This window comes from Castor canadensis, chromosome 3 (assembly GCF_047511655.1).
Source record: "Castor canadensis chromosome 3, mCasCan1.hap1v2, whole genome shotgun sequence".
NCBI lineage: Eukaryota > Metazoa > Chordata > Mammalia > Rodentia > Castoridae > Castor > Castor canadensis.
Window position 1 is genome coordinate 186,138,289 of NC_133388.1, and position 144,179 is coordinate 186,282,467.

The 144,179-nt window shown below is 37.9% G+C and overlaps 1 long non-coding RNA gene across 3 annotated transcripts; it reads left to right on the forward strand.

Moving 5' to 3' along the window:
* Nucleotides 1-26,628: 26,628 nt before the first annotated feature.
* On the forward strand, nt 26,629-108,350 carry LOC141421738 (uncharacterized). 3 transcript variants are annotated; one of them, XR_012446439.1, is made up of 3 exons: nt 26,629-27,073; nt 106,990-107,095; nt 107,190-108,350. It is a non-coding gene; the product is annotated as an uncharacterized lncRNA (long non-coding RNA). The 3 variants fall into 3 exon arrangements; XR_012446438.1 differs by lacking the exon at nt 26,629-27,073 and adding an exon at nt 103,682-103,917; XR_012446440.1 differs by lacking the exon at nt 26,629-27,073 and adding an exon at nt 106,207-106,275.
* Nucleotides 108,351-144,179: the final 35,829 nt, after the last annotated feature.

A 144,179-nucleotide genomic window follows, 5' to 3' on the forward strand; every position in this document is an offset into this window, starting at 1 on the left:
ATGTGCTCCAGCTGTGATTTGGGCCTGCCACGTCAGTGACTTACTCTCTACCACTTCTAATCCACACATTTCCAGGGTTAGTGACAACACATACAGGCACCTAATACTCAGTGACTGGTCTCATTCTGTCATTAAAAACTTCATAAAATAGAAAGTACCCATGGTGAAAATTCCCTGAGATTACAAAGCATGGAGGAGTGAAGGTACTCAGGGAAATGCACCTATGGAAGACCTCTGCCCAGGTGCAAGGCATGCCTTCTCTCCTGTTTGACTCACGTGCATTGAGTTCAAATGCTATTATTTTAGCCATTTTACAGATGAGGAAGCTGAGACTCAGGTTTATATCTTGTGCACATCTCTTAAGTGATAAATAAGGATAAACTGGGTAGAAAATCCAGAACATGGTCAAATTTTTTTTCCACTCCAGGAGGCCAGTCTCATGAGCCTTAAGTTGATATTTGAGTGTCAGGAGTGTTTTCTGCTACATTCACCTCCCAATTTCCTGTTTTTTTTCTTCCCTCCTCCCCATTCTCTTCTTTTTAAGAAATTTTGGGAAGAAGAGTGATTATGGTCCATGTACTTTGTACATGTGTATGAAAATTGAGCAATGAAATCTGTTGAAATTTTCCTAAGAAGGGGTAAAGAGAGGATGAGGGAGAATGATGGAGGGGGATGAATCTAACTAAAGTATATTGCAAGCACATATGTAAATGTCACAATGAAACTTTTCCCTGTACAACTAGTATATGCTAATAAACAAATTATTTTTAGAATTTTTATCTGAGCTCTACCTGACAATTAACCCATGCCATCAGCATTTCTGCATGGTGTCAGGATTGGAGTAGGGGTCAGAAAAAAGTAAATTGTCCCACTCACCACCAAAACCAGAGCCAAGTTCTCCATTCTAGCTAGTCACTCAAATAACTTGTACATCTGGGTGATTTACAAAGGAGAATTTCGTCTGTGAGAGCAGTGTTTGGTCAAGCTTTGCTGTAAAAAGATAGGTAGTAAGTATTTTAAGCTTTGTGGGCGGGACAATGTCTGCCACAACTACACAGCTGTACAAAACTAGGAAACCAGTTGTGGACATCCACAAATGAATGTGCAAGGCAATATCCAATAAAACCTTAGTTACAAATACAACAAGCAGGCCACTGAGTACAACTGAGTACTAGCATGCCTTCAGCTTTAAGTAACTGATCTGGGACTTGTCTGTTGTCTATGGTAGGACAAAAAACAAGAACAAGATTTGGAGAAACAGCTGACTGGTACTTAAAGAAACCTCTGATTGGCAATATGGCCACTGTGTCTCTCAGATTCCCTGCTTATGTGGGGAAAGGGTTAGCTGTTTGTGACCAGAAATGCTAAAGCCACGAGCAACTGTCTCTGTGAAGCTAAATCTAGAGAGGATAAACGGGATAAACCTTAATGATCTGGTTCAGAATCTGGGCTAACTCAGAATACTGCATTAAAGAAATATCAAGACAGGATCAAATAAGTAGAAAACCATAGTGGTGGTAGTGTCGGGAGATGGGGTAATTTAGATGAGGAAGTCAGATCATTTTCACTGTCTACTCTGATCCCAATGCCAAAGTTACTTTGAAAGGTACCATGTACCTTTCATTGCCATGTGTTCTAAGCACTATGGACAAATTCATCCATCTACCCAATCACCCAATCCTTACTTACTGACTCATTCACTTACACATTCAAACTAATCATATCATTTGCTATGAATAAAAGGCTTGTACTATAGATCCTTGTCCTCCAGCTATTTAGAGTGTAATGACATGGGACTGACAACTGTAGGGACATCTTGTGGGTGTCATGACAGAAGTTTATGTAAGGTGCACAAAGGCAGCACAGAGGAAGAAAGGGGGTATCTGGGTTAGTTCAGAATAAAAATCTGATCCACATCCAAAAACCCGGGAGAATAAAGATGATTCAGAATCAGTCCAAGTTGCTTTCTACTGTACTTCCTCCATGAATAGTCAATAATCAAGGGTAAACAAGTGCCAGTGTGGTTCCCATAGAGGTGTCAGGAATTTAGGCATCAATGTAGTCTTCCCTACCAGGAGCAAAAGCATAGAAACTGAGGGCTTCCTGTCTTCTATACCATCGTACTGTGGGAAGGAACCACATAGATTTGACTCCCATGTGTACTGGCATAGGGCCATCAACCAGAATAGTCATCCCATACATTTGTCATAAGAAATAAAGGAAGAAAATTCATTTTGGTGCTTTTCTTGGATTCAACTCAGTAAGCATTAATACATTTTATCATCAAAGTTAATATTGATTATCCACATAGCTAATGTATACATTGAGGTTTAGTATTTTAAACATTTTATGTCTATCATCTCTTTTTTTTTATTCTCACAACAATCTTATGATAGGGAATGAAAGGTCAGAGACACTTAGTGCCTTATGTAATGAAAGGTCAGAGACACTTAGTGCCTTAGGTAATGAAAGGTCAGGGATACTTAGTGCCTTAGCTTAGTTCAAACAGTGCATTAGTGATTGTGGCTGAACCTTAAACCTGTTTTCCCAATTCAGACTGCTGCTTCCAAATTCTTGAAGAACATATCATGCTAATTTCAGCTGTTTTCCCCTTTACAGCAATTATTAGATAACCATGAAGAAGTACCGTTTTGTAAAATAATGGAAGGGCAGGGAAAATAGAGTATTGTGGACTTGAAGTTGAGAGGGAAACCAATGGCTGGGGGTTTGCAGTATTAGTTTCAATATTTCAAATAGGCAGGGTTTGTTAATGGTCATAAATAAAACCTAGTCCTCTCTTAGAGTCTGAGAGGTCTAAAGTGGTATGGAGATTTAGAAAGTTCTAAGAAGAGAGAATTGATCCAGCAATTTCAGTATTTTGGGCTGGAGATGTGCTTCAAATTAGCAAGAGACAATGTCAGTTAAGGACTCCTACATAGACTCCATGGGTGTTGTGTTCTGTGCTAATGATCAGGGAGAGAAAGGAGTAGACATAAGCAGATTTCTGTATAGTCTAAAAAATATTTTTTTTCTTCATTACTTCATTGAGTTCTCTCAAGCACTCTTTGAGGCATTATTTCAAATAGTGTTATCACTACCCTAGTAGAGAAGATGGGAAAACAAGCTTAGTAGGGAGTAAAACATGGTCATATTCACTCAGAAAGTGACACGGCTCAGCTCTGTCTCAATCCTAACTCTATGCGAGGCTCTTCCTCTTTTTGGCTTATTTCTCTCTTTACTGAACAGCTTACTTTATTTTCTCTGTACAAGGAGGTTTTTATCCTTTTTAGCTTCCTATCTTTTTCATTGATCTAGGAGAGCGCAATACACTAAATTGTCAATGTCTGCACATAGTTCTGCCTCACTGAGTGGCTCAGGTGCTCCCAGAAACCTACTACATACACAGAGGAGATGCTTGGGGCCCATTTGCCATGGAAGTGTGAGAATGAGGGACTGATGGATAGATTAATGGACTAGAGCCATGTATGTATCATTGACCCCAGTCATCGTATGTAATAGACTACAAGTCATGGGTTTTATTCTTCCTTGGGGACCACTTTTTAAATTCTGAAATGTCAGAGCTAGAAGAGGTTTGACGTCACTTAGTCCAAAGTCCAATTTCATGATAGTGCAAATAAGAGAAATAAAGACACAATAGCATACCAACTTACACAAGGCCACGAGCTTTATTGAGCTCTGTAGTCATTGACCATCATTGTCTAAATTTTTGCACAGGAGAAAATGATCATGAGGTGAGCCAGTTGAGAGGAGAAAACTATGCATGGCATCTGAAACATGAATTAAGATTAGTAATGCAAGGGATGATTGAGTAAATCCATTTTCATTTCTGGCAACTGATTGTGATGCTTACCTTACCTTACTAAGAATGAGTTATCCTATCATTATTGTCAGGGCAGACATGTTATGTCTGGGTGTCTATTCCAGAAAGGGAGGGGCTTTATGATTCATTGACTTCTGGGTTCAGTAAACTCTGGATGACAAGTTCTAGTCTTCCCTACATAGACTTTAAACTCTTCCCAAAACCACCTCTTTTGACAAGATATTAAAATTTTCTTGGCTCTTTTTCTCACAGAGATGAATTTTCTCCTTTCTTGCTTTCTGCTCCCTGCAGACATTTTTTTCTGAGAATCAAACTTCCTCTTGCAGAAAATTATCTGCATTCTCACAGATAAATGCAATCACAATGGCCATGTGTGTACATTTCCAAACAACTTAACTGGAGCAAAGGTATCTGTGTAAGCTAAGTAAATAAGGAAGAATCCTTCATTTTTTATTTTTTCTAGGCATTTCAATGTTGTAGGAATACAACTCATTTCCCGCAACCCTGAAACTGCAGCAAGAGCATTCACAGGAATATGGGTGAAGAATACCCAGAGGATCCCTTCTCTGAAAGCTTTTGAATAACTCTCCTACACAAATGAAATAAACCCGTATGTCTTCACAATTTTTATAAACAATGGTCATTTGTGTTCACAAAGACCAAATGAGCAGGCACAGGGTTGGAGCTACAGAGCAAGCCTTCTGTTGCCCTCATTTCCTATCTCTGTGACTTTGGAAAGACAGAAAGGCAGGCCATGGAGACCTCTCTAATATTCAATTTACCTATTTGTAAAATGGAGATGATACTGCAATCTTAAACTGTGAAAAGAGCTAGCATAGTCTGTAGAGCACAGTTGGTTCCTGGTAAATATGTATGTATATGTATATGTATATGTGGTGTGTGTGTGTGTGTGTGTGTGTGTGTGTGTGTGTGTGTGTGTGTATTACTCACTTAACACTCACCATCTAGCCATACCCGGGGAATTAGAATGTGGCATCTCCACTTACAGGGGAAGGAACTAAGCCTAAGAGAATACAAACAACCATCCAAGGTTACAGCACTGAAAAGCAGAACTACTGGGATGTGAAACTGTCCTGGGAGCTCATTAGGATACCTCAGGGACCCACCATATCATTGCTGTTATCTCAGGGGCATTACCAAATGCACCATGAAAACAATGTTGGGATACTTCTAAGGCACCGAGATTCCCATGCCAGATCCTCGATGATTCTACCACTGTCTTCTGAAGCCAAGCTTTCTGAGATCTAGACAAACACAGACACAAAAATAAATAAATAACCCACAGACATTTTCTTATTATTAATTTAAACCAGTAAGAAGGTACAAATGGGTCATGAGCCTCTTTATGGTGATGTCACTCACTTTTGTACTCCATATCTCTGACATGTCCTGAACACAGGCAAGATCTCCATGAATGCTGCTTTGAATTGAGCTGCCTTGTACTTTGTCCATTTGCTTCTAGAATCCTTCTTAGCTCTTGTCTGTAGACAAGAGGAAGTCCCTGTTTTCCCTGCGTATAAGGTTCTCCCTACCCCAGCCCCCTAAACAAATAAGATTTGCCTTTCCCTTAATTCTCACTACTGGATCACTGTTACAACCCTTCTTTTCAGGTGTCAGGTGGCAAGGAGCATGTTTGCCCCATAATATTAGCTTCTGCATTCTATCAGGTGTGCTAGCAAGCTGCTGAGTAGGGGTTCCTAAATTTGTTTATAAGAATTCATGACTCTGCTTTATTTTGAAAGCTTCTCCAACCAAATGCTGCAGTTACAAAAATCAACTAAAGTGAAAAGTGTTCCTTGAAGCAGAGGAGGACCCTGAGGAAATGGAAGGGGAGGAGTAGAAAGTGAGAAGAAAAGTATGTGGACTAATATTCTATTCATTTATTTCCAATAAAGACCGTCAGCGGGCTCTGTGATGTTACAGCAAGGCAAATTTGGCACTGAAATATCTGTCACTTTTAGAAAAATAAATCTTCAATCTTATTAAGATTGGGCTTTGGCCAATGAAGGTTGCAATGTCTCTGTGGTTTCCCAAGAGAGATGTATAGGACAAAATCTATCTGTAGCTTTCTGAAGAGTTAGCCAAAAGCACTGGGGAAGAAGAAATAAAAAGATTATTTATTGAGTACCTACTATTCTTCCAGTCTGATGGTCCAGATTCCAAACTCATAAGCCTACAAATGTAGTTACTTGACTTTCCATTTATACAGCTTAGCAATTTATTTAACCTCCCAGTGCTTCATAAAACTTTTACAAGGATTAGCTGAAATGAACCAAACTAAGCTCTTAGAATACTTCCTAGCATGTAGTAGCATTGCTAAGTTTTATCTTTTATTATGATGGGGCTTACTGCAATATGGGTGCTGGCATATGGGGTTGCCCCAGTGACAGAGGGTGCTATGCCAGCATTTATTGCTCAGCTTCCAGAACTGCTTAGTGTCTGAAAATGTAAGTAACAGACTCATACAAAGGGAGTCCTCTCCATCCTCTGGGTCAATAGTACCCTTGTTGGGAAAGACAGCTATGTCTTATTCTGTGGGTTGCATAATTTTTAATAATTACCAAAGATGCTGTAAAGTTGGTTATTATTAACTCTAATTCATAGGTAAGGAAACTGTGATTTTTCAGTCATTTGTCCAAAGTCAAAACTATTACTAACCACTGCTGAGGCTTGAATGCACAGATTTTTATCTCTAAAATTAATGCCCTTTTTGCTACTCTGCTTCCTTGACTATAGGTATCAGATATTAATGTCCAAGCCCTTCTGAAAAATGGACGATTGAGGGTAAATCAATATAGTTCTATCATAATTTGAATAGAAGTATTTTAATTGGGCAGAAAAAACCAGCTAATTTATAGCGCAATTGTTGTAATTCAGCAGTTTTTTCCATTTGAGAAGCTGCTCATTAGCTAGAAAGCAGCCTATCTTGCTAATAACTTGTCTTTTTTCTACTGAGAGCCTCTTCTCAGAACCACTGTGAACTCACAGTGGCGAACACTCTGGATGGACATCTGTACCAGTGGCCAGAGAAAGCTTCCCATATAAGGATGCATTATCCAACTTCTGATTTACTCTGTTTACATTAATTTATTCATTTAACACATATTCCTTGACTCTAATCAAGGAGAAGACATTGTACTAAGAACTGTGAATGCAAAGATGATTCCAACATGTTACTGTCCAAGGAGCTTCCAATTATGGGGACTTACATAGGAAGAATTGCAATCCATTGTAAGAAGAATGATCATAGAAGTGTTACAAGGTACAAATAGAGCACAAAGGCAGGACAGGTTGCTATCCTCTGGGAAATCCAACCGAGCAAGTGCAAAGTAAGACACAAAGACACAGATTCAGCTCAAAGTAGTTAAGCAAGGTTTGAACAAAAAGGTGAGTAGAGAATGGAGATATATACAGCTAGCCAGCATCAGGATTAGGAAGGCAATTTACTGAAGATTTCACCTGTTATTTGGCACTTAATTGTGAATCAGTAGCAGCATAGGAATAAAATTGTGAATGTTAGTTAGATGCACCACAGGTATTTGATAGAGAAAAAATAGTATCAATATCTGCCTTTCTGATTTTTTCAGGAGGTACTGGAGTTTGAACTCAAGGTGCCTCCAGCCCTTTTTTCTCTGGTTATTTTGGAGATAGGGTCTTGATTTTTGCCTAGGCCATCCTGGACCAAGATCTTCCTGTTTGAGGCTTCTCAAGGTCACTGGAATAACTGGTGTATGACACCATGCACAGCTTTTTTTTTTTTTTTTCAGTGAGATGAGAGTCTCACAGACTTTTTGCCAGGGATGGCCTGGAACTACGATCCTCCTGATCACTCAGCTATCAGTTGAGATGGGGACTCTGGAACTTTTTATGCCCAGGCTGGCCTTGAGCCCTGATCCTTCCAACCGCAGCCTCCCAAATAGCTAGAATGACAGGTGTGAACCATCAGTCCCTGCTCAGTAAAATCTGCATTTTATTTTTGTGAAATCATGTTTAATATCTAATGTGTCCCACATTTATTTCTTTCCTGACTTCCCCTGTGCTGTTCTCCAATCTAAACTCCCATATTTTTGAATTTGCATCACTATAATAGATTTCCAATTACACTCTCCCTCCTTTAATCCATCCTCACTTTAAAATCAGAAACATCAAGGAATAGGTATTAAACACAAGATAGGATCTCCAGCATGGTATATCATACCTGTAATCCCAGCTACTTAGGAAGCAGAGATGGGAGGATTATGGTGCAAAAGTTAGCAAGACAGCACCTCAAAAACAAGCTGGGTAAAGTGGTACATGCATGTGGACCCAGCTACTCAAAAGGCAAAGGTAGGAGGGGCTTGCAAACAAGCATCAAACTTGTCTTATAACCAAACTCAAAGCAAAAGAACTATGGGAGTGGCTCGGGTGATAGAGTGCTTCCTAACCAAACATGAAGCCCGGAGTTCAAACCTTAGCACTGTCCAAAAAAACCCTGCTTTTTTAAAGGCATGGTAACAACTAGCAAATAAAACTCAGGAGTTTACAATTTACAAAACATTTCCTTTAAGTGATCCTTTAAAATTTATAGCTATTTTCTTTATTTTGTATTGTTTGAGAACTAAAGAGTTTAAGAAAGATACTAGCAAGTCTTGAGTTCAATCCTCAGTACCCCGCCCCCCAATCCTGAAAAAAAAAAAAAAAGATAAAGAATAGGCAAGATAGGAACAGCAAGTAAAAAGTAAAGAGTTAGTGACTTCAGTACCAGGAGGTAAGATATGTAGTGTGAACATGAAGGTAATTTACTGAATTAGGAGTTAATGAAGTTTCCAAAATGGAAGAATATTGGTATAAGTTGAATTGTGTCCCTTCTAAATTCATATGCTGAAATCTAAACTTAGTGCCACAGAATGAAATATTGCTTGCACATGGCCTCATTGCAGATGTGATGAATTAAAATGAGGCCCATGCTATGAAAGGGGGACCCCTTATTGACTGTGATTGGTATCTATACAAAGAGATAAAATAGGAATACAAAGGCAAACAGACATAGATGGAAGATGCTGTGAACAGAAGGAGGAAATGACCATTTACAAGCCCCAGAGCACAGCCTGAAACCCATCCCTTCCTCACAGCCTTCAGAAGAAGGTCAATGCGTCAATGTATTGACTTTGAACTTCTGGCAACCAGAACAAATTTATGTTGCTTAATTCACCCAGACTGTGGCACTTTGTTATGAACAGCCATAGCAAACTAACACGAATGTGGAGGAATTATTACGTTTGGCTTTGGATGGCTGATCCATGTGATTGCCTCTGGTAAATACTGTTGTTATTTCTCACTACTCCCTATGAGCCTCTTCACTGTACTTGGTCTTCTCTGAATAAGTTCCCTTAGGCTACTGGAACAACTTTGCTCACACTTGCGTTCAGTCTTTGGAAATTCACAATCTTTTTTCCCGTGGCCAGTGGCCCTTGACCAATGGTTAGAGGGTGTGGGAGTAGGAATCACCAGCTCTCTGGCTTCTGAGGTAGAACCTATACTCCCCAGAGATCCCCTGTTCTTCAAAGATGAAACTTCCTTCACTTGAGATTTATCTTTGTACCTCCATTCTATTTCCAGATATTCCTGGGAGTATTGACTTGATAGGTCACTTGCTCCTGATGTCTGTTTGTGAAGAGCCCAGCCTAACATACTTTCGATTCTACCCCAGCAACCATAATGCCTTAAGTAGGAGTAGAAAGTAAGTCAGTGTTTCTTCTTAAACCAGCCAAGGGGATGGTTGAAAGATCAAAGGACAAGATAGCATTTCTCTTATAAGACAAAGAGTTTTTGCACAAGGATGGAAGTGGCCCAGGTAATCTAGCATAGGAACTATTTATAGTTGCAAATAACATGGCCGTATTTGTAAGCATGATGCAAGAGAAATTTTAGCAGACAGGTTTTATAGTTCACTTATCCTGATTTTTTACATCTTCTCATGCTCCAAGAGTTAAGGCAACATATAACTTGTAGCAAGGAAGTGACTTTTTCACATGTGGAATTGGCTCAGTGTTAGTTAAATGCTTTGGAATTTAAAGTGATTTTTTTTCTTTCTTTAAAATGTCTAAATGCTGTGTTGATAAATGTCACATAGAATAATGAGTGTGATGGAATGTGCTGAGGATAATGGGAGTTACTTTCTAGTTCACCTGAACCATGACTTATCTACATTTAGCAAGAATAATGAATGTAATTTAATACAGCACCTTTGCAGAGAAGTGACTCAAAACACTTATCAAAGTGAATATTAGAATGCTGAATTATGCAATAAAGACATAGATTTAAGCAGATAATAATAGATCACACACAAAAGCTTATAATGCCGCAGAGGGTACATTTTAAAAATATGCATTATATTGTTATTATGTTGAAGGATGAAATAGGAAGAGAAATTGATGTGAAATAAGGAAAACAAAGGTCAGCTAGAGATTAACTATCTATTTGAATGAATAGAGCCTGCACAGGACACTGCAAAGGGCATGAAAGCCAGAGTCAGATGGAAGGAGTTTTGATCCAGCATTGATGTACTGGATGGTTTTGAACAGTTTATCCTACTGTGAACTTTAGTTTCTCTGCATATGTGGAATGAGCCAATATTACCTTTTTTTTTGACTTTCATGGAGGAATTAATGAGATACCATGCATTTTAGCAGATGTCCAATAAAATATAGGTTATCAATGAGATATAAAAAACAGTCACCTTTTATTCACTCACATGCTGCTTATCTTAACATAGACCAGTGACACGTCACTAAATAAATTCATCATAATCCTATTTTTCTCTAGTCCATGAATTATAGTCATAAATCATATATAGAACTTTAAGAAAATAACTTAGAGATCATTTAGTCCAACTACCTTACTTTTATTCATAAATAAATCACAGTCTGATGAAGTGACATGATTTGTTCAAAATTACACATAATTAGAGCTAACATTTTGTCCCAGGTATTCTGCTCAGCACTTTATGGCCATTATTTGATTCAATGGATTTATAAGTAACATATCCTTGAATAAACTGAGGTACAGGAAGAGAAAATAGTTTTCACTAAGTCACATATCTCTCAGGTAGCAGAGTTGACTTTTTGCATTTAAGTTCAGGTGACTTCTTAGCAGATGTCCTCAGAGTCTCTACCTCCCTCCCACCTTCCCACTTCCACACCTTGGTATGTTTCTACAAGGCTCTGGTAGTTGTATAAGTGGTTAAAATGGCTATGTCTTCTCTCCCAGGGATTTTTCTATACCTCCTACTGAGGTGGTAAAGATGGGAAGATGCTGAAGTCAACAATATCTCTTATTTTGCTCTACATAGAGATTTCTACCTTGGGTCATTTCCAATCTTCTTCATACTCCTTCAACTCTGAGCCAAGGATTGAGTCAGAAAATCCAAATTTTAATCTGTATTGTTAGGCAAGATTTAAAGGGACTCCGAGACTCAGCTTCTTCACATGATACATGGGATTAAAATAATACCAGTTCTATGCAGCTTTCATGAGTATCAAATGACATGTGAAGATGCTGTCAAAACAAAAAGGTGTTGTTTATTACTCAATTTTTTTAAATATCAAACAAAAAGTGAGGCTTGTGATGAGTCTTTAGATAATCCATATGTGATGAGTGAGGTGTCTTTGCTAGTCCATTGAGTATAGGACACTAATTCAAGAAACTATAATTACTCTGCTGAGTTTTTAGAAGCCATTGGGGTTATGCTGTTTGTTAAATATGGAGTAGAGGTAAAATACATGGCTAAGGAAGTGATGGTTAAGAACACAGAACTCTCATATCAGGTCACCAACATGACTTTCTTTACAAGCCAGCAAAATTCTTGGCAGGAGCTTCTCAATAAATCAGCATGTCAAAAGAAATAATGACTCCTCCCATTGAACAAGAACAAAACCAGTAAACTGTCCAAGGTGGACTTGGAACAGAAGTCTCCAAGAGATCTCACTCCTTTTGCATTCACTGAGGCTAAATGAAAGGGTGATGCATTCCTGCCACCCAGTCAGTCAAAACTCAGCAATCCAGAACGACCCTAGAGACCCAGATAAGAGAGTGAGTTAACTGCCCATTGGTAAGTATGGGTATCCCGTGAGCAAGCTACCAACTGTTATTCTGTAAAGTGAGTTGTACCAAGAGTTTTTATTTGGAGAACCTAGGAAGTAAATCTAAAAAACATATAGGCCATTCCTGCTTCCTGACAACATTCAGGGTGAGATGATTTGCTACCAGAAATCCAAGGGGAACCAGATCAACTGTGGGACATTGTTTTCAGTCTCCCAGACTTCAGAGACAAAAGGTGATGTATACATCATCTCATCTAAACCTCCCTCTTTTAGCAAGGAGGAAACATAGGCCCAAGAGATGAGGCAATTTGCTCAAGGGTATACAATCAGTCTTATGACAGAACAGATTCTAGATACTGGTCTCCTTACAAATTCATCTGAGCTTTTTCCATAATACAACATGGTCTCTCATTTAACTATGACCCAGTATTCCTTTCTCTACCATGCACTTATTGAGAGTTCATTGTGTACTTAGATATGTTCCCAGGACTAGCTCTAGAGAAAAAAAATGAATTCAGCAAACAACAAAGAACCATTTACTGATGCATACTCTCTCATTTACTCTTCACAATGGCATCATGATTTTGAGATAATTATCCCTACTACAAATGAGGAAATTAAGACTTGCTTATGGTCACACAGCTACTTGCTAGAAGACCTGTGATTACAATTTAAGCTGTCTGACTTCACATTCTAGGTTTATCACCCTATAGCATGATGTCTTCCTCACTCCAGATCTTTCTTTCTCTCTCTTCAACTCTTGTACCCCTTGTACACTTATTTCCACAGTGCCTTGTTGTAATTCAGCTATTAGGGATGGACCATGATCTAGGAGCTTACAAAGACCCTGCGCTCAAAAGCTCATGTGTTGGAGGTCCACAGACTAAAACCATAAACAAACACATATCTGCTGCTTATCAGTTTTGGTAAGTGCTAAAAAGGAAAATGAATCAAAGGATAATCTGAGTGGCCAGAGGAGGTGCTATTTTTGATGGAGCAACCAAGGAAAACCTTCCTGAACGGGCAATATTTAAGCAGAGGCTGAAAATAGCAAAGTATAGGTATGGAGATGGGGAGCTGAGCGAAGGACCTGGTCCTTGGCCTTGATAATATGAAGAAAAAGTGAAAGGAGCCAGCATAGCAGAGTAGATAAAACCTATGCTCCAACATGAATGTTCCTGGCAATAAATAGCCATGCAGCCATTGATTGGCTGTCTGACTTGAGCAAGTATACACAAATTCTCTGAACTTAAGTTCCTTTCTCTGTAAAATACTCACTTCTGGGGTCATATGAGGATTTTTAATTAGAAACAGTGCCTGGAACACAACAAACAACAAATATCTGCTTGTTCTCTCCCTTATCAGCATTGACTGAGGTGTCCATCATCCCTGTAACTTAATGTCATTGCCCTAGATTCTGTTTTGTTACTTATTTCCTTTGGAGAAAAGTAGGACATTTTATATTCTTATTTTTTTCAATAAAATATGAGGAAGCTCAATAAAATAAAATCAATAAAAGGGAAGCGGTTCTGGTTGACTCAAGGGAGTAACAGACTAACACACCATCTGCTCAGCTCCACCCGTGCCCTATGGAGGTCCTGAGGAGGCCCTGGGTTTCAGAGAACACATTAACAGCCCTCCTATTAGACAGAGCTCCTAACACAACAATTAGCATAAAATAGGGAACAAATATGTAATTGTTTAAAAATGTTGAAAACTGCAAAGTAGAATGTCTTGGCTGTCGTTTTTTTGAGAAAAGAGATTACTAGGCCACACCACACATAACCATCCCTCTTGAGGTGGTTGTTGGGGCTTGTTTATTTAGTTCAGGCTTAGTCACAAGTTCAGAACATTCTGTGGGTTTTACTGGAACTCAATATCATGGTTCATTCCAACTCAGATCACTCTGGCTGAGGCTGCCAGTGACCTCCTCTGGGCTCCCAATCCTCAGGCTTCTTAAGAGATGGGCTTGGTATTTCCCTTTCAGCCCTGGGCATGGCCTCTATGGCTTCTACCTCTCCCAAGGTCTGGAGCTGCTGAGCTGGAAGGGGCTGTCGGAGGAGTAGTGTCTTTGTTCAGTGTGCCCCAGGAACACCCTCCATCTCCTAAGGCCTAGAGAATCTGGGACTTTGTGTTTCTAGAAATATTTCCATCACCTGGAGGTCATGTTGTTGTTCCCCCTATGTCTTACAAGCTGCTGTGAAGTTTGGTGTAGTTAGCCCAGATATGGGTCTGTTGTTGAGGGTTTGTTGGTGTCTGCCTGTTTACTGAAGTGCTGCAGTTCACCTCACCACAGCACTTACCCAACCCCCCAGCTCTTCAGAGTTCCTGAATCTCACCCTGATCAGGGAAAGATATTTGTTGACTACCTGTTCTGTGCCAGCCAGATGATAGGCAGGTTTACCCACAGAACCTTATTTAATGCTCTCAAAATCCTGTGAGGAAGGGTCAAATTCCTTCTTCAGAAGAGGGAAATGAGACCCAAAGACATTAAATAAGTGGGCTAATACCACACAGTTAATAATAGGGAGCATCCCTTCAAACCAAAGTCAGATAGACTCAAAATTCTCTCTTCTTTTCACTGTGATGTGCTCAAATGAGCAAGTCCATCTAAGTTTTTTTTAAAATGTCTAATGTATAGCTGAACCCTCCATGAAACTGTCACATTTCTAATACTTGAGAATTTAGCTAGCCAAATTAATTTTTAGGTGGTATAATTCAGCTCGTGTGTGTGTGTGTGAGAGAGAGAGAGAGTTGGTATGTATGTGCATATGTTGTATATGTGTTTGCAAATGTGCTGGGCAAAGGAAAAGGTAAACAAAATAAGAAGGAAATTAAAAGTTCCTTTCTGGCCTCAGTTTCTACAACTGTAAAATGCAAAGCTTGGATAGAGCATTTCCCATGTTCCCTTCAGCTCTTTTACAAGTCTTCCCTGTGTGAAGAGACAATGTTTCTTTTTTTCTGTTGTTCATTTATATTTAAAGATCTTTGTTTCTCCTGAAGACAGAATAAACATAGGAGAAAAACTCAAGTTGGGATCTATGAAATGGACCTGACATCCAGTGCACACATTGGTAGGGAAAACTGTGGACTTGAAAGGGGTTGCTTTGTGTTGAGCAGGTTTCCTGGGATGGATTTCTTAAGTGGTGGTAGAGGCAGGATAACTGAATCACTCCCTCTACACTATCTACCTCCAATGAGTGATGTGAGGATGCCTGGATGATAAGGAAAAACAATGGCGAGTTAATGAGACCATAGTCACAATGTGTTAGGGATAGGGTTTGGAAAGAGTCAGTAGCCAGGGACTGTGTGAATTTCTAGCTGAGGAGATCTTAGACATCAAATGTCCAGCATAGTGGAATTTTTCAGAAGTGCTCACCCTATTCTTAGAAGTGAGCATAGGTTAGTGTGGGTCAGGAAAGAGAAAGAGGGAGTAAACAAAACAAAAATTCAAGGAACAAAAGTCTAAGGAACAAGGCCTGCAATGGGACCCAGGATTTTCCTTATGAAGATGGAGTAGGAGTAGGTGTCTGTCATGGCAATTCTGGAAATTATGGTTTAGAGCTCACACTAAGCCTAATGTGGTCTATACATGCTTGTTTTTTACCTAGTGGTTTAGGAAATGTGTTTAATATAAACAAGATTCAGAGTTGGAAGGGGTTTTAGAAACTACTGCATCAAGCTTCTTTACAATACAAGAACTACTTGTACAAAACCACAGAAAATGGCGAATATTTCTATAATTTCTCAGGTTTTCCCAATTCTTTGAAGAATAATAGTTAAGGCCAAAATAGACTAAGATAGAAGGGTTTGGAATTTCAACTATGGCACTTACTTGTTTTATGACCTTTGGCAAACCCCACCCCCCAATTTTTATGAACCTTAGTTTCCTTAAAGGAAATAGAAATTCTTAATACTTTATAGAGGAAGTCATGAGAATTAAATAAGATGTTTATAAAGTGGTTAATACATGCCTGGGACAAAGAAAATGCTCAATAACTATTAACTTCTAATATGTTTTATATAAACATATCTCATTTTAATTCTGTGAGATAGTTATTATTATCCCTATTTTATGCACGAGCAGATTGAGCCTAAGAGAATTTAAATTATGTTGATCAGGGTAGCGAGGCTGATGCATTGCAGAGCTGGGAAATAGGCCTGGGTTTATCACGCTACAAAGCCCAATTGTTTTCAATTAAATCATGATGACTTCATGTTGAGCAAAATTCTGTTTTTCAGCAACTGAGAAGCAACATAATATAGTTCTTAAAAGAGATGAGATATTATTATCTTTGCAGTATTGTGAGAATTAAGTGAGATAATAAAAATAAACACTGCACACTGGGCATATAATATTCAGCTGCACTGATGCAGAGAAAGTGTTCAATAAATGATTGCTAAATAATTCATGGTATGTACTTTGTATTTTGGAGCACCACAGAAAATGTCTACTTCTACCACAGCACTGCACAGATAGGAGAGGATGTTTACATGTCTCTTTCCTATCTCTTCTCACCTTCCTCACCTTCTCTACCTTCTCTCTAGGCTGTTTCTTATGTCTGTAGACACAGGTCACATGGGGTGGCTGCTTGTGTCACTGTGGGAAAAACAAAAGAAGAAGCTCACAGGTTGTTTCAAGCCTGTAACTCCCCCTAACCCACTGGTCACCTAGCATCATTTCCGTTTCCCAAACAAGGCCTGTATGTGAGTTGCTACCTTGATTTTCCATTCTCTTTCAAAGAGAGACAATGTTAAAACACAGCTGAAGAATTTAACCTGGGTGAGGCCCACAGCGTGGAAACATTTGATCAGCCAGTAACACTTAGAGAGCAACCTGAGCCCCACACATATGCAAACACATGTGCAATGGGAAGTGGTTTTTCAGATCTCCACCCAAGAGCTGTCTTCAAGTCTTTGTTCTTAATAAGGTATTAACCTGCTTTTACTCTCCGAGTTTAGTTCTCTAACCTGAGACCCGTTACCCAAATTGCTCTTTCTCTTCCCATATCAAAAAGGTGACATTGTGATTATCGGCAGTAGCTTGGCATCCTACATGCGGGTAACACTGTTCTCATAGGAGGGTGCCCAGTTACTGCCTCTGCAATTCCAGCATAGCTGACAAGCAAGAGGGTGTCTGAGAGCCAATGCTCTGCAAAGATGCAGAGGAAAGCCAGGGCACGCTACCCGAATCCCACAGCCAAGCAACTCACTTCTGTTCTCTCTAGAGTCTGGATATCAGCTGAGGTCCCCAGGCCTTTGCGTGTAAAATAAATTCACATGGCTCCCTTCTTTACATACTCTAAGATACCCAGCCCGTCACCGTAAGATTCTTTCATTTATTTCTCTCTATATATACATATTTAGCAAATTTTCTGATAATACTGATGCCATTTGTTGAAGTCTTTTTTTCTGTTCTTTGTTTATTATTTTCTTTTTGCTACATATCAGATATTTTGCTGTGATTTTTTTCTTAAAAAAATTTATTTCATCTGCACGATACTTCTAATAAGTAGGTATGGGGATTATTACTTTTAGATGAGAAATCCAGAACACAGAATGTTTTCCACTTTCTAGTATTCCTGTTTGTAAGTGAGCTATAATTTAGCAATATTTATGGTCATGGCCAAATTAACAAAACAGCTAAAATCCAAGTATATAAGGAATTCAGATTTTCATGGGTAATATACATAAACACATAGATAATTACTGTCAAGTGTAACTTTTAATAACTTAAAAGACAAAGTATAGCAGTGCAACCTTATATCAAATACATATGCAGATATACATGTGATTAAAATCAGAATTTTAAAAAGTACATGGGAACCTTTTAAAAACAGATGAATCTCTAAATCTCCAAAATTAAGAAGAAATTCAAACTGATCATTAACTGACTTGTAGAAACTTATGAACTGACACTGGATGCAAGCATAAGCTCTTATGATTGATGGCTGAAGTTTGCATGCCCCTATGGGATTATGAAGATCAATGCTTGAGTCACAGTACAGTGACTCAAGGTGAAACTTATAAGATTCTTTAAGATTCCACTTATATTAAAAGAGTACTAGAAAAACTGTAAGTGCTGATACATAAAAGCAATAAAAATCTTGTTCACCCCCCAACATCCTGGGTGGAAAAGAAATGTCTCTCATGAGAAACTGAAACTTGAGACTTACACTACTTGTGGTTATAGGATCTAAATGTATTCCTAAAAAGAATTATTCATATAAAAACTAATTATTGCTGTATAAAACACCTGGATATTGACAGGGAAGAAAATTTGAAATGTTTACAGCTTAACCTGTCTGATCCTAACAGTGAAAGAAACAGCATCCAATGAAGATGACCTCGCAATCACCCATTGCATAGCACTTGAGAAATAATAGACTATAAAGGCAAGCCAGTAGCTTCTATAGCTACAGCTCAGTGAGGAAGTAGTATATCAAGAATTGAATATAATAGAATAATTTATTTAAGGGAAACTAAAAAATGATAACCAAAATAAAAGGACACTGTACAATGAATGAGAAAAACACTGGTACATTTTACAAAAGCAAAACAAGCAAAAGAGAATATCTCAAGATAAGAAATAGGTAGCTGTGAGGGAGAAAATTCTCAATGGAAGATTACACAACAAAGTAGATCTAGAAGAAGAAAGAATTAGTAGGTATAGGTCTGAAGACATCATACAGAATGTGGTTCAGAAAAAACAAAACAAGTAATATGAAAGAAGAGTTAAGAGATATGGAGGATAGAATAAGTACACTCAACATGAATGCAATAAATTATCTGAAACAAAACAAAAACAGAATAGAGAGAATGAGGAGAAAAGTAACATTTTAAAAGATCGAAGCTTAGAAGTTCCCAAATGAGAATACATGAGTCTTCAGAATAAAGGAGCACACTGAATTCTGTGGATAATAAAATGGACAAATAAACAAACACAACTCTAACTGGTTCATACTGAAGAAACACAGAACAGAAAACACACAGAAATGACTAAATGCAATCAGAAAGAAAAGACAAATTACTTATGATGACAGGAACATTGCACGCTGGAAATTAGTGAAATAATATTTGCCAAATGCCGAAAGGATGAACAATAAGAATGCAAGTAGTAATAATGAAAAAACAAGTTGTAAAGTGTGTATATGAATCTAAGTCTCACTATAGAAAACAAGATCCTTACCAATTGAGGAATTACACAGAGAATGTAACTAAAATACTGGCTTATCAACAAAACCATGGATGATGAGAAAAGTTACAGTATGCTAAAATGCTTGTGTTTTAGTAGGGATACATAAATACATTGTGAAATTTGACACTGTTATATCAGGGTTGTGTGTAATGAGGGTAAGGATAATTTTAAAGAATGAAACATAAATTACAGCTTTTAAATGTGTAGAACATGCAGAAAGTCACAAGAATTAAGAGAACTTGGCCAATATGAAAGAAGACAAGGAAAGAAGAAACAATGCACAGAAGAGGGACTCTAGAACACACAAAATAATAAATAAAATACAGAACTTAGAAATTAACTCATTAACTGAAGACTTGGTACATGAAAAATCATTGGAAAAGGATGGAGCAGTCAAAATATAACTAGAAAAATTTCCTATTCAAATCGTGGTAAGTAAGTAAATAAGATCCTTATCTCACATTATCCACAAGACAAATTCCAGGTTAATTAAGGACCTAAAAGTGAATAATAAAATTTTAAAACTTTTTAGACAAAAATGTTCTTTGGCTTGAAGTGCAGCTTTTTACAGTAACCTATAAGAAGACCAAACCACAAAAAGAAAACAGTGATAACTTTAAGTACCTTGAAATATAAGGCTTCTGCATGACAAATACAGCAACATAAAAGTGAAAAGACACAGACTAGTAAAATTTATTATCAGAAAAATTAATGGAGGATAATCTGGAGGGCAAAGTACACACACAGGGGATAAGCAACCTAATTATAGGATAGGGGGTCTATGAAAAAGAAATAAGAATATTGTCCTATAAACAATAAGACTCCATTTCATATATTTCAATGTTCACACTAAGTTAGAAAACAGAGCTAAACAAAATTCAAGTGTTGGTGAAAATGCAGAGAAATGACAGACCTCATGTGCTATCGGCAGAAGTCAAGATTGACAACTAATTTGTTCAGCAATTTTGCAGAAATTATAAATCTAAAGAGGTACACATAATGTCTACACACATTTTCCCTCTCAGGCAGACCATATATTTTGGAGATGTTTACCACATTCTTGGATTTGGGGTTGGCAATATGGCTGAGTAATAACTACTCAACATACATGCTTTTGTCTGTCCATAAAATTACTACAGGGAGTAAGGGAGTCCAATTACACAGAAGCCAGGACTTTGTTGGATGTTCTCTTCCTTGTTTTCTATAAATCAGGCAGTGTGTATCCTCAGCAGTCAATGATAATCATTTTGGGACCACTAGAGAAGGAGCTAGCCAATAGTTGATTCAATGCTAAGCAATTAGAGCAAAACAATTTTTGGTCATCAGATGGAAGTTTTTCCTGAAATCAGTTGTGCCTGGATTTTCAGTCATATGCAACAAATAAACCCTGTCTAGTGCTATTTACATCACTTTGAATTTTGTTTATTTCTGTTTATTCTTTGTGTAACTATACCCAATGGCATCCTAAGATAAGCACGATTTATCTAGGCAAAAAGAAAAGTGGATAAAATGGATAGCATGTTGTGTATATATTGTGTTTTGCTTTGAGTGTTTTCCCACAGCATCCTGTGCTTCTTAAACTTATCCTTTTTCATACCTAATTGATATTTGTTTCTTTGGGGAGTTATATATTTTGCTCACCATTATATCTATTAGAGCCTACTCCATTGCCAGGCATGGGGAGATGACTGATAAATACTTGATGAATCAGTGTTGAGTGAAAGGCACAATGCAGGGATACTGTGACCAAAACAACATTTGGCACAATTCACATAAGAGTAGAAATGGTTTTTCATCATAGTCAGTCTGTGCACCAAGAGGCAGGTTCTTGAAAATAGCAGTGTTAAGCATCAGAAGAAGAGATGCAGGTTAACAATGCTGAAGGGAAAGGGTTTGAGAATTCATTCAGACATTTATTTGTTCAAGAAGAAATGGGGAGTTGGACTTATCTTAGACACTATACAAAGACTAGATTTATACCTCAGTTAATATGGGTTACATCCCTCCACGTACCATGATAGAACCTTGTATATAGTGGGTGCTCAAATAGTGATGGTTAGATGAATGAATAAATCCAAAGTCTGCATTTTTTTTTTTTACCTATCATGTTATTTCCTATGAACTGAACATTGACTGAGTGCCTCTCAGGAGCCAAAAAACATGTAAAAAAAATTTACTGAAGTGATTAGACTAGTCTTGGCAGATGGTGGCCCATTGATCTGGAACACCTTTTCACAGTGTTAGGTGTGGAATGCTTTACATGTCCCACTGAATGCTTCTTACAAATTTAAATCATGAAGAAAATGACAAATATGACCTAGGTAGACACAAGAAGCAGTTTGACTTGACAAATACAAAGAGTAAAGATTTTGGAAGATGATGTTAATAGACAAGATGAAAGTGGATAATGGAGCCAATTAAAATATAAAATATTTAGTTAATAGTAGTTAATAAAATTAAACTGTGTGTTGGGGGGTAGTTATGTCCTAGAAATGGGGTATTTCTATAGTCATATAATTGAGTATCTTTTCTGTGGCTGGACTACAGGACTGAGGAAAGAATGAATACAGCCTGGAGAGTCTCTGGAAGGAAGAAAGTACTAGTCAGGGACATTGTCACAGGCAGTGGAACTTCACGGATTGGAATGTGGATGGTAGAGTTAGAGTGGAATAAAGCATTGCCTGGAGCCTGGAACATGATGCATGCTGATAAGTCTTAGCTATTATTATTCTTGGTCAGGAACTTAAGGAAAAAGATATACCAAGAAAGGCAGAATGATTTGAACAGAAATAATTAGGAAAAGAATGGCAAAGATAGAAGAACTTGGGAAATAGTAGGTTTTGGACAAGAAGATCTGCTTGCTTTGGAGTCTTATAGGTTAAAATTGAGCACCTGTTTTCATTTTCTGTGTGTTTAGCTCTGTGCCAGTCTCAGGGATTTTTGAAGAGAACTCAGAGTGTGTGACTTTCAAAATTCTGTAGCTTTCAGAGGTTAATTGCTCTTAAGGGAAGAGCTGATTCATTGGCTTTAGAGGCAGACTATCTAGTATGAGCTTCTGCTTTTCCACTTAATAGCATTTGGCTCTTCTCTCCAACCTTCAGTTTTATTTTCTTTAATTTTTTTTTTCCTTTGGCAGTGATGGAGTTTGAACTCAGGTCCTCATGCTTGCTAGGCAAGCACTCTACTACCTCTTGAGCCACTCGACCAGCCCTTTTTTTTCAATTTTTTTTTTTTTTTAGTTTTAGTTTCTTTAAAAAAAAGGTGGTGGTGTTGGTAGTGGTGAAACACTACCAACTTCTTGAGAGGTTTAAAAAAAATTTAAAAGTATTTACCATAATATCTGACACTAAGATATTTGTAGGAGTAATAATAGTAGTACGACTATAGGAGCTGTCATGGTAATGTGTGAACATCTGGATTACTGCCTAGGATCAGGTGAGAGGTTCAGAGTGCAATGTGAAGTCAACACAGAGGTCTGAGTGCAGACATTATCTTGAATAGTCTTTTCTATGGTGAAAGAGTTGAAGGCAAGGGAGTAAAATTTGAGAGGAGGGAAAAGAAACCACCACCAAGAGAAAACTGATGAACAGAAAGTAACAGTGAATAATGTCTGAGAACTGAGGAAAGAATTTGTTTCTAGAACAGGGAATCAACAGAATGTACTTTTACTGAGAAGCCAAAGCAATGGAGACCTGAGGAAGGATCCTCAGAGCAGTTTGGGTACATTAATAGGGACAGGGATTCAATGATAGATGATCTGAGCAGGCAACATGTTGAAAGGAAAGTTGGACGAATTGGGAACTTAAGCAGGCAGGCTGATTATCAGGAGAAGTGGTAATGTGAGTTCATTCATGCATTCAGAGCTATACCGTACAGCGTGTTAAATGGGCCATGGCTCTGTAACCATGAGAGTGCTGCCTGTCCTTCCTCTGCTTGCCACTGGACTCCCAGCCTCTCCTGAGTTGGCCTGAGAACTGAGCTATAACTGTGGGATGTGGCTGAGGAAGATGCACCGTTGTCAAGCCTGGCCCATACATTCCCATGGAGCATCCTCCTATTCTTTTTCTATCCCCAACTGAAAAAAGGACACCAACGACATAGAAAAAGGAGATTAACTGGCTGATGGTTCCTGGGTCCCTGAATGACTGCATATCATTCTCTTCCAACTGCTATTGGACTATGACATGAGTGAAAAATAAGCTTGTATTACATTAGGCCACCAATGTCTTAAAGTCCTTTGTTGCAGTGGTTAATCTACCCTGACTCATACAGTTAATAAGTACTCTGAACCTCTGCTTCTTCATTTGGAATATAGGACTGGCAATAGCCACCTATCTGACAGTTACTCTTTCCTTTTTTCCATGCCAGTGGGACCCTAACCATGGCAGACTAATTGGCATTCCTTTGCTTTAAGGGAATCTAGGTCCCTCCTCAGCCCCAGCCATGGAATATGTGCATGCCTGTGTGTGTTTGTGTAGGCAGGAGTGTAACAATTGAAGTCGGTTGTGGTAATTTTGCCCCCAAGCTGTGAGTAGTTTAAGGCTGAGATGGAGTCAATAAGACACAGAGGGAAATCCTCTAGGAGGCTTCTGGTAAGATTTCTTGTCATGAAAGAAACTTGAAAAGGGAAATTCATTCCTCTTTTCTAATTTTGTACATCAGTAAGTGAGGCTGTGATGTCTGCAGACACTTTGTACTCTTTTGCACATTCAGAGAAAAATTGGAGGCAAAAACTGACAGGCTGAAGATGGAATAGTCCCAGGATATGATACCAATTCTTGCCACCAGAAATGTCTTAGGTGAGATGATGTCATTGTCTTTTACTTATGCCATTCTTGGTTGGTTCTTGTGCTCCCTATATAAAAATATCTTAACCACTATTTTGTTTTAGACTAAACCTATTAAGATATATAAACTGCAAGCTTTGGGGTGAGTGATCAAGAGAGTCATTAGCGTAGTGACTGCAATGCTTCCCATCAAAGCACAGGCCTCCCACCCCCAGCCTCATTCCTGAGACTCAAACCTCACTGTCTCTCAGCAAGCAGGAAAATAAGCCTCTTTCAGCATGTGACAGAATGTGTTGAAGATAGCCAGAAAGACTTGCCTTCTTTGGAAACTAAGATTATAGAGAAGATTTGGTTATTGTTGATACCGAGATGTGTCATATGTCTTTTAGATGATGAGCTATTTGCAGGGTGAGTCAAGCCTTGGGATAACAGGTGTCCTATACACAGAGGGTATTACCAGATAGATAATGTTTAACCAGCACTCCCTTCTTATCACAAGTAATTCAAAGTAATAGAATAGAACATTATAACCATGACAAGCTGCAGGTGGCAAAGCATGGGATCCCCACATTATTTTTACTGATAGATAAATAATGATAAGTACAGAGTCTCTCACCACTGTACCTCCTGCCTCCATTCAGTTTACTTAAAAAGATCAGTGCTGCCTTAAGGAAGGTATGGCCCTTCAAAGACCATCTTTGCTGTCTTTATCCTTGAAACACTCAATAAAGGGAAGCGGATTGTCTATGTGTGATGAAGTCCTAGATGAAATGAGAGGCTATTTTCTTGCCATTGAACAGTGATACAAATGATAAGAATACCAAGAATAGCATTGAAGAGAACAAGAAGGGGAAGTAGAAAGAGAAAGTTCGGGAATGTTTCTATGATATTTTCCTCCTTATCAGTGTCTGTCATGTATCATTTCCTTTTAAAATTTGATCTCAAATACCAGCAATGCAGGCTCTATTATCCATATTTAACAGATAAGAAATTGATGCTCAATGAACTTGAGTGAGTTATGTGAGATCACATAAGAGATCCCTGAGCCCAAAACCATGCTGCATTTGCTTAATCATATTGCCTTTCATTTCCTTCTCTCTGGGATGAGAATCTTGGGTGGCCTGAACTTAAAGACTCTGAAATGGCAGTCATCCCATCCTCTGAGGAGATGGCTGACCCACAAGAAGGTACATCCTTAAGAAGCCATGCTGTACAGGGCAAGAATACTGTGCTTAGAAGGGAAGACTTTAGAATTCTGGCTGAACACTATCTACAGTTGGTCATCAAGGTATAGCAAATGAACCTCTTTCAGCTTCTGTTTCTTTTAATTTGAAAAGCCAAGAGGCTTTGTAAGACTGTGTCTTGGAGTTCTTTTACAACAATGATTTTTTTTTTTCTGTTCTGTTTTGTCTCATACTGATTGACCCTTGCTTTAAAACATATAACAAAAAGAAACTAATATGGAAAAAACCCTTGACCCCCTGTTTATTCAATATACATGTTTTCCTAATGTGCATAAATGAGTAAAGGTACTTGTGAAGAACATTTTTATATATGTGCTGCAAGTTCTAATATTACAAAACTGAACATTTGCGTCATAATGACTTCTCTGTCTCACACAGCTCGCATCCAATAAAAGCAGGCTTACAAATGCTGTCACAGATCACACTCATTCTAGAACTAAATTGAACAGTGGTTAGATATGTAGCCATTCTGCCCCAGTCCTTTCTGGCTTTATCCTTTTAATGGATAATGGACCTTCTGAGATCCTTCCTCATGCCTCAGACTGGGAACCTGACTGGACTTCTGACATTTTCCTTATGATGATTTCAATTTCCTTCTGGCTGCTTGGCCCCAGCTTCTGTGGATGATTTCAATTTCCTTCTGGCTCATGGCCCCAGCTTCTGTGGATGAACCATCTGGAACAAGCTAGGCCCACACACTGTAGGTTAATGCAGAGCTTTCCTCCTTCTCCTGAAATGGCACTGACTCCATTCACGTACAAAACTTACTTTGCAGGTACATGTGTCCCATTTGTCCTGCAAAACAATTATATCAGTCTAGGAATGACAGCTCCATTTTATGGAAAGAGAAACTGACTCAGAGAGATTAGATCAGACATCAATGATGTTAGAGGATAAGGTCAATTTGTCTCCATGCCATTGTCTCTTCTTTCTGCGCTAACTCGCCTCTACAAATTATCTCAATGCCTTGCTGTCTATCATGGCAATCTGACTTCTGCAAAGGTTTGAATAAAGCTTCTTTTACTTGACTTTTTTTCATGATCCATTAAGATTCTGTGCCTCAGTTTCCCAATCTATTAAACAACAAAATTAATAAGGCTGAATCACCTATATTTGGTCGAAGTAGTTTTAATTCTTTTCTGAATCAGGATGAATGCAAATTGCCTAATTATTTCACTAATTAATAACATCTGCTTAGAAATGCAACTATTAGTGCACAATAAATGATAAGCTTATAATTATGGCTGACAGTAATTGCTTCGTTTTTGCTTTTACCTTCATTCCAGTTTATCTTCCTGAGCTATTGCTACCTCCTATGGGTTAGGGAAACATTAGGAAAAGCCAAACAACAGAGTCCTTTCCCAAGGGTTTGGGAATTGATGAATCATCCCACTGTCTGCATCATTCAACTCAACTAACGTGTGCTTGACCCACAGAGGGAAAGGAGGCTCTTTGAAATGCCACAAAGTACAGTCCCCGGCCTGGTACATGACCTCTTCTACTCTCCACCTGACCCCTTGTGCCCAACGTCACCTGGAGCCTGAAATCTGGAAGCAAAAAGTCCTTGACTGGAGTCAGTGGAGAGAAAATCATCACCTGCTTGGGCACAAACATGCCTGGTGACTGCGTCACTGTTTGTCAAGTTGGATCAGCTAATAGTTGCTTAGCGGGCCTTCAAAGCCCCACAGCCAGGCAGCTGAAGTTCTGTAAATGCACTCCCTGTGCGAAGGCCTTGGACTTTAGATCCCAAGTGTGCTGGGAGCGTTTTGAGCTGCCGCCTGGCTGCAATAGCAGAGCGAGGAATTTCAGCTCCATTGTGCTTCTCCAGGGTTCCCTGCTCCAGCCACTCTCCTGCCTCTGTGCTGCAAGGCTGTTCCCCCCGCCTGGGACACCACCCCTGGGTAACTACCTGCAGGGCTTCCTCCATGTTTCTCTTAGTGATCTACCTAAGAATTACCTCCTTGTGTCCTCTCTGTTCTCTCCCGTCCCTGCCTCAGAGCTCTTCACAGGGCAGGACACTAGTTTATCTACTTGTTTGGTTTTGCCTATGGTTTATTCCCCCATTCCCTACCCCGAGAGCAAGAACCGTGTCCTTTTTGTCTACTACTCTGACCCAAACCCTTAAAGATAGTTTTTAAATAAGTGAACAAATGAACAAGTGAAGGAATGATTTCCCCATCTTACAAATGAAATGGCTAGAAACAGACAGGGATGTTAAGCCAGTCAAGTTCTACAGGCATTTAATGGCAGAGTAGTATTGACACTGACTCTTAACTCACATCCAGGAATTTTTCTTAACATTATTTCACATTACACACTTGTCCAGAAATTTGGCAATTAAGACAGCTCTGACTCACCATTTTCACATTGATTCGCCAGTTTTCAGTGGATCATATCTATGGAGATGTCTAGAACTTTGAGAAGGATAGGTGCTTATTCTCTTAAATTATTATTGAGTTTATCTGTCTTACAAGTCCTTTTGAAAAGCAAAGCTACCTGACTGGTATTTACACTATTGTATTTGAAAAACAGTTTAAATATAAATTATTTTGAGTATTTATTACATAAATGTGGATATACTTAAAGTATAAGTAAAAATATAATCCCCTACAGAATCTCCTATACCTTTTTGGGTATACTTTATATGTATTTTAATAACTGAAATCTTATTATATGCAGAATTTTCTAATCTTCGTTTTTGCATATCATACTTTAGAAAACTTCTGAGGTCAATAAAACTAGCAGTTTTAATGATTGCACCATTCCAATATATGAGTGTAATGATTTTACTTAATCATTTTCCTTTAATTGATTACTATGATTGTTGCCTTTTTTCATTTGTTAAAAGTTCTGAGTTCTTAATCCTCTTGTATTTCTGGGTCCCGCTATTGTACCATTATTCCCTACTTTTCTAAAACCATGTAGAGAGTGAATTGTTGTCTAGGTTCATACTAAAAATGCTACAAACAATCTTAAAAATCCTGGGTTCTAGCTCAGAGTTTTTCTTTGAATTAGTCACTGTTGAAGATTTTGCTCATTTGCATTTCTAGGCTTTGAAACTGGGTGGAAGGTGGAGTGGAGAGGAGGGTGTACTGGAAACATTGGCCAATTTGAGAGCAAATAGAGGCTTGGGGAGTGTGTTTACATTTCTGTTCTCTGTGTGTGATTTTGGTCTTTGTAGCCAGGACTAGCTTTTGTGGCGCCTGTAGACCTCTGCACTTTAATGACATAGGCACAAATTGTCCTGGGTGCTAGTCAGCATGACTCAGCCCAGAGAGAAGCGGAACAGGATGGGACTTGCCCTTTCTCCCATGCACAGTGGAGAAGGGAAGGCTCTCAAGGTCTCTAAGTCAGAGAAAGAACTCTGTGTTCAGTGTGACTGGACCCAGTGGTATGTTCCAGACATAATTCTGGTCAGAGTGATGACCTTGCTGCATACCTACCATTCTCACAAAGCTCAAATCCATGCTCTCCTTCTCTCTGCAGCCTTGCACAACTAATAAACATGACCATTGATTTGAGCACCTTCTATGTGCCAGCCTACTAAGCCAAGCACTTTCAATCCACAAAACCAGTTCTTAAGGCAATTATTTTGACACAAAACCAGTCCTTAAGGCAAGTATTTTGACAGTGTCTTTCCACATAAAGACACTGAAGTTCAGAAAGGTTAAGAGAGCTTCTCAAAGTCACACAGAGCTGACATTTAAAGCCAGTGTATTTGATATCAAAACCCATGCATTACTGTATCCCTTTGGTTCTGCAGAATAGAAACCCTTCTGCTCAGTACCATGATTCCTGTGACAACTGTCTTGGACTGCATTATATTAGAATTATTTATACTTCAGTGACCCAATGTACTATCCATTTAATGAGCACTTACTTTATATAAGACTCTCTACTAGTTTACACAGAGAGAAATAGACCACATTCCCTATCCTGAAAGGGATGAGGGAAAGAAACAAAGGTCAGGATTAAAAGCTATGTAATGCCTCCATGCTTAGGAACTAGATTATTAAATTTACCAAAGACTTAGTTCATTGTAGAAACTCAACAAAATATTTGTGAAGAAGGAATAAAGGATGGATGATATATTATAAATTACTTGAAACTTAGTTTGAAGACATGGAATCTATGCTTCAGCTTACTTTGTATTTGCTCTGCAACCTTTGGGATCTATATTTAGCTTCTCTGACTCTGGCTCCTTATTGTTAAAAGAAGACATAAATATTCTTACCTGGTTCCACTTGTAAGATCATTGTGGATCCAGTGGACCAGAGGCTCAACCACAGACATTAGAACTATTAAAAATGTAAGCATCAGTTTTCAAAATCTCAAGAACTATATTTGTTGGTCAATTCAACCAAACAATATTTATCATTCACCATGTGCTATACCAGATTGGATGAAGCTATTACACATTTGTATCTTCAACATCAACACTGGATTAATCACCATTTTAGAGATGAAGAAGCTGATCGTTATACAGTTTAGATAGTATGCTAGAGGTGACACAGCTGGTGAGGCAGGGGCAGGAGTCAGAATCCTACTGCCTGGTGCCAACCTCTCATGGCTGCTTGTCACCACACATTTGTCCTCCCAGAAACAGAAGTTAAGCTGTGGTACTGACAGCAACTTACTAACTTAGAATCAGCCACAGGATTCCTTGAAAGGTGAAAAAGAAAAATGTCATATGATCCAGTGATGCAGAGGAATTGAAATCAGTATGCAGAAGAGGCATCGGCATTCCCATGTTTCACTGCAGCACTAGTCACAGCAGCCAACAAATGGAAACAACCTATGTGTCCACCAATTGATGAATGGGTAAAGGAAATGTGATATACGTACATTACAGAGTACTACTCAGCCACAAAAAAGTGAAATCCTGTCATTCGTGACAATATGGTTGAAACTGTAGAAATAAACCAGGTGCAGAAAGACAGGTATCACATGATCTTACTTGCATGCAGAATCTAAAATAGTCCAATTCTGAAACAGTGGAAAATGATCTCCAGGGGCTAGGGCAGGTAGGTGAATTGGGAAATGCTGGTCACAGGATACAAAATTCCAATAATATAAGAGGATTTCATTCAAGAGGTGATGACTATAGTTAATAACAATTCATTCCATTATTGAAAAATGTTGAGCATAGATTTAAAGTGAACTCACCTATTCAGAATTGTCATAATGAATGCCCCCCATACAATGAATATATCCTAATAAAATTTTTTTAAAAAAAGGAATCAGTGCAGGAAGTCAGCTCACTTGTTGGAAGGCATCTGGCTGCACTATTTTTCCATGCCCAGAAGTCATGTGTTACCTTCAGTTCTTCCCCTTCTGAATGCTTTCTTTTCTGACTCCAAGGCCATCTTGTTTTAGCTCTGTCCATGCATCTTCACATTTTTGCAGGGTTGTGTGCATTTGGTGTGAAATGAAAATGCAAGCTCCCATGCAGGTGCCCTGAGCATCTGTAGTTAGTGTTGGAATTCTGAGATTTACTATTAGAGCAGCCCCCTTCCAAGGCTCCAGGTCAGGTTCTTCCAAGTCCATGCTCTTCTTCCTGGACCTTTGCAATCCACTATTGAGTGATTTCCCCAATGTCGGAATAATTCAAAGTTGGAATGCATGAGTGGCCTTTTCTTGGCCTTTGCTGGACACAGTTGAGCTTTCTTCATCTTCTCTGCAGCCCTTAAAATACAACGAACAAGCACAGTATTCACTAATTTCATCTAAGTTCCCAGTCCCACCCTTAGCCAATCCCTTTGTACTCTGGTTTTCTGAGGCTATTGAAGCCTCTTACTGGACTTTGAATTCTCCATGGCATTTTCAAGATCTCTCTGTGCATCCTGTTATCTGGCCTTGGTTCTACTTGCCTTTTCCATGTTTGTATTAGTAAGTTTTTAGTTACTACAGTACATACCTGACCTAAACAACTTATAAAGAGAAAAGGTTTAATTTGGCCCATGGTTTCATAGGTTCTAGTTCATGATCAGTTGGTCCCATTGTTCTTAAGCCTTTGTTGGGGAAGCACATTATGGCAAGGATGTGACAGAGAAAAACCTCCCACCTCAAGCCACAAAGTAAAAAAGAGAAAGAGGAAGGGGCCAGTCTTTCACTGTCCCCTTCAATGGCACATCTCCAATCACCTAAAGACCTCCTATCTAGCCTCATCTTTTAAAAGTTCCACCATCCTCCGGTAGTGTCACTCTGGAATCAAGCTTTTAACACGAGTCTTTGGGAGAGACTAATCCAAACCACAGCCACCTGCCGTCATTTCAAGGTCAAGTTCCGGCTTCTGCTTATTACGCAGGCCTTCTAGGCAGTGCTATCTTGCTTTCTCTCTGATGCTTTTGTGGTCCATGATATCTAAGCCAATTCTGACATTGCTTCCTCTACTATCACCACTTGTCTATCTGTCTGTTCACCAGCTGGGCCATAAGCCATGTGAGGGCAGGGATGGTGTCACATTTTTACCTTCTTAGGGTCTCGCACAGTACCTGGTATATAGCAGGGGCTTGATAATACTTTTCAGGTTCAATTGAATCAAGGGCCTCAGAGGTGAAGAGTAGCTGTCAAAAATTGTGCAAAACATGGGAAAGAATCTAAATAGTCTCCAGCAATTTTTAAAGAGTGATGACTTAAAACAATAAGGGCAATAGTCATATGGGGATTTTTAAAGATAACTTTGGGAGTGGTACAATACCCAAAACATTACACACAACCCAAAAAGTACAGATGAAGAATTTTCATTTTTAGTTTCCCTCTAGGACTTCCTAAGAAGCTAAATTCTAAATATGCATTTAATTAACATACTCCCCAATGGTTTCTGTAGGTGACTTTCTGTATAAAGGACACACACCACAGACTAGTCCTGAATCTGTGTCTTAGTTGGGTTGATTTCTTAGTCCCTAGGTTTACAGTTAAGATTGTATTTCTTCATCATTTCCTGCTCACAAATTCTCACACTGCCTCCAAGTCTTGCCACCATCTTTGGTCATCTGCAAGAGAAGGAAAGGAAAGAAGAAAAATTAAGGAAGAGAAAGACAGAGGAGAAGTTAGAGTATTTCTGAATTACACTTTGAAATTCACAAAGCCAATTTTCATTATTGGTATCAGTTGTTTTTCAAGATTCTTACTACTTACTGCTAAATTGATTTTAAAAAGACTTTTAAGCAATTTACACATTGAACACAAATGAGTATGACTATGTGCCCACACTCTTGCCAACAGTACATATTCTCATTTTATTTAAAAGAAAGTAAAAAATCCTATTTAATTGTATTCATTTGACAGTCATGAGGTTAAGTATTTTTCCATATTGTTACTAGACAATTGCTTTTCTAATTTATGAATGTCAGTTCAAAGATTGAAATAGGTTTTAGTATTAAACTTAGACCATTGTCTTTATTTTTATTTATTTTTTTAAATTTTATTATTCATATGTGCATACAAGGCTTGGGTCATTTCTCCCCCCTGCCCCCACCCCCTCCCTTACCACCCACTCCACCCCTCCCTCTTGCCCCCACCCCCTCAGTACCCAGCAGAAACTATTTTGCCCTTATTTCTAATTTTGTTGTAGAGAGAGTATAAGCAATAACAGGAAGGGACAAGGGTTTTTGCTGGTTGAGATAAGGATAGCTATACAGGGCATGGACTCACATTGATTTCCTGTGCGTGGATGTTACCTTCTAGATTAATTCTTTTTGATCTAACCTTTTCTCTAGTTCCTAGTCCCCTGTAACTATTAGCCTCAGTTGCTTTTAAGGTATCTGCTTTAGTTTCTCTGCATTAAGGGCAACAAATTCTAGCTAGTTTTTTAGGTGTCTTACCTATCCTCACCCCTCCCTTGTGTGCTCTCGCTTTTATCATGTGCTCAAAGTCCAATCCCATTGTTGTGTTTGCCCTTGATCTCATGTCCACATATGAGGGAGAACATACGATTTTTGGTCTTTTGGGCCAGGCTAACCTCACTCAGAATGATGTTCTCCAATTCCATCCATTTACCAGCAAATGATAATATTTCGTTCTTCTTCATGGCTGCATAAAATTCCATTGTGTATAGATACCACATTTTCTTAATCCATTCGTCAGTGGTGGGGCATCTTGACTGTTTCCATAACTTGGCTATTGTGAATAGTGCCGCAATAAACATGGGTGTGCAGGTGCCTCTGGAGTAACCTGTGTCACAGTCTTTTGGGTATATCCCCAAGAGTGGTATTGCTGGATCAAATGGTAGATCGATGTCTAGCTTTTTAAGTAGCCTCCAAATTTTTTTCCAGAGTTAGACCATTGTCTTTAAAGACTTGCAACTGAAGGATTTCTCCAAATGCCCCAGAGTTTCACTGTAATATAGTTGGGTAAAGTTATTATTCTTGGCTGCAAAATAGGATGAGTCTTGCTAATAAATATTCCTGCACAGAAGCATGGCCATTGTGTTCATACTTGGATCTAGAACTGTTGGTGATGAATAAATAAACATTATGATAGGTGCAAGGATGTGTAGCCATTTTGTGCTATAGAACCCAGAGAAAGTTCATCTAAGATATAAAGTTGAAGAAAGGATAAGGCCCCAAATAAGTGCAATATGCTGAATGTTTGCTCCTCCCATAATTCACATTTTGAAGCCTACACCCTAACTTAACAGGTTTTGGATGTGGGGCCTTGTGGAGGTGATGAGTTACTGTGGAGCTTTAAGGAAGAGTTCTTATCAGACTGATCCATGCCCTTATCAAGAGACCCCAGAGAGATCCCTGACCCTTGCCATCATGGGAGGACAAAGCAAAAAGACCACAGTCTATGAGCCAGGTAGCGGGCCCTCAGTAGACAGCAAATCTGTTGGCACAATGATCTTGGGACCCCCAGGCTCCAGAAATATGGTCAGTAAATGTCTGCTTTTAAGCCATCCAGTCTATAGCATGTTTTTATAGCAGCCTAGGTGAACTGAGACAATTAAGCCAGCATTACAGGTAATGTAGGGAAAAGGGAGGAAGTAGGGAATAGTGAGGTTGAATCTAGGTCTTGGAAGTGGAGGGTTAAAACCATGTCATGACTCCAGGGCCTGTAGACTCTTCTTTCCCTAACACCTTTTGTCTATTGTTCACCACAGGCATGGCATGCAGGAATTTTGTTTGGACTCCTCATGCTTTGCACTTCTTTTTGCTGGTCCTATTGGAAGGATTTGGGGGACATGAAGAACCTATGACAGTTAATCATTCTTAGCAAAAAAACTATTTCTTTTGAGACAGGGTATTATTTTGTTGCCCAGGTTCATCTGGAACTCTTGGGTTCGAGTGGTCCTCTTGACTTAGCCTCCTGAGTTTTGGGGTAAATAGAAGTTCTCACCACTTCCCACTAGCAAAAATACCTTTAATAAGAGTTTCAATGCTCTAACCCTGGAAAATATGAGGTCTGGGAGTAAACAGAATTTGCCAACTTGGGTATAGCATTTAAGACACCTCAGAATGATTTTGGAATTAGTGAAAAGGCCATTCTGGGTGGATCTGGATCCTTACAGAGAAGAAGAGAAAGGGAGGCAGAATAGTGAGTTCATTGAGAAGTACTCAGCACTGAATAAGGGAAATAAAAATATTTTTCATTGTTCTCTGCAACTTGATCATTTTCCTATTCCTTGTCAGTAAGATGCACTTTTCTTGTATGTCCTTGAAGTTATTTCTTTGACCAGTTTACATATATACTTACCCAGAAAATTAAATAGTTGTAATTGTGATAACTGCTGAAAAATATAAATGCAAAGTGACTTGAACTGCCTAATCTAATCAGGAAAATCAAGGAAGGCTTTCCAAAAGACAAGCCTTATACATGGAAACCTGAATATAATAATATGATAATTAGAAATTCTTTAGAGCAGAGTATCCCAAACTCGCACTATGGAAATTTGGGGCCAGATAATATTTTAGTTTGTTCTATATATTTGAAGCAACCCTGGTATCCACCCAATAAATAGCAGTGCCACTTTCACTCAGTTGTGACAAGCAAAAATACCTTCAGACATTTCCAAAAGTTCCCAGAGGAGAATGCATGAAGAGCAGGGATACATGTGGCATGTGGTATTCTCCATGGAGGGAGTCACATGTGCAACTCCAAGGTGTGAAATGTGAATCTGATGAGGTGAATAAGACTATGTATGGTACCTTCCTCAGGAGTCCCAGTGGATCAATGTTACTAGGTGACAAAAATAAGGAAGGGGAAGGTATACTGTACCTTATGAATGTGAATATTTTGGAGAGATGTGATGTCTTATCTCTTTATCCAGCATCCTTTTTCCATAGTTTGTTTCTCGTTTCCCAAGACACAGCTCTACATTTCATAGATTTTGCTGTCATTGGTTTTCTTGCATCTTCTCATCTTGAACTTACTGCACTCTGTGATGACCTATGTGGACAGGGGAAAGGGTGATTCTTCTTGCCATTTGCATCAGATCTACCCCAGAGAGAGTGCTGAGCAGATTAACTCTTTTACTGGTCTTCCTTTTTTTAATTGTCTGTTTTGCATGACCACAATTCACCTGGCCTCTTTTATTATTATTATTATTGTTTTTACGTTTACTCACATGTGTATACATTATTTGGGCCACCTCCACCCCACCACCACCACCCCTGCTTCCAGGCAGAACTTGTTCTGCCCTCCAGTTCTCCAATTTTGTTGAGGAGAAAACAGAGATAATGAGAAAGACATAGTGTTTTTGCTAGTTTGAGATAAAGATAATTATACAGAGGCATTCTTAGTGTTGCTTCCAGGCACTTGTGTATTATAACCCACATTGGTTCATCTCTACCAGGCCTCTTCTCTCTTCACTACTTCCTAATCCCCTTCCCATAGTGGCCTCTGCCAGTTTAAGATTACTTTATTCACTCCTCTACAGTGTGCATATCAACCACATTCAAGTTTTAGGTTTCCTTAACTTTCCCTATTCCTCCCATGTGTGTTCTCCCCTTAGTGTGTCACCTATGACCAATAACATTACTGCATTTGTTTTTAGGTCTATAATTTATGTATGAGGGAGAACATGCAATTTTTGGCCTTCTGAGCCTGGCTAACTTCACTTAAGATGATGTTCTCCAGTTCCATCCACTTAAATGCAAATGACAAAATTTCATTCTTCTTCATGGCTGAATAAAATTCCATTGTGTATAAATACCACATTTTCTTAATCTATTCATCGGTAGTGGGGCATCTTGGCTGCTTCCATAGGTTGGTTGGCTATTGTGAATAGTGCTACAATAAACATGGATGTACACCACCTGGCTTCTTGACTTTTCTTGGTCTTTCCAGAAAAATCTTTTAAAAATCAACTCAGAGCCTCATTTCAGAGGCTCTGAGGTTGCTTACTGTTAAGTGAATTTGCTATTGTTTATCTCCTTTTCTGTCATTTAGACCATAACTATTTTGTCATAATTGTAGTGAAAGGAGTTCTTCCCTGACTGCTTTGTCAGGAATCAGATTTTGGAGTCAGATTAGGACATGACCAATAGGTAATGGTAAAGTGAAAGAAAACATGGTGAGTTGTGCACTAGCCATGTGACATGATGTGATACACCCCATCTGTGCTTACCTCCCACTGACCAAAACAAGTCACATGACCTCATCTAAATTATGGGTGCAGGAAATAGCAATCCTACCTTTTTCCCAGAAGGTAGAGAGTCCTAAATCAGTGGATAGCCTTAGTACGTGCCATGATGAGCATAAACAGATAAGTCCCACTGTCATGGCTCCTACTGTCTAATGCCGAATTACAAGTAAACTCCCTGTATAGCTATCTTTATCTCAACTGGAAAAACTCTTGGTCCTTTCTATTGTTGCTTATATTCTCTCTTCAACAAAATTAAAGATAGTTTCTGCCTGGTAGCGAGGACAGTGGGGGGGGAGAGGGAGGGGACTGAGGGAAAGAGAAGGGGCGGGGGTAAGGGGAGAGAAATGACCCAAACATTGTATGCACATATGAATAAAAGAAATAAAAAAAGAAAGCATTAATCAAAGCATTATATGTATGCAGTGATGCTCATGCAGAATGTTGCAAAGCAGAGATGTTTGACCATTGAGAACTCAGAGGTAAAGGAGATTAACTGAAGATAGAAAGAGTGCAGTCCAAGTATTAGAAACCACATGCACCAAGGCCCTGAGGGTGGGGACAGCCTACTATATTCCAATATGGAAAAGATTTCAACTATGACTAAGTGGGTCAAAGTGAGAGGAAGGCTAATATAAAATAAGGCACAAATGGTAAGCTATATCTTTATCACAAAATCAAAGAGAATGCCTTAAAATATCAGAAATGTAAGGGTGGTGGTTTTGTCTTTTGAAGTTGAAGAGAAGCATTCCAGTGTAAGGGAAGGAAGGAATGAATAAGTGTAAGGGATCCCTCAGATCCCTTGCAATAGGGATCTGAGTTTGTTTAAGCATAGTAGTCAAAAATGGAAAAGACATTGTTCAAAGTGTTTGGTGCATGTATCCTATATGTCCCACTTGATCCTGAAGAAGTTTCAGGCTGAGAAGAGCCCCTTGCACAGGTATAAGGCTCATCTGTAGTACAGCTGAGACTCCAGCATAGAGCCTTTAGTGGGTACCATGACGCATCTTGAGAGAAAGGGGGTGGTAGAAGAGAAGTTGACCCTTAAGGTTCATTTATGCCTTTTTACCAAAGAAATTTTAAGGTAAGTTTTTTCTTCAATACGCCCTTTATACATGATCAAAATAAAAAATTTGACCTACTTTTGTGAATGTGATTTTTTAAATGTTTTTATTAGTTTATAATAGTTGTACAGGGAGTTTCATTGTGACATTTTCACACACGCATATGTTGTACTCCACTTTGGTTCATCCCTTCCATTTTTTCCCCTCTTCTCCTTCCCCCTGACTTTAACAGGTTTCCATGTTCCATGTTCATACATGCATAGAGAAGACATCAACCGTATTCATCCTTCTTTATTCTCTTCACTTACCCTCCCCCTCCCACTAGTGTTTTCCCCTTAAAAGGACCTATTTTACGTTCCTGCTCTTCTTTGCTTACGTGTCTGTTCATTGTGGTTTTGCCTTGATGTTTTACCTGTAAGTGTATTTTGTTTTAGTTCTTTTATAGTATCTCTGGTCTTTTATTTTACTTAATCTCTAAAACACATTATCAGGATTACTAAACTACCTTCTCATTTACTTACTATCATTCCAATTTTAGAAACTGACTCATTGGCTGAGCTCAACCAATCATTAAAAAAGGCTAAAATATAGCACTGCTCCAGTGCATGGACTGGTGAAGTAAGATTTGTGGCAATGTTTTCTTGTCTTCATTGTAAATCATAATGTCAAGGAGGTTTCAAGTGTCTAAGCAAAAAGATGACTAAATGATACTTTTGTACAATATTCTTTCTTCTGAGCCTGGGTACAGAGTTTAATTCACTGATTTATTTTTCAGAGAATGATTAAGCACAATGGTAAGTTTCCTAGAGAAGATTTTAAGTTTTCATGTTCAATTAGCTTATTCTGAATTAGATATGATATAAAAGACCTTTCCAATAGAGTCTTAGAAACATTAGACTGCCAATATCCTTCAGTAACCATTCTCTGCTATAAAGTTATTACATGAATTTATTTGTACAATGTAACAGTTAAAATGCAGGCTTCACAGTTGAGTTACCTTGATTTAATTCCTGACTGTGCCAATTAATGATTTTTATTTTGTTATTTATTTCTTTTTGCAGTGCTAGAGAGGTCTGAGGGCCCCACACCTGCTAGGCAAACAAACTACCATTGACCCTAATAATTATTTTAAAATTAATCAAATTACTTAAACTCTCCATGCCACAGAGAATTTGCAAAAGGAAAATAATAATAATAATAATGTGTGTAATAATGTACAGGCAGTTTCCCCAATAATGCTGGGCATTGTTATTATTTGTTAATATATAAGCACACACAGGTATATGCGCACATACAAAAAACACAAAGAAATATCACCTAGAGGCTATTCACCAAGACAGTGGATTCTCTACAACACATTTAGTAAACAAAGTGAGCCAAGAAAAAGCCTCTGTGTTTCCATAATTGAAGATTTAATGAAGATCTATTGTGTGAGACCCTATATGGTTTCAGTAGATGAATAAATAACTTCTACCCTTAGGGTGTGTAGATTCTATTAGAAAAATCAGACCCAAAACTCTGCCATCAGAAAAAAAGAGGAAAGGATAAGGACGGGAGGAAGGAAGGGGAAGGAAAAGAAGATGGGAAAGAGGGTGAAGCAGAGATTGGTGGAAAACAAAAATCAGAATGCAGAGTTTTCTTTTTTACTTATGTAAAAAGTCTTGATTTCAGATCAAAAATCTGAACTGACTTAAGTTGAATAAATGATGATTTTAAAATGATTTAAATGACTGATGTACATCTGGACAATGGAATATTATTCAACACTAAAAAGAAATGAGCTATCAAGCCATGAGAAGATATTGAGGAGGCTTAGATGCCTATTACTAAGTGAAGGAAATCATTCTGAAATGGATGAGTAGTGTGTGAGTGATTGACATATATGACATTCTTGCAAAGGCAAAACCATGGGATAGGAAGAAGATCAGTGCTTTTCAAAGGTAGGGGGTGGATGGGCAGAGCATAAAGGACTTATAGGGAGCTGAAACTATTGTTTATGATACTATAATGCTGGATATATGAATTGTAAATTTCTCCAAACTCACAGAGTGTTCAATACCAAGAGGGAATTATAACATATACTGTGACTCTGGGTGGTGATGCGTCAACAGAGTTCATCAATTGAACATGGGCTACTTTGGTGAGGGATGTTGATAGTGTGGAAGACCATGCATGTGTGGGGACTATATTTGGAAAATCTGTACCTCCCTCTCAACGTTGTTGTGCACCAAAACCTAATCTAAAAATACAGTCTTTAAAAATGACAGTAGCAGCTACAACAACCTACACTTCTGAAGCTTTTGCCATGTACTAGGTACTATGCTGAGGACTTTCTATGCAATAACTTATTTAAACCTCACAACAATCCAAGGAAAGGTCTCATTGATTTCTCCTTTCATAGGTGAGAGAGTTGCAACTTAAATACATTAAGCATCTTTGTTAAGGAAAGCAGTTCAGTGATATGGTCCTGAGATGTTTGGAAGTTGGGAATGAAGAATCCAAAGAAGTTTAAGTTCAGAGTGAGATGGGACAAGAAAGTTCTAACACCCTTTCCACACCTTCTCAGAATTCTTAGTGATATTGGGAAAGCCCTGGAATTTCCTCAGAACAGAGAAAAGTTATCTATAACATTTTAGTTCTATGTTAATGCAAAGACTTGGTATTTTTGAGTCATCCACGTTGTATAAATCATTATAACACAGCCTGGCATATTTCAAAACAGGTATAGGTCCAAGAAGCTGGGCAGCCACAAATGAGGAAGGTTCAGCCTGTTTAAATGATTACAAAAGATTTCATTGGAAAAAGTGACCTTGGATGAATTTGAAGGACTAATGGGGACTCTCCAGACAAAGAAGATTAGTGAGTATAGAGAAGCTGTTTCAAGTGGAGAGAACAGCACAAGCAAATACATGACAGTGGGAAAAACCTTGCTCTGAGAGTCTAAAACCATAATTAAGCAGACCAAATGAATGGGACTAAATTAATTGTTCAAAGCCATCCTATACATCCATGAGAGAATCAAGAGCGCTTCATTCACATTGTAATTGCTTATTATTTTCTTTAAAATCCAGGCAACTTAATCCTGTTTTCCCAAGCCTCAGCATTTGATAGGTGGATGAGAGAAATTGACATTAGAGATGTGTTTTTAAAAGAAAGGAAAACAATGTAATCACTTCCATAGGTTTGGGGACTGAGAAAGAATAGGGTAAAATACTGCTGTAATTTCAATGTTTGTGTCTCTTCCAACTTTCATTGCAATTATAACAAAAGGTAGGTCCTTTAGGAGATAATTAAGCCATAAGGGTTTCACCTTCATGGATAGGATTAGTGCCTTATAAAAGAGCCAGAGGGAACTTCATGTGTCCCTTTTAGCCTTCCTCCAATAGTCATGTGAAGACACAGTGCTCAAGATACCATCTTGGAAGCAGAGAAAAGGACCTCACCAAGCATAGACTTCTGAGACTCAGTGACTATGAGATATAAATTTCTATTGTTTATAATTTACCCACTCTGGTATTTTGTTAAAGCAGCACAAGTGGGCTAAGACAGAAATTTCTTGACTTCTTAATGTGTACATAGTGGATGGTATGTTGAATTAGGGAGAGTTACTGCATTAAGTTTGAGGTACTTCAAGGTAACCAAGGAGAGCTGCTCAGCTGGCATTTGAGCATATGAAGCCTGTAGAGAGTGGTCTGAGACAGCAACAGGTTTGGGAGATCGTTGCTGCAAATAAGTCCTAGAAACAATGAGAGTGGAGAAATTTGCTCGAGAGTGTACAACTATCCAGGGACAAAGGATGTCAGTTGGGCTCAGAAACTTCAAGACTACCAACGTGAGAAGGTAAGAAAACTCAGAGGACAATGAGATGGCTTCTCTGCATTCGGTCTTCTTTATTTGATGTCCAATAGTCTTACATGTATTTTCAACCTTCATACTCTGAAATTAATAGATATTTTGGCACCAAAGCAGCACTGAACTATAGCATCTATAGTTCTACAAATGCAACTTTGTTCTATATTAATGCCTGTCAGCCATGTTCTACTCTACTCACTTTGAACTTACAGTCGAACTAAAACCCCTAAGTTATGTTCTTATTAGCTACAATAAGGGCAGAATTCTGTAACTTTTGCTAATGCAGTTGATGTGAGACTTTAAATATAAGTCTTTTCTTAATTTTTTTCTAATTTATTTCTTGATCATCAAGAAAAAATTGATGCCATGCTTCTTTACTTTGATGTAAGAAGTCAGGTGAATGATTAATCAAATTATCATCCAAAACATTTTAACTAAAACTTATTTTAAGGTTCAAGTGCCAATTATCTGGGTGATAAAAATACTTATCATTCTTTAATTAATTCATTCTATAAGTATGTTCTAAATGTCTGCTGTTTGCCAGAAATTATAACAGGGGCTTGGTATTCAGGAATGCAAGCAGCCTAGTATCGTTTTCCATGGAATGCATTCTCAAGTGGAAAAGATAAGCACAAACACATAAATAATTATAAGTATTATTAGTGTCATTAAGGGAACATAAGGCTCCTGTAAAAAAGAATAAATGGTAATCTGCTTTAGTTGGATGACTCAGGGAAAGCTAACTTCTAACTGAAGCTCTTAGACTATATGAACACTCCTTGGCTAAGTGAAGATGGAGTAGATGGACAAGGTGTCCAGATTGCTTGAGGCAAGGGCAAGATTTTGAGTCAGGAGAGTACCTGTGCATCTGAAGACCCAAAAGAAAATCTAAGTGATTGGATGGCAAAAAGGGGGTAAAACTGAATGTGACTGGTAAGAAAGAAGAAGCACCTCAGCTCATCCTAGCCTAGCATACCACATTAAAGACTTTATTTCTGGTTCTGCCAAATACAATGGAAAGCTTTGAAGGATTTTCAGCAGGAATATACATTTTTGGTTGAGAAAGATGACTGGGGGAATCGATTAAAAAAACACTGCCACAGTTCAAGTGAGTAATGCTGGTGGCTTTGAATAGGATGGTGTCAGTGAAGGCAGTAAATTCATTAAATGATGTGTTGTGGAAGGTATAAATAACCTTGGTCTGTTAACAAGGGAGAATGGAGATAACACAAGAATAAGAAAAACAAGGGAGATAACAGATTATTTAAAAAGGCAAGTTATGGTTTCCAAAATGAACATATTTAGTTCAAAAATCTGTAAGTCTTACTAACAATCTTGACTCTAAGAAATAGCACTTAAGCCTAGAGATATAAATTTTGGACGTCTTGACATAGAGGTAAAATTTAAAGTAAGTGGGTAAGGTTGTGTAGAACAAAACAAGTCAAGAAATGGCTTGAATCCATGGCCTTAGCAGTCCCTGCATTTAGAAATTTTGCAGATTACTCAGTTGACCAGAGCAGTAGAGAAGGGAGAAAGAAGAAAACACCTGGGTAATGGTTTCATTGAGCATAAGACAAATGGGTTTCCAGAAGAAGGCTGTGTTAAAATGCTGCTGAGAGGTCAAGTAAGTACTACTGATTACAAATTTCTATTGGAGGTATAAGCTCTTTGTAGATAGACAAGGCACTATCTACTTTCGGAACCCCTAGACTCTGCTTCATGATCTCACGTAGTAGATTCATAATGTATTTTGGCTGAAATGATGAATGACTAAGACAGAAAAAAATGCATTGTCACAACTTATACAATGTTTTTAAATGAAAAATGGCATAACTACATAGGGGAAGTAATTATCATCATTCCCATTTTCCAAATGAGGAACTGGTTTCATGGAGAAATTAAGTTTCCTGCCAAAAATTGAATGCCTGGTGGTACAGAACAGACACAAGAAATCTAGGGTTCTATTCCAATACTCAAGTTTCCTTCAGATGATGGTAAATGAGATCACATAACCAGGTATTAGTATATATTATATAGTTTAAGATATATACTGTATTTTCACATACATGTATATGTGTATATGCATCTATATTTCCCAAAATTTGAAATATTTTAAAGGCAAGAATTGAATTAGCAGTTAGCTTACAAAGATAATGACCACATTTTCTACAATAGAAGGGGATGTGATCCTATCTTGTGTTGAGGTGATGGATAAAAAGGAAGAGGCTGAACCTACTGTCACAGAGGGTTGACAGCAAATGGGCTTATATTCCAGTAGCAATTATGACAAAATAGTTGTCCATTGTGTCTTCAGACATTTTATAGAAGGTACACTTACTGTGCCCTTGGTATGGAAGAAATGTCAGCTGTATATGAAGATTTCTAACTACATCCACACATTAGCAACAAGTACAGCTGCAGTGACATCTTCAGAGAGTGGATAAAATAATGTAAAATAAGGGGATTAGTCACTCTTCGCTTCCTTTGTCTCACATTGTTCATTTGCCATTAACAACAGTTAACATATCAATGATGAAGTGATTGCCCACTTTTCTTCACTTCTAGTTTCCATGACATCTCTAAATCCACATGAAACAACCCAAAATGTGGACTTGTTTGGGGGAAAATGCAGGGCCTGTAAGATTCAGGAAGTTTTGCATCAATTCAATGGAGAGTGTTACAATTTCATGTCCAAAAACTGCTTTTTCTGCAATTTCCCTTCTCTTGATTCTATTCCATCTGATTTTACACTGAATTGTCTCATAAAGAATTTTCCTCCTTCAGATTCATATTCAAAAGGAGAAGATCCTCTTGATGACAGATTTTTATTATTTCCCAGAATTTTGATACTTATACAGTTCTAGCTGAGACTCACAAAAGATGCATACACAGTCCCTGTGTGGCTCTGGAACCATCTCTTGGAAGATGGAGTCTGAAACTCTCTACATAGGGTATTTCCAAATTCATGGTCTTAGGACCCTAATGATGTTTGAAATAAGTGAGAATGCTAGACATCAACTCAGCAAGCACTAATTTTTCAGGCTTCCAATGTCTTCAAGGATGAGTTTTTCCTCCGCTGTGTATCAAACAGCTTGAGCAAGGGATAGAGTGATGAGTCAAAATGAGATGCTGTAGAAAGCTCAGAAAACAGCACACAATGGCAAGCTGAGAATACGTCAGGAGACATTTCAACATTTGTTGAATTCTATGAGTGGTTCCTTACAGAAAGGATTTCACTGATGAAATGTTTGGGACACAGTCCAACCAGAGGCTCTTCTTGGCTCCTATGAAACCTCATTCTTGGTTCTAAGACAACTTTATGGAGCTTCTTTTTTGTGTCATGAAAATGTGCTAAAATTGATTAGCTGATTATTACACGACTCTGTGACTCAGTGGAATATACAACTTAATGATCTCAATAAACCCATTTTTTAATTTTACATTTAAAAAAACATGTAAGTGCATTTTATTCCTTATTTTTCAAATTTCTTTGATTATAGACTATAGTTGTTTCTGCAAGCCGTTGTTTATGTTCTGTTGAACACAGATTTGGTAAAACATGACTAGTGTGTAGATTTGGGCTCAAACCCTGGCTATTTCTTTTTCTAATGGACTACTCTCAGCACTCTTGGTTAAGTAAGCTTGAGTGAGTTCTTCTTACCTCCGAATTAAAGGGAAATAGTAACACAGGTCTCAATAATCATAGCAATGACTAAATGACATAACAGATGAAGTACTGATCAACAAACTTGGCATAAAGAGTGAGCCTACAAGCAGCAATTGCTACACTGAGAGAACCAACATGAAAACAAACAAAGTCAATCCTCATAATGATGAAGACTGTAATGGCACACTTTGTGCAGCATCCAATAGCACACATACCGAGACTGTGTGTCACTATTTACTGTCTCATCTTAGGTAGCAGGTGTCCACAACAGAAATGCTTAAGTAACTCAGCACATGTCCTTGAATGCTGTCGGGGCTATGGTGAAGCTAAATTGATATGGTAGTCTTAAAGTCAGAGCTTTGCATCGAACTCTCCCGAAGAATATCATCCCAGAAGCAGAGTGCTGGAGAATCTGCTCAAATACTTTCTTGGGGAATGTAAATGATTTTTGGAGAATGCAAATAGAAATGTCATGACCTTCAATTGCAACAGTAGTGGTAGGTCTGCCACACTTTTATTTTATGTTGAATACAATAGGAAAAAAATTAAAACCTTGTGGCTTGATAATTCAACTTTAAAAGGAAGTATGATTTCTTCCTCTCTTTCACTTTTATTTTTCTTTGAGATGGGGTCACACTGTTTCCCAGGCTGGTCTTGAACTCCTGCACTTAAGTGATCCTTCTGAGCAGCCTCCCTGTTAGGTAGCAGGGAACACAGGTTACTCCCACCACACTTATTCTTTCATTTTTAAAGTAAGTGAGCACATTATTTTTTAACTAGCAAGAAAATGATTTTCTATTGGCTTCAAAACAGAGTCTCCTTACTCTAGGGAAGTCTAAGTCAATCCTGTATTTGAAAATTAGCATACATTTACCAGACTTCTGACCAGATTGGAAATCCCTAACTGATCTTACAATTGTGTCTTTGAAAACAGTGAACCAGCTTTCTGGGAAGGGTTATCTTGTCCCAGCCAGAAACTGGAACACATTAGTCACTGCCTTACCTTATTAAAATCTAGCAAAACAGTGGGCAAAATAAAATCTGGTTGGTCTACTTAATTTGACTAGAAATTGTCAGTTAGCTTCCTGAGAACAGTGTGAATATAGAGGAAGAGAGACTGGATTCAATGTGTGAGAACCTTAGTAACAATTTACACCTTCAGGCGTTTCCAATAAAAAAGGGGGGGTGATATTTTCTCTAGACAGGTCTGGAGTCTAGAGGAGATGAGTCAGATTCACAAACTCTCTCTCAACCACTTTCTTTCAAGGCCACAAATGTGAAATGTGAGATTCTGTGTTGTTCTCATCAACAAAGAGCCATGTTAGATTTAAGGAATGAACTCTAGCATAAACCAAATTCTGAAAGAGGATTTCCTCCACTGGTGATGCTTAAAGTTTCTTTGTGATGAAAATCTGTCTAATCTATACAAAAATCTAAGCACTTGGAAATAAGAAATCATTGACAAAATGGTCTTGCCCTAAAACTTCACTGCAAAATGTTATTAATGTCTTCAACTTAGATAAATTAAAAGCTGCTGCAACATCTGGGTCTGAGGAAAGGAAAAGACAGTGAGGAGACTAGTATTTCTTCATTCCTGGAGCATGGCGGTAGGTAATTTGCATACATGTGTTCATTTATCCATATTACAGCAGGATGAGGTCATCATTATCATTGTCTTTTTATAAAGAGACAGAGAGAGAGGATAAATAACTTGCCCCAGATTCCACAGTGAAAAATTATAAAACCAGGGCTTTCTTCTGCTTTTATCATCTATCTCCAGCATGTGTTTTGTCAATCAAAGGTTAAGGTGTTATTCAGAAGGAGAGCATTCTTGTGAATTTTCTTGTGTGACTTTGACCTGTCAGTCTTCATTCTTCTATGTCAGAGACAACTATCATAGCTAACATTATTGAATGACAGAAGTTGTGCCAGGAATTTTATATATATAATCTTCTTTAATCTTTACAACAAGTCCATGTCAACTTCTAATCTTCATTTTGCATATGGGAAAAAATGGAAGCTCACAGCACCCTTTGCCAGGCATCACCCAGTTTGTAAGTGCCAGGGCAAGAATTTGAGAACAGGTAATCTGATCGTAAGTCTTTTCTCTCAGTCATTCTGTTATGGATACATATATATGCATTCTGTACACATTCACATCATCAAATTGTTTCATGTTTTTTCTCCTCATAATACAGTTATACCATCAATGAATTCAATAAATAACCTTATCCTTTGTCAACACACATGTCCTGGCTGTCTACTACCCAAATGAAAAGGTTTGATCCTGGAAGTATAGTTACTTTGCTGCTGAGTAACTAATTCTTACTGACAGGATTGTCACTAAAATGATAGAACTTACCAGTCAAAGCAAGTGTCCAGCCATTTATATATTTATATTGACAGAGAAATTTTCAAAAAATTTAGGTTTTGTTAACAGAATTACATTTGGTTTCAAAGTATGAAGCCAGTGGACAAAGTCCATTGGCAGTGGGTAGTATGGATACACTTTAGTTTTGTTTTTATTCTCCAGCATAGGGATGAAAAATGTGCCTTTTTTGAACTTCTCAAGAGAAAGCTTTATCAGCATAAATAATCTGACATGTATAGTCTTAAACAGTTCAATGGTAAAAGAACAGTTTCCTATGCTCTTTGATACATTTATCATGTCTTTTTATTTTTCTTATTTGTTTGTCATCATTCTTAAATATTGTAGATAACAGGTAAAGTGTTATTTCAGTCTTTTAAAAATATATTTACAACTCATTTGGAGATATCATGAAGATTTTAGCTGTCACTAGAATCTATAGAAGAGCAAGGAAGGCTAACTGTTTCTTCTCTATCAAAGACCAGAGAAAATATGGTCATACACCTATACCTTCACATCAATTGTCTAGTCATAAAAAAAGTGATTTTCAGTGCTTTCATAGAAAAGAGAGAGAATATTCTGTTCAAAATGAGTCTGGCTGATAGAAATTCTTAGATTTTTAAAAAAGTTCTATTTAAAGTATTTTATCAAAAATATCTGGGTTTGCCTCTAGAAGAAGCCTTAAAGCTGCTCTAAATCACTGTCTTTTTTTCATAGTCCCAATGACTTTTTCTGAAAATAGACACATTGTCTTCATTGAAATCCTCCTTAATAGCTAGCAGGGTTCCCTCTCAAGCCTGGGGAACTCAGGGTCTAAGTTATGCATATGAGGGCAAGACTGGCCTTTGGTCATGTGGTGCAGAGCTGCCAGAGTCGAGGTAAAGATAGGCTCAGAAAGTGTGGGGAGTTCCTACACATCTGTGATAATCCTAGAGAAAGACATTCATGCACACTGAGCAACCTTGCACCCTAAAGCAAAGATTAGGACTTGGAGCCCAGACAGATGCCCTGAGCAATGGACCATGGCCTTATTAGAACCATTCAATTTAGGTCAACAGATTTTAACAAAACTTAAGGGTGGACCATGGGTTTATTTACATATTTTTTAATGCAAACCCATCCAAATATACTTGAACAAAAATTGGATAAGATTTTGTGCTAACATAAGCTACTTTTGTCATGAGTGGACTCCTCATATAACAATTCTGTTTTAATCAAAGCTTTTCCTTCCACATTTTTTGCACTGAAATGCACTATCCTGATTATCCTGTCCACACAGAATGCAACTCTAGGGCATATGTCTCAGATTCTTCCAATAAAACCATCATGAGGAACTCAAAAGTGAAAATGGGTTATTAGCCAATGTTTATGTGGTATAGTAAACACAATGCAGAGCGTGGGGGAGTTTTGTTTCTTAAATCTAACAGTGTGTTCTGGTGAAATTATTTTAACTTTTAAAACTCTTTCATTATGTTCCAAAAGTTGAGCAACTGTTAATTAACGTAATTGTTTTTCTTTTTCTATTACATGTATGTATTTCATAAGTAACATCATCATTTTCTCTGCACTTGGATAGGTTCAAGCCCGAAATAGACAAGAAAGAGTGTGCACCTGATCCTAACCTACTTTTCTCACACCTAGCAGAACTCCATGTGTGGGAATGACTAACTGGTTCACCCTAAGGGAGAACAAAGAGTCCTTGGATAAATGAAATCCATAGATCACAGCTGAACATGAATACAGCTACCATTTCAACTCCTGTCCCCAGATCTCAGTCTTTAAAGTCTTGTCCCAGATGCTGTAAGATTTCAGGAAAGAAAAAAGTATAATAGGCTTATGGTTCTCTGAAATGAGTTAGGTCAATTATTGTATTCAGCACTGGAAGTTCTAGGGTCAAGATCTACATCCTATAATCATCGACTATGGAAATATGAAAAAAAAGTACTATTATCTCTCTGAGGCTTCATCTCCTAATCAATCTCTCTTAACTGTCTCTTAAGATTTCTCCTTAGAACAACTAAAATATTGTTTAAAAGTTTGCTACATTGGAAAGCATAAAGCAAGCATAAGTAATACGATTATATTTTTTCCTCTTACTATCTTGTCAAAACAGCTATAATTCAATATTTTCCCAAATGACCAAAAGGTGATTGGTGGATTGGTCTCAAGGTTGCTACATACAGCTGCAGAGGTTGTACACTGCATATCATAGGGGTGCCAGGGTAGATTGTAGAAGAATTGTAATCCAATGTGAGGTCAGCTGACAAAGCCATGTATGCCGGCATGGGCTGCTTGGCTCATTTATTCCTGTTAATTCACACAAATGAACTGTTTGGGTTAATGGAAGCCTGGTGGTACAAAATAAACAAGGGCTCTGTAAATATTACATTAAATATATTTATAATGTCATTCAATTGTACATTTCAAAGTACAGGAATTATAATCAAGAAACCTGGATTCTCGTCCTGGCTTTGTTGCAAATCAACAATTTTCAGCTATTTCCTTAGCTACTTAGAGCTTCTACTTGCTCATTTGTGGAATAAGAGGTTAACTTCCCTCTAATCTGGGTAATTAAATTAAATGCAAGTATATTTCTTCAGTACTCTAAAAATGTTCATCAGTCAATGGACACTCTAACTGCATCTTATCCAATTATCTGCCTTATTAAAAAATTCCTGACAATCTCTAATTGGTTCCTAAGATCAACAAGCTAAATCTTTAAAATCCAGAAAATCCATGTAGTCAGCCACCGTCTGTTGCAAATGAGCCTCAGTGCTCTTTATTCATGACAAAGACCCACGCCCACCCTCTATCTTCTTTCTCCATCATGTTTGGTCTCCAAATTCCCTTACTCATCTCACTTAAAAATTGCTTGTTGGCTATTGTGTAAGAGATAATTGATTTAATTATTTTAGCCTAAAAAAAAAAGCAAAATGAAACATGACAAGATGGTACTACCCATGGGGATCGACAAGGCCTGAAGTTCTACATCTCTCCATTTAAGCTGTACTTACAACAGTGGGTTCATAGATTCCTGAAGAGTATGGTGAGAAGGAGCCCCAGGGAGCTTCAGGTACAGCTCATCAAGTTCATCTAGTACAACTTTGTAGGAAAGGGGTGAAGGCTCTAAGTAGTGTAGGGTCTGACCCTGGATCACCTCCTCATGAGTGGCAACATCTAAATCAGAAATCAGGATATATGACTTTAAGTCTGTTTCTATTTTAATGACATAATAGTTGGCTTTGCCAGCCATACCTGTTGATACTCTCTATCTTATTTCCTAAGCTTGTGGGCTTTCTATGCTGTATCTAATATATTTGGGAAAATTAAGAACATGCAAATCTTTCTCTGGGACACCATGTAGCAGGGTGCACAGTTTCATGAACTACTCTCTCTAAAAATTCCTATAGAAGGCACTTTTTCTTCCTTTAGATTAATCAAACCATGCCTCTCCTGAGAAATTTATCTCTCCATCTAGAATTCTTGACCCCTCCATTACTCTCTATATCATTCCTGAGTTTCAATTTCTTGATAGCCCTTATGCATCTTTAATATTATATTTATATTATTTTATGCTTGATAGTTATCTTTTTTCTCTGCCAGAATGAAGTTTCACAAAAACAAGACCTTTTGTAAATGTTTTCTTTCCTCATATTTTCAGTGTCTGGCATATAGTTGGTGCTGAATGGACAAATGAATGATGAATTCATCAATGACTTGTATTTCTTAATTTACAAGGGTATTTTCTTTTGCTCTCTTTTAGTAATGAAATTTGTTGGCTTGGGTGCTTCTAAGAAATGTGATTAGCACAATTCAACCTCTGTTTAACACTCTTTAAATATCCACTCCCTCTTCTTTTTCATTCACACTGAATCATTCTTACTTTTTACTCTGTTTTGAAAGGCAGTTCAGTGTATGTGGCACACACCTACAATTTTCTTCTTGGGTAGAACAATAGATTCAGAGATAAATGTACTTTTAGTGTACTGTTTCAAACTGGTTGAAACCTTAGCATGCCTTTGGTAAGTACTTCTAGCTGGGGACACTTAGTTTAGATTCTCTGCTGACAAGGATGCTCTGAAGCCAGACCTGTGGTTTTTCAAGCTGGTGGAGTCTCAGCAAATGGTATCATACTAATTACATTGTCTACTTTAAGCCCAAAATATTGATGGATAGTGGGGCAAGAATCCCAGAAGAGACATACTTGCAGGACTTTTTACCTATTATTACATTTTCATTTAGTTCAATCTTTAGCTTCCAATCTATTTTCTTTAGAGTTACTTCATGTAAAGGGTTATTATTCATAGTAAGAACATTTTCTTTCCATGTGGCAGAGCGAGAAAGAGATGCATATAGATTGCAGTTGATGTAAAGGCAAATTCAGAAGCAATCCGAGCCAGACACTGGCCTCTGTTCAGAGCCAAATCCATCATACAGAGAAGATGCAGTGAACTCTACTCTTTAATTAGCTCTACCCACAAAAAGTGGTTTTCAAGGGAGAAGAGAATCCTTGGGTTCTTTACACAAGTGTTTTCTTGTCCCTCAGAGATTTCCTGTAGCCTTGAGGGAAAAATATGTTTGCAGATTAGTTCTTTCCTTCTGTTAATTTGAAATACGTTTTAAAGTATATATATATTTAATGTTTTTTAAAGTCTTCATTTACTTAGACATTCAGAGGACTGCACTGCAAGGTCCTCAAAGGGTAAAAAGGACACATCACCAGTATTCAGAGTTTATATGGCACCCAGTGTACTTTCTGGCACTTATTAGGGGAATCTCTACATGTTGGTGAGTGAGCAAATTGATCAATGAATACATGAATGAATAAACAAAGTAAATTAGTTTCATTCTTTCCATTAGAATATTTATAAAAAGCAATTAATAAAACAGTTTTATTTCATAATTATTTGGAATATCTCTCTTCTCTGTCCTGATCTAGGACAAGTCACCAACTCCTTTTAGAATCAGTTGAGAGCCTCCGTGATAACCACATCACAATTCACCTTTCCCTCTGACCAATCCTGTCCCCATTTCTTCTTTATGGGGAGGATTCCCAGATGTAGTTCTTCATAGGCCTCCTGCATGTACTTCTCTGCCACAGAGTTTGTTTCCAGGAAGCCCAAATAAGGCACCTTCCTGAGGCTGAATTTTCTCATCTTTCAAAGTATGAAAGATTTTACTTACCCTGTACAAGGATGTGGCAATGATTAAAAGTGTTGAAAAAAAATGCCATAGTTGACCCTTGGAGTTTATTGATTTATTTCTTCTTGTTGTTGTTTTCTCACAACTTTTATCACATCCTAAATCCTTTGCACTGCAAAATAAATGGGCTACTCATACTTATAGCATAAGCAAAAGCTAAGTGTCCCTGTGAGCCCTTTTTTAACTTGGAGAGTGATAACATGGGTGAAGGCTGGGACACTCAAGTGTCAGGTCATCTCATGTTGACTCTTCAAATACAACTTGAAAGTTTACCTTTGATAGAGTTTGCTTTCAATAAATTTGAATTTCTATCTTCCCTAAAAATGAAGATAAGTCCAAAAACCAAACCAAACCCTTTTTGTCTCCTAAAGTGGGCTGAAGTATTTTCTTTCTCCATTGTCTGAGGCTCAGAAGAGCCTGCCTCAGCAGAAAAACTAGACTGGTCAGCTGACACAGTAGTGGTTACGAGGGTACTTCTAAGAATCACTTGCTGTCTTTCTACACTGTGCTCGCAAACCTAACATATAGGTCTGTCCTGAAGGAAAAGCCATCTGGGTGTAAGGCAGACAACTCTCTCTCCATCTCCCTAAAGACCTCCTCCCTCACCTCTGGGAGACACTGAAATGCTGTTTACCTTCCATCGCAGGATTCTACCTGTATGTCCTGTGTATATCAGTGGATTGCATGGATCCGTGGGGAATCTCCATGCCTCAGTTTCTATCTAATATCTCAGTGACATTCTTTGTAATGGAACACAGAAAATTTTGTTTAAATATGCTATCGACACAGATTCATTCATGTACACTTTTCGTTTTCAACGGACTCTTAATATGAGGAAGAAGAACATTTGGGCCTCCGTTTATTGAGAACCTTTCATTTGCTAGGATCTTATTTGGTATTAGCTGTTGTTATAGTAATGTTGCACAGAAGAAAATAGACTCAAACAAAAGGCTCATGAACAGAAGCATTTGCTGTCATGGTCATGAGGGTTCCCTACCATTTGCCTGTTCTAAGCTGGGCTTGGGAAGGTGGTTGTGCTTCAGGCTGCTGGCTCTGCTGGGCTTAACAACCAGAAGGGGGGGGGGCTTAGTGTATATTTGGTTTTTGTGTGTTTATTCTGAGAACAGTCCCTGGGAACACTGCTATGTGAAATATCTCTGTCCCAGAAAGGAAATCCAAGACCCATATTTTGATTTTGTAGTATTTTCTGCTATTCTTCATCATAGCTTTGTAATTACATAGCAGTTGTTACTATACTTGAGCTTTTGAGGGCAGTCGATCTTAGCCCTCTCTAGAACCAATGCATTAAAAATTCTTTTGCAAGCAGAAGGTGCTCACTAAATATATTTGTCAAGGAAGTTTCCTTTTATTCATAGTTTTTATTAGCATATTTCAATTATGCAAGATGGATTCCTTATGACAGGTCAATGCATGCATGTACTGTGTTTTGATCAAATTCACATCCTCTATTACTTTCTTATCAATAAATACTTTGTGAGTTATTGGATACATAATGAATGAAATCTACATAAATCTATGCCAATAAATTCTAAAAGGATCATGCCAAAATGATGAGTGATTGAGTTTGAAATTGTGATTGAGATAAGTTTGACCTGTATGGGTGATTGCTGAATCTTTTAATGTTGACATCTTGTAGCACAAATGACAAATGTTCCTTGTTGTTGATATTACTTAGGTAGACTGGGTGAACTGGACCACTGATCGAACCTGAACTATTTCCCTTTTTTGTTTTCATTCATAGGAGTATGTTTAAATAATTTCATTAAATGTTCACACGTGGCTTTGAACCCTTCAAAACACATTTGAAATTATTCGAAAATTATTTATCTACAAGGCATTAAACAAGGAAATATTCCGGAAATTTGCCCACATACACCTTGGAGAGAAGCTCAAAAAACAATTCCATAAGGGCAAACCATAGACATCCATGGAGATGAGTCTTCACATCAGAGCAGCACTTGAACTATCTTGCAGAATCTCAGCTTCCATGGAAGGTGTAGGAAATAGCTGTAGGAGTGGGGAAAACTTATATTTTACCTGAGTCTTTAACTTTCAGAGTGAATGATGCTGAGACTGTCACACAATTTTTTTTAGTCTCAATATTCTCCTTTGAAAAATGAGAATTATTTAGGTAATAATACCTAAATGCTAAGTTGATTATAATATTAAATGGAACAACCCATGTCCACTGTCTGGTGACTTCTTCTTGATTTTGATGTAGCATCATTTATATTTCTTAATTTCAAAAATAGCTTTTTGTGTAGGTTTCTTGGTGCTACCATTATCTTCATTTAACTTGGTGTGCTATGGAAGTTTAAACTATGTTACTCTCTATCAATTTACCATCTACCTGAAATATATCTATAATTAGTATGATGTGTGTAAGTGAATTAAATTATTGATTAGGTTATCTGAATTCCAATTCATTTATGGCAGGAGCAATTTCTGAGATTCAGTTATGTAGTCTTTCTGAGTCCTCGATTCCTTAATTAAGAACATTAATATTTAGAGTTTATTGAAGAGCTAAGAATCTACAAATTCTATATCTCTCTATGTATTTATTACTATTTTCATATTTACTAATACATCCATCTGCCCATCACAAACACTTTTTGCACCATACATCTTAATTTGGGGCCATAGGTAACCTATTAATATTACTCAAATCTTTGTTGAAAGCAAATCAATCAGGATTAAAACAGTGAATGAGAATCATTCATATGTTATTATATTTCAGAGTACTTCACCTAACTGAATTGGTGGCAGATGCATATTAAACATGCTTTTGGCTAACTAAAATTATAGAAAATATAAGTTAGGTAAACAAATAATGCAGAGGTGTCATATCTATACTTAATAAGCAAAGGAATATTTTAAGGCACAAGTTCTTCTGCCATGTTCAAATGTGATTTACCTTATAAAAATCTAATCTACAAAGAGAATTTTTTCAAGAATGCATATATAGCATATATTAAGCAAAGAAAACTCTTGTTTACCATTTGCATTAAAAATAAGCCATGCAGGTGCTTCCACTTTTTCCTGAAATATAGTTCTAGGTCTTAGATAAACGTACTCTGCCCCAAAGAAAACAGCGTTCTCTGGCTTTCTCCTCTATCCACTATCTCAGCCCAAACCCTTAGAATTTCTCTTCTGGTGATTGCACAGTCTCTAACCAGTCTCTCCGACTTCAAGTCATTGTTTTTCAATGCAATTAATCTTCCAATCTGGTGATTTTTAAAGATACAAAATTGACTCTCAAAATCCAGTCAAAGATTTCCTTATTTCCTTTAACATAAAGAATGAATCCTTTAGTAAAGTGCCCATCACTGTCTTGGTTCTACCTACACTCATACCTCATAACCCTATCAGTGCAGCAAGATGGAAGTGAAGTGAACTTTTTGCCATTCCCTTTGTTTCATTATGCCTCTGAGTCTTTCCATAGCTCTTTCTGTACAGACCAGTCTTTTCTTTCATGAACACAGCTGAATCTAACTTGATCATTTGATCAAATGCCTTCTCCTCCAGACATACACCTCTGACATCACACACTTACCCTCTCCCCATTTGTCTACTAAGGAGGGTCCTCTTCTTTGCTTAAGTTACCTATACTCTATCTGCAAATGTTTTCCTCTCTTCCAGAACACTATGGACAACTGAGTGCAAAGGTCCAGGAGCCTAAGATAGTATCTGGTACATGTTAGCCATTTAATAAGCATTTCTGGAAGGAACAAGGTGAGTGAACTTTTTAAAGCAGTAGCAACTTGAATTCAATCACGAAAATAATTCAAATGAGAAAGAAAATTACCATACAGGATGATTTGTCTGAGTGCATTGTTTCCCTGTCATGTTATGTCAAAGATTAAAGGATAGCATTTTTTTATTCTGCAAATTGAAAATAGCTTTGTTTTCACTGCTTTTTTGTCCCTTATATGAAAGGGAGCTTTCATGGTCGACTTTAATATGACTTGATTGTCTCTACGTTCATATCCCTTGATACTTTGCTTTCACTATAAGTCAGCAAGATCAAAATCTCCTCCTAATTATCTTCCCTACCTGCTCCTGGGAATGTGTCAGTGGCTCCAACAATTATGTGATCGCGGCCCACATTCCCACGAGGCAGGGTGGTGGTGCTGGACTTCAAAGGGCCTATGCCAAGCGGTGATGTATATTGTAGTTCAGTTAATGCATAATTAAGGCGGCATGCTATATTCTGACTTCTGTTGGTGTCAAAGATCATCTGCTGTCCCAGTAGTGTATACCGTCACCTCTACAGCCCCTGCAGAGTCCCATGGGTAAAGCCTAGCTCAACTTCCTCCAGGGAGCACCCATATGAGATAGCACTGAGTAGTTAGGGGGCCGGATTCATTTCACCCAACATGTGGTAAGCCTTACACAAAGGTAGGTTTATGTCTACTATTTCACAGACTCCTGGTAGCAGGTATTACTTCTTCTGGGGGAGGAAGCTAAAGCTCAGAAGGTTTCTGTGATCTCAAATTCATGAGATCTCTCATTCCCTAAGTCGGGATCCTTGGACTTGAATGAGTTTCCTAATCTATGAGGTCTTTAGTGTTCTGATCAAAAGAGAATTGATGCCTTCATCATTGATCTGCATATAGTTTGCACTAATACATATGCGCACACTCATGTGGGCCTATGTCTATAGGTGAGTCTAATAGAGTGGTCAACATATTAGGTACTCAGTAATGTTTAAAAAAAAGTTTTGACAGTACTGGGGTTTGAACTGAGGGTCTCATGCTTGCTAGGCACATGCTCTACCACTTGATCCACACACCTAGTCATTTTTGCTCTTATAGGTTGTTTTTCAGGTAGGGTCTCATGTTTTCTTGGACCAAGACCAGCCTCAGACTGTAATTCTCTTACCTGTAGCCTCCTGCATCGGTGGAATGACGAGGAGCATCAAAGCTTCTGTTTTGTTGGTTAAGATGGGGTGTTGCTAACTTTTGCCAAGGCTGGCTTCCATCCGTGATCCTTCTAAACTCTGCCTCTTGAGTAGTTGGGATTATAGGTGTGAGCCACTGTACCTTGCCTATTATTATAGTTTTTAAATGGGTTTCATTATTCTATTTTCTTACATTCCTATGAAGGACTTTGATCATATTCACCCCTAGCCCCTTCCTTTCACCTTTCCCCCCTTCTGGTGTTTTCCATTCCCAGTTCCACTATTTTTGGCTTTGTGTCATTTATTTTTAGGTATATTCTAAATATGAGAAAGAGCATGAAATATTTATTTTACTCAGTTCAGTAATTTTTAAATTGTTGCATTTTGTTCTAGGTTTCAAAGGCCTCCAAAGCAGGTTTTTCAGGCAATATCCCACTTTGGTCAGATCTAAGACATCTGAACTTTCATGAAGTTTCTGTTCATTCTATCAAGGAGCAAATTGAAACACCAGTGCTTGCCAGGCCCCTACAGTGACTCAGTTTACACAGTGACTCCATTCTCTCTAGTCTGTCTAATTCTCACAACCCTAATGCTGGAGATGAAGGGCTCAGGTAGATACATGAAGGAGGTTATTTGGGGCTATCTTAGACACTGTTTTTCTTGATCTCCCACTGGTCACTTGCTAAAAGGAACTGGGTTGGTTCATCGTGGATAGAAACAAAGAATTGGGAGTTAGAAAAGTGAGTTTGTATCCAGGCTCTATCATTAATAGTTGCATGAATTTAAGTGAGTTACAAGACCTGTCTAAGCTTTAGTTTTATCATCTATAAGATAGGAATAATAATATCTACTTCATAGGACTGTAGAGAAGATTAAATGCTATAACCTATAAAAAGCTCTTGATATTACATCTGTCAAATTCTCAGAGTTAAGTTATTAAGTCCAGTGTTGTTATTATTAATATTCTAGCTTCATTTTCCTAGTCTCCCTTAATCTCATCTCTTCTCTCTCCCACACACATTTTCACCCACCCTCACCTCATATTTTAAAATATTTTTGAGGGTGCTCTCTTGCAGTGGAACAACTGAGTAAGCCTATAGGCTGTATGCAAATTACCTCTGGAATTCATTCCACCCCCCAATCTTTGCATTTCAATCAGATTCATATTTCAAAGACCAGAGTCATGTCTGACAATTCTCCTGGCAATAGTTACAATAAAAACTTTAACATGGTCTCTGAACCTTTTTAAAAGCAAGGTTTCTTAGTTACCATAATTAACTGGATTTCTGAATTCAGAGTGCTGTGGGTAAGCAGTATCAGACCTGCAGAATTATCAGCATAAAACTAGGTTGACATGCATGGGAAAGAGCTCTGAATGAGATTCTATCACTTCCTGTCTAAAAGTGAATCAACCATACCAGAGCAGCAGTGTTTGGGTGTAACAGTATGTCAACCGCCTCCCAGTGCAGAATTCTGTTAATGTTTCAACAGTTGGGCAAGATTTAAGTGAAGTATAAACCTGCTTAAGTATTGAAAGGTATATTTAAACACACATAAGGAGAAGACCAGGTAATGGGGGATGAAAGAGAAATAAGGAGGAAGTGAGGGAGGAGGCAGGCAGACTTAGATGGTTCGCGTGCAAATACTTGGTATTGCAGGACTATTTTCTAAGTATTGGCTATCTGTTAAGAACTTTCGTTTTCCCTTATGATATGCACTATATACTTTCAGTGAAGATTACTTTTAAAAATTCCAAATGCTCAATGAATTCTCATAAATGATATTTAAATTGAGAGACAAAGACTCTCAGTTTCAAGAGAATGAGAGTAAGCAATTATAAATTTGAATAGTTGACAAGTGTTCAGATATTCCAAATTTACAGTAAAACACCAGTTTTCTGGAAATAAATGACTCCATAGTCTATGATGGTATAGACTCCATTAAATAATTTGAATCTTGCCTGTGTGCAGGACGTGCTCCTTACTAACATCCATTATACCACGTGGTGATGTCAGCATCAACACAGGTGTGTAGTGTATTTGCCTTTTACCTGCTGGCCCACTGTGTGTTAGGAATTCTCATTGGATTTCTTTTTCTTCCTTTTCTGTAAGTATCTAAATAATCAACTTGTCTGCCTGAATATAGCCTTTGATTAATTTCTATCTATCATAGCAAAGAAAATGATGAAGCCTTAATTTATTTTCTTTCCATGACCCATGGTGGCTATGTGCTCCATGCCATGTGTGTGCAGGGATTTGAGGATACAGAAATGAATAGATCCAAGTAACTCCTGGGAAAATGAAGAGACAGGCACTTGTAAAATCAACCACAATGCAATGCAATACAGATCCTGCTAATGGTGAGAAGAAAGTGCTCTGAATAGGATCTGGAACTCAGGTGCTCACAGAGATAGACTAGGTAAGATGAAGGACATAAACGTAGGTTGCACAAGAATAGAGGAAACTGTCTAATGGTCATGCAGATTGATACTTAGTTATAGTCCATTTTTGTCATACTAAAATAGGGAGTCCAGAGTGACCCCGTCTTCTATGTTTAAATTGCATTTTTTTAATTTTAAAAGTATTTGTCAGCACTTGATCAAGGGCTACCTGTTTGAGAACCTTGGGTACAATGAGAATAATGGAGCTACAGATGTTTAATTTTAATGGAAAGGTCAGGACACATGTTACATCTAACCCAAATCTTAAAAGATGAGCCTCGAACCATTGAAGAAATGGGAAATTACATTCTACAGATTTACCTTCCAGTATAACACATGCCTTACTCATTTGTATGTCTCTTTCTCCTTTCCTTTTCCAGGCCAAGGATTGGGTTGATCAATATGTATCTATTGAATATATTTTGTAAACCACAGTAAAAGATATTTAAATATAATATGCTCACAAAAATATATGATACAGTAGGTATAATTGTTTGAGCTTCCTTCCTTTTTCATTTATTCAGCAAATAAGTATTGAGGGTTTATTATGTATGCAACACAGTTTTTGGTACTGAGAATACAACAGTGAACAAAGCAAGCAAACTCCTGTCCTTATTGTAATTGGGAAGATTCAAGCAATAAACAAACAAGTGTATTCACAATTATCTATTTGGATTTATTTAATACATATATATATATATATAAATATAAATCTACTTGGATTTATTCAATATATATAATATATGTATATATTATATATATATATATATATATATATATTATTCATGGAGTATATACAAATTTGTTCATGGTCTACAACTTCCCAACTAGAATGTAAACATGTGATATCTGTGTAAACATGTATAAACATATCTACGTAAAAATATGTATGTGTGAAATAATTGTTATGGTGAAAAGTAAAGCACTAGTAGATGCATAAGTTGTGCCAGGGAAGATTTAGAAAGCAGTACTCTTGAATATAGGAGGTCAGGGATAATCTTAACATCTCAATGAGAAAGTGACTTTTAACAGAAATGTAATAGTCACATGTATTTCCAAGGGAAAGATGCTTTAGGTAGAGAGACCTGAAATGCAGATGAGGTGAGAGGGTGTTTGGAAGTGCAGAGAGGAAATGCAGCTGGAGAAGACTGGCCAGAGGACAGCAGTGGGAAATGAGTTCAGAGAAGTGGCAGTGTCCAGACCAGTCAAGTCTTTCTGGCCATTTTAAAGAGATGAGAAGCAACTGAAAGCTTGAGTAGAAGTAGCCCAATCTGAGTTACATTTTAAAAGGAGCACTCATGATGTTGTGTTAAAAATAGCACATAAATGCCACATATGGTGGTGTGTGCTGGTAATATCAGCATTTGAGAGGCTATGGCAGAAGGATCACAGTTTCAAGGATAGCCCAAGCAATATAGCATGACCCTGTCTCATAAAAATGACAGAGATATTGTTATAAGCCTTTGAAGGTATCCAGGAGAGCAGTAGAATACTGGTCATATTCTGCATCTATTTTGGAGGTAAAATGGTCAAGATTTTTGATAGATTGAATATGGGACAGAGAGGAATAAAAGATGACACCAAGATTTTTTCCTCAGCTATGGAAGGGTGGATCTACCATGAACTTTGATGTGGAAGATTGTGGCAAAGTTAAATAAGGAGAGATGAAATTAGAAGTTTCATTTTGGCCATGCTGAATTTGAGGTGCCTACTAAACGTACAAATGGAGATGTCAAGTAGACAGGGATATATATATACAAATCTGGTGTTTGGGGGAGAGGTCTGAGCTAGAGGCATGCATGCAGTATATTAGCATATGGATGATACTTAAATCTTTACATCTAGTTAAGTAAATTGAAGAGTAAGTTTAGATAAAGAGAAAAGGGTTGGGGATGGAGTATTGGGGCACTCCAACTATGACAAGTATTTGGAAATAGGATAAAGCAGGAAAACAAGATTGAAGTAGGAAGGCAGTCTGAAGAGTGGGTTCCTGAAAGATGAGTGAAGATAATATTGTAAAAAGGCTGGGAGATCAACTGTGTCAAACACTAGACATAGGCTAAGTGAGATGTGGGCTGATTATGGGCTGAGAATTGGATTAAGTAAATGAAGGTCTTTAATGATCTTGATCAAAATCATTTTGTGAAGACAAGATTGAGAATTCCAGAAGGTAAAAAAAAAAGATAAACTGAAAGAAGAACTACTGAAAAGGAGTTAACAGAAATCATAAGAATGTAAGATCAAGAAATAGAAGATACTTTATTTAATAGCATACTCATGGCTGATAGAAATGAATCAGTAAAGACAGGAAGTAGGAGTTAGAAAATTTCCTCACATGATGTTCTTGAGTAAGTAGAGATAAGGGTGTCTAGGTCACAAGTGGAAGGAATAGTATTGCATTTGAGTACATCTGCACTAATAAAAAATATTATAGACTACATGAGAAACCAATAGATGAATACGGGTGATGGTGTGAGTGTGAAGAAGTTCTTTGCTCCTAATTTTATTAAAGTGGAAAGAAAAGTCATTAGCTGATGGTGAGGAAGGGTCAGAAATTGGAAGTGTAAAGACAGAATAAAACAGTTATTTAGGACATTAGGAGAATGAATGGAACTGTACTTGGATCATCACATGGCCCTTATTTTCTCCTTGAGATTAATAGTCATTGAAAGGGAGATGAGCTGATATGGTTGTGTGTTATTCAAAAGTTGTTTAGAGTATAAGGATGAAATGGTCCTGTTGTTAGATTTAACATCAGTTTGAGATTTTTCCAGGTGAGTACACAGAGAGAGGGACAAAGATTTGAGGTATTCATGGTTCAACATGATCTTGATGTTGGACTGTTATGGTTTGGATAGGAAGTGTCTCCCTCAAAAAAAAGCTCATGTATTGAATGCTTGGTCCCTGAATTAGTTACTTTTGCATGACTGTGCCCAAAATACCTGAGAGTACAACTTCAAAGAGGTAAGATTAATTTGGCTCACCATTTTGGAGGATTCAGTCCATGGATGGCTGGTTGGCCCCATGTGCTGGAAAGAACATAATAGCTGTGAGAGCCTATAATGGAGGTTCTTGACTTCATGGTGAATAGAAGGCAGGGAGAGATAAAGAAAGAGGAAGAGACTGGAGATGAGGTATAACCTTCAAAGGCATGCCCATAGTGACCCACTTCTTCCAGCTAGACCCAACCTCTGGAAATTTACACCACCTCCCAAAATAGCACCCTCTGCTGGGGAGCCAAGCATTCAACACATAAGTCTGAGCAGGAGATTTAATATTCAAATCACAACATACTACCCCTGTCCCCTAAAGACTCATGGCCATCTCATAGTACAAAATGCACATCTTCCATTTCCAAGAGTCCTCAATGTTTTAATAGTTCCTACATGGTTCAAAAGCACAAGTTCAAAGTCTCCTCTGAGATTCAAAGCAAACACTTAGCTGTGAACCCATGTAAAACCAAAAACAAGTTGCACACTCCCAAGTTACAATGGCACAGAGCAAACATTTCCATTCTAAAATTGAGGTGGTAGCATAGAAAGGAGGAATGAGACCAAACAACTGAAATCTACCAGGGCAAATATTAAATTCCTTAGATATGTGTCTAACATCTGGAAAACATGGTGGCATGATTTGGATCCAAATGAATTGGGACACCCCTGTGGTCTTGTTATTTTGATCCCATATGACCTTGATAGTGGGGTGGTTCTACTTATTGCTTGCAGTGTTCCTCAGTAGACATTCCACATTCCATCTCCAACTCACTGCTGTCTACACTGCATCTTTGGCTTTACACTCATAGCGTCACACACTGCCCTCTTAGGGACTGTCTGCAGAGATTCCAACCCTGGCTTTGCAGACATTCTCTTGAAAGGTAGGTGGAAGTCTCCCTGACCCCAAGAGTGTTCAGGACCATTCATTCTACACATCTGCAAAACTAGCATAACATGGACAATGCCAAGGTCTGTTGCCAACTTGAGTAGTGGCCAGCCCCTGTTTGACCATGATGCAGAGGCCTGTGAGTGCCTGAGCAGCTGAATATGGACCTAGCTAGCCTGGTGTGTACAAGTCATTCTATCAACTCTCTCTTCTCAAAGGGAAGTCTTTCAAATATATTTACACTTTCACACCTTTGAGACTGCAATGGGTGGGGACTGGCCAATTTCTGAGATGTCCTCAGGGTATCTCCTATTGTTCCAGTACAAAGTTCTTGAATTTCTTTTTGTCTATATACTTATACTATATATATCCGCCAGCAGGGTTTCCAGGCCAAAGGTAAATTCTATGCTTAATTTCTTTTTTTGTTTGGTACTGGGTTTTGAACTCAGGGTTCACACGTGCTAAGCAGACACTCTTACCACTTGAGCCATTCCAACAGCTTGATTTTTTTTTTAATGGCACTAATTTCTTTAACAATACCCTCCTTGAACAAGATGTTCATCATCCTCCTTTTCTGGGAAGACTAAGTTCATCAAATCCTTCTGCTCTGATTTTTGCTCCTGATTCTCATTGTAAGTATGTCTAAAAGCAGCCAGCAATACCTATGTCACAGCCTGAATGGTGGGCTACTTTAAAATTTCCTCTGCAAAATTAATTAATTCATCACTTTAAATTCAGCCTTATGCAAAGTCTTAGGGTAGAGACAAAATGAAGACAAGTTCTTTGCCAGAATGTAGCATGCATGGCCTTTAGTCTAGTTCTCAAGAATTTTTGGACCCCTCTATAACTATATGAGTTTGGCCTTTACTGTTAATCTTCTTGTTGACATTCTGGCCTTCTGATGAGCAGAATTGCCTAATAAGCTCCTCTGAAAGCAAATCAAAGCTTTTCTAACCCGTTTCTCCAAACTCTTCTATATTCCTCCCACAAACTAGTTCCAAAGGCTTTTGAAACACCTATTCAGTTAGTCACAGCACTGACTCCACATCTTTGTATCAATTTTCTGTCTTGGCTTTCTTGTAACTGTGACAGAATGCCTGACATAAGCAACTAAAGAATGAAGGATGGATTGTGCTCATGGTTTTAGAGGTTTTAGTCAGTCATGACAAAGAGGACATGACAGAGATTTTCTACTCATGATAGCCAGTAAACAAAGAGAAGTAGTAATAGACAGGGGCTAAGGAAAAGTTTTGGTCCCACAGACATACCCCTATTTCCTATTTCCTCCAACTAGGACCCATTTTTCATGGCTCTACCATCTACCAATCATCTATTCAAATTTTCAATCAATCAATGGATTAAATCACTCATTAGATCAGAGCCCTCATGATTTAGTCATTTCTGGAAATGTTCTTGAGACATACCTAGAGGTGTGCTTTACTACTTTCCTACACATTTCTCAACCCACTCAAATGGACAGTCCAGACTAACCATCACAAGTCTACCCCTTGTCATCCTCACACCCAAACACATCTCATTAAACCATAACAATCCCTAGTGCAATGTTCAGAGGTGGGACTTTTGGGAAGTGACTGGATCAGGAAGTACGAGACCTAATGAATGGATTAATCCATAACACCATCATAGTTGAATGGACTACTGGGAAGTGGTAGAAACCAGGAGGTGGGTCCTAGTTGGAGTTAGTATGTCATTAGGAATGTACCTTTGAAACATCTTGTCCTTGGGTGCCTTTCCTCAAGTGTCTTCACAAACACTCCCCTCTAGCAATCTCGGTTTCTTGTACACCATGAGGTGATCAGCCTCATCTATCACATGTTTCTGATGCCATGATATTTTGCTTCACCAAAGGCCCAAAGCAACAGAGCCAAATAATAGTGGACTGAAAATTCTCAAACCATGAGGCAAAATAAATCTTTCTTAAGCAAGTTGACTTGCTGAAGACTTTTGTCACAACAGAAAGTCTGACTATCATATGGAACATGGAATCTCAGCATTCTACCTACTGTCCACAAGTGTTTACTGAGGGTCTGCAATACGTCATAGGCAATTTTGGGGGGTGGAGATGTGAATGAACATGGCCATTGCTGCAAGAGAAGGAACTTGCATTCGAATGCAGTATTTTCCAAACTTCAGTTGTTCAAATGTTCCATCAAGTCTTGTCATATCCTGTGTTCCCTGGATTATTGTTTAATGTTTTCTTTAATGATTTATACTTTTATGACTTTCAAATACATTTATTTGAAATTAATTTTTGTGTCAACTTAATGGAAAATCTGTTTTATACAGAAGGTAACTGTTAAATCCAATACAATTAAAACAGCAATATGATTGAATTGCTACCTTGTTTGATGAAGTTTCCAAGTCTGGACCTGTTATTTCTTTGTTGAATAAAGGAGATTATCAAATAGAAGGTCACTGTCAAGGACATGCTAGCACAAAACTTAGACTTTCTTCATAAAGCCTTCCATTTATCCTCAACTATTACATTGTGCATCAAGAAGTACAATGTAAAAGCAATTCACATCCCTCTAGTGATGCACATCCTATATTTATTTTTTTTTTTATTTTTTTTTTATTTTATTTTATTTTATTTTTTTATTTTTATTTTTATTTTTTTTCATTTTTCTTTTATTATTCATATGTGCATACAAGGCTTGGTTCATTTCTCCCCCCTGCCCCCACCCCCTCCCTTACCACCCACTCCACCCCCTCCCGCTCCCCCCCTCAATACCCAGCAGAAACTATTTTGCCCTTATCTCTAATTTTGTTGTAGAGAGAGTATAAGCAATAATAGGAAGGAACAAGGGGTTTTGCTGGTTGAGATAAGGATAGCTATACAGGGCATTGACTCACATTGATTTCCTGTGTGTGGGTGTTACCTTCTAGGTTAATTCTTTTTGATCTAACCTTTTCTCTAGTTCCTGGTCCCCTTTTCCTATTGGCCTCAGTTGCTTTAGGGTATCTGCTTTAGTTTCTCTGCGTTAAGGGCAACAAATGCTAGCTAGTTTTTTAGGTGTCTTACCTATCCTCACCCCTCCCTTGTGTGCTCTCGCTTTTATCATGTGCTCATAGTCCAATCCCCTTGTTGTGTTTGCCCTTGATCTAATGTCCACATATGAGGGAGAACATACGATTTTTGGTCTTTTGAGCCAGGCTAACCTCACTCAGAATGATGTTCTCCAATTCCATCCATTTACCAGCGAATGATAACATTTCGTTCTTCTTCATGGCTGCATAAAATTCCATTGTGTATAGATACCACATTTTCTTAATCCATTCGTCAGTGCTGGGACATCTTGGCTGTTTCCATAACTTGGCTATTGTGAATAGTGCTGCAATAAACATGGATGTGCAGGTGCCTCTGGAGTAACAGTCTTTTGGGTATATCCCCAAGAGTGGTATTGCTGGATCAAATGGTAGATCGATGTCCATCTTTTTAAGTAGCCTCCAAATTTTTTTCCAGAGTGGTTGTACTAGTCTACATTCCCACCAACAGTGTAAAAGTGTTCCTTTTTCCCCGCATCCTCGCCAACACCTGTTGTTGGTGGTGTTGCTGATGATGGCTATTCTAACAGGGGTGAGGTGGAATCTTAGTGTGGTTTTAATTTGCATTTCCTTTATTGCTAGAGATGGTGAGCATTTTTTCATGTGTTTTCTGGCCATTTGAATTTCTTCTTTTGAGAAAGTTCTGTTTAGTTCACATGCCCATTTCTTTATTGGTTCATTAGTTTTGGGAGAATTTAGTTTTTTAAGTTCCCTGTATATTCTGGTTATCAGTCCTTTGTCTGATGTATAATTGGCAAATATTTTCTCCCACTCTGTGGGTGTTCTCTTCAGTTTAGAGACCATTTCTTTTGATGAACAGAAGCTTTTTAGTTTTATGAGGTCCCATTTATCTATGCTATCTCTTAGTTGCTGTGCTGCTGGGGTTTCATTGAGAAAGTTCTTACCTATACCTACTAATTCCAGAGTATTTCCTACTCTTTCTTGTATCAACTTAAGAGTTTGGGGTCTGATATTAAGATCCTTGATCCATTTTGAGTTAATCTTGGTATAGGGTGATATACATGGATCTAGTTTCAGTTTTTTGCAGACTGCTAACCAGTTTTCCCAGCAGTTTTTGTTGAAGAGGCTGCTATTTCTCCATCGTATATTTTTAGCTCCTTTGTCAAAGATAAGTTGCTCATAGTTGTGTGGCTTCATATCTGGATCCTCTATTCTGTTCCACTGGTCTTCATGTCTGTTTTTGTGCCAGTACCATGCTGTTTTTATTGTTATTGCTTTGTAATATAGTTTGAAGTCAGGTATTGTGATACCTCCTGCATTGTTCTTTTGACTGAGTATTGCCTTGGCTATTCGTGGCCTCTTGTGTTTCCATATAAATTTCACAGTAGATTTTTCAATCTCTTTAATGAATGTCATTGGAATTTTGATGGGAATTGCATTAAACATGTAGATTACTTTGGGGAGTATCGACATTTTTACTATGTTGATTCTACCAATCCATGAGCATGGGAGATCTCTCCACTTTCTATAGTCTTCCTCAATCTCTTTTTTCAGAAGTGTATAGTTTTCCTTGTAGAGGTCTTTCACATCTTTTGTTAGGTTTACACCTAAGTATTTGATTTTTTTTGAGGCTATTGTAAATGGAATTGTTTTCATACATTCTTTTTCCGTTTGCTCATTGTTAGTGTATAGAAATGCTAATGATTTTTCTATGTTGATTTTATATCCTGCTACCTTGCTATAGCTATTGATGATGTCTAGAAGCTTCTGAGTAGAGTTTTTTGGGTCTTTAAGGTATAGGATCATGTCGTCTGCAAATAGGGATATTTTGACAGTTTCTTTACCTATTTGTATTCCTTTTATTCCTTCTTCTTGCCTAATTGCTCTGGCTAGGAATTCCAGTACTATGTTGAATAGGAGTGGAGATAGTGGGCATCCTTGTCTGGTTCCTGATTTTAGAGGGAACGGTTTTAATTTTTCTCCGTTAAGTATAATGCTGGCTGTAGGTTTGTCATATATAGCTTTTATAATGTTGAGGAACTTTCCTTCTATTCCTAGTTTTCTTAGAGCTTTTATCATGAAATGATGTTGGATCTTATCAAAGGCTTTTTCTGCATCTATTGAGATGATCAAGTGGTTTTTGTCTTTGCTTCTGTTAATGTGGTTTATTACGTTTATTGATTTTCGTATGTTGAACCACCCCTGCATCCCTGGGATGAAGCCTACCTGGTCGTGGTGGATAATCTTTTTGATGTGTTGCTGAATTCGGTTTGCCATTATTTTGTTGAGGATTTTTGCATCAATGTTCATTAAGGAGATTGGCCTATAGTTCTCCTTTTTGGAGGTGTCTTTGCCTGATTTTGGGACAAGTGTAATAGTGGCTTCATAAAATGTGTTTGGCAGTTTTCCTTCCCTTTCTATTTCATGGAACAGTTTAAGGAGGGTTGGTATCAGTTCTTCTTTAAAGGTCTGATAGAATTCAGCAGAGAATCCATCAGGTCCTGGACTTTTCTTTTTGGGGAGACTCTTGATTGCTGCTTCAATTTCATTTTGTGTTATAGGTCTATTCAGGTGATTAACATCCTCTTGGTTCAGTTTTGGATGATCATATGTATCTAGAAATCTGTCCATTTCTTTTAGATTTTCAAATTTATTTGAATATAGGTTCTCAAAGTAGTCTCTGATGATTTCCTGGATTTCCATGGTGTTTGTTGTTATCTCCCCTTTTGCATTCCTGATTCTACTAATTTGGGTTTTTTCTCTCCTCATTTTAGTCAGGTTTGCCAGGGGTCTATCGATCTTGTTTATTTTTTCAAAGAACCAACTTTTTGTTTCATTAATTCTTTGTATGGTTTTTTTGGTTTCTATTTCGTTGATTTCAGCTCTTATTTTTATTATTTCTCTCCTTCTATTTGTTTTGGGATTTGCTTGTTCTTGTTTTTCTAGGAGTTTGAGATGTATCATTAGGTCATTGATTTGGGATCTTTCAATCTTTTTAATATATGCACTCATGGCTATAAACTTTCCTCTCAAGACTGCCTTAGCTGTGTCCCATAGGTTCCGGTAGGTTGTGTTTTCATTTTCATTGACTTCTAGGAACTTTTTAATTTCCTCTTTTATTGCATCGATGATCCATTCTTCATTAAGTAATGAGTTATTTAGTTTCCAGCTGTTTGCATGTTTTTTGTCTTTACTTTTGTTGTTGAGTTCTACTTTTACTGCATTGTGGTCAGATAGTATGCACGGTATTATTTCTATTTTCTTATATTTGCTGAGGCTTGCTTTGTGCCCTAGAATATGATCTATTTTGGAGAAGGTTCCATGGGCTGCTGAGAAGAATGTATATTGTGTAGAGGTTGGATGAAATGTTCTATAGACATCTACTAGGTCCACTTGATCTATTGCATATTTTAGATCTTGGATTTCTTTATTGAGTTTTTGTTTGGATGACCTATCTATTGATGATAATGGAGTGTTAAAGTCTCCCACAACCACTGTGTTGGCGTTTATATATGCTTTTAGGTCTTTCAGGGTATGTTTGATGAAATTGGGTGCGTTGACATTGGGTGCGTACAGATTGATGATTATTATTTCCTTTTGGTCTATTTCCCCTTTTATTAGTATGGAATGTCCTTCTTTGTCTCGTTTGATCAATGTAGGTTTGAAGTCTACTTTGTCAGAGATAAGTATTGCTACTCCTGCTTGTTTTCGGGGGCCATTAGCTTGGTAAATCTTCTTCCAGCCTTTCATCCTAAGCATATGCTTATTTCTGTCGGTGAGATGAGTCTCCTGTAAGCAACAAATTGTTGGATCTTCTTTTTTAATCCATTTTGTCAAACGGTGTCTTTTGATGGGTGAATTAAGTCCATTGACATTAAGTGTTAGTACTGATAGGTATGTGGTGATTCCTGCCATTTAGTTATCTTAGTTGTTTGAAGGTTTGATTGTGTGTACCTAACTTGATGTTACTCTCTACTGTCTTGCTTTTTCTTATCCTGTGGTTTGGTGCTGCCTGCCTTTTCATGGTTAAGTTGGGTGTCACTTTCTGTGTGCAGGATCCCTTGCAGAATCTTTTGTAATGGTGGCTTTGTGGTCACATATTGTTTTAGTTTCTGCTTATCATGGAAGACTTTTATTGCTCCATCTATTTTGAATGATAGCTTTGCTGGGTAGAGTATCCTGGGGTTGAAGTTATTTTCATTCAGTGCCCGGAAGATCTCACCCCACGCTCTTCTTGCTTTTAATGTTTCTGTTGAGAAGTCTGCTGTGATTTTGATGGGTTTACCTTTGTATGTTACTTGTTTTTTCTCTCTTGCAGCCTTCAATATTCTTTCCTTAGTTTCTGAACTTGTTGTTTTAATGATGATATGTCGTGGAGTAGTTCTATTTTGATCTGGTCTGTTTGGTGTCCTGGAGGCCTCTTGCATTTGTATGGGAATATCTTTCTCTAGATTTGGGAAATTTTCCGTTATTATTTTGTTGAATATATTACGCATTCCCTTCGCTTGCACCTCTTCTCCTTCTTCGATGCCCATGATTCTCAAGTTTGGTCTTTTGATGGAGTCGGTGAGTTCTTGCATTTTCTTTTCACAGGTCTTGAGTTGTTTAATTAGTAGTTCTTCAGTTTTTCCTTTAATTACCATTTCATCTTCAAGTTCTGAGATTCTGTCTTCTGTTTGTTCTATTCTGCTGGATTGGCTTTCCATTTTGTTTTGCAGTTCTGTTTCGTTCTTTTTTCTGAGGTTTTCCATATCCTGGCTGTTTTCTTCTTTATTGTTGTCTATTTTTGTCCTGAGTTCATTTATCCATTTATTCATTGTGTTCTCTCTTTCACTTTGGTGTTTATACAGTGCTTCTATGGTTTCCTTTATTTCTTCTTTTGCTTTTTCAAATTCTCTATTTTTATTGTCTTGGAATTTCTTGAGTGTCTCCTGTACATTTTGGTTGACCCTATCCAGTATCATCTCTATAAAATTCTCATTGAGTACTTGTAGTATGTCTTCTTTTAAATTATTCTTGTAGGCTTCATTGGGTCCTTTGGCATAGTTTATCTTCATTTTGTTGGAGTCTGGCTCTGAGTTTCTGTTCTCTTCATTCCCCTCTGGTTCCTGTACTAATTTTTTGCTGTGGGGAAACTGGTTTCCTTGTTTTTTCTGTCTTCCTGTCATTGTCCTTGGTGTTGTTACTGTCCCTGTACTGTGTGTAATTAAGTATTTTCTAGCTTGTAATAATAACAATGGTAATATTGAGAACGGAAGAGTGAGCTGAGATGGAAAGCAAGAAGTTAAAGAAAAGGGGAAAACAAATATACAGACAAGAGGGAGAAAGCAGAACAAGGTATCAGACAAGAGAGTTTCGAAGGTATAAACAGGGAGTGTTAGTGTACTAATCGACAGTAAGCTGAACAGACAATAGAGAGACAGAGAGAGGATTGAAAATCAAAGATAAAAAAAATAAAAAATAAGTATATGAAAGTAATATCTATTTATAAAAATGAATTAAAATAAAATGGAAAATAGGAAATTAAAAAAAAAAAAAAAAAAACCCAAAAAAATTCCAAGTTTATATGCAATGCAATTTCAGTCTTAATAATTTGGATGTCCGTCTTAATCTCCAGTCCTGGAGTTGGTGCCTCAGATGTTGTTCTGTAGTTGTCTCATCAAAGGGGATGCATAAAGTGGAACAAAACTACACTCACACACACACAGAAGAAAAAAAAAAAAAAAAAAAAAAAAAGCCCCACCAAGTGTCCCCAGTTCAAATGCAATAGTTTCAGTAAGTTTTTCGGCTTGCAGGTGTAATTTGGTTGTTCTCTCATCAAAGGTAGGGAGAAAAAGAAAAAAAAAAGCGTCTGGAGGCAGTTCTGAGAGTGGTATCTGCAACTGTGGCTTGCCTGCCTGCTGCTCTCAGCCTGTAGCTGGCGGCGTTATTTATGCAGATCTCTGGGGTGAGCTTAGCACTCACCTGGTCCCACAGGCTTTGTTTGCTCAGAGTTCTCCTGTGCGGGGGAGGGGGGCCTCTGCTACAGGCTTTTCCCTTTCCAAGCACTGGGAAAGGCGACACTGCCCCGCGTTGTCAGGCCTGCGTGTTTATTTACAGTTCACGTGGGAAGTGGGTCTTCCCTCCTCTCACAAGCGTCCCCGCTCCTGGTTGCTGGCGCGCCCCGCTCCCGCCAGAGCCTCTCCGGCCCGCCCGGCTCATTTATTTCCAGTCCTGGGAAGGATTCCCTTCCCCCCGATCTTCAGCGCTCAGGGCGCCCCACCCTCTTTCCAGCGTGTCTTAACTGTTCTTATTGCTTAGTACTCAGTTTCTCTTTTTTTCCCGGGTGGAGGTCAGTCTGTCCAGGGGGCTATGCTGCTCTGGCCCAGGCTTGTCTGTGGGGGAACCGCGGTACCGCGAAGCTCACCTGGTCCGCGTCTTCCCAAGCCGTGTGGGCGCCGGCCACTGCCGGCCCGGGGGCCTCTTCGGTTCTCCGTTTAACGTGAAGTGGAGATTCTCTGCGCCGGCTGGAGATGTGGAGGAGTCAAAGTTATGCCTTTTCTCGGTGATTATGCCTGCAAAGTGTGTCTCCAGCGTCTCTCCAAGATTTCACTATAGGAGGCTCGCTTTCTGCTTCCTACCTCTAGCCGCCATCTTGGAATCCCCCGCACATCCTATATTTAGAGAAACATGCATCCAATGAGAAGATAGCCATACTAATAAACAAGTGTAATACATATGGTGAGCAGCTAAGAAACAGACCTAGCTATGGCATAGATTATAAAGAACCTTGAAAACCACATTGAATGAGTTCATCATTCACTAAAAAATAAAATTTATGAATCAGAGTATGGGTTTAGGCTGAATAGTAACAGGATTGTGTCATTGTCAAGTTAGGAGCTAAATCTTGAAGAAGTAGGCTCCGTGAAAAGTGAGCTATATGAGGACTTATTTATCCATTCTCTTTATGTACAGATGACCCTAGAAGGCTTTACCACAAGATTCAGAGAAGTATTGTTTATTTGGGACACTTATCTTACCTGCCTCATTTGTTTTAACTTTCAATCCTATTCTAGGGGAAAGAAATGTGAAAGCAGGTCGATCAGTTAAGAGAAGGTAACCCAGATTGGAATGTGCAATGTCTAACCTAAATTGATGAAAGTTGGGATAGAGGGGTAGTTGAATTAAAGGATACTTGAGGAATATATGGACCTTAATAGATAAATTAAGACAAGTACTTGAGGAGATAAAATGATCCTAAGATGACAAGATAACTATACGTGATATTTAAGAGCATGTAGAATGTGAATTATGACTAAAGAAAATCTTTTATTGTCAAACTTTGTAAATTATTTAAACTGGAAAGAGGCCACTAGGTAATAAGCCCCATGAAGGCAGTACTAAACTGTTCAATAAGTAGTAAATAAATTGAACAATGAATGTTCCATATCTTGCTATGTCACTTTTCTTTGTTTGAACTTGATCAAACTGCCTAATTTATTTATTCCATTATAAAACATTAATTGAGAACTTCTTTCTGTCAGGCATCATGCTAGACACTGAATAAACTTTATGATCAAACAGTAACATCCTGCTTTCACAGATCTTCTAGAGGATGAGATAGGATTTAATCAAAGAAACACACACATACATTAAAAATTGGAAATCTAATTGCATGCTAGTAAAAGAGGTATGAGTTGTCAGTAGAACATAAATGCACTCATTCAATAATTTGAAGAATGTAAATGCATTCATTCAATAACTTAACAATTATTTCTTGAGCCCTAGTGTGTACTGTCAGTAGGGATGCAAAGGAAGTAATATATAAGAGGGATAAAAGTGAAAAGGAGGTCACAATTTTAGAAAAAAATGTGGCCTAGAAGAGAAGGACTCCCTTCTGGAGAGTGGGAAGGTGACATTTGAAGAAGTACGAAAAAGAAGACATGATCTACTTAGAGATTCTATCTCCATCCCCAAAATGAGCACAACCCTGTACAGAAATCAGAGCACTTGTGATTAAGTAGGACAAGTGAAATCATATAAAGTAGGTCCTGTAGCTTGGTGAATGCTATAGTACCAAAAAGGTAGTGAAATCTGCTCTAGGTATGTGTACAGTTTTCTTACATTGTTCTAACCAACTTGAAAACAAATCAATCTCCCTCACTCATGCTTCATATGATAAGTAATATTTGCAGCAAATACCAACCTGTTCTTAGGACTGCTTTTGTTCATTCACCTCTTTCAGCTCCATGGTCCTGAAGAATAGGTTTACAATATACCCTTGTTTTGTTTCTTCTAAGCATTGTTTGTGGTATACAGAAAAATAACACAAATGAAATTTGTTAGCAGGACCAAGTCAGGATGAAAAACATCCTGCACAGATGTCTCTGTATGAGTTCCAGAAGTGTCTATACCTTGGAGTAGCAAACTGGATAGCATATTGGCTTGAGGGTGACCTTGATAAGTCGCTTGACCTTTCCAGAGTTCAGTTTTCTCATTTACAAAACAAAGGGAGTGCTAACCTTTCCTGACCCTTCAGAAACAATAGAAGGGGAAAATAAGTTAATGTTTGGAAAGACCCGTGTGACCCTTCAAGCCAAGACATTATCAAAGTAACAAAGTAAATTGTAGGACCTGTTTGCTATCCCATTAGTAACTCAAATAGTACATGGAGCCCCTACTGTTAAATCCTTGTTTTCAGGCTTATAATACACACTTGTTTTGTTCACCAAGAGGAAAATGGGAGTAAAGGAGTTGTAAACTCTCTGTGCTCATTTTAAAGGATTCTGCAGGGCAAATTCTTACAGGCACAGAAAAGTTACTTTTCATAGGAGCAACCAACTTTAATCTCTGTTGAGCCCTAGGAGCCTGGAAATAAGATAAGATTTGGAGCTTCGAATTGGACACAAGATTTCAAGACTTTTGTGACTTTAGCCAATGACATAGCATCCTGATATTGTTCGTGAACATGTAAAATGAGAATTACCACCACCATCATCATCATCATCACTGTTATAGTTATGATGTTTCTTTAATATAATTAAATATATAGAATATGTAGACTGTTAGCTCTTACTATGCTTACCACTCTATTGCTTCTATCTCCTTAAATTCCCATAAACTTAATAGATATGGTCTATTGTTATACTTACTCTTCATATGAAAACTAAGGCTATAGAAGTTTGAATATTGATAACTCCCAAACCAGAAATCCTGAGGTTCCTCACAGATCTGTCTGAGTTCAACCTTACCTTGCTAAGCTCTATTTATCTTTGTATAGTCTACATTTGCCACTGAGTACTCAATATTCTCAATGTTACATACCTGAAAAGCAAAACTGCTTTGTGATTTATTAAGCATTATTGAAATGATGGAATTCAGAATAATACTTTTTAAAAGGCCAACTGAGTCCATCAGTGTGAAGGACCACACAACACTGAGACAGTAGACACTACCTATTTAGCACTGGGTAGATGCAAAAATAAAAATCATTTGTAGCTATGATGAAAAGAGGGACGATTAATTCATGACTATATCAAGACAACATTTGGATCTCCCAAGGCTGTATTTAGTCAACTTATTACCGTTATCCAAATTACACTTATCATAATCTGCAATTTATTTATAAGTTCATACTTATAAGTAGAGGTATAGGGGATTTTACAGTGACAGAGAGAGAGATGACAAAGGGCCAATGGGAGAATACAACATTTAGCTCCTCATAGACAGTTTTTCAGCAGTCTTCAGAAGCTTTTTAGACACTAACCTGTATTTAGGACAGAACTGTATCTCATACTCCTAGGTAGATAAAAATGATTGATAAATTAGTTGGAGTGGAAAGCTATTATTTCTCCCTTTCCTAGTTGGTTGGAAGGAAAGAAGAAATTACATTGTGTGTTTATGTGTTATGGGGATAAGAGAGAAGAGGGAAGACAGTTGTCGAATCCTCACTAACACTTGTTAATGTCTTCTCTAAGGATGTGTGCTCCACAGGGATGGGCAGGAGGAAGACAAGAGGAATGACAAAGCAGGCACACTGCACACCCAGGGCCTTAGAAACACTAGCTCCATTGAAGACAATGTTGGTCTTTTAATTACAGGGCATCTTCTGCAATGCTGTGAAATCTATGCCTAAGCTAAAGAAGGTAGGCGCAAACACTTTGTAAATAACTTTTAGTTCACTGCAGAAGCATCTCAAATATATGGAATTATCAGAGGATTGGAAGAGACAGAAGGAAAAAAAGAAGTTACCATTTTTAAGTGATCTACCAACCTTCAAACTTGAACACTCCTCTTCCACTTTTCAGATAGCACTAACTGATGTGATATTTATGATCACACAAACTCTGAAAAACTCCATCTTAATAAGAAAAAAGTAATTCCAATTACTTTTTGCATGTTTTCAATAAATATGGTAATGGCTGAAACAATCCTCTAGATACTGAATAGTGCCAAGTACAAAAAGAGGGGTGTATCCTTTTCTGAAAAAAAAAAAAAGTCCTAGGGATGTTGTACCTACTGTCCAGGAAGGATAATAAATATCAGGCTCAAAGGACCAGCAAGTTTTTCTAATCCATTTTAAGGTAACCTAAATTGTATATTTAACAAACTCTCACACACTAACTTTAGAACTTTATTCTTTAGAAAGCTGCAGTCCTACTATAGTCTACTCAAAATGATATCTTAAAAGTGCAAGTTGCACATTATGCCTTCCTAAATAATACTTTGATGCTCATTCATTCTACAAATATTTAAGGAGCCCCTACTATTACATTACAGGTGCTATAAATATAACAAGTAAAACAGAAAAGTTTCCTTTGCCTGTTGAGTTTTATCTCTCTGTAAGAAAGTAGAAGATGAACAGATATCACACACATGAACAAGATGATTCCAAAGAATGGTAATTACTAAAGGAAACACAAATCAGAGTATAGGAAAGAAATGAATGAATCTTTTTTAGATTGAGGTGCAAGAAGCATTGTTTCTGAGGAGGGGATGATTGAGCAAAGACTTGACTGAAGTTCTAGGGATGGAGCCAACACCAGGGGCAGAGGGTACCAGAGATGTAAACTACCACAACATTCCCCAGGCTGGAAGGAACTTGATGTATTTGAGGAACAGACAGAATATCAGCAGAAGTGAAGCTTTAGAAGCATTTGATTCTAGATAAACTCTTTTCAACAGACAAAACACTTGTCTTTTTTTTAATTGAAATTTTATTTATTTATTCATTTATTTATTTTATTATTCATATGTGCATACAATGCTTGGGTCATTTCTCCCCCTTGCCCCCACCCCCTCCCTTACCACCCACTCCACTCCCTCCCTCTCCTCCCAACCCCCTCAATACCAGGCAGAAGCTATTTTGCCCTTATCTCTAATTTTGTTGAAGATAGAGTATAAGCAATAATAGGAAGGAACAAGGGTTTTTGCTAGTTGAGATAAGGATAGGTATACAGGGAGTTGACTCATATTAATTTCCTGTGCATGTGTGTTACCTTTTAGGTTAATTCTTTTTGATCTAACCTTTCTTAATTAACTTGATTTAATGCTACCTGACTTTCCAATCCCATCTCTCAATACTCCTGCTCATTTCTTCTTTCCTCTAGTTTGACTGAACTGCTTAGAGACTCCAGAAGGATGTACCTAGGTGTTCATGTCCCCATTTATTGGTAACTACCATTCTCCTTGCCTGAAATATGCTTGTCTGTTTCGTAACCTTGAATCCACTCATCTTTGAAGTTAAATCTTCCCTTTTATCCTTGTGAGTCACAGAGAGGGAATGATCAACTGCCCAAATTAATCAGACCTGTATTGCTATCAAAGTGCTTTGTCACATCTTTTACAGCCTATATTCTAATTGAGTATTCTTATCTTTTTTGGTGTACTTTGATCTATCATAAAATTCAGCATAACTTTTTAGGTTTCAGGCTCCAGAAAAAGATGCTTCTATCTTGTGTTTAGTACAAAAATATAGGTTTGGGCTGGGGCACAGCTCAGTGGCAGAGGCCTTGCCTAGCATGTGTGAAGTCCTGGGTTCAATCCCCAGTGCCAGAACAACAGAAAAAAAGAATATAGGCAAACACTCAATAAATAATTTCTTCTTTTCCTTCCTGGCTTTCTGCCTCTCTGTATGTAAATTTTAACTAAATCTAGGCATAGGCCTTGATGTTTTCTTTTTGCTCATTCCTTGTAGCCATGTTATCAGGCTCTTACCCCTGTCTCTACAAAATCCGATTGTACCATCCTCCCCCCTCAGCACACATCTTGACAATCTGATTCTTTCCTCTCTCCTTGTGCTTCAAGAAATATCTCCCCAGGGTCTTTACATTGCTTCCTCTTCAGACCTCTAAGAGAGTCTATCCCAAATCATCTTGTCTCCTATACCCTTCCCCCACACTGTTTATCATACCAACATTTATTTCCTTTATAAGACTTATCAAAGTATTTTGTCCACTAGTTTATCACCCAGCATTTTAATTTTAGCAGAAGTTTATTGAAATAGACTCCTTGGATGCCTTATATATCATTGTGTTCCAGAATCCAGCATAACATTTGGCTCATGGAAAATGTTTACTATGTACTGATCAAAAGAATGAATATGTATTTAAGCATGTGTATGCATGCAGCCCTGTATAAGTCCCTTTTTCTTGTCTTGTCAGTCCAGCTTTCTTTTAATTCTTTCTTTCCTCTCTTCTCCCAGTTTTTTATCTTTTGTTTCATTTTTAAAAAGAGATCATTGGTTAGTGCAGTGATAAGAACCCCCTGATAATGCCTTGGATCTCCAAGGGAAAAGAACTAGTGACCTATGCCCTGAAAAAACTCCTAACCTTCTGTACGCATGTTGGAGACACCTAGATTTGATAAAATGGTATGGATGAGTTAGATACATTCCTGAATTAACAGTCATCGTGGAATGCTATGGTTAATGATTTACATACTATGAGATATTCAGTGGCAGGCATTACTATCTTTATTCCTAGTCTTCATCTAGTAACCACCATAGGTGTGCTTTTTTTTCCCTTAAAACAACAGCCACAACAATTAAAACACATACATTTTTCAAAGCATGTAGGACACTGTCGGGATTGTTACCTGTTTTCTAATTTTTCAGATAAGAAAATTGATGAGAAGGACTATATTAAAACTAATTGGCAGAGACAAAACTGACATGGGTCCATGGTTCTATAGCTCAAGTACTTCCTGGTTCAAAGTCACATCTTTACCTGAGAGGAAAAACACCATTCTTGGGAGTCATGCTAAGTCATCCTGAGAGGAAAATTCTGCTCTCTCACTCCAAGGTAGCAAACAACTAATGTGAAATAAAAGCTGAGGTTGTTTGGAGCAGAAGTTTCCTTTGAAGAAGACTCAGGAATCTAACAATATAACAGCAAGGACATTCTGCAAACTCTGAGATTGTCACTGGTAATCAGGAGCAGAGGACTCTGGAAAATTCATCTACTGTGTAATGTTGGACAAAAAAACATTTCCTTTTGGAGATTTATCTGCTTGCAATAACAATAAAGAATTAAACCTGAGAACAAGTTGGAGGCAGCCAGCATAGCCATTCTTTCCCATTCTTATGTTCATAAGGTTAATAATTTTCAAATGAATAGCACACAGAATGTGATGGTTAATTTTATATATCAACTTGACTGTGCTACAGGGTGCCCAGATATCTGACCAAGCTTTATTTCTGGTGTGTCTGTGAGAATGTTTCTGAAAGAGATTTCTTTTTTTTTTATTGTTTTATTATTCATATGTGCATACAAGGCTTGGGTCATTTCTCCCCCCTGCCCCACCCCCTCCCTTACCACCCACTCTGCCCGCTCCTTCTCCCTCCCACCCCCTCAATACCAGGCAGAAACTATTTTGCCCTTATTTCTAATTTTGTTGAAGAGAGAGTATAAACAATAATAGGAAGGAACAAGGGTTTTTGCTAGTTGAGATAAGGACAGCTATACAGGGAGTTGACTCACATTAATTTCCTGTGCATGTGTGTTACCTTCTAGGTTAATTCTTTTTGATCTAACCTTTTCTCTATTTCCTGGTTCCCTTTAACTATTGGCCTCAGTTACTTTTAAGGTATCTGCTTTAATTTCTCTGCATTAAGGGCAACAAATGCTAACTAATTTTTTAGGTGTCTTACCTATCCTCACCCCTCCCTTGTGTGCTAAAGCTTTTATCATGTGCTCAAAGTCCAATCCCCTTGTTGTGTTTGCCCTTGATCTAATGTCCACATATGAGGGAGAACATATGATTTTTGGTCTTTTGGGCCAGGCTAACCTCACTCAGAATGATGTTCTCCAATTCCATCCATTTACCAGCAAATGATAACATTTCATTCTTCTTCATGGCTGCATAAAATTCCATTGTGTATAGATACCACATTTTCTTAATCCATTCATCAGTGGTGGGGCATCTTGGCTGTTTCCATAACTTGGCTATTGTGAATAGTGCCACAATAAACATGGGTGTGCAGGTGCCTCTGGAGTAACCTGTGTCACAGTCTTTTGGGTATATCCCCAAGAGTGGTATTGCTGGATCAAATGGTAGATCAATGTTTAGCTTTTTAAGTAGCCTCCAAATTTTTTTCCAGAGTGGTTGTACTAGTTTACATTCCTACCAACAGTGTAAGAGGGTTCCTTTTTCCCCGCATCCTCGCCAACACCTGTTGGTGGTGTTGCTAATGATGGCTATTCTAACAGGGGTGAGGTGAAATCTTAGAGTGGTTTTAATTTGCATTTCCTTTATTGCTAGAGATGGTGAGCATTTTTTCATGTGTTTTTTGGCCATTTGAATTTCTTCTTTTGAGAAAGTTCTGTTTAGTTCACTTGCCCATTTCTTTTTTGGTTCATTAGTTTTGGAAGAATTTAGTTTTTTAAGTTCCCTACATATTCTGGTTATCAGTCCTTTGTCTGATGTGTAGCTGGCAAATATTTTCTCCCACTCTGTGGGTGTTCACTTCAGTTTAGAGACCATTTCTTTTGATGAACAGAAGCTTTTAGTTTTATGAGGTCCCATTTATCTATGCTATCTCTTAGTTGCTGTGCTGCTGGGGTTTTGTTGAGAAAGTTCTTACTTATACCTACTAACTCCAGGGTATTTCCTACTCTGAAAGAGATTTCTGATGGAATCAGTAGATCAAGTAAAGCAGAGTGTTTTTTGCAGTGTGGGTGGGCAATTTAATAGAACAAAAATATGGAGGGAAGGAAAGTTCTCACTCTTTGCCTATTTGAACTGGGACATCAATTTTCTCTTGCCCTCACACTGAGACTTGTGTCATTGGCACTTCTAGTTCTTAGGATTTCAGACTTAGAGTGGAATATAGGTGATCAATTCTCTTGGTTTTCAAGTCTTAGGACTCAAACTAAAACTATATCACAGTTTTTCTAGGTCTCCAGCTTACAGAAGGCAGATCCTGGGACTTGTCAGCCAGCATAATTGTGATTGTGTTTGTCAATTCTTTATAGTAAATCTCTCTCTCTCTCTCTCTCTCTCTCTCTCTCTCTCTCTTTCTCTCTCTCTCTCTTTCTCTGGAGAGCACTAATATATAGCAATTCTAATTCTTGAAAAATCAATAACCCTTACAGATGATATATGTCAACTGGATCATACAATTAGCCAGAATACTTCTGTTTTCCAGATTTGTGATGATATTCTTATTTAATTTTCTTAAAATATTTGGAAATCATAGATTTTAAAAGACCATGAATAGTCAGAAGCTTAACTTATTGCTCACCTCTGTTGGAGAAGACTGTCTTCCAATAAAAGTTTGATGTCCATAGAAGTCCTAATTGTTTATGTAGCATTTTGGACCATATGTTCCTTGCCCAAACTTTAACGTCAGTTTACTATAGGGCTTATTAGAGTGCTACAGTATTTCATCTTTCCCATATTCTTGAACTTTTGTCATCTGGATGGCTAATATACTCCTGGGACCTTCATGATGCCCTATTGATGGTTTAACTATGGTCAGATAACCAGTCTGCAGAGACATTCCATCTGGCCTAGGCAATCCTTTCTTCTCAAAAATTGTTTTGTCAACCCAAACAATGTGTAGTGAAGTCTAAATTTATACCTTCAACAAAATGTAAAAAACTAAAAATAAGAAACTTCATTCTCTAAGACAAACTCTGTCTTGTCTGGGTCCCATTTCTGCTGATGATAGAGGGAAATGGAGTTTGGTTTTCCTTCCAGTTTATTCAGTCTCTTTCTTTGTTCCATTGCCTTACTCTTACTTGGACCAATAATCTGTAGACTGAAAGTTCAAATTTCCTTTTAGGCATCTCTCTGTCTCTTGATCACAAGTATTCTCTCCCAGGTTGCCACCCTAAATTATATCCATGCAGAAGCCCATGCAAAAGGGGAATCTCCTATACTTTTGGGCTGTCCTCTAGTTTGGATTTTGGGAGAAGCATCTTTGAGCAATTACCTGCAATGGAGGTGAAGCCATTTTGGTTCAAACAATGTCCAGTAATGGCTGAGGGGGGCTGGGTAATCCAGTTTCCATAGGAATCTGCTTTGATGGTGGGACATCCTAAATTCTAACTGCACATCACATCAAAACCCTGAATTGGGAGCACTACTCAATCCCCTCAGTTATACTACCTCTCACCATTCACAAACCCAGTGACCAAAACACCCAATGGGATTCTGAAACCTCTATATGGTATTCAGAAATTTCCTGCTCACAGGAGTTAGGAATGCAGATGTGTAGCCTTCAGGCTTTGCTCTACTTAAAGCTTTCATGCTATTAGTGCAGTTGGCTTTAATCATCCTATTTTGGAAGACAGTTTTACCTCAAATGGAAATGGGAAACAAATGCCCCATGCATCCTATTATTGAGATATTAGGTGGCAGAAGCTCTAAATCCCTGCAAGAACTAAATAGAATCCCTTTTCTACTTTTTTTATCCCTTCAACATTTTTCTAACTTTAATTTTATTCTTGAGATAGAAAAGTCCTCTACCTCCTCTTAATAGGAAGCAAAATTCTTGGACATATGCTGAGTTTACTTGAGCCATATCATATAGTGTATATTTCATATTCAAATATCCAAGATTGGCTCTCACTATTAAAAGGGCTTGAATTTGGATATCAATTTAAAATAGTTTTATTAAATATTTTAATTAGCATATATTAATAATATGAGGGGGTTTCGTTGTGATAATTCCATATATGCATGCAGTATACTTTGAACAAATTCACCCCTTCTCTTATATTCCCATTTTCAAAAAGTGTGGGATGGGTCTCATGCTGTCTTTATCTGTCTATCTATCTATCTATCTATCTATCTATCTATCTATCATTGCCATCATCATCATTGTAGTTCCAAGCTTCACAAATGAGCAAAAATATGTAATATTTGACTTTTTGAGCTTTACTTCTCTCTTTCAACATGATCTCCATTCCTTTCATTTTTCTGCAAATAACATAATTTTATTTTTCTTTATGACTGAGTAATATTCTGTGTTATATATGTACCATGCTTTCTTTATCAATTTATCAGTTCTTGGGCACTTTAGCTAATTCCACAGTTTAGCTATTGTGAACAGAGCTGCAATAAATGTGTATATACAGGTATGCCATTTGTGTATTGATATGCACTCCCTCTGATATGTGCCCAAGAGTGGTATGGTGAAATCATAAGGTAGATCTGTACTGATTTCCATAATGGTTGCATTAGTTTACATTTCCACGAACAGTGCATGAGGGTTCTTTTTTTCCCAAGCATCCTCACCAACTTTTGTTGTTGTTTGCTTTCTTGATGATTGCCAATCTAACTGGGTTGAGATAAAATGTTAGTGTTGTTTTGATTTTCATTTCCTTCATGGCTAAAGATGTCAAACATTTCTTCATGAGTTTATTAGACATTTGCATTTCTTCTTCTGAGAGCTATGTGTTTATTTGCTCACTTATTGATTGGATTATTTGTTCTTTTGTGGTTTAATATTTTTGAGCTCTTTGTATATTCTGGATATTAATCCTTTATCTGTTGAATGGCTGGTGAAGATTTCTTCCCATTCTGTGGATTGTCTCTTGATTCTGGTAATTGTTTCTTTTGATGTGCAAAATCAGACATCCCTTTTTTCACAAAAAATAAAACAAATAAAGCAAAACACCTGCTGGTAAGACTGAATATTAACTATTTTTCCTCCTCTTCTTCTATAAATTCTGGAGTTAAATGGCTGCTTTTAACTGTGCAGAGAAGGAGGAAATATCAAGAGAGGAAAACTCCAAGTTACACACACATGCACACACATGTATACAGCATTTCTCCCCTGTAGTATTGGAGATTGAACCCAGGGCCTCATACACTTTAGACAAACACCCTACCCCTGAGCTACTTTCTCATATCAGCTTGGTAATATTTTTTAAATTCTTTACAATGATAACAATAATTTATAAACCCCAAAAGGCAGAGTTTACGGTATACTCTTAGTAATTTACCCATTTTATTTTATTGTATCAGTTATACCACAAACCTTTTGAGATAATATCTTCTTTTTGTGGAACTGAGCTCAAGACAACTCAAATAAGTCCAACAAATACTATCTTGTACCTGTTACATATCAGATTCTGTGCTAAGTTGTAAGAACACTGATTAAGGGAGTTCTTTTGTCCTATTTGAATAGCTTATATTCTATCACCAAACCAGGTTTTTAATTACTTAAAAAGTAAAAAAAGAATACTTAAAAATTAGAAAATCAATGTGATATTTCAATGAATATAGAAATACCCATAGAAGAAATCTTTGACCTCTGTAAGAAAATACACTGTTGTGGCACAGAAACGAAAGTACTCAAAGATAAAACATAAGATGTAGTGATACCTGAGTTGGAGAATAAGGAATGACCCATTAATGCACTGCTTCTTAGTAACATCATGATGGCTCAGGAATTATTCTTTAAACTTCCAGTTTCTAAGCTAAAAGAGCAAGAAAATAACACCATAATTCAATTCTATGAAAGCGAGTGGTCAGGCTTTAGAGCCCAGGCTTGACTATTTTTAGTATGTATATGAGCTTAACCAAGAGTCTTAACTTCTCTGGGCCTCAGTTTCTTTGTCTGAAAACCAGGAATAATAGTAGCATATACCTTTTAAAGTCATTCTGAAGACCAAACGACTTGATAAATGTAAATTACTTATTTAAATATTTGTAATGTAGAAATTGTGCAAAAACAACTATTATTTTATTTCCTCTTCACATAACTAGCTCATATATAACATTTATGTAGAAATTAAAAAGTTTTGTTTTTTGTTTGCTTGATGTCACCTGGGAAAAGTTAATGAGGGGGAGGAGGGGGATTTTTACAAAAACTCAAATCAATATTGTATGCATTTCTACTGAAAGACCTCCATGTAAGAGCCAAAGCATGACTTGGAGAAGTAGGTGGAAATGCAAGTGACTTGGGTGAACTAATTCTCTAGCACTTCTTCAAAAATATATTGTTATGTATTTATTCAAGTCTTATTTTGGGAGTCTTGGCCCCAATTTTATACACCCATAGTGTTACATACTGGTGTGAAATGTTGTGGGCTGGTGTCAAGGTCCTTGCCTTCACAGGCCAGAGAATTGGCTCGTGAGGCAGCTGATTGGCTTGTGAACCAAGGCCAGTACACAAAGTAGGATTTATTAGAAAGAAAGGAAAGGCTACAGCTACAGCAGTGCAGCAGAGCCTGGAAACTGGTGACTCCCTACTCAGGTGAAGGTTGGGCCTTTTTATGGATGCTTTAACTCTGGATTGGAGTATTGGTTAGATGTTTTTTTTTTTTTTTCTATTGGCCATGGATTTGCACATGCAGGCTCTCTTAGATGAGCTGGTCTGTTTGCCCCTTATTGGGTGGGGGGAGAATAACCTTGACAGCATTTGTTTATCATCCCCATGGCAGATTTATGAGACCCTGTGTCTCCTCCTCAGGGTGCAGGAATGCAGATTTATAACTCCTTCTCAGAATGCAGAGCTCATAGTGCTGTCCATGGGGGATGGGGTACTCACTCATCTGCCCTTTAAGTTCCCAGACCCAACAAGTCTCCGCTCTGAGACAAGTATCCAACTGCTGTTGGGGAGAGGGGCGATGACTCATCTAGCTGCTTTGTTCTGGCAATGGGGCGATGGGGGCGGTGGGGAGTAGGGGCAATGGCACTTGTCTCAGGGGTTGACTGGTGTAGTCTCCAGAGGCCCCCATTAGAACTGGATGGAAGGCTCATGCATAGGCAGAGGTGAGTATTCCTTGACTAAAAGCTGGAATTTGATCTGTTGGACCTGTTGAGATATGAATCTGAAGAGAGCATTTATTATACAAGGCCCAAATAGGAGTATTAGAAGGAGCATAAAAAGGGATCCAGCCAGAGGTAGTGCCCAAGGGGCCCAGCTCCATATGTTGTTACAGAAGGACAATGAATTGGCTACCTCACTGTTGTAAGGGTTTGTGGGGTCTTTAAAGGCAAACAGAGGCTGACTGTCAGGATGCAGAGGAATGCAAAAAGAGTGTCCTTTAAATCTAGTACAGAGTAATATTGGGCTTTTGAGGGTATTTGAACCAATAGAGTATAGGGATTGGGAACTATTGGGTGGAGAGAGGGGAATGACTGCTTCATTAATGAGGCAGAGGTCTTGAACAAACCTCCATGTATTTGGCCCCTTACAGACAGCAAGAATAGAAATATTGTAGGGGCTGGAGCAACTGATTAGTAGCCCTTGTTTTTTTTAAAGGATTTATGATAGGTAAGAGGCCTCATCATCCCTCAGGCTTGAGGGGATACTGTTTTTGATGTGGAAACTGTGAAGGATCTATAAGTCTTATTTGAATTGGGAGGGCTGTTTTGACTCACCCTACAGTCATTCCATCAGTCCACACTGTGAGATCTACTTGTTACTGAAGAAGGGGGCAAAAGAGATAGTCCCTTGGGAGGAGTAGAATTTGAGCCTTTAGTTGAGATAGTAAATTCCATCTCAGCAGGGGCACTGGAGTCTCAGGGACTATGAGAAAAGAGTGACAGAAGTGGAAGTATGCCCAGGAGCAGGCCAGTGTCTGAGTAAAATAGCGCTCTAGGGGCTGGCCAAATATGCCCTGAACAATAATGTTGTTATTAGACCCAGAACCAGGAGAGAATGGTAAGACAGAGAAATGGGCTCCACTGTCTAGGAGGGAGATGACCTTTAACTCCCTACTATTATGACTACCTGAGGCTCCTCAACATTGATGTTAAGAAGTGCAGCTTGGACAGGATGCTCCGGAGCCCATTAATCCATAGGAGGTGGCACCCCACTTTCCATCTGGAGATGGGGGCACTTAGACTCCAGTGGTTACCTTTGCAGAGAGGGCAAGGTCCCTGTGGGAGCTGGGGCTGTATCCTGGGCTCTCTCCCTTTTGGGCATTCCCTGCAGAAGTACCCCTCCTGTTCAAAATGGTAGCAAGCTTGGGATGTAGGCCCCTGTCAGGTAGGGCACTCCCTGAGAGCTGCGATTAGGTCAAGATATTTTTTATCCTTTTCTCTCTTTTAGTAACATCCCAGCTATAGTATACAGACATACTAGTTGCATTAGTTGGTCCAGTGATTTTTCCCCTTCAGCCACAGACTTTTGGAGTTTTCTACAAATTTTGGAGGCTGACAAGTTAGAAATTTATCTTTGAGGAGAACTTCTCCCACCTGTGACTGGATCCACTGTGGTATGCTTTTGGATAGTGTCCTTAAGGTGCTGTAGAAAGGTAACAGTGTTTTCATCATGACCTTGTTGTACTACAGTCACCTGGGAATAGTTTAGAGGTTTAACTTTGGCCCTTTGTAGCCCTTCCACCCTAAGATGGATGAAGTGGTGTTGATGCCATTCATCCCCTCACCATTTTGATCCCAATGTAGATCTGCCAAGGGGACTGCCTGTGCCCCCCTGAGCTTGGGCATATTTATTCCCTCATTTCCAGGTGCCATTGATATTGGGGCTCATTGTAGATGGAAATCATCTCCAACTTGAGTGGACAGGGCTAGGACCTGTTGCTTTTCTAATGAGGAAAGAGTCTGGTCCAGGAGAAGCATGATGCCCTTCCATGCCAATTCAAAGGTTTGGCTCACAGAAATAAAGGCCTGGATATATTGGTTTGGGGCATCAGTGTAGCTACCCAGACCCTTTTTAATGTCCCTTAGATCTGATAACTGGAAGGGGATATAGACTTGCCCTCTTCCTACCCTACCTGTTGAAGGGAGAAACATCCATTAGGAGGTTCCGAATATTAGGGTAATTTAGAAGGTAGGGCAGAGAGTGGAGCAGTAGGGACAGGGGCCTTGTCATTGGTAAGGGGCTTTTCTGGTCCTCCTTCCCCATGTTTATCCTGTGGCTTACAAAGAATGGCCAGTGTTTGAGTACCTAGATAGCAATTATGGAGCCATTCTGGGTGTTTCTGGAGATAAAAGAAAAACTATGTATAGGGGACCTCAGTCCACTTTTCCTCTCTTTTACAGAAAAGGTCTAATCAGAATATGGTATTATAATTTAAGGAGCCCTCTGAAGGCCACTTCTCTTGGTCACCCAAAGGATATTGAAGCCAGGCCTCAGTACAAAGAAAGATGAGGGGTTTTTTCTTGAGATTAATAGGGCCAAAGTCCTTCCAACATTTCCATAGTCAGGCCAGCAGAGACCGCTGGTGCTAAGGCAAGAAGACTAGAGGGGGTAAGTCCCTTCTAGAAGAACATCAACAAAAATTGGGTCAGTTCCCCTCTGGTCAGTGTCTTGACTGGGTATTGACCTAATGAGAACAGGCATCACTGTCTTGTGATTTCCTTCTGCCATGTGTAGCCAGCACCAAAGGGAATGTAGTGTAACTGGTTAGACTAGGCCACCCTTACCAACTCAGTGAGAAAACCTCTAGGATCCTGCCTTTTAGTCTTATATTACCAAAAGCATGCATCTTCTTTAACAAAGGAATGCATCACTTGGAGAAGTGCCTGTAGAGTTAGAGAAGGGCACTCAGAGGGAGTCCCAGGGCAATCACAGTGCCACAAAGGGAAGACTAATGTCAATATTTGGAGGAAAAATTTTCTATGCTGAGGCCAAAGGTGTGAGAAGTTTTAAATGAGAATTCTAGAGACCATAGCAATGCCCTTTTTTTTTTTTTTTTGCTGTTCCCTGAAGGTTACATTAGTGCTTCTTGGGGACCATAACTTTGAGATAAGAATTGGCTCTAAGGACTGGGTCAGTCAGGCTCAGGCATCAGGTGGGGCTGAGAGCAGGGCTTGTGCAAGGTGCATCTGCCCTTCCCCACACCTGGGACAAGTGACCCTGTCTGCCAAGGCTCCCAACTGTGGCCTGTCACCCCTCCTTCCATGTACATGCACCTGTGTGCATTTATTTTTTTCATCCCTTTTTGGGGAATGGTGGCAGGTCACAGTCGCCGCTGTGTATGGCTGGTGGCTTTGGATGTGTGCTGGGCCTGTTTTATGGATTATCTTATCTGTGGCAGGTGTCACCGCTGCACCCAGGGAGTTTGGCACGATGGGTCAGCATCCCTGTGCACATACGCACCTGTTTGTTTTCTCTCCTCCCCTTGTGGGGGTGGAGTTAGGGAGTGTGTGTGTTGCAGCAGGAGGCCCCTGTTGGTCTTCACCCCTACTAGGTCTGCCCCCTGGGATGTGGTTTTGTGAAGGACTTAGCAGCCAATTTAAAGCTGGTGCAGACCAAGGGGCATGACAAACTAGGTGTTGGAGTAACTCAAGAAAGTCATAAGGTACCATGATACAAGTTCTCCATTAGAGGCCAGCATCCCAGCAAGCACAGGCAGGGGACAGAGATGAAGGACTAGGTGGCAGTACTGGGGAGGGAGTGTGTGAGTAAAAGTATGTCTGCTGCTTCTGGCAGGGACAGAGGAAGCAACCTGACATCCTAGGTGGGGAATGGGGAGCAGAGCCAAATGACAAGACACACACCTGAGGGATTAATGATTAGGTGTGCTTTCAAGTTGCTCCCACTGAGTGGTACTGGGACACTGTCAGCCACACAAAATCTCCACTCGAGTCACTGCCTAAGGCAGAAGGGTGTATTGACAGGTGGAAGAAGACAAAGATCACTAGGTGCCAAAACCAATCAGGTCCCCCTGCAACATAGCATAAGGCATACCCAAATAAACCCCAGGTTTGGTCTCAGACCTCAGGGAGGGAGAACAAAGCACCCCAGAGCCAGAATCGCCATAAGGCCAAAGTTGGCTAGGAGCTGTTGATTTGATACCATGATGGGAAAGTCCCTCATGAAGACAGGAACAGAGAGAGAAATGGAGCAGCACAGGGAAGTCTGCTTTTGGCTAGTCCTCAGCAGGAGGTTTCCCCCAGCAGGAGCATCCAGCAGGGCAGCAGAGACTCACAGCCACACCTTAGGCAAGCTCTTGCTGGTTTGGTGCTCAAGTCATACTGACCTTGGTCCAGGAGAGATGTCCCTTCCTGCAGTCGCCAGAAATGTTACATGCTGGTGTGAAATGTTGTGGGCTAGAGTCAAGGGTCATTGCCTTCACAGGCCAGAGAACTGGCTTGTGAGGCAGCTGATTGGTTTGTGAGCCAAGGCCGGTACACGAGGTAGGATTTATTAGAAAGAAAGGAAAGGCTACAGCTAGAGCAGTGCAGCAGGGCCCGGAAAATGGTGGCTCCCTGCTCAGGTGAAGGTTGGGTCATTTTATGGATGCTTTAACTCTGGGTTAGGGTATAGGTTAGGTGGGTTTTTTCTGTTGGCCGTGGGTTTGTGCACAGGGGCTCTCTTAGATGATCTGGTCTGTTTGCCCCTTACTGGTGGGAGGGGAGCTACTTTCAGAGCATTTTGTTTATCAGCCCCATGGCAGATTTATGAGACCCTGTATCTCCTCCTCAGGGTGCAGGAATGCAGATTTATAACTCCTTCTCAGGGTGCAGGGCCCATAGTGTTCTCCAGGGGGGATGGGACACTCACTCATCTGTCCTTTAGGTTCCCAGTCCCAACAATAACAATATAAATTCTTTGTGCTTCCCCAAATCCATACTCATTGTAGGGCTGGTTTAGACACCATCTTTTGTGAGTACACTATGCAGTGAACTCATAGTTCTTCTTGCAACCTAAGCCCCTGGAGCCAACCCAAGTCTTCTTTCCAAACTTGCACAGTATTCTCAGAGGATAGTTATAATGAACCCAATTTTCTTTATTCAGGGACAATCCGGATGTGGTTGAAAGCTCCGTTCAGATTACAGCTCCTGGCAAGTGCACAGACAGTGCTGTGCTAAATTGAACTCTCATAAAGTAGTCCTAGTTCTGCATATACCCAGAAAAATCCCTGTGACTTAGGCAATTACTTCCCCTCCAGAGGCTCAACTACCTTATCCAAAAAAGGCTAGCTAAAAACAAACACGTACTGTATAACACTATTTACATAAAATATCAGAAAGGCAGAATGACACAGACAGAAAGTAGATGAGTGGTTTCCAGGGCCTGGGGGAAGGAATGAAGGCACAGCCTTGTTTGTTAAGATGCTGAAAATGTCCATCTCATGGACAGTGGTGATGGTTCCACAACTTTGTGACTATACTAAAAGCAACCAGGTTGTATATATAATTCAAGGATGAATTTCATGGTATGAGAATAATATTTCAATTTACAAATACATGAAGGCCTTTTCTACCACTGATATTTTACAAAGTTTCATAAATATATTTCTTGTTTTTGTTTGTGTTTTGTTTTCAACTGAATTTATCCTGGTGCATCATAGGAAGTGACAAGCATTTCTGGTTTGATCTTCTCTTTGCTCCCAAGCTGTAGAACACAATTATTGTTGCTTATCCAGTTGCTGATTTTCCTAACAGTGAGAACTTAATAATTACTGCAAATTTGCCAGATGGGCAAATTTGGGTATAGGGTAAAATATTCTGCTGGATTTGGGCTTTAAGAAATGAAAGATAATATTTATCTCGGTGGGCTTCAGTTCCATTTCAGCCAGCAGTTTAGCTTGAATTCAAGTGATTTGGCTGTGTTACAAATAGCATGCATTATATGCAAATTTCCCAAGCATACGAATACAATCACATTCACAGTTGGAAGACAGTGAAACACAATCTATATTTAACCACACAATCACTTATTATGCTAAAAATACGCTCTTTCAAAACACATCTTTTTTTCCAGTGGTTGGAAAATAAATTTGTACTATGCCCTCTGTGGCACTAATGATCAATTGTAGAATTATGGCATATAATTTTAATCTGCTATTTTTTCCCCTTGGAGCAATTGATTTTTGAAAGTAGAGAAATAAATTTCTAGACCTTTGAGCATAAGAGATCATTTTAAACACTTGCTTTTTAAAAAAAAAAAAAAAATCATAAAACTCCAGAGTAAGGATGGTGACACATGACTGCTGTCTGTGCAGTACTTACTCCTCATGTGTCTTGAGAACATTGCCACTCTGATGGAGCTTGGGAAGCACATATTTGTTGTCCTTGCTCTGTAACTGTAACTAGAATTGCTATAGTTTAGGAAAGAGGCAGTGCCCTCTCCCTTGGAGATACCGCAAAGCTCTTACCTACTAATAGAGCTCAGGGAGAAAGAGGAGGCAAAGTGAATACCAGGTTTTTTAATCTTCTTAACTCTTACACCCATTTGGCTTTATCTTTGTTATCTGGTGATGGAAGCAATCAAAACAACTTTATGGCCTATAAAGATGTTTCCAACTGTTTTTGAAGGAATGCTGGTATAGCATTTCCTTGACCAAAAATATTAAAAGAGCCTTTATAATGTTTCCTGGGAGACTAGAAGCTGATGGGACTGTGGGTAATGGCAGGTGGTAGGGGTAGGTGTAGAGGGAAGAGAGTAATAATGTATATTAATTAGCATATAAAGCCCTCAGAAGCCTACAGAACACTAATTTTCTATATTTGACCTACAGAATAACTGTTATCTTGGCATTTAAGGCCTATGAAGATATTAAAACGTGTTGCTTGCTTTATCACTCACTTATGTATAAGTAGCTTCTTCAGACACTGTATTGTTCTCACTTTAACTTAAGTATTGTCCTTGGAATTGGAAAAGTTTTGCCATTTCGCTTGTCTTCTGGGTAATCTTATATACTCTTCTAGCTTCAGGAATACATATGAAATTGTGTTTTCCACATGATTCAGGATAACTCTTCTTACAGCTAGCATTAATCCCTGATCTCAGTGATTTAACAAAAAACATTTTTCTCTCCCTCACATCGCAATCTACTGGGTATCCTCTCCCAAAGAGTAACTAAGTGATTCCAGTGCCTTGTATTATTTGGTTCATTATGCAGCTATAAATTAGCTCTACAAAGATAGGGGTCACCTCCAGCTTCTTGGATGGAGGGAGAGAAGATAGACCAAGTACTTGTGGGAGATTTTTAGGACCATGCCTGAAAGTGACTTCCTTCTCTTCCCTCCATATTCTACTAGAGATAACTAACTATAATCTCAGTGAAAGGAAAGCTGGAAATGAGGTTCTCCTGTGTTCCCATGAATGGAAAATTGGATTGAAAAGAATCAAGTCAGTCAGTCCCTGACTGATCTTATCAGGTCTCCAACAATCAGTTTCATTCCTCCTCCTAAACATGAAATATGCTGTCCTCCTCCCCCATGAGGAGTAATTTAATGTCCTGTTCAAAGAACCCATATCTCCAGACAATGTGCAGGCCTCTCTACTAGGTCCAGATGTGTGTCCTTACAGACTGATGGTCCATGAAGATAAGTTATCTGCTCCCAATCTTCTTTCCATCATTCACTATACAGCAGGAGAACAGGGATTAATATGATCAAAATATGTACCCTCATTTACAAAGGAAAAAAATACAAGACACATAAATCACTAGTTACAGTGGACACTGTGGTGCCCTGTCCAGATCTTCCTCTAGGATCAAGTTTTGACTGCTGCTAATTCATAGCTGAGACCTCTCCAAGTTCTATCATTAAAAGGAAACTGCCTTGACCATGGCTATGCCCCATCTTATGGCAGTTTGCATCTTGTGGCATATCTTTGTAGGATACAAAGACATAGACCTTTTGCCTCAACTTGGATAATTCTGAAGTGTTCGTCCTGCCCCATAGCTCTTGCAAGATTGTCTGGGTCATTTGTTGCAATTACTTTACTGGTTTAACTTTTCCCTCTGTTTCATCCTGCTTCCCTCACTCTTTAGAGGAGGTGTGGCATTTACCAAGTAGCCTTTTGCACCTATATCTCAGTTATGAGTCTGTTTCCTAGGGAACCTGAGCTCAGATATTGCTCATAATTGTTTGGAAATTAAACATGATTGGTATCATGAAGCCCCTTAGTGTGGGTGGGTAGCGGAAATTTCTTTCAGGCTCTAATTTTGCTCGCAGTTGGAGGAACTCCCTTGTAGTTCATGGCCTGTGGCTCTATCCTTGGAGGTCCCTTTCTCCAGTAGTGGTTTGGGTGATATCTTAAATGAGTATTGGAGAGGATATTCTTCCTAAAGGATTTGAGACTTGTCTCTGCTTATTGTGGTTAGGCTCCCAAAGGTTGCTTTATGTATCAAAGACCCAAAGACTTTATGAATGAGTTTGTAACTTTTATGCAAATGCAATTCCTTGAACACCTTCATCATTTCCAATTTCTATATTTCCAGTCTTATTGACTGGTTAATATTTTCCTAGACCTCATTCTCAGACCCGCTTTATTTCTTTGCTCTTCCAAATCCCCACTTCAAGCTGCCTTGATGTCACCATGATTGAATGGAATGGATTGAATCATAATTTGTCATTTCTCTGAGTCACTTCTTCCAACTAAGGAGTTTCTCCTAGGCTTTGTATTTCAAAGTCTTTAAAAAAATCTCACCTATTACTTGTGGGGGTCTAGATCCTGTTAACTTTTCCAACCTTTAAAAAATATTTGAATTTCTGGGCTTTTTCTATTTTCTTTAATTTCTGCATGTAGAGTATCTGATTCTTTCTTGAGCTCTTACATTACCTAGCCAAAGTCAGCCATCAGCAGTCAATGTGTTCTCCTAAGTTTCTCTTTCTAAGATTTTCTGTTAGAGATGTTGGTTGACCAGGCATTTGATCTTTACCTACTATGGGAATAAAGTTAAATATTTTGCAACTGCATAATTTAATGACCACCCTTCTAACCTATGTCAGCTTTGTTAATGCCCATTTCCTACTGTTTAACCTATGCCTTTAATTTAGCTTTTTGTTATGAAAGCATCTCATTTTGAACCATTAAATTCTGTATGAGGTTAGATAGGAAACAATTCTGAAATCTTAGTGACCTAGCACAAAAAAAACCAGTTGAATCCTTCCTCATGCTAGAGTTTGTTGCAGATAGGATTAAGTTCTTAGGTGGTTTCCCTCAAAGATATGAGTCCAAGAGTCTTCAATCATGTGATTACTAGCTACCTTTTTTTTTTTTTTTTGTCACATGGACAGGTAGAGTGCCTGAGGACCTTAAGAAGATGTTAAAGGCTGGGCATGGAGGTGACACACATTGGTTCTATTCACATCCCATTGTCCAGAAGAAGTCATAGCATGTTGTAGGGTCACAGAAGATTCTGGAAAATCTAATCTTTCTCTATTCTTGGAAAGAGGAAGAGAAAATGAGGCTCATCTACCTGCTTGCATACTTGCAAATTCACGTCTCTCTAACCTAGATGTTTCCCTGAATAGAAAATATTTACTATGATTTATAAGACATTTCAGTTTTTCAAAAGTGCTGTTTAAAACAAAACATCCTGTGTGATAGGTATTTTCCTTCTCCTTGGTAGATGGTAGCTCTAAGGCTCACGGGTCTAACCCTGTAACATTCAAAATGCTTCTCCATGTGCTAAGTACCCTGCTGACATTAGTGACACAATACTGACCCCACACAGACATGTGTGCTTCTGTTCTAGTGAGAGAAACAGGTGGAAACTGAACAATAACATTGAACAAATATACATTTGATGTGAGAGCTGTGCCCTATAAGAAGGAAAGGTATATGAATATGTACTAAAATATGTTGAAAATAGTCTAAAAGTTTCTTTTTTAATTGATAATATTTTAAGTTAAATTGTGGTGATAGTTGCACACCTCAGTACTCATACTAAAATACTATTGATTGTACATTTGAAATAGGTAAACTTTATTGCATATAAACTATATTGTAATAAAGCTGTTAAAAAAGGAATGCATCAGGAAAAGAGTATAATAAAGTTCACCCCATGTCAATGAGTCATACAGACTATAAGTTCTGTAGAAAATCAGAAGAATGAAAAATTGCTAGGCTTTTCTATCAGGTTTTCAGAGCTTTGTTTTTTAATAAGTCAAGGAAAGTGGAAAAAAAACACGTACTATTTGAAAAGAAAATCCATGCCTACCCGTTAACTCTTTATTTTTGAATCTTGTCCTTGATGTAGGTGAATTATGTTAATGATGATAGAATAGAAATCACATTTTTCCTTGATGACTTTTACAGCTGCAGAAATGAACCCTGGCATAGTACAATGTTATTCTTATCTATCCAATTAATCTATGATATTTTTCTTAACAATAAAAGAGGCATTGCAAGTAAAAACAAAGCAAAACAAACAAAATATCACCTAAACTGAAGGGCTCAGATAGCTTGGAAAACTCTAACCTGCTATCTGAAAATGGATGGGAGTTAATAAAGAAGAAGAAAAGAACATGCTGAACAGAAGGCATGAGAACAAAGGAGTAATTGAGGTCCTAAGAAAGGCTTGTCCAGGTGTATAAGGAGTAAACAGAGAAACTCCGACAGAGAGCCAAGGGAGGCCCATATTGTGTCAACTGGATAAACCAAGTTAAGAATTTTTCATTTTCTTCCCAAACTCTGCGGAACTATAGAAGATTTTTAAGACAGAGAGGCAAGATTAATTTGGGAAACATTTTCTTTTCTGTGGTCTATTTCTTAAATTTAAATTTGTTGTCTACATTCAGTTTAGAAAATTCTGTTAGGATCTGGAGCTCCACTTGCCTGGGTTTGAAGGTCACTGGACAGTATTGTACAAAGCTTATCTTGGATAAACCAATTAAGCTAAGCCAGCACTTACGGAAGGCCAGACCTATCTCACCTGGAACTGAATACTCCCAGGAATGCAAGAAATGTGCTCATAAATACGTAACTGTTATGCTGGTCACATTTCCAAAGATATGAATCCTTGAGAGCTGAAGCTGCTTGCACCAAAAGGTAGAAAGTAGAAGACTGAGATGAACAGACGAACTGCTCAATTATGAAGCTAGAGCATGTCTCTGAGGAAGCAGCCTAGCTTTGATAGCTGTGTCCATTCACTGGGATCTTCAGTTTCCTTTAAATGCATTCACTGCCTGTTTGTGGATTCACTATTAAACCAAAGCAAAGGTAAATTTCCCAAATCTACATCTCTGTTGTAGCTATGTGTCTTCAAATTGGCATGGCCATATTGGTCATTTTCAACCAGCACCAGGCTGATTAGTCAGTACCATGCCAAACTTTCCCCACTGATCCCGGCCAGCCTTCAACCTGAGAACAGTTTTTGTGAATTAGCCTAGCTCAGCCTGGCTATGAAGTCGAAGCAAAAATTTGTTCTCAGTAAATAAAATAATTCTACTTTCTTTCCCTCCAAAGACACAAGTGTGGACTGGTAGAGGGTTCTGACATAATTGGTAGGATAGGTGGAGGGAGAAATTTAAGATGAGTGCAGGGGAGATAATGGAAATAATGTATTAATTAAAAGCTTTGTCGAACTTCTCTGAACTGAGGTGTTGTTCTCTGATATGTAGTAGGGGGTTTTCCCACTTCTGCCGCAGCCATCCTGGGAAATTCTCCAAAGCCTCCAGTGGCTTTTTATCTACTCCATGCCTGGGCTCAGTGAATGTGGGGACTATTTTTCCTTCACATGAAGTTCGGTATAAGCAAAAAGTAGATATACATTTCTACTTACAGAGATCTTGTAGTTGATTTTGTGGTAGGAACATTATGCATGAAATCAAACTTAATCTTTATAACAAAGTTTTGTGAATGCATGATTACCTTTCTTTTATAAATAAGAAACTTGGCTATCAGAGAAGCTTGATAGCAGTATTAATTTTGCAGATATAAAGTGATAGAACCCCCATCTTCCTAATATTCTATTACTTAAATATTCAACACTGATTATCATTAAATGTTTTAATAAATGAAAATTTTAGAACACAGATTTTTGTGTCTTGCTAAAATTATAGGTTTAATTAAGCAGAATTGGGCTTTAGTAACTATCTGCTTTGTCTGTTCTTATGTAGACCCTTTCAAGTGCCCTGGAATAAGGAGAAAGTGATTCAAAGTAAGGTGGTGACTATGTCATTCAAACTGTTCAACTGTAAATACAAAGGAACAAGGCTAATTTGAAAACAAACATAACAGAACTTGCTAATCAGTGACAGTCAAGACCTCATCAAAGAAGTTCTCTTGGGAAATGCTCACTTATTCCAGAGTTGCTGGTGGCATCAGAGTACAAGCTTGGGTTTTGACATCAAAGCACCCTTGTGGAGCTTCAGTCTCACCACTTTCCACTGGTCAATTTTGGCAAGCATATTTCTCACAAAAAAATGTGTGTAGAGGAAGATATAATGTCAGACTTACAGGTGTACTTCATGGCAATGCTTCTCACAAGTTTTCTTTTGGTCTCTGTCTCTCACTGCCCTCTTCCTCCTTCCATCTTGAATTCGTCAGTATTAAAAGTCCCCTTCCTGCCACATCTCCAGCCACTTATTTCCCTGGTATGATCTTCCTTGATAATACCAATTTTCCCTAAAATAATGGTGGTTTTCACTTTTGTGCCTCTTTGGCTTCCTCTGACTGAAATGGTTTCCATTACATGTTGTCTTACCGACATTTTACTCATCCTAAAAGATACAACAGAAGTATCACTTCTACATTACTATCTTTCTTATACCCCTTTTCTAGTCCCCCTCCTTAAATGGAATTGATTGCTTCCCTCCTTTATCTCTTTGTTTCAATAATAACCTGTGTGTGTGTATATGAGTAGTCAAGGGTTCTAACTTCAATGTATTCTCTACCTATCCTTGGTGTTTCACATATAATCATGTTTGGCTTGTTAATGAAGCATCACTGTCCCGAAATACTTTATAAGAAGGGTTGAAGGAAATCACTTATTCTGGTAAAGAAACCAGGGAAAGAATCTTATGTGACCATTGGAAATAAGGAAAACAGTATGGGGTCTACCACTAGATTTTACAATACCTTTGTCCTGTATCTCTGTTCCATATCCCTTTGTTAGAGAGGGAAAGGTAGGTGGGCACAAAAGTGAAAAAAAAATTTTTAGCATCCACAGAATTATTTGGATATAATGAAATTATACATAATTATTTTTATTAATCAAAACCTCAATGCACATGAAAGACACTGAAACATGCTGTGCAACAAACCAAGAGCAATGCCTGCTGCAGGGGACAGCAACTAGTAAATACAGGGTCTAGAGTTTCTTTTAAACTCTACAACCATTCTGTTCCATGTCATTGCCTCTAGGAGACATGTTACTTAACAAATACTGGTTTGTAAATGGTTTTCCATCTTTTCTTCACCCTTGACATTATGTAAGATATCAGATGAGTCGCTTGGTTTATGCCAAACCTCATATTTACCATCAGTGAAGTGGGGATAACCTACCTCTTGGTGGCTGGCTATGCAGTAGATTATGACATTATATTTAAGGAGACCATGAAGAGAAAGATATAAAAGTGTAGAATAAAGTGTTAGTCAGCTTTCCATGTTTGTGACAAAATACATTGAGATAATCAATAAACAGAAAACGATTGTTTAGGCTCAGAGTTCCACAGAGTTCAATCCATGGTCAGTTGATTCTGTTGTTTTTGAGGCCTATGGTGAGAGTGGTAGGGAGAATGTGGTAGAGCAAATTTATTCACCAAAGGGTGGCCAAGAAGTGAAATGGGAGAGAGGAAGAGGTTGGAGTCCTAATATCCCCCTCAAGGGCATGCCCCTAATGACATAACTTTCTTCTATAAGCCACACCTTGGAAGGATTTCCACCACCTCTCAATCACGCCACGGGCAGGTGACCAAACCAATGGGCCTTGGGGGACATTGATGATCCAAACTATAACAGACAATAATGTAGTTGAATAACTTGCCAAGCATCTACTAAGCTCAGTAAGTCAGGTAATGGAATAGGCACTAGAGAAAAACACAAAGAAATTACAACAAAGTAAGTCAACTTATTAAAATATTATGATGAAGGCAACTAAATTTCACTGAGATCTAGTATGACTTACGTATGTGGAAGATCGTCTCCATATGGTAATCTACATGTAAGCCTATGGAGCAGAAAACTAGACCAAAATGGAAAACGCCTACTTAACAGGGTCACCCCAATTTCTATAAAAACATTTTCTTCTCTTTCTGGTGCTTTCCAGCAGACCTACGCAGGTACAAACCTAGATTCTCAGACTCCCGCCCCCAAAAATAATCTGTAAATGCCCCTTGAGTTCTGGTGGCTAAGGACATAAGATAATCTCTTCAAAGTTCTCCTATCTCCAGAGTCTTAATTTACCTCTACCCCCATCAGTTTTTTTACTGGTTTAATAATATGCAAATAGAATGGAAAGACATTCAAGTTAAAGGCCAGAAAAAATGAAATGACAAAAAACCCAATAAAAGCCATAAGAGAAGTTAATGTCAACTCAGGGCTCACAAGGGCTCCTCAGCTAACATGAGTAAAGCAGATAGAAGTGAAAATGTACAATTCCCAAGGTAGTGAGGATTGTGGAAAACTCCCAAAGACACAACCACGTAAGGGGTACAACTATATGCAGCCTGGGCCAAACATTGCCACACAGAAAAACAGGTTTATTATTACTTTTTAAATAAAAAGTGGTGAAACTACATTTTTAATGAAAATTCTACTGATTTTTAAATGTTGGCTCGATTTTCTTTTTAAAACACTTACCACGCCAAACTACCTGCTGTTGGCTGTGTGCTTCTGTCTTATATTCTGAGTTTTCTTATTTATGAAATGGGATAAATCATTCCTATTTGGCAGTCTTGTAAAGATCGCAATCTATGATTTGCTTGATGCATATAACTTTATCAATGAGGTGCATATTCCTCAGAGATTAGATAATGAGAATATGATAAATGAGCTACTTAAGGAATACTTCATTTCAGAGATGCTCAATCAGAAACCTGATGTCCTCTTGTCCAGAATATTACAGAGGACATTAATTCTTTGGATTTAGAGTTGAACTCAATCAAAGATAGATGGAATTGTCTCTGCAAGATCATTTTGACTGGTTGTTCCTGACCAGAGAAATTTTTTGTATTGTAGTAAGGCCTGGTGACAGGAGACTCATGATTGATTAACAATGTCTGCCAGGGTCTTAGAAAGTAAAACTGTCCACAAATATATGCACATTCACCATCCCCCAACCAGATAATCTCTAAGTACATGTCTAGTGCTGAGAGTTTATAAATAAGATTTAATCAAATCTGACCTCTCTTAAATGCTCCACAATTTATTCTGAGGTCTACATTATGAAGAACAATGTCTAAGAAATATTGATTAATGGAGATTTCTATGTGATAGACTATTATATAAACCATCTTTGTCTGTTCTTATTCTTATGCTGTATCTATATCCTGTACTTTACAGAACAGGTTTATTAACTAAGTTACCTATTTTTTTTTTTTTGGCAGTACTGAGTTTTGAAACCTCAGCCTTGCTAAGGCTTGAGCTCCACCCCAGCCCTAAGTTATCTGATACCATCCATTTTTACAATGCATGGTGAATTCTTACATACTTCACTTTGATTTAATTTGAAAGTTACTTATTAGGTTCCATTCTACATGCAAAATGCTAAGAATAACAAGGTATGTCTTTCACAGAAGTTTCCACCACTGCTTCTCAGACTTTCCCACCAAAGTTGAAGAGAGAGGTTGCTTACATCAAAGAATCTGAAGCCAGAATCCACCACAGGCAGCAACAATGTTTTTAAGAAGTATTATTTAATATTTTAAGAAAAAAATTAAAACACTATATAATAATGTCTATTTGCCTAATATATAGGATTTTTTAATCTCGAAATCTTCCAGTATAATTGGTAAACAAGAAAGCATGGCAGAATTCCTATGGATTTCTGGAACCATGCATGGTTACAGGGACATACAAAGCCAGCCCAAGCAAGGTAGAGAACAACAGAGAAGCATTATAGAGTGGATAGGGAAGACTTTATTGGTCTTGTTTTTTGAAGAGAAATAAGGAAAATCTTCCTAGCTGAAATAAGCTGTTAGTGGAGGGTAGGAAAGATAATTCATTCAGAGGAAAGAGTTTGTGGAAAGTCATGAAGGTATTAAATAGTTCAGGGTCTCCAGGAAACTGAAAACAAGTTTGTACTGTTAGATACGAAGTTTCCAGATTGAGCAAGGAAATGAACAGGCTAGTCAGTTGAAGGAAGAGCCAACTCGTACAATAAGCAACTCTGTTAGAAACATCACATTCTTTCTAAACATGTATTTTTCATTTGTTTTTTTAACTACTCATTTTCTTCTTGCTTGATTTCCTACCCACAGACCAAAAAGCAGATCAGGTAAAAGTGCTCTTTTTCTCTTCATTCATAAATTGTACTTCAAAACCAAATCATCCGTGACAAACGTCAGCCTGGCCTTGGCCACCTATCAAAGGCCTCCTCTCACTGGTGATCAATGGTTCTTCTGCCACTGGAACTGAGCCAAAAAGGAAGCAGCCATTGATGAAAGAGTGAAGCAGCAATGCACTGAAACCAAAACGTCCTGACCAGCGTTCAGGTTGAGTGTTTCATCTTAATAAAAACATTCTGCTTGTGTAGGGGTCATTCACTGAATGCCCCACATAGGGGTGGCAATTCCTCTGAAAGTCGTTAACAATCCACCTTCTGTGTTTAACCTCCTGGTCCTTTTGAGGAAATATTTACAATAGAAAACTAGACTGTGCTGCAGAATGCCAGCTCTGAGGACCAAAAGCCTTTGAAGATGCTCTCCCAGTCCCCTTTGTGAATTCCTTAACAGTATCCTTCTTATTTATTGGTTCCCATTTCCACCAGGAAGAGCTTCAAGGGGTTTTCACACTCATACACATGATAAGAAGCAACAATATTGCTCTTCCTGAGAACCAGAAGGACTTTAAATAACATTCATCATGTGGGTCATTTTGGAAGTGTTCTATAAATATTCCTCATGTGGAATGATTGACCATACTGACAAATTCTTTGGGGTTATGTTGTACCTTATGCAATCTGAAGATTGTTGCTGTAATGAACATTGTTAGTAAGAGTATTTCCAGAGCCTGTCATGGTGTTGCATACATGTAATCCTGCCTAATCAGGAGGCAGAGGCAGAAGAATCTCAGTCTCAGGTTGAGCCAGGCAGAAGTAGAAGATTCTATCTGAAACACAAACTAAAAGCAAAACGATTGAGTGTATGAATGCATGGCTCAAGTGGTAGAGGGCCTGCCTAATAAGCACCAACACCCTGAGTACAATCCCCAGTATCATGGGAAAAAAAAAAAGTTCTTCCAGTATTGATGTCCAAAAATGTACTGTGGTGGTGAGACTTCTATGTACCACACCTTTGTTTATATGCTGTTCTAAAGATTTCATGTAATTTGGTCTGTTTATTTTCATCTTTTTTGACATCAACAACCTCTTAAGGAAGATATGATAACTCCTGTTTCAGAGACAGGGGAACTGAGGCTCAGAGGGGTTAATTAACTTTTCCAAACTTGAGCACTGTGTATAACAGAGCTAGTTTAGATCCTAGGGTTGTGGATTTCCAAGTATTTTCACTTATTATCTTCAATGCCACCTCATGCACCTGCTTCTTTTGTCCTTGTAGTTCAGTGTGTCTAGAATGCTATTTTAGTCCTGATTTGTGGTTGATGATGATGTTGCTGTTGTGTTTTGCTTAAACTCTCTTAATTTGGAGTTACCAATGATAGGAAGCCTAATATATTCTCCCCAAATCTAGGATAGGTGGTTGCTGTCTGTGAGTTTGTAGCCTTTGGGATTCCCTGTCTGTAAGGCCTACTGTGCTGTTCAAATGCTGAGGGCCTACAAGGCAGTGACTGCTCTTTCTCTGCATATGCCATGCGGAATACATGTCAGAAAGCTGATGCTCAATAGCTGCTAGTGGTTTAATATATCCCATGAAATATTTTGCATTTGTGTGGCACTTGATACTTTACAAAAGCATTCATATAAACTGACTCATTTCATGATATGCAAAATCAGGTGTAATCAGTACAGTACTACACCAAGTGAAATGTAAAAATTAATGTCAGAACTGTGGATTAACTAGAAAAGCCTGATTAATGACAAATGTCTTTCCACATATTTTATATCTGTAATGCTGTAGGTATATTTTAAATCTTAGCTTGAATAAATGGTGAAGAGGTAAATGATAGCTATCATCTTGAACTGCAGCATAAGTAGCATTGAATATAAACAATATTATTGGTAGAGAGATGCCTACCATTCATGATTATATGGATGGAATAAATGTAATTGATCTTGTGTTTCCCATCCTTTGCTTTGCCTAGAAGAAAACTTAGTCCTCTTCATAAACTCATAAGTGGTATTATGATCTTAAGGCTTTATTTTTTAGCTTTTAACCTATTTCTGCTTCTGTGTATTTAATTCAGTTGTAATATTTTTTAATCTTTATTTTGGCAGTACTGGGTGTTCAACTCATGCTTTGCACTTGCTAGGCAGGTACTCTACTACTTGAGCCACTCTACCAGCCCTATTTAAAAAAACAAAGTATGCTTATGAGTAAATGCATGCATAGTCAACAGCCTCAACCTTAGTGTCATAGAACATTTGCTAATGAGTGTAATCATTTTGTTATGGGTTGAGTTGTGTCCTTGCGAAGCTCATGTTGAAATTGTAATGCCCAGTGTCTCAGAAGGTGACTGTACTTGGTGATAGAATCTTTAAAGAGGTGATTAACTTAAAATGACATCATTGGAGTGGGGCTTAATCCAGACTGACTGGTGCTACTCTAAAAAAAAGAAATGTAGTTACACAGAGAGACACTGACAACATATATGCATAGAAGGAAGGACAAATGAGACCTGAGCAAGGAGAGGACCCAGGCAAGCCAAAAAGAAAGGCCTTCCAAGAAAACAAGGTATTCACACCTTGATCTCTAACTTCTAGCTTCTAGAACTGGAGAGAAAAAATTTATGTTTAAGTCCTCCACTCTGTAGTATACTATTGTGGCACCTTTAGCAAACTAATACAAATTTTGGTATTGGGGAGGGGGGTGCTGCTATAAAAAATAGCCAAAAAGATGAAAGTGGCTTTGGAACTGGTTAATGGTAGAGGCTAGATTTTTTTAATTGGATTGGGGATAGAATATAAAGCTTCTTGCTTGCAAAGCAGGCAGTCTATCTCTTCAGCTATACCTCCAAGCCATTTTGTTGGTTATTTTTGGAAATGGTGGGGGGTGTCTTTTGAACTATTTTGCCCAGTCTGGCCTCAAACTGTGATCCTCCCAAGTAACTAATATTATAGGTGCCAGCCACTGGTGCCTGGCAGAGGACAGAAGATTTTTCGGGTGCATGTTAGAATAGCCTAGATTGCCTTGAAGAGACTAGTGATAGATATAAGGACAAGAAAGGTGCTTCTAGTGAAACTAAATAGAAATAATGAATACATTACTGAATAAGGAAGAAAGGCAATCCTTGTGATAAAATGGTAAAGTACTGATTAAATTTTCTTCTGTGTTCTGTAGTATTTTGTAGAAGATAGAAATGGTCAAGGATGAAGTTAGGTATTTAACAGAAAGGATTTCTAAGCAAAGTGCTAAAAGTATGGCCTGATTTCTCCTTGTTGCATATAGTACAATGCAAGAGGAAAACATATCAATGCAGGAACCACTCACCAAAAAGGAACCAGAACTTGGAGATTTGGAATATTCTCAGCTTATCCATATATTAGAAGAAAAGGTAAGAAAAGATGGAATGAGTATCAAGGGTGTACTAGACAATAATCTGGTAGAATGTGTGTATAACTCATGAATGCAATCATCTGTTTCAACAGAAGCCAGGAAAAGAGATGGGACTGTGACAACAGAAACCTCCATTTTGGACTAACAGGTACAGAGAACAGACAAAATGAAGAAAGCTGTCAACTTCTGAGATTCTGCAGGATGGTACAATAGAGCACTTCATCTGTAACATGCATTATCCTTCTAGAATGAGGAAGAATGGACCAAAAGGTAACTCAGAGGTCAGCAGGACTGCCCCTGGCACCAGGTGCTAGGAGGCATAAATCTGGAAAGGGGCAGGACATGACTCTCCTCCATGGTTTCAGATGGCAAAGCCTCTTTTTGTGTCAGTGTGCCAGACCATTATTATTTATGGCTATGAGAACTAGGTGAGTCCCCAGAGCTCCTAAAGGGCTGAGCGTCAAATCAATGAAGATTAATATTAACCATAAAATGTAAAAGAACTTTCCCTGCTAGGATTCAGACTGATCTCTCCAATGCCTGTCTTGCCATTGTGTTTTGGAAGCAGATAATTTTTCTGATTGGGTGGGTTCACAGCTAAAGAGGCATTTTGCCTCAGGCTGAGTCGTACCTTGAGTTGACACTATTGATTTACAAGATGTGGACTTAGAGTTGATGCTGGAATAGGTTAAGTGTGGGGGTTGGGCATGGTGATACATGGCTATCATCCCAGTTACTCCAGGGGTGGACTTTGGGAGAGTTACAGTTTAAGGCCAGCTCAAGCAAAAAGTTCACAAAACCCCATCTCAACAAAACAAGCCAGGTGTGGTGGTGTTTGCCTGTCATCCCATCTATTGGGAGGTATATATAGGAGAACTGTGGTCTGAGGCAAACCCCAGAGTAAGACACAAGACCCTACCTGAAAAATTACTAAAGTAAAAAAAGGGGGGACTGAGGGCATGGCTCAACTGTTAGTCCTCCTGTTCAGCAAGCAATTGTGAGACCATGAGTTCAAATCCCACTACTGCCAAAAAAAAAAGAATTTAAGATGGTTGGGATGGGGTGAATGTATTTTACCTGCAAAAGGGTCATAAAATTGAAAGATCTTTCAAAATTAAAAAAAACCCTCAAGTTTATAAATTTTGTAGAGGTAGAAATAACTAGGGTTGAATGTATCCAATTTTCTGTGCTTTGTTGGTCACTTGAAAAAAATTTCCAGCAACTAAATTGGGAGTAAGAGATTAGTTTTTCCAAACAGCTAACCATCCCTGGCCATAAAGAAAATGCAAATCAAAATCACACTAAGATTCCACCTCACTCCTGTTAGAGTAGCTAGCATAAGCAAGGGGATGGGGGGGAGAGGGAGAGGCGGAGAGGGGTAAAGGAGGAGGTGGGGGAAGGGGGGAGAAATGACCCAAACATTGTATGCACATATGAATAAAATAAAAATTAAAAAAAAAAAAAAACACCACCAGCAACAAATGTTGGCAAAGATGCAGGGGAAAAGGAACCCTCATACACTGCTGGTGGGAATGTGAGCTAGTACAAGCACTTTGGAAAACAATATATAGGCATCTTAAAAAAACAAACATCGATCCAGCAATCCCACTCCTAGTGATATACCCAAAGGAATGCAACTCAGGTTACTCCAGAGGCACCTGCACACCCATGTTTATTGCAGCGTTTTTCACAATAGCCCCACCACCAACAAACAGATTAAGAAAATGTAGTTTTTATACACAGTGGAATTTTACTCAGCCACAAAGAAGAATGAAATTGTGTCATTCACAAGTGAATGGATGGAACTGGAGAACATCATCTTAAGCAAAGTAGCCAGGCTCAGAAGGCCAAAAAATCACATGTTCTCCTTCATACACGGAATGTAGACTAAAACCAAATGTAGTAATATTATTGGACATGGGTTACACACTAAGGGGAGAATATGCAGGGGAGGAATAGGGAAAGGAAAGGAAACCTAAAATGTGAATGTGATTGATGTGCTCACTGTAGAGGAGTGAATAAAGTAATCTTAAACTGGCAGAGGCCACTATGGGAAGAGGACTGGGAAGTAGTGAAGAGGTCTAGTAGAGATGAACCAATTTGAGTTGTAATACACATGTACATGGAAGCAATGCTAGGAATCTCTCTGCATAGCTGTCTTTATCTCAAACTAGCAAAAATGCTGCCTTTTTAATGATCTCCTATGTTTTCCTTTAAACAAAACTAGAGAACAAGAGGATGGAACGGGTTCAGCCCTGAACCGGGGATTGGGGAGTTTGGGGGGTAGGGAAGAACAGTAAGGGTGGAGGTGGCACAATGTATACACATGTAAGCAAAGGTAAAAACGATAAAATAATAAAAGAAGAAAGAAAAAAAATAAAGTGCATATAGGGGGAAAATAAATAAAAAATGTTTTTCTGTTAGATTAAAAGAAACTAGCTAAGTGACAATAGTATCAGAGAAATAGGGTAGAAGAATGGTGCAAGAGTAAGTGACTATAGAAGATATATTCTTCTTGGCAAGAAACTAGGTGAGAAACGGGAGTAAGAGGAGGAAGTGGGGAGAAATGACCCAAACAACGTATGCATATATAAATATATGAATGAACAAAAAAATTCTAAAAAAAAAAAAAAAGAAACAGTACTCCTAGCATCAGCTAGTATCAGATGAGAAAAGAGGACAGGGGTCACTAAACTCCTGTCTCTCACACACGTGTGTGTGTGTGTGTGTATGTCTGTGTATAAATATATGTTTAATATATTACTGGGGGTAGAGCCAAGGCTTTGAAGTATCCTATCCAAATGGTCATGCTGGGCTGGTGGGCTGGACTTAGTCCAGTGATATTGTGAGTTCGGTGGAAACATTTCAAATTTTCTGAAACTTGTTCATTTAAAATACATGTTAAATTTATAATATCATCAAGAATAGACTTAAAACATGTAGTATTTGGAAATACTCTTATCATACAGAATAATTGAGAACCACTAGATTTCACAAAGAAAATAGCAAGTAAATACTGTTTTCCTTGTAGGATGCTCATTTTATGGTCACACTATTTACTCTTTAAAATTAAACTCATATTTAGAGATAATTGCAAATTTATAATCAACTGTAAGAAACAAATCAGGGAGATGTCATGTAACTCAATAGTAATTGCTTGCAAAACTATAGTATAGCATCAAAATAAGAATGTTGACATCAATTCAGTCAAGACATAAACCATTTCTGTCACTTCCAGGATTCTTGTTATGCTTTTCTAGCCACACCCACTCCCCTCAACCTTTACCCCCTCAATCCTACAGTAACAACCAATCAGTTTTCATGTCTATTTTTTTTTATTTTCAAAAGTGTGACATAAAGGTAATGTGTAATTTTGTTGGGATCAGACTTTTTCTTAAAATAATCATCTGACAATTCATCTTGACTATTATTAATGATTCTTACATTCTTATTGCTGAGTAGCATGTCATGGTGTGCATTGCTGCCATTTAAGCACATCCTTGTTGAAGATTATCTGCTTATTTTCCCCAATTTTGGGCTGTTACAAACAAAACTATTATGCATACTTTTGTGCATATTTTTATGTGAGTCTCTTTTATGAATCTATCTCTGACATAAATGTTCAGGAGTCCAATTGCTAAATCATATGATATATGGCATATGTGCTTTATTGTTTTGTTTTTTATTTGATTTGTCCCAAACTAGCAAACTGTTTTCCAATTCACATTATCACCAAACATGTTTAAGTGATCCAGTTTCTTTCCATTCTTGTTAGTATTTTATTTTTTAAATTTTAGCCATTCTGATAGGTATTTGGTGTTACTTCATTGTAGTTCTATTTTCTACCTTCCTAATAGCTAATGAATACCTTTTCATGTGTTTCCTTGCCATCTGTATCTCTTCTTCAGTGAAATGTCTAGTCATGTCTTTTCTTATTTCTTAATTGAATTCTTTTTATTGTTTATTGATTTTTGAAAATTCTTTATATATTTTGGATGCAAGCTCTTTGTTACATATGTGATTGGCAAGTATATTTAGCCACTCTCTATTGTGCATTTAACAAGTTTCCTTCATCAATCCAAAAATTTTTAATTTGTGAGTTTGACCTTTTATATATCACACTGTCGGTGTCAAGTCTTAGTGATAGTTGCCTAAGTATCTTTAAGATTTTCTTCTATGTTTGGTAAAAGTTTTCTACTTTTGTGGGTTTTCTTTTTTTTTTATTATTTTTTATTATTTTTCTTTTTTATTATTATTATTTAGGTACATTGTGGTATTTACAAAAGTTCTTACAATATACCATAGTTGAATTCACACCCTCCATCTTTCTCCTTATCCCCCAGACTCCCATTCATGGAACCATTTCAGCAGGTCTCATTTTTCCATTTTCATACATGTGTACCACATTTGTCCTCCTATACCCTTTCTTTATATCCTTCACACACACACACACACACACACACACACACACACACACACACACACACAGTAGTGCCAATTCTCCAGACAGGACCTGTTCTGCCCTCCTGTTCTCTGATTTTGTAGGAAAAAAAGTTTTATATATCCTCTATTTGAGTAGAATGTTATGCTATAAAGTACAAGTCTTGAAGTATTTTTTTTTCTTTCTTTGTTTTTGCTTATGACTGTCCAGCACTAATTTATTCAGAAGGTAATCTCTTCCCCATTGAATTGCTTATTCTTTGTGAAAAATCAGTTGCACATATACATGTGGATCTATTTATAAGTTCTGTAATTGTTTAATTGTTTATTCCCATCTGTCAATGGCATGCATTCTTGATTATAGTAGCTAAATAAAAATTCTTTTAATTGGGCAGACTGATTCATCCCATCTTATTTTTCCCCAAAATTACGTTAGTAATTCTGATTCTTTTGTTTTTCAAATTTAGTTTAGAATAATCTGTTCTATATCTATAAAATTTTATGGGATTTTGATAAGAAATGAGGTTGCTGTATATAAACCTAGGATGAATTGGTATATTTACTATTTTAAGTCTTCCAGTTGATAAATATGGTGAATTTCTCCATTTATTTTAATCTTCTTTTTATTTTTAAATCAACAATTTGTAGTTTTCATAGTATAAGCCCTACACATATTTTATTTATAATTATTTTATTATTTTGAGCAATTATATTTGGTATTATATATTTAATTTGATATTCATGTGTTCATTAGTACCAAATAGAAATACAAGTAAATTTTGGATATTTGTCTTAAATCCTATGACTTTTCTGACCTTACTTATTAGATGTAGGAGTTGTTTTGTAGTTTTCTTGGAATTTTATACTTGATAATCATGTTATTTTAAAAAGGATACTTTAACTTTTTGGGGAGGGCATATGAACCTTTTATTTCTTTTTTTTTTTTGATTGCACTGTGTAGAACTTGCAGCATGCTGACTAAATGATGAGGATGCACATTTTTACCCTGCTATCAATAACAGAAAGTACTTACTCTCCCATCAAAAAGTAGGATGCTATTTGTACGCTGGTTTTGTGTGTGTGTATAGTGTTCTTTATCAGGTTGGGAAATTTCTCCACTAGTTGTCATTTTGTAGGCATTCTGATCATGAATAGGTATTCAATTGTGTCAAATGCCTTTTCTTTATTGATACCATCATTAAATGTTTGACTTTTTTTTGTATTTTTTTATCTGGTTTTGCTTTTAGGGTAATAACACCTTTCTAAGATTATTACAAAGTGTTGCCTCATCTTGTAGTTTTTTGGAGAAATTGCATAGAATTGATATTAATTCTTTATTGAAACTTGGGGAGAATTCTCTAGTGAAACCACACATATCTAGAGATTTCTCTTTGGAATTTTTTTAATTAAAATTTTTATTTCTTTCACATTTATTGAAATATTCAAATGACCTATTTAATTGAATTATGGTAGTTTTTAAAATTGGTCCATTTGATCAAGGATCTTAATATCAGACCCCAAACTCTTAAGTTGATACAAGAAAGAATAGGAAATACTCTGGAGTTAGTAGGTATAGGTAAGAACTTTCTCAATGAAACCCCAGCAGCACAGCAACTAAGAGATAGCATAGATAAATGGGACCTCATAAAACTAAAAAGCTTCTGTTCATCAAAAGAAATGGTCTCTAAACTGAAGAGAACACCCACAGAGTGGGAGAAAATATTTGCCAATTATACATCAGACAAAGGACTGATAAGCAGAATATACAGGGAACTTAAAAAACTAAATTCTCCCAAAACTAATGAACCAATAAAGAAATGGGCATGTGAACTAAACAGAACTTTCTCAAAAGAAGAAATTCAAATGGCCAGAAAACACATGAAAAAATGCTCACCATCTCTAGCAATAAAGGAAATGCAAATTAAAACCACACTAAGATTCCACCTCACCCCTGCTAGAATAGCCATCATCAGCAACACCACCAACAACAGGTGTTGGCGAGGATGCGGGGAAAAAAGAACCCTCTTACACTGTTGGTGGGAATGTAAACTAGTACAACCACTCTGGAAAAAAATTTGGAGGCTACTTAAAAAGCTGGACATCGATCTACCATTTGATCCAGCAATACCACTCTTGGGGATATACCCAAAAGACTGTTACTCCAGAGGCACCTGCACACCCATGTTTATTGCGGCACTATTCACAATAGCCAAGTTATGGAAACAGCCAAGATGCCCCAGCACTGACGAATGGATTAAGAAAATGTGGTATCTATACACAATGGAATTCTATGCAGCCATGAAGAAGAACGAAATGTTATCATTCGCTGGTAAATGGATGGAACTGGAGAACATCATTCTGAGTGAGGTTAGCCTGGCCCAAAAGACCAAAAATCGTATGTTCTCCCTCATATGTGGACATTAGATCAAGGGCAAACACAACAAGGGGATTGGACTTTGAGCACATGATAAAAGCGAGAGCACACAAGGGAGGGGTGAGGATAGGTAAGACACCTAAAAAACTAGCTAGCATTTGTTGCCCTTAATGCAGAGAAACTAAAGCAGATACCTTAAAAGCAACTGAGGCCAATAGGAAAAGGGGAACAGGTACTAGAGAAAAGGTTAGATCAAAAAGAATTAACCTAGAAGGTAACACCCATGCACAGGAAATCAATGTGAGTCAATGCCCTGTATAGCTATCCTTATCTCAACCAGCAAAACCCCTTGTTCCTTCCTATTATTGCTTATACTCTCTCTACAACAAAATTAGAAATAAGGGCAAAATAGTTTCTGCTGGGTATTGGGGGGGGGGAGCGGGAGGGGGTGGAGTGGGTGGTAAGGGAGGGGGTGGGGGCAGGGGGGGAGAAATGAACCAAGCCTTGTATGCACATATGAATAATAAAAGAAAAAAAAAATAAATAAAATTGGTCCATTTAATGTAAGTTATCAAAATCACTCATAAAGTTGTTGATTGTATTTTTATATGTCAATTCCTTTCTGTGCTTTGAAAAAAATGACATAGTAGGGATTTGGCCACTTCATTGAGTTATATCCAAATAAGAATAGTTACAGGAGTGCTTTCAAAAACTATTTCTCAGAAACACTCTATGAATCTGCTTGAAGAATATGGTTCAGACTATGTGACAATGAGTGGGAGGAAAGATAGTGGTGGTGGTAATGGTAGTGAATTGACTGTTTACTACCCTTGTTCTTCAACATAGCAAAGGAAGAGAAATGGAAGTCTTTTCATTCAGTCTCTTCATTATATTTAATCCTCCTTATTTACTCACACATGCCTAGAAACTGAGATCTCCCTGGCTCAACTTGTCTGTAATGATATACTTTCTACTAAGGTTGTGTAGAAACATTGTCTGGGATTGGAAGTGAGGCTATGATTGTATTGCTTCCCCATAAATAGTCCTAAAAAATTCTCTTATTTTGGACCTCATTACTTATGTTCACATTCCATGGCATATTGTGATGTTAATTTTGAGACATTCTGGTTCTGTGATATGTGACTGTCTCTCACTTGTGGCCTTCCTCTATATAGCTACTCGGTATTCTATTTCTCAGTTTTGCTATTTCCTCCATTCAATTTCAATGTTTTCCCAATTCATGGAAAGGTTTTTTTGCATTTTTTTTATACTCTTTGTCTTTGGAGTTTATAGCTTTGTTTCAAAAAGGAGTGCAAATAATGGCAGGCATGTGTAACCATGTGTCTTTCTAAATTGTTAAAAGAGGATCATTTGTTTTCTGCTCTTTATCATTCTAAGATCACCAGTGTTAACACTTGGGTAAGAAAGAATGTTCATTCTTGTATACTATATCCAGAGAATGTGCATATCACTGATATCTTGGGAAATTATTCATTCTAGTTTGACTAGTTGAAAATTTTGGGATTAAATAGGAGGGCAAAACAGGTCCTGTGGGGAAGGAAGGAGGAGGGTTGGCACCAGTGGGAGAGTGGAGGAGGTAGGAAAAAGGGGGTTAGGAGGGTGAATAGGGTGCAAAAAATGTGTATACATGTATGTAAATGCAAAAATCATGCCAGTTGAAACTATTCCAGGAAATGGGGGGTGGGGATAAAGGAGAGCAGTGGAGGCGTGAACTCAAGCATGATATATTTGACACAATGTAAGAACCTTTGTAAATGCCACAATGTACCCCCACCCAGCACAACAATAAAGGAAGAAAAAAAATCCTTCAGAATGATTCCCTAGTTAATTGACCTAGACACTAAAAAGTCATAGAGTTTTAACCAAGCCAGCATGACTAATTCTACCTAGATTAATTCTACCTAGATTTTTTTGACATACGATTGATATCATGGCTGAAATCATCCTCTTCCTTTCCCCTCTGCAATCAATCACTGAGCAGGTCTATTTGTAGTGCCCTGTTCTCTTAGTAAAAAGACCAAGACTCTTCCTTCCCATGGTCCCTACAGTCGTCTGTGGTCTGAACTCAACTGAATTCTCAGTTGTCTTTTTCTCTGGCTGGGATAATTTTTTAGCTCATGCTATATTGCTAGCTGTCTTCCAGTTTGACCTTGGCTCATCTCTTTTGCCTAGAATTACTAAGTCCTCAGCAACTCTGTCACATACTTAGTGTTCAAGGTCATCACTTGATAGAATGAAGGGTCTGGTCCAGGGGAAACTCGGAAACATTTGCAGAAATTATTCAAACCCTATTTCTGTCTTTCAATTATTTTTGAGACATTTTTGAATTCCTAGAAGGTCATCAGTTTGCTCATCATGGATGGATTTAATCAAATAATGAATGTAAAATATTCATCACTTCACGTTGCAAATAGTTTATGTCCAATACATATTAGTTTATTTCTCCTTTCTTGTTTTTCCTTCTGGCAAACTATCAATAATGATTTGACAAAGGCATCAAAGTTTGGCAATATTCAATGCACAAAAAGACATTATATTAACACATAGGCTGACAAGCATTTCGTCTCTCATAGTTTAATTATACACTTTAAGTACAATTTCAATAGACACAATGATCCCTTAAATGAATTATAGAAATGATTTCTGAAATTATTTCAAGGATTTTCCTCATTTTTCCTCTATAATGATTCCTAACAAAATATGTACCATTTGCCAAGCAGCAACTCCAGATTTTTGAAGGAAAATTATCTATAAATGTGAGCTATTTCATTTAGAAAGCAAACAAAATATTAATAATAATGGTAATGCCATTGTTAGATTTTACACTCATAAAGCATGTTTAACATATTCAAAGACCTAGCTAAGATTTCTATAGAGGCAAAGAAAAAAATTAAAGAGGTTTCTCAGATATGGTGAACTGAAATTTTATGTCAGGGAGAAATAAAGCCTGTATGTGAATTCCTCAAATGACTGGAGCCCATCGTTTCAGGGAGACTGTGTTTGGCAGACTTATCCTGGGCCTGATGCAAGGAGAAGTTCACTAAGAACTTTCCTCAGCAGCCCCAGTGCTCTGGGCAACATGTCAGGCACCACTCTCCTGGAAGTTCTCCTGTTCACCATTCTTGGCCAAAAAAAGAATTCTTTTCAAAAAATCTTTCACTTCCTCAAATCACACTACATCACATTTCCAACTGCAAATACTCTCAAGCTTTTTGTTATGTCTTTTCCTCTACCTTCCTTTCAAGGATGTCATGACACCATTCACATGTTCCTTTAAACGCTGGGCTGATTAGTTGTCAATTGATGCAAACTTGCATCGATTACTCTAGATTTAATTTATTCATTTCTAAGATGTGCAAAAATCCTTCCTTGATTTTAAAAACTCTTACCCTAAGATTTTATTTCAGCTCTCTTCCACAATGCCTATAATATACGATATGTACACCTTACCCCTTCTTAGAGCGTCAAATTGCCATTCTTTGCAAACTACAAAATGACGAGGGCCTGCCGAAACTGTGCATAAGTTATAATCTCTGCCCATAAGGATTTTATGTTTCAATTTTCTACTTTAAAGTATATGCTCTTATAATAGTATTTAATTATATTATACATTGTTTTGGATTTAAAATATTCACTGCTACCCAATTCCAAGAAAAGAATGGGATTTTCCCAGAACAAGATTTAGAATTTCTTCCGTTAGTACCTTCAGTAATTTCCCATCATTGGTCATTGAGTATGCAGAAAATCTAAACTACTTTTCAGCATGTCTTAAAAATCAGTTAAATGAAGTCATCTGTAGCCAAAAAAAAAAAAAAAAAAGCATAAAATGGATCGCAAATTTGAATTTTGCTTTACCGTTGATCATTTCATTATTATTTAGTGGCTTCTTTGTCATCTCCATATATACTTTTAACTTTCAAAGCCAGAAATATGTGAAAGTGGTATAGGATGGACAAGAAGTCCACAGAGATGAAAGATTCTGGGGTCCTCAGAACTCCAGCACTACCTCTTGGCCCATTCTCCTTCAGCAACAAGAGACTGGAGACTCAAGACAATGGGCTCTTTAAGGTCTGCAGTTCTTAGTCTACAATTTTTCTTCTCACTAGTATTTTATTAGTCATAGAACTCTTATTGCATTTAATTTAAAAAAATTTTTTAAAATACTCTTATAGGCAGCAACGATGGTAAGAATCTTGATCATAGCATTTTCATTTCTTGTTCTCTTTTCTTTCAATACACATGAAGAATGAAGATACAATTTAACAGAAAACAGAAACTGGGGAAAACCCCATTCTGAAGTTATAGCAGTAAAAAGCCGTGGGCTAAATTAGGCTGAAGTGAAAAAATAGGGAGTGACAAAATATTACACGCATTGTGAAAATTATCCACCAAGTTAACGGGTGGTTCAATTAAACAACATAATTATATTCCATGATAGTTTACAGAAGAGCAAGTCCAAACAGGAATATATATTATTAAGGTCCTGCTCTATAGTTAACAAATACATCCTCTCTGAGAACCACAATCCTGCCTGACTCCCTAGAAGGCCCAACTGGCTCAGATCTCTTCACTTAAAGAAAGTGAGTTCTTAAGTCTTAATAAAGAAAAACTAATTTACTGATAATGACCACTCACATCAATTATTGAACACTTGTATATGGCAAACATTTTCTAGGCACTTTATGTGCGAACTCTCCTTTTACCCTCAGTAGTGTTTAGAAATCTGGAAGTATGTATCATTACTTCCATTTTGTAGTTGAAGACATTTAATCCTAGGAAAGTAAAGCCATTTGTCTTAATGATGACACACACACACTCCTTTATGTTATATTTGCAGGAGAAGACTTGCACTTAATTTACAGGACCTTATCACTAGGGTATATCAAGGAAATGGAGCTTGGTTTTAATTAAAATTTACTGTACATCTCTGCTGCAGATCCTGGGCTTCATACAGAGAAAACTATAGATGAATTACAAAAAATCTTGACTTTGAAGTATTCTATATTAACACCTTAAAGACAGATGTGAAATGTATAATTTCTTTCTAATGTAGAATATTTAATAAGAGGTATCTGAGTTTTGCCAATGACTGACCCTGACCATCACCGTGACTCCTGGGACATGAGTTTCTGCCATTTCTGTGTGGCAGAATCCCATTCATAAAGACTCGAGTATGTCTAATGGCGTGAGAAGTCCTGGAGGTCTGAGCTTAGTGTCTCCAGATGTGAACCCTCACTAGATCTGAGGACTTAGAACAGACTGATCATTTCCTTCTTTCACAGAGATTTTTATGATTCTTTGTGCACAATTTGCTCAACTTATTTAAGTTTTAAAGTTGTCTTCATTAATTATACTGTCATAGTTGCTTTAATTCCTTTTGGCTATTTTGCCAATCCATAAAAATGCTAGAGGTAGGGACTTTCCTTGTCTCCACCCACAAACTGAAATTGCTGGGGCAAGGCTCCTCCTCCTTTGAATCAGGGCTATGGGAAGCATTTCAACAACTTATGTTGCTTTTTGTCCAGAAAGGACAACTTTTACCTGAAATCAGCTTACAGAGCTCCTCTAGAAGCCCCAAGAGTCTACTATCAATTCACCAGGACAGTAATTCAAGTTAAAAATCATTGTCTGCAGCCTTCCTGAAATCTTGCTAATTCATAGTTTCAGGTTCATTTTTCCCTGAATTTAGGAGCAGCATTGCATAGTTAAACACTTAGTGTTTCTTGCTTCCTTACTCTTTGCTAACCATGGGCCATTTAAATGAAAAAAAAATCAGGTGTGATTTTATATTTACTAAGTAAATAAAATATATATGAGAAGAGATTAATTATTGTAGCTTTCTTTTTTAAAAAAGTGTTTTCCTTGAAGTGTGGCTTGGAGTGTACATATATGTATCTTATCTCACACTTGAAATCTGAGCTCTGACATGATGAGAATTTCCTGACTGACCTTGAGAAGTTCATTAACTCTCTTGGCATGAGCAGGCTCATTTTTACAATCAGGGTCAGATGAGGGGCTCTCTTAAATTTGATTTCATCTGTAATATTTGGTAAGTCTATTGTTTGAAATTAAGGATTATTTCTTATGAATTTTTCTGAAAGCCCCAACCTGCTCTGCACCAGTGCTCAACCAGCACAGACTAGATAAAAAAATTTGTAGGCTTACAAAAATCTCAGAGTTCAAAGACAACATCAAGGTCACAGTGCTCAATCCCCATGGAGATACCTGAATACCTTCTACAACATCTCCACCATGTGGCCAGCTCGTCTGCAGGTGAGCACCTCTACCAGATCTCACAATAGGTTTCCCCACCTGATGCTATTATGAAGTTCTTTCTACAATTGTTCCAAAGGCTGCTAGGCTATATTTTCTTCTAGGGCCCCTAAATTCTACTTCCCACAGTAACACAGAAAATAGTAATGGAACTAATGGATTCTTTTTATACAGAACGATCCTTAGCTATTTGAAAATGATGATGCAAATATTCGTATTTCTAGGGCAAGAAGCCTGTCCTCTGAAGCACTCCCCGTACTCTACCCTTCTGAATGTGTTCCTAATTCTGAACACTTTCTTAATTTGAGCCAGACTACCAATATCCACTTTACCAACTTGCACTAAGGATCAACTTTGGAGACAGAATTTAAAAGTTGACAGGAGATTATCACTGTAATCTGAACAAAAAATGATGGCACCTATGCAAAAATGCAGAAGAATATTAATATCTGTTGGATATTTTGTGTTTTGTCTTAAATGCAAAAAAGCAATAAGTAATTATTGAGTTTTTCTCACTTTATGATTAGTTTCTTATACAAGACAAGAGTCTGAAAGGCTGAGGAGTCCAGTTTTTCAATTCAAAAGTCCAGAAATATGCTTAAGTGAAAGAATTTCAGACTTTTTGTATGAGAAAAACTATTTCCACAAATTAACAGAAGTAGTGAAAAAAATGGCCACCTAGTTGATTTTCAAGTAGAATTCCTTTTGTAAATTCAGTAGAGATCAGCTTCCTAGATTGGGACCACCATACAGAAATCCTGTAAAATGGCAGGTTTTCATGCCCCTTTTTAGGGATGGGAATGAGTCCTGCACATTGGTGTGTGGTCATTTTTCTCCTAGAGAAGTTCTGTCCTTCCCACACGGGGCCTTAAAGAAAGGATTTGCCTTCAGGCCACAGGAAAATGCTTATTAGCTCTGGGGAGTTGTTATAAATGAGTGGTTCTCAGCAGCTCCAGTTTCTGGATAAATTGACTTTTGCACATATCTTTTTGTTTGGTTAAGTCTCAACTGCTTTTTTTTCTTGGAGAATATTATTTTTAGAACAACTATTATTTGGAACATCTATCCCACGCCACACACAGCAAAACTATCACTGCAGGGTATTACAGATCTATGATTTTAGAAGCACCAGGCTGAGGGGTTGGGGGAGAGAGGTAGACTTTGTTCAATACACTCAGTGATGTGGTCAGACTTTATCATGAGAGCTACCAAAGTACTTCAAGCAAGTATAGTGAGTCCTGGCAGGCTGTCCTCAAGGCAAGGTTGTGATAACCCTTAGAGGTTAGAGTAAGAGGAAGGGTGGGCTGGGAAAGATTTTGTGGACTATGAGCTGCTGCCTTTGCAAGCAGGACAACACAGGGAGGTCCTATCTTGGTTTTCTAAGTATCCCTTTGGCCCCACCAAATCCCAGAATACACTAAGTCTAAACTCTTGTCCAGACTTAAACCCTCAAATGCCTCCAGTCACTGACAGGTGTCATAAATTTGTGATCCAGCACAGGTGTAAGACAAGGGAGGAAGTTACTTGGATCGGTAGCCATTGGCCCTGCTTAGTTATGTTCTCTTGTTTATACAGACACAAGGGAAAGGCCTTCTCTTCAGAGAGCATTTTCAAGGCATTCTTTTCCTTCTCCTTGTCTTTATCATTAAACTCAAGCCCTCCTGCATCTCTGCTATACAGATCCATGTGATCCTGGTCCCCACATATTGAAATACAAGGGTAGGTTTTAGAGTAAGAGAAGTCTGAGTGCAGAACCACTTCTAAGCCATAAGACAACTTCTCTGTGTTTGGTTTTCTATGTAGTAATTTCTACTTTGAAAAGTTGTTGAGAGTTTCACATAATATATATCATGCAATATATATATAATATGTATGTTGTAATGCATACCATTTCTTACTTGCATATGGTAAGCATTCAATAAACAAATGATAGCCCTGACAACAATTAGTTCCATTACTATTTTCTGTATTACTGTGGGAAGGTGATGTGATCAAGACTTGGGGTGGGGAACATTGCACAGTCTCTGGTTTGCACAATGTGTGTTTTACTTATCTATTTTCTGGACCATCAACACATTCAAGAGTACAAGCTGCACAGTGTTTGCATCATGCCTGGTAACAAAATCCTCTCCATGCTCTCACCACACACACACACACACACACACACACACACACACACACACACACTATGGAAATACCACCATTCATGTCTGCACCTGGGTCCTGAAATCACTCTTTTGGCTACAGACATTGACCTCTATAGGACCTCTTGATATTCTCAGCATCGATCTGAACTTGGTTGATGCCCAGAATGAATGGATTTTCTAAAAGTGGAGATGGTAAAGGACAAAGGGGAAGATCTTAGTAAGGTGCAAATCACAAGAGGGGATGTGGTCACTAGGTATCAGGGACAGTTTTCACCTAGAAGGGCAGGTGATCCTTCCTGTGGAAACAGGGTAGTTCTCTTTGGTGAGTCACCTGTCTGGGGTTCCCCAAAATCAGAAACACCAAGAGGAACCTGCAAGCCCTTGAATGTAGATGGCGTGCAGGAGTGTGGCACCAGCGTCCTGTTATCTGCACCCTGGGCTTGCTGCTACCTCTTGTTCTTTTGCTGTGGGATCCCAAACACCAGATCTTCCCTTTTGGGTGTGTGTGTGCACGTGTGTGTTTGTGGGGGGGAGGGCTGACATTATTTACATTGGTGTTTCTGTCCTAATGTGATTATGCATTGACAGAAGAGGAACTGAAAGTGAGATTAAGTGTGTGGATGAGACAGGGAACTCAGATGAGTCCTTTCCTTCTGGGCACCATGCTCTATGTTAGGGCCACAGAATAGGCAGGTGAACAAAAACCACTCCTCATTCTAGAGGTGGCAGTCAGCTCACAATCCTACAGTGTACTAATGCAGATGGAAACCATAGTGCTGAGCACTGCACATTTGACCCAGGCCAAAGGGGAACAGAAAGACTGCTGGAAGCCCCCAGAGTACACTCCCCTGCCAAGCTTCCTTCATGCTCTCACCTCGACTTAGGGCGGAGGTGCGGATAGACTTAGACCTTACCACTTCTTCCATGTAAATTTACATCCTCCCTTGAGAAATTAAAGCCTTTAGTAGGTGAAATCCACTAAGTAAGGGGACTAAAGCATATTCCTGAAGAAAAAAACCACAGTGACAATTTAGTAAGATTCTCAAATTTCCAAACTCATGACTTTTATTTCTCCTTTGCTTCCCTGTAATGATTGCAGAAGACAATCATGGTGCTTATGAAGACAATGATAGCAACTACAAAGCTGGTGACAATGCTAATTCTAGTAACCAAGACTTTTTGAGACAAAAACTATGTATGTATTTTGTGAGACAGTTCTATTATGCCAGTTTTGCAATGAGGAAATTTAGTGACAGGCTTGGATAAGATCAGACAGTTTTATCAAAGGAAGAATGCTGTTCAAACCAGGTATGCCTGACTGCATAGTCACGAGTATGAGCTCTTTGTTTTTTGGGGGGATTTTTTTTGGTGGGGTTTGAACTCTGGGCTTCATGCTTGCTAGATAAATGCTCTGACACTTGAGTCATGTCCTCAACCTTTTTTGCTTTAATTATTTTTCAAACAGGGTTCCAAACTTTTGTCCAGGACCAGCTTTGCAGCACAAACTTCCTGCATCTTCCTCTTGCATAGTTGGGATCACAGGCAAGAATCACCAATGCCCTTTGATCTCAATCCTTTGAGATTGCATTTCACTAAAATTTTAACCAGTATGGCCTTTAACTGCAATACTCCTATTTTCTCCTCCAGAGTAGCTGCGATTACAGGAGTGAGGCACTACCTGCAGCCCACAGTCTGAGCTCTCAGCGTCTCTGTCTGCTATATGTGTATTGCTTCATGGTCTTACACATTTGGTGTTGGTGTTCAAGACAGACAGGAAATGGGCAGCTGTAGAGGCAGATCTCTACTTCAACAATGAGGTGGCCTGATGGGGATGTCAGGGGTTGCAAGTATGAGGGAGACAGCAAAACAAGTCAAATCTCTGGGGTCAACAAGGTAAAAGTAATGCATCCTTGAGAACAGAGCTGTGACCAAATAACCTGGACAATAAGATTTAATCTGGTTACTGTAGGATAGAATATGAGAAAACTGTTAATAAAAAGAACATGACCTGGGTAGATTGTCCCCATGCACTGGGTCAGCCATCCTCTCAGAGGGAAAACAGGGAGAAGAAAGAATATACTTTGGAATGATTCCCACTAGTGATTGTAAACTACTTTGTAAGGACTCCAACATCTCTTCAGTGTTTGTGGCTTCACTTCCCCTTAGGAGTTATTTTCTAGCTCCATCCACTCTGCAGAACACAGATGGCAATTTCAAAGAAATTGGTTAGTCACTTTCCAGAGCAGCAAATGTTGAAAATGGCAAAGCATCTTTTCCTTCTTGCTAGCTTCACATGTGCAGGTGAGTCTGCATTGCAGAACCACTGTGGAAGAAATAGTCCCATTCTTGCTTAGCTCAAAAAAAAAAAAAAGGGGGAAACAACTTTGCAACCTCCTTTCTCTGCTTTCTCTGGTGCCATTGCACAGCTTCTTTGTGGAAACTGCATGAGGCATCTCGTCATGACAGCCATGTATGGCATCTTCCTTGACAATCTGCGTAGAGATTCCCGCCAAAAATGAAGTTTATCTAGAACTTGAAGATGATTGAAACAGAGAGCTTGGGGTTCTTCTTGGTTGAAGTGCTATATATAGCTGTAGTTTTAAGTTCCTGTCTACAGAGAAACACAGCTTCCTGCTTTCTCTGAAAAAGCGTGCTTGAGTTTGCAAGCAGAAGCATCTAGATCAGCATGGGTGGCCTAAGGCCACTTTATAATTGATCTTTATGCAGAAGGAAATAGAATTGTTTTCCATCCTACCACCTGCCTTGTATAGCTCTCACTCCCCCTTCCTGACCTGAGTCTTCTATAGTCTGTCTCTAAATTGCTATTTTAATATGGTAATTACAGAGTGTCACCTATTGGTATGAAAATAGAATCAGTTCCTCACCTAACTCAGTGCTTTTCTAAGGACCAGGACTCATATTCTCATTAGTTGTGAATACACAGGTACAGATAGAAGAACACTCACCTTCCAAAATTATACTACAGCTTGGTGATCTTGGCCATTTTACTTTTGTTTTCCCAACTGCGCATAGGTCAGGGGAAGATTTTAAAAGATATGTACAAGTGTCCACAGTGAATCAGTTGTAAGGATTCAGGAGTAAGTGAACATCAACAAACTTTATTTTGCATCTTCTAAACTGAGCGCTCAGGGAGTAAGTATTCCTACGAACCCCAAATCCACACTTCTCATGCAGGTTTTCAGAGTATGTCACTTTCGTGGGTGACAAAGGATTTCTTAAAATAGCTGAATCTTTTTATCAAAGTTCCTTAAAAAAAAAATCAACCCTTGATGCTGCAACTTTGATCACTTGGATAAGGTGTGATTGCTATTTCTTCATTGCAAAACCTCTATTTTTCCATTTGCATTTGTTAAATAATTTGTAGAGGAAACATCACCAAGTTGTGATGAACTGACACCATGTGACTCCCAATGAGATGCACTAACACCACTTTAGTGGTATCCCTACCCAAAATGCATAAAGTAAATCTAATCATTAGGAAATACCAGGTAAAACCCAAACTGAGGAGCTGTCTACAGGATTTAGTAGTTGTTATTCTTCAAAAGTATCAGTGTTAGGAAAGACAGCAAGGCTGAGAAACCTTCCTCACGTAAGAAAAGTAAGAGACATACCTTTAAAATGCAATATATTATTCTGAATTAGATCCTGCACCAGGAAAAATTGCTATTAAATGATATTATTAGGGCAACTGGTGAAATTTGATTACGATCTAGTGATTAATTAAAAATATACCAATGTTTAATTTACTGATTTTTATGATGATGCTAAGAAATGGAAGTGACTGCCTCTCCATTGTTATGCAAGTGGATGCCCCTGCTCATAGGAAATACCTATGAAGTATTTAACAATAAAGGTACAAAATGTCGGCACTTTACTATTACCTATTTCAGAAAAAAATAAAAAGAGGAAAGAAGCCAGGCATGGTGAAACACACCTATAATTCCAACACTGTGGGAGGCTGAAGCAGGAGGATCTTAAATTCATGGCCAGTCTGGGATACAAAGAGGGACCCTGTCTCAAAAAAATTTAGAAAAGGAAAGAAAGAAGTGAAGTATATGCACAGTTATTAGAGAAAGAAAAAGAATGATAAAATAAGTGTTGCAAAATCTCAATAAGTGATGGATCAGGTTGAATGGTATGTAAGAAATTTTTGTGTCATTCTTCAAATTATTTCAAAATAAAAAAATTAGAGCAATTAAATGAGAAACCAGTATTTCAAGAGAAATAAGGAGCTAAACTAAAAAACCAAATAGCTACATTGCTCAAAAACCCAAGGCAATCCAGCACAGTTTCCATGCATTTCCTTGGCTGAGATTATGAGTTTATTGCTAGGATAATCCTTATATGGACTGAATAATTATAGCTTCTCTATCACAGATGGTGACTGAGGTGGGGCAGGAATCCAGGGAAGATTCAATCACTTATTTGAACTATTTCCCATAAAGTTTTGAACAGTTGCTGAACAAGACCCATCAAGCATCATGCATCTAATTGAGATTTATTGAACATTTATTAAATATCATTGTTATCCTAGACTATGGAACATAGATTTGAATAATGTTTTGTTTCCACAAAGAGTTTTCAGTTCAAATTGTGAGATCCTTTGGTCATAAGTACTCATATTTCAGAGAGGCAGGTACTAAAGCAGAAATAGTTATAAGATATTATAAAGAAGAAAGAACAGGAAGAGTAAAAGGTGATCATAAAGAGATTTCCTTGCTGGATAAATACAACTCCAGCCTTTTAGCTGGAGAAAATATAGTGGTATAAAATATTTGCATCTGGTGAATCACTTGGTGTTGATGGAATCTAGAATATACAATACAATGAAAGAAAAAAGTGCTGGTAAGAGCTTTCATCAAAGAGCTTTTTTGAGCTGAACATGGTGGCTCATGCCTGTAAATCTAGCACTTGAGAGCAGAAATAAGAGGACTGAGAGACAGAGGGTAGCCTGGGATTCATAGCAAGACACTGTCTCAAAAACAAAAACAAGCAAGCAAAAACCTTGGGAGTAATTTCAGCATTCTCTTTATGATCCAATACAAGACACCCAAGAGTCTCCCAAGACCCCCAGTTGATGATAGACCTCAGCCATCATTTTTCTTTAGTACTAAAAGGCAGAGGTTCAAGGTGCCATCTGTATACATGGATAGGCCTAGCTATAGTAATCCTTCTATTAACTCTGAGATAAAGTACAAATTTTCTACACTGTTCTCTTGTTCTAAGTTTCTCTTCTGGATTCTTGCTCACAAAGTTGTGGTTCTTCTTTTCCTAACTTGTATCAACTCAAAAGAGAAAGTCCTTTTCCCTTGATTTGACTTAAGCTTTGGAGAGAGAAGAGGGAGATTTTTTTGGAAGTACTGTGATAAAAACTCCTAGAAATTATCAATGAGGTCTCACTTTGCCAGAGTTGTGCAGTTGCACACCTAAAATGGACTTTCTCACTGACTGTCATCTTCCTCATGGACTTCTTGGCTGCCATATTTCTCCAGGGCCCTCACTTTCTTCATATACTCCTACTCTTCTTCCCATATTTTGAATCCCACCTTTTATTTCGGGCCCTACTTGGAAAAAAATACTCAATATTTTTCCACTTCAATGAGAAATTTATTTTTCACTCAAACTCCCAGCTCTGCCAACACTTAAATTTATAAGAAGTTATTATGGTTTTCTCCTAAACAAAGGGCTATTTATTTGGAGTTGTCAACTTTTAACAGCCAAAGAATTGGTGGAAGCTTTCCTTTTATGATTCAGTACCTGGGCATGTCTTTACCTGTTCGTAAGGAAGAAAGCAATATAAAGATTTATTCTCCCACTGTGTGCATTGTTTGACTCAATAGAGACCAAAGTTGGCTATGCTTACTTTTTAAAAAGGAATAATTATTTTTATTTTCATTAGATTTTTTCCTCCTGAAAAGAAGGGCTTTCATGAGAAAGTATAAGGGCATTGTGATAAGACACATTTAAGTTCTTACCTTGACCTGCTGTAACCAGTTGTTTGACTTCATAAAAAATGCTCGTATACTCAGAGCCCACTTGTGTTACATATGAGGCAGGAGTAGTAACACCTAACTTACATGGTTGCTGTGAGTATGGGAGATAATGAATTTTAAAATATTTGCTTAATGCAGAATTCGTACTTGATAAATCATACTTAGAATTAAGTCCAATTACATTCAAGGAACATGATACATCTAACAACTTGTACTAAATGCTAATGATATATCAGATACTGTCAGGTGTGTTTATATATATTATTTCATTTTATTTGTAATTATATAAGACAGATATATAATCTCTTCATTTCATAGCTGAAGAACCTGAGACATAGAGTAGTTATGATGACAGGAAAATAAAAGAGAAAAATGAAGTGGTTGGGTCAGTCTAATAGCACCGAGATTGGTCATTACAGAAAGTCTCCTCCTTGGTGCAGAATGCCAGCTACTCAGTTCCTCAAGCTAGCACACGGGGACCCTTCCCAATTCCTCCATTTCTTTCATGCTACAAAACAAATGCATCACCAGTTCCACCTTTCAGATATCCCTGAATCCATCCACTTCTCTCAACCTCTATGATATGTTCCACAGTCAAAGTCATCCTTGTCCTCACTTGGATTTCTACAACAGACTCTTACCAAGGCTCCCTGGTTGCTCTTTTATTTTCTACAACCTAGTTCTCTGTGTAGGAGGCAAAGCTATTTTAGTAAAAAGGTAAATGTGATCTTATCACACTTATACCCAGAATCCTCCAGTAGTTTCCTACAACACGTAGAATAAAACACAAGTACTGAGAAGATTGTACATGTAGAATCTAAAATCAAAGTGTTTAACCATGATGTGTAAGACTCATGGACTTCTTGGCTGCCATATGTCTCCAGGGCCCTCACTTTCTTCATATACTCCTATTATTCTTTCCATATTTTGAATAGAGATTCACCTTACTTACTGCATCTTATACCTTTCTCTGTATTACTTCACCTTGGCCATGTGGAGGTTCTTGCTTTTAACATTTCCATTTCACTCCCACCCATAGCCTTTGCATTAGTTGTGGCCTCTTGCTATGATGGTCTTTCCCCAGTTCTTTGCATGACTGGCTCCTACTGTCATTTAGGTTGTAACTCAAATGTTATCAAGCCATTACCACCCGGGTTCTCTGTCACTTACTATTAAGTCTAACAAGATGACTCATCTCTTCACCTATTTTAACAGCATAATGTAGAATCTAGAATGCAGCTTTTTGAGAGCAAGGGCATTACCTTGTGCACTGTTGTGTCCTTCCACGCTTAGAACTGTGCCCAGCACCCACAGGAGCTCAATAGGTATTTGTTGAGTGAATTTGACTGAAAGGCATTTATCTGATCTGTATGGAAACTAAGCATACAGTATTACAGTAGAAATAAATTTGGGTTTGTTGAAGACAAGAGTGACATGAATAAGTACAGGAAAGAGAATTTGTGCATATGAATTTATTATCTTTAGTTAGTATAATAAATGCCTAAAGTAAACCATGAAATCTCCAAGTTTGGGTACACATATTCTAAAGGCTGTCATTTCTCCATTGAATTTGAGAAATCTTCTGAGAGTCTACAAGCAAAGAACTCACAATACCTGAACAATTTAAATTGTTCTATACTGGGTATAGTCCCAGTACAGAAGAGCACACTATCCTATCCCTCAAGGAACTGTCCTGTTGTTATTATTGATAAAGATGCACTGGATGCTCTAGGGATGGGTTGGCATGCTATGCTCCGAAGGTCACTCCCAGCCCACCAATTATTGTTTTTTATATTTTTTAAACTTTTGAAAAACAAAGAAGAATATTTTATAATGTGAAAATTTTAATGAAATTAAAATAAATCTTTATAGAGTTTATTGGAACACAGCCACATCTGTTTGTTTACACTCCATCTATGGCTATTTTCTCTAAAATGGCAAGAGTTTTTTAGTTGCAATAAAAGACATATGACCCAAAGAAATAATATGGTTATTATTTAGGCTTTTATGGAAAAATACCTTGCAGACCAGTGCTATGGAGAATGTAGAATTAAGGAGTGTTGCTATTGTTAAGACTAGTTTTTAAGCTCTATTGTTTCAGAAAATATTATATAACATATAAATAGTTTTTGATGTATGGTTCTTTCTGCAGATGTCTTCAACACTAAAGGGAATGTTTGTATATAAATATGTATTTATATTCATAAAATATGCTTGTTTGTATGTGTTGGGCATGTATGTTTGTATGACATAGTCAGACCTCTGTATGTGTGGTTCAGTAGTAAGAAAATTAAATGTAAATGTAAAACACTACCAGTTCACATGTGCATGAATAATTATATTTCCTGGTGATTGATCTTGGACAAAATTTCTTAGTATAAAATGAAATATTAAACAATCAAAATAATTTTGTTCTTAAACAGATAATCATATGCTCACATATTTGTTGTGATAACTGTGATTGCCTACTCATGTCATAGATAATTTCTTAAGTAAATAAGCTTGTGAATGGCATGTTTTTCTTTTGAGTACAAACTCATATGTAATTTCTTCACTTTATTATTGTGATACCGGCTTTGTTGCACTCAGAGAAATAAGAACAATTTTATTATTGTGCCACCTTTAATAGACTATTTCAATCATGGACGTACACCTATGCTTGCTTTCTTAAGATGATAACTTCATCAAATTTCACAGAATTCTTCCAAGAAAATAGGGAAAATTCCTTATTTCAGTAAATTGTCAGTGGAAAGTCAGTCTAGCTCTATGAAATGACTCAGAAGCCAAATTATTCTGAAAAGATATACAGATTTGTTACCTTCCTGTGTGTGGGGACAAGAGCTAACGATTTGCACATTCCATCACAGGGACTGTAAGTTCTTATGAGTAAGGAAGGAGGTGGGAAGTGCAGTGGAAGGAGTACCAGGCAGGAAGCAGGATATTTGCTTCACTCCTTTTTTGCTGTTAACTAGCATTGGAACCTTGTCAAAGACACTTAACTTCTTGATCCTAAGTTTCCTCACTTTGAAATTAAAGGGTCAGTTGAGACTTGTCTTTTTTATACTTTTTAAGGCAGTGAACTCATTATGAAGCAAAACCCTTAAAGGAAACCAAAAAAATGGAACTAAAGGGAGTAGAGCTGACATGGGTGATGAGAGAGACCACACACCATCATTTGACTCCTGGCAGTAACTCTAGAAGCCCTTCTTTAAAGCTGAACACTCTGGAGAACAGACTGAGGACTGCAGGTTTTCTTTTTGCATTGTTTATGTATGCACTAATGCATTGAATTTGCTGAAAAAAAAAAGAATGCGCTCTCTTAAATGATTAAGTCTTCCTGTTGCAGTAGTATTTTCATTATTCATATGCTAGGTAATGACTGTGGACAGAAGCGGAAGCTCAGTCATCTCAATCTATGTGCAGATGACAGGAGTCATCATAGATGTAGGCAGCACTTTAGGGATTCGGAGTGTGTGTGTGTTTGTGACTTTGCATGTTAGCAGCTATCTCTCTGTTGTACTCAAGTTTTGAGAGGAAAAGGTCTATATCTTAATCTCATTTTCCCCCAGTGCCTAATCCCATGCCTAGCAATAGAAAATGCCCTGAAATTTTTCAATAAATGAATACACAAATGAGTGGTTCTAAACTTGTCATATTGATCGTCAAATGGATATATGACAGGTGAGAGGCTATTGAGGAAATTTGAGAGTCTATCAAATTAGATAATCAAGGATTAAATCATCCAACAGTGTCACAAGATGAAAGATCCCTAAATCAGATATCCCATTCCTACATTTACTCTACTTGTTACCACAAGTGTCTGACTATCTATATATCTCAATCCCAGAGACATTAAATCACACAATTTCTAAATGTTCTCCCAATGCTGATAGTCTATTAGCCTATGACTAAGTTGACTCACAAAATGAAGCACTAAATTTTTTCTAAAAAATTATTCAAGTAATTACTGTAAATGTCTGCTTCCAGAATCCTTCCATCTGCAAACTCCAAGGGTACTCCCTAGCAAAGAGCCTCAAAGACAAGAGATTAACATCAGATGATCTCAGGCAAAAAGGGTCACCACCTTTGTGTGTGTACTTGGATTTCTTGTTCTGGGAGGCTCAGAGACAGAAGACCACCCAAAAGAGCTGACATCCAATGACCACTATGATATTAAGCTACTGTGGACTCTTCCTTTATGTCTGGTGTCATTGTGGGAGAGTTGAGGAATACTAAAACTTCCAAGATTCTATCCAAAAATGTGTGATAGATAAATGATACCAATCAGAGTTTTTTGGAGACAAGCAACCATGGTTCAAGAGGTAGAGCCCCTGCTTTGCAAGCACAAGGCTCTGAGTTCAAACCCCAGTACTAGAAAAAAAACACAGATTGTTTCTGAGCCCTGAATCTTTTGCATAGAAGAAATGCCTTGGACACTCATATAACACATTAGTTTCTGACAATACAAGTGGTATACCTATAGTTTAAAAAAGAATATTTTAGGGTAAGCAGTCAATATTTCCCATTTCCTTCCAATCCCCTTTCTTCCTTGGAATGTCAGAAAGCTTCCTCTACCTTGATTAAAGGTGGATATGTGGGTCTTTGTTCTACTCTCTAAGCCTTGCTGACATGGAGGGAGGCAGTGCTTCTTTCCCAGCTAGTCATTATTTGCTTCCATTGTATTCACTACAAAATGAATGAATGCTCTTGTTTGGGTTCATTGTGCTCAGTAAGGTAAATGTTAAGTCCCAGTGGAAGTACTTACTTGCTCTGTGATCTTGATCAAGTCATTTGTCTCATTGTCAGTTTCTTTTGAGGGTCTAATGAGATAAGATATGTTCAGTGCTTGGAAAGTATTAGGCACTAAATAAATCTTAACTACTGCTATTATTATTGAAATCTGATGAAGAACACAGTAGGCTGCATGAGTTTGTTGTGGATTTTAAATATCCCCTCATATTAAGCATACTAGAATATCATCAACCTTGTATGGTCTCAAACTTTTCTAACTTTGGGCTTTAAACCTAAATGATAGACAGTTATTGATAAGTGACCAAGCCAATATATTTTTGAGAAACTCAAGAGAGAAGGTACTTTCATCTTTACTCTGTCTGGCTTTCAATCATTTCCTTATAGCTATTGAGACCTTACACTAATTTCATAGCATTCAAGGGTGAGAAAGATCATTCCAATACTGACTGTTAAAAGGGGCTTCTGGCTGTTGGGCCATTGTACTTTCTAAATTATTCATTTCTAATATGTATTTGTCTGCATTGGTGGTTTCATTGGCCAATTGGTGTACAATCCCTACCAGCAGCTCTGCAGCCCTTTTGCTCACTTAGTCATTCTGCTTACAAGTATATCACATATTTGGTTTTGAAACATCTTGGCCTTTACTCAGATTAGACCTCTAGTCAAACAGTTCTTCCATTTCCTTTGAGCATTTCATGAACCTAGTAAACACTTCACCAGTAATAACATTAATTTTCAATTAAATAGGCTTTGTGAAAATGCTTGCACTAGGAGACACAGCCATCAAGGCTCACACCCATCAAGGCTCACACTGACTACTGTGGACACAGAAAATCATGGTACTCTACTGAAGTTTGGGTGTCTTAAGTGTTCTTAGAGGTGATCTTGATCAAATGGTGGTGGGAAAAGGTTCCCCCTATATTATCTGGATCATGCTTTTGTATATGTTTTTCCATTTTATTATCCCTCATTCCATACTATCTTCCACTGCCCATCAATTCTTGGGAGTGATTATCCTGTAGATTCTAGTGATGCTAATTCCACACAATCTTTGAACTTACTCAACTTTGAGCATAATGACCATTCCAATTTTTTAAACAATCCACCTTTAATTTGCCTGAAGCAATATTCTTCCATTTCTACTTATACCTTAGGTCATAGCCTTTCCTAGTTGCTCTTCTACTTTATATATGGACCTCTAAAACTCAGGGTCCCTTATGGCTCTGTTGTCATCTCTCTCAAGGACTTCTCCCTGGATCATATTTTCTGTGTCCAAGGCTTCATTAAGACCTCAAAGGCTATGATTTTCAGACTGATATTTACAATGTAAATTTTTTTTCCAGGCTCAAGATCCATACTAGATATGACATTGCTATCTGGATGTTTTGTAGCTAAATGCAGCCCACAATGTCCAAAACAGACCTCATATCTTTTCCTTAAGTAACGCTACATCAACTGTGATTTTCTCAAGAGGTGGTATCTCCAACCACTCTTATGCTTATGGATCTCATCTCAGTCATCTTCCTCATCCTCAGAAGCATGTTTAGTTAATAATCTTGGCAAGACCTTCTCTAATTATTTTCTAAAAATCTAGTCATATGTTCACTTTTGTAATTCTAATCCAAGATACCATGGAATCCCCAGAATCTTCTAACCAGTCTTCACTCTTCTTCTCTTGCCCCTTTCCTTGTTCTTCTGACAAGAGTGATCTTCATTAGTATTCTCAGGATATAGCCCAGTTTAGCTAAAGCTTAAGAGTACTTGCATGGCTCAGTTTCTTTCTAATACCCCAGCCCCATCTCATGCTACTTTTCTCTTCTCTCGTGTTCTCTTAATCACCTGGATCTTTATTCTTCTATGCTACTTGAATTCATTCTCATTTACCACCTCCTCACTTCTAGCTAACTCTTACTCATCAACCATGTCCTGACATAAGTAATATTGCTTCCTCTATGAAGCGTCTTCTAATGGATCAGGTGAGGTCTGTCATTCATGTGCTTTCATTCATAGTACCTTCACAGCAATTTATTACCATATGGTGTTTCCCAGGATAATATGCTTACATTCTGTTTCTGTGATAGACTGTATACCATGAAACAACGGCCTATGTGTCTTACATAATTTTCTATCTTTATTATCAGTCCAGGGTAACAGTTTCTGTTGAATAGGTGAACGAGCTTGGTATACGGTTTCTGCTTTAATGCTTTGAGTTTTAACAGGAGAGTTGGCATTTTTCCCTAATTACCTCACCTCTGTATCTCTCCAATGTGAGATGAATATGCCTGTGAGAAAGATTTATTGTAATACCTAAATATATATCCCATATATTAGTAAGTGAAATTCTCTAGAAATATGTTTAGGGTACATCAGATGAAAGAATAAATGTATGAAAGTGAACTTAGGGAAACTTGATTTGGCACTTTGGAACCCTATGCATCACATTTTCTGAAAAAAGAGAACCATGGTAACAATGTAGGAAACCTCAGCATTGAAACTGGAAATGATGGGGAGAACATATATGGGTTAATGTGGACATGCTCCTAACTGGGGAGTACCATGTTTGCTAGTAATGTGCTCAAGGGGAAAGCACAGTGGGCTTTTGAGATGCTCTCGCCCTTGCCGACTGTCAGGTTCACAGAAATGTTTTCTGAGTTCCATAAATGGAACAGGGTATTGAGTCTATGAAATATCCACTCGGGGTGCTCAGCACTGTTGTTCAGTGTCATGACATTAACCTAGCCAGCCAAAATACAACTTCAACACTACTGTCATTCAATATATTCATCTCAAATAATTTTTCCTTTTCAGGGACTGTGATAAGGACATAAGATGAATGCTGGAACAGGCAAACCTCAGCACATCTGGTGCTCCTTCTCACACCCCCACAGAAGAGAGGAGCAGGTGTCTTTCTAGGAAACAGAATTTTCTGAATTGTTCTCATGTCATGTAGTCCTTGATGGTGGCAACAGCCACACATAATTTAAAGAAAGCAAGTTGCAAATAGCTACCCACCTGCCTACTACCTACCTAAAATATAAACTGGTAAGAATTCTCCCATCTACCTGGTCTTTCCCTGCTTCCTTCCTTCCTTCTCTCTTTATCATTTATTGGTCTTATATATGATACATAAATATTCTCCACTTTCACCCTGACCCAGTGAGAAGTTTACTGCATTTGAATTTCATTGTGCAGAAAAGTAAGAGTCAATCATAGGACAAGGACTTATGAGGTGAGACTTTAAGTCAGAAAGACCTCTTCTAAGGCTTCAGAAGTCTTGCAAGCAGCATGATCTTGAATCATGCTTGAGGACTCAGATTCTTTCCTATGCAATGAATATAAACAATAACACCTCTGCTTCTGTGAGATATTTTCCACAACACAGAGGAGCATATAATACCATATGTGACACCAAAGTGTTCAATAAATATTAATTATTTGCTTTCTAATTATTTTACTTTTGTTTATTCCATGGTAGTCATTGACTAATAATGTCCTAGCAAGCAGAGAGATTTAAATTCTTTAAGTGATCATTTATTAACCTATTATCTTCTCTCCTCATCTGTATTTCCCCCTTGGTCTCTAAGTTATAGCAACATTAGAAGAAGAAATATCCAAGGAAAACCAGAATTTCAGAGGAGGTCCAGGCCTACAAGTGGTAGAGTTTATTTAGTCAATTTATTTCCCACATTTGATCATTCGATGTTTGTTGTACTCATGAAGAAAACATTACTGAACATTTACTACAAAAAAGGCCCTGTTGTGGGTTGAATTATGTCCACCTAAAATTCATATGTTAAAGTCCTGGCTCCTAGTACTTCAGAATGTGACTTTATTTGAAAATAGAGTCATTGCACATAAAGTTAGTTAAAATGAAGTCCTTAGGGTAAGCCTTAATCCAACATGATAGTGTCCTTATTAAAAAAAAAAAGGGGAAATCCAGAGACATACACACTGGGAAAGACCATATGAAGATGAAGTCAGAGATTAAAATGATGTTTCCACAGGCAGAGGAATGTCAAAATTTGCAAGCAAGCAATAAGCACCTATAAGATATCACTGAATAGATTTTTCCTTCTTTATCCTTAGAAGGAACCAACTCTGCTGACACTTTGGTTTTGGATTTCTAACTTGCAGAACTGTGAGACAATATATTTCTATTGTTTAAGCCACTTCTTGTACATTGTATTAGCAGACTAATACAGGCCAAACGTTTTGCATGGCAAAAGAATTGCTTATGAGATAAATGAAATGTGGTGAAGTTATTTCCCCTGCTTCAAAGGGAAGAAACTATGAAAACAATAGGCATTGAACTTCCACATTTTCCTGGTGACTTAATACTTATCTTGAGATTACTTGTAGATTCTCATTTCCTCTCTCTCTCTCTCTCTCTCTCTTTCTCTCTTTCTGGTGTTGGTATTGAGGTCTTGCAGTTGGCAGGCTCCGTTTTACCACACTTCCAACTTCTTCACACTTGTAATGTGTGTATTGACTCTTTAAGGCAAGGATATTCATTATGACCAGAGTGATGAAGGAAAGAAAGGTAAAATGAAACAATAGAGGAAGAAGCAGCTCCTTCCTGTGGAATTCATGAGAGATGGGCCTCAGCTTTTTCTCAGGAGTCTGGTGTACTCTATCATAAGTTGATAACCCAATCTTCCATCCTTTTGGTACTCTAGGTATTAGAAAATCTCTTCTAATTTTGAACTAAAATTATTTTCCCCATATTTCTAAAACTTTGGTTGCAGTTCTTCTCACTAGAGTAATGCAGAGTGATAACTTCTCACGACTGAAGTGAATTCTGGATCAGTTTCTGATCAAAGTCTAAAATATGCAGGGACTTTTCATTATCAATTATTTCATTTTCAGGGAGCTTCAGAAAGGTTGGCATGCTTCCACTGTAGACAAAGGAACATGAACCTGACTGAGGAAAAATGACTTATTCGAGTTTACATGACTTAGAAATGATAAGTGTGGAGAGTGAGTATCTGGTCACAACCCAGGCTCTGGCTCCACAAATCAAACACTTAGAGTCTGCTATGTCCTCTCATTTTAATACTCAGCCTTGCATTAGGAAGGGGACTGAGGTTGCTGACTGCATCACATAACAACAGGGGCCTTATCCTACCCAAACAAGGTCTATTCAGCAAAAGCAGGCACCAGCTGCCACATGGCTTTGGGTGCCAATAGACCTGACAGTGTCAGGAAACAGCTCTGACGGACAGCTGTTGCCTTGTACAGCTGTCCAACAGATGGGGAGATGAGCACCAGAGTGACCTGGCTTGCACTAAATGTTTCTGCTTATCTTTTATGCTACTTGAATACCAGAGCCATGAAACAAATAAGTGACATCGCCAATATAGGGCAAGCCTACACGCTAGCAAGAGTTCCACCCCACCCCCTGTATTATGTCATAGGAAAAAAGTCTGCTGTCATGGTGCTGAGTCTGGCTTTCACCTATCATCTGTCATTGACCTGCTGTGTAGTCTGAGGCTAGACACTGGATTCTAAGAGTTTAATGTCATTATTCATAAAAATTCTTCATCATTTAGTTTGATGATGAAATGTAAGAGTTTAGAATGTATTTGAAATGTATAAAGTACAATAAAATGTAAACATATAAAAATTTTAGGTACTTGATTTGACTGATAACAATTTTCTAAGCAATGGAAGGAAGATTAGAGTATTTAGGTAAAAATAACAAGAGATTTATTCTATATAGCTTAACAGAACAGGTTAGAGGACAGAGAACTGTACACCACACTACTAAATTTCATAAAATAGAAGAGTGTTGTGTTTCTGTGAAATCAACTTGTCATTTATTCTTCAGGGTTTTTCAGAATAGTACAGAATGTTTGTTTCCATTTTACTTTGGTTTGTTTTTCCTATTGTGTGACCATCTTCAACTGTTCTTTTTAAACCATTCTTTATAAATTTTATTAGACTTGGAATTTTGTCATTACTAAAGAATAGAAAAAGATGCAAGTACATTGTGATATATTCAGTCACTTTTTAAATGGGAGAATATATTATGAAAAATTATGGGGCATAGTTTTAATTCACCATTATTAGGAATCATGATGCCAATTAGGTGCCTATGCTGTAAGCACAAAATATTAGCACACCATGGAATCCATCAAATTGTAGCGTGTAAAACTCTAATTATAAGGAGAACTCATGTTCAGAGAAACAGGGTGAAAAAGAGAATTGACATGTATGATGCTCTCAGGCCTTTCTTACTTCCTATAGTTGAATGTGATTTGCTCATTTTTTAGTTTTCCACTGGAATTTCCATTTCCCTCTTATGGCATTCTTATTTCTTGAGTGTATAGATGATCATCTATGCATAGTAGAACATCTTTGTATTTGAAGAGTAGATTTGTGGCAGTTCAGACTGGGGCTAAGAGCTTTCTCATTAAGATATCGGAGTCAGTATTGATTTCATAGGTCACAGACCAATGTGAGACCTAACACACTTGGGTGTTTCAAAAGACAAGGTTCCCCCAGTACTTATCGCCATGTGTCCATCATTCCCTTTAGGTTGAAAACTTCTCAGAGTTAACCTCCGGTCTTGCTCCCCCAGATTTAATCCTCACATTAGTTCTGTTGTTTGGGTAACACTGACAAATGTCATATACAACATTTAACCTCAGATCTCAATTTTCTTGTAAAATGTTAGGCTATGGATATAAACCCACACACTTTGGTAGCACAGAATTTCAGGAAGTAATAATTTGGAAGAAAATTTTAAGTGTAATCCCCTTCCTGGGGGAAGGTGATCTGAAGTTTATGCTTTGCATGGAGTTGGGGAAAAACAGAGAATTAGTCAAAATAGAGAATATTTATCAGACACATCTTTATGTAGTCACAGTGGAAAATGTCTGTGTTTCAAAGACTGAGTTTTGTGCAATGCAAACTGAGACTAAAAATCTTCTACATTCGTTCAGCATTGACTAGTCAGACAGTGAAGCAAACACTGTTGAGTTTGTCAAAGAACAATGAGCCAAGTTTGGTACATGATTTGCAAAGATATCCTCACCATTTCTCACATCTTGGTACACATGTCCCTTCGCAATATAACAATTTCTTATATCAAGTTTTGACACATTTCCCCTCCCATGCAATCTAAGGATGCCTGAAACTTGTTTTAACTAACTTAATATGTCAGAAGTGACACTGTGCAATTTGTACACCTCAGTTTCAGGAGGTTTCAGACTTTTATTCTTATCCTTTAGGAATGCTACTTGGTAGTAGCATTCATAACATCATCCTATGAAGATTCCTGGTGTCCTGCATGGCAAAGAAGCAAGGTCGAGCAGGGACAGATCATCTGAGCTGAGGGCCCAGGACTAACTCATCAACACTCAGGATCACATGCCAGAAATGTAAGGGGGGCAAACTTGGACAACCCAGCCTCTGCTAAGCAACCAGGCACATGATTGACCTCAAGTGAGACCAACAGAAGAATCTCCAAGCTGAAACCAACCCAATTGGTTGGCTTGCAGAAATGTGAGCAACTGATTGTTAAATGATAATATTTTGAAGAGGCTTTTATACAGTAGTATATGATTGATATACCAATGTCCTGCAGAATAAGATCTGTGACCTAAGTCAGCAAGTATTTGTTACTTCGTCTGGCTACATCTACACCCTAATGATGGGGTGCTGGCCATTAACACTAAAAATAAGTTTTAGTTTTGCCTTAATATTATGATTTCTGTTATTGAATTAAATTAATTGTTAGTTCAAGATTATAAAATAGGACATGGTGGGATAATATGTAAGAGTGGATAACTTTCTCCTTTCTTTCATCAATTTGTCCATTCATTCATCCACAATCATCTTTAATAACTAGGTAATCTTCTGTGAAAGAAAGAACCATTTTTTTTCCTTTTTTGGTGTGTTTAGAGTTAATGTTGTAAGTATATATAAAATTGATGTTAGAAACTAATCTAAAATAGGCTGTTTTCTAACCATTATTCATCAGTTCCCTTATACAATCACATCTGTCCAAATCATCACATTCCTTTAAAGATATGCTAGCCCTTTCTATGTATAACTTAGATTTTAGAAGATGCAATTTGAAGGCAGTTGAAAAGCATTTGTCTTTTAAACTTTCTATCACTGGTGTCCATGTTTGGCAATCCATGAAGCCAACCAAATTCAATGACTGATCTACTAAGAGAACTCACAGGAAGAAGCACATAGTGGTACCTGTGATTAAGATTTACTGTATGAAAGTATGCCAGGAATCTAGAGAAAGTCACACACACGCTGAACATGCTTAATTTCCCCAACAATGAATTGTGACAACACTTATAAAATGTTGTCTACCAGGGAAGTTCATTAGAGATTCAGTGTCCAGTATTTTTTTAGGGACTGATCACATAGGCACCTTCTGCGTAGCACATACTAAAATTCCAGGATCCCTGAAAGAAAAAAGAAGCAGTTGTTCAGACTATTATTCACACAATCATGAGCAATTTAACAGAGAATAAGGGCATCCTCCTGAAATCCTTATCCCCAGATGCTAGCCGAGGGTCAAATTTACTCTTTCTAAGGACAACAACCTCAGGTCTGCTATGCTAATTCTTTTTAAATATTTTATTATCATATCATAGTTGTATCAGGGGTACATTGTGACATTCACAAAAATGCTTATTGTATATTTTAGTTAGATTCACTGCCTCCATCTTTCTCTTTTATTCCTCATTCCCCCTTTCTAAGAATACTTTCAACAGGTCTTATTCCATTTTCATTGATGAATACATAGTACTTCCATCATATTCTCCCTCTCTTACCCTTTCCTTATGCCCTCCCCCCTCCTAGTGCTAATTATTTCATGCCCATTGTCTTTTCAACACTGGCCTCATTCACTTGGGTTTACCTCATTCACTTGAGGTGCTAAAGAACATAGCTTGCCTATGAGCCACAGGTAATAATTTACTGATGTAGAAAAAATGTTTCAACTTTCTTTTTAACTTGTCTACCACATGTCACTAGGACCTGCAGAGGATGCAATATAAGTTACATTATCTCAGCTGCCGCAAGCTTTTAGCCAACTGAGAGGAATACAGACATGCATATGGTAACAAATGCAACACAAAAGCAGTAAACCGAATATATTGGGACTATCTAAAAGAGAAATGATCATATTTAAATAGGGAGGGGTTGCAAAATGATAAATGTGAAAGTATCATTCATGCTCAGTCTTATAAGAAAGCACAAAATTTGTAAACCTAATTTTATCTATCTTCACATCCTTAATTTCCAGGCCTTAAATGGGTACACAAGACAAAGAAGAAAAAAAAGGAAGAGGAAGAGGATAGGGGAGGCAGAAAGAAGATTATTTAATCTTGTCCCTTTATTTCCTCCATATTGGAAGAGATCCTAATAAGTACTGAAGGTATAGCACTTAGATCATCAGAGAGGAAGAGAAGAAAATAGTATGGATTATGATTTGCAAAAACCTTAGAGAAGCACCATTAAGATAAAGAAATAAACTTGATAAAGCATAAGGGAAATCCTATCACCTATAAGATTTCCAGCAATCATTCAATATAATTCAACACATGCTATCATTTTAATTCCTTCCTGAATAGACACTAATATGCTATACATATTGCTATGTAACTAAACACTCTAAAACTGAACAGCATAAACCAACGAACCATTTATTTAAATCATGGTTCTGTGAGTTAATGGAATGGTTTGTCTTGCCTAGATTGGCTGAAATGGTCTCTCCTAGGCCTTATCAAGCATCTGCAATTAACCAAGAAGTCACCTGGTGTTTTGATGACCTGGGATAACCTCACTTACGTATCCGGCAGTCACTCAGAGCTCTGATCATTCAGCAGGTTACTACAGTCTTGTTCTCACAGTGGAGAATTCTATACGTACAAGATAGGAAGTTGTATATGGTAAAGCCTGGGTATCCAGGGTACTACAGGAGTGTTCCAAAGTATTATATTCTAGTACTTTCTTTTGAACTACAACCCACTGGCTATTATATAAGACCCTTATTTCTCACCCTGATCTTCAGTGCTCCATAGTATATGAGTTCTATTTAACACTCACATCTTCCATCACAGCCCTCCTGCACTTCCCAATTTAGACCTATTGTAGGACTAAATTTAGACCTACTGTAGCTGAATTCCACTGTTTATATACTTTCACGTAGTACAATTTCCCTCCTATCAGATTTTCTCATTCCATTCTCCCTATCCAAATATTCTCTCTTCTGACTCCCTCTTGCTAAAACTGTCTTCTTTTTAAAACTCAGTGAAGATGTAAACACCATGCATGTTCTCTTTACTGGCTATGCAATACCTGTATGATTTTTTTCATACAAGTATGAAAAATACTTTGTAATCTTAATCATCATGTACACTAGTCATAGAGCTTTTAGTATATACTTCCTATACAGCCGTGAGACTTCTAATACTCTTGAATGCAAAGACAGTGTATCCTCATAGTTTACACCCTCTGTAGTACCTAGAACAGTCCTCAAAACACACTTGGCAAAGGAAACATAAAGTATTTGCTGACCTGAATTGAACTGAAAACTCAAATTTCCTAAGAGAGCATTTTCTTCAAGTTTTTAAATGACACTTGTTTATCATGTCTCTCCCCAGGAGGATTTTTGACTGTAATTTCAATAGCAACAAAAAAATATGACTGAATATAACATTTTCCATCTCTCCTTTAAAAACAGCTTCGAGGCCATTTGTGAAAGAGGGTAGGAGGTGAAATGAAATCATTTGCCAGGAGCTACAAAGGTGCTGTCCCTTTTCCCTGAAATCTCAGGACTGACTCATGCTTGCTACAGATCTTTGACTGTCATTCAACCCATGCCTACCTCTCTGGAAGCCTCTTTCTCCTCATAGACCAACAGCAGTACTCATACTTCGCTGATATCCTTATTTGAAAACCATGAAAAACCTCAATATTATTTGAAAAGCTTGGTAGCAGTAGGATACAACAATTCTCTACAGTCCCCATTCCTAGGCTTCAGCTGAAGTTGTTGCTCTTACTGTCAGCCATTTCCTACATTTGAGAGTTAAT